The sequence below is a fragment of the Ixodes scapularis genome, unplaced genomic scaffold (genome assembly GCF_016920785.2).
Source record: "Ixodes scapularis isolate PalLabHiFi unplaced genomic scaffold, ASM1692078v2 PGA_scaffold1__304_contigs__length_218370807, whole genome shotgun sequence".
Classification (NCBI taxonomy): Eukaryota; Metazoa; Arthropoda; class Arachnida; order Ixodida; family Ixodidae; genus Ixodes; species Ixodes scapularis.
The window spans coordinates 68,575,364-68,694,292 of record NW_024609846.1 but is presented as its reverse complement, the minus strand read 5'-3'; the positions used below and the strand labels follow the sequence as shown (position 1 = coordinate 68,694,292).

The following is a 118,929-nucleotide window of genomic DNA, read 5'->3' as shown; positions in this document are numbered from 1 at the left end:
AAATGGCTTATAAGCCGTGACAATTTTTATCACGCGTTTTAACATTGAACTTAAGTTCAAAAACTGAGACAACGTGGGCTGAACAAGTAATGCTTTATAAGATTCAAAGAAAACAAGCAACTATTTTACATCATTTTGAGCAGAAAACATGAACACACCTAGATAAGGCAAGTGAAAAGTTGTAATAGTTTACAACACGACATTGAAATAATGGTTAGAATGTGCAGCGCATACATGGTTACACCATGCAGCGCATTATCCTCTTGAGGTATAAACCATCTGAAACCTCCATGCTCATAACAATACATTTAACCGACAGCTGCTTCTGACAACCAGGTAAGTCTCGCCTGAGCTGGGTATTCGAAGGGAAACACCCATGGTTCCACAGGGGGCGTATCTGGTTCACGCATACATACAAGGTGTTTTTGTTTTATTCCTTACAGAACTTTGCATAATTTTAAAAAAAAGGATGTGGTAGATCTGTGGATTCCGTCTTTCCTCATATCTGTAGGGCTCGGTGGACAATAAATGGGTGAACAACCGTTGCAATGTTTAATAATTAACCAAAATCGGTTAGTTAACTCGTTTATTAACGACTTAATTTGCCATGGTGCAATTGCAGTTTTAAAATGAGTCATTATTAAAGGCAAACACAATTTCGACAATTCGCGAAAAGGCAACGAGGTTCGCGAAATTTGTCCTAAAAGTTTGCCTTCCTTCGCTTGATTCAGAAACCGCGTTATGAAAATAATACGTAGAATACTGACTTAGTCGTCTTGATGTGTGGCGCCAGCGAGTCCACCGAAGACGCGCTGTCGAGTTAGTGACGAGGGCACAGAAGCAACCGTGTCATTCTTCTACGCGTCAATATCAGCACAACCGCATTCGCGCTTTCAGCGCGCGGTTTTTTAATTAGGCGAAGAAAGGCAAATTTTTAGCGATGAGTATATCAGGCGAGCGGGTTGGTAGAGATAATTAAGCTTGAGGAAGAAAACGAGAAGGGACGGACAAACGCAACAAAAACGAGCGCCTTGTTGCTTTCGCTCAAAGCTCGTTGTTTGTTCGCGAACTTTCTAAATTGGATTGACCTTTAATAATGGCTCCCTTTAGAGCTACCATCGCAACATAGCCCATTAAACCGTTCATTAACCCTTTGCCTACCGCAAAAAAATTTAAAAAAAAAAATATTTGAAAATATTGGGTTTTTTTCCCCTATACTCTGTTTCACCCTGTGTTGTACCGCAGGAAAGGCTACAAGCGCGAGGTCTTTGCTCTATGGCACATCTCGGGGGCACAAGCCCTCGTGTACCAAGGGCAGCTGCCAACGCTATGACCTCGCGCTTCTAGCCTTCGCTGCGGTACAACATCATAAGGTGAAACGGAGTGTATAAAATCGTGGTACCGACACGTAAATCCCTCAAAGTGAAGAAAAAAGAAAAAGGCAGGCTGCGCGATTTTTTTCGGATAACTCAACAGTCTCGACTACAGCGCCGCCACGAACTGTCAATACAAGCGCCCTCACGAGCTCCTGTTGCCGAACCGTTCCGGTTCCAACACTACCCAAGTATGGGGAGTATTCACTGGACGCCATATTTGTGGGTGCTGTTTAGAGCGCATGCTCAGAACGAGCTCACATCAATAGGCTGCTAAGACCGGCACTCTTGATTGTGCGGAATGCACGTTGCAAAAGAACTCTGGAAGCTCGCCATCAGCACGCGCTCAGCATTCGCGCACACAGCTATGGCCGCCAGTGAATACTCCCTATTCTAGTAGACTCTAGTCTCGCCGCACAGGTTCGAATCCTGTCGACTGCGCAAACATTTCTTTTATCTTTTATTTTTATTTTTTGCCCTACACGAGCACGAGCACCAGCAAAATCAAAGTGAGCGCGGACGCCGGACGGACAAGGCTAGGCCCTAAGGAGCTTAGGCCCTAATATGAGAACGGCAACTTGTCTTTCTGGTCTTTTAGAGGAGAATGCAGGGAATGGTGTTCCACGCGCCGCGCGTGCACGCCTTTCCCGTATAAAAGATACGAAGTAAATAACGAAAATAAAGTATTGACGAACGCGCGTGTTTAAGATGCCATTTGTTTTATCCTTTTCCTTTTGAACAGTTACTGCTGCAGACGCCGGCACGTGCAGCGCGTGGTTGCGGAGCCAGCGTAGAGTTTTTCGTCACGCACACCAGAAATCACGAAACATTAGCCATAAAAAGCTTCGCTGTAAAATATCTGTTACACTGCTTTACGCATTTGTCTTATAGAACCAAGCACCGAAAATACTATTTTTTGGCTTTCGCTCTTGAACAAAAAATATCATAACGGTTGGGTTCGGTTGCGGTTCGAAGGAAAATATATAGTGGTTTGTTTCCATATTTTACTTTTTATTCCAGTTCGGTTAGATACTTTGATAAACTTCTAGCCTGGTACTTGTACACTACACCAAATACTGTCTCAATATTATAGAAGACTCCATCTGACAAGGGAGTTTCAGGCGGCTGGGCAGGATTCACTTTGGCCAGCTGTGCAGTGTCTGTTTTGAGGAAATAAATGATCATTTCTTCTCTTATCTCCCTAAAATGAAAGTGTCTCTGGTCAAAAGATGCTTAGCACCGCCGTATAAACTGACCAGGCGAGTGCGTCTTTTGTGCTCTGTGAGACTAGATTCCAGGGTCGCGTGCTTATATTTTAGGGGCGATGCTCTTTAGGGTGTAGCCTTGTCCGGCGTCCGTGCTCACATCGATTGCATCTGTCTTCTGCAAAAAAAAAAAAAAATGTATGCGCAGTCGACAGGATTCGAACCTGTGCGGGGAGATCCCAATGGATTTCTAATCCATCACCTTAACCACTCCGCCACGACTGCGGGACGAGTAGGGGGCTCTGTGATGTGCTAGTAACTCAAGAGCTGGGAATGTCATGGATGAAACGTTGCATGTAACCGCTCAACGTCTATACAGGAGAGCGCGCTGCGGTCCAATGCGTATATAATCGAGTTAAACTTTGCATGCATTGGCTCAACGTTTATAGACGAGAGGGCGCTGCGGTCAAATGCTCAAATGCGTATATAACCACGTTCCATACCACACATTTTCTTTCTGACATGGATCAGGTACTGCCACTTAATCGCGGAACTAAAGGGACCTCCTTTTTCTCGTATCATCAGCACCACCAGAGCTTCGCCCCAATGAACATCATTCACCATGTCGAGATGTGGTCATTTTTTATTGAAGTTCACTTCCTACAAAAAGTAATATGGTTAACTTCCAAGCACTTCTCTTGAATGTTTTATTTTCACTGGCCTCCCGTGAAGTTCGGGTTGGAAGCTTTGCACAAACATTGCGTCGTTCTTTAGTGAGAAACGACTGACATTCTGGGCCGTCTAAGACAGTTTCAGTGCATGCGTCATGGGAAAAAAGGCTCCATGGGTATTATATACTAAAAAATCTCCATTTTGGAAAAGTGACTGGGAAATACGATACTGTACATGGGTTTTGTGTCGTGCAGGCTAGAACCGCAAACAGGAATGACAACCTGTATACTGCTCAGGTATACAGGTTGTCATTCCGGTTAAAAAAAATTTAGACTGCGAACGCTACACTTTAATTAGCTGCGACCTTGCATAACTGCATGACGCTAGCGGGGAACGGGAAAGATGACGCCATGACGCTAGAGGTTTTGCCGGGTGCTCTGTGAAGTTGATAAACATGTAGAAGAGATCTAACTTGTATCCAGGCAGTCATACAGACAATATACTACAATCAACGTATATCTGTGCTGAAAAACATTAAGGAGCTTTGGAAATAAAGCAGCCAAAAATACGGTTCCCGTGATATCATAAAACGCCGAATTCAATGTAGCCTACTTAGCTTCACTATCGGAAGAACCAAAAATATTTAGTATCGAAATAAAAGTTGCCAGCTTTTACGACCCTAACAAAAACAAAAGGAAGCTTTTCAGCTTAAATAAGCTGGTTGAGTAATTTATACATTTATTCAGTTACCCGCATCGCCCTTAGCAGGGCATTATTGTAGGGGGGAAGACAATACAACAAAGATACTTATATAAAATAAAAAGTTAGACATCGAAAATATTCATGTGCTTCGGAAAAAGTTCCAATGACGTCAGGTATGAAAATAATGACATAATAAAAAATTTGCAACAAAATGAAAACAAACAAATCGGCAAGCACACCAGCAATCAAATTTACAAATTGACACTTAGCCAAACAAGAAGCTCTGCAGAACAGAAAAAAAAAAAGAAACTGGCGAGGATACAATTTCAACTGGTGGTCTATTCCATTCGTTTACAACTTTCGAAAAAAATGCGTATTTATATATATTTATTCTGCTCCCGTACTCGCAGACTTTTAAACATGCATCGGTACGGGGTGACACATAACTTGGATCTTTTGTGTATTGTTCCTTATGAATGCAATTTCGGCCACTGAATACGCTGTAAAACAAGGACAATCTCAGACACTTCCGCCGGTCAACAAGCCTTGACTACCCTAACTCCATACAAATACGAAATGAGCTTTTAGAAAAATCATAGTTACCCCACAAAAACCGCGCAGCTCGTTTTTGTATGCGCTCTAGCTCATCCATTCTTGACCTGGTGTGAAGGTCCCACGCGGTGCAAGCATATTTCAAAATCGTACGTTTCTCTAAGTTTTACGGGTACTTGCCTATAATTTACATGTGCGTTACAAGATAATTCGCTGGAAAACAAAACCCCTAAAAATTTATATTATGTTACAACAGACAAACTTGTACTACATAGGAACTATTCCATGTTCAGAGGTCGCCTTTTGTTCCTAAACTTTACTAGATTGCACTTGCTGAAGTTGAAAGACATTTTCCATGTTTGACACCAAGATGAAATCGAACCAAGGTCAGTTTGTAAAAGCTCGGAATACGCTTCACATGAGTCACGCAAACACAGCAATCATCGGCATGTAGTTTTACATGGCTAGCAACATTTATTAACATTGATAAATGTTGCTAGCCATGTGTAAATGACTTATGATCATTAATAAACATAAAAAAGGGACCTAAAACGGACCCTTACGGAACACCCGATAACACGGTAATATTTGACGAACCGACACCGTCCAGAACCATCCAGAACCACATTTTGCTTCCAACTAAATTGGCTTCAATCCACATTAAAAGTGCATCTGGAATATGAACGGTAGATAACTTTTGCAATACCAGAGTGTGTGATACAGAATCAAAAGCCCCCTTCTACGGTACTCCAAAAAACACACTCATTCTGTTGGCCACTGTTTATCAAAGTAGCAATGTCATGCGTGAATCCTCAATTGTGTATCGCACAAAAATCCCGTCGTGAATCCATGTTGCGTAGGGTAAAAAGAATTGTTTAAGTGTAGATGACTGATTAGGTTAGAGTAAATAACGTGCTCTAACATTTTACAGAAAACACTTGTCAATGAGATGGGCCTATAGTTAGATGTTTTGGTTTTGTCGTCGCTTTTGTGTATAAGGACTACCTTTGCATTTTTCGAGACAAGAGGTAACTCAGCCTGTTCAAGGGACTTTTTAAACACGGTCAAGCATAACGGAAGCGGCACAGTTTTTAAGGATTTAGTTTGAGATGCGATCTGGTCTAGGCGCTGAATTTCTCTTTGCTTTCTGTAACAACAAAGTGATGCCTTGTTCTGAAATATCTACGTTTTTGATGTGCGAAAATCCACCGTCATTTTGGAAACCACTAACTATATGACCGGCTTTGTGAATACCATTTGGAAATATAAATTGAAGCTGATGGCTTTGCCTTCTAAGTTAGATCAATAATTAATACCATGGATTACGGCAGGAATAGTGACATGCTCCTTCATATATAAATTTTGACTAGCGCATTTCTTTTGTTATCATTTTACTTAGTTATTTCACCTTGGAATAAACTGCAGGTTTCCTCGGTACCAAATATCAACAAAACAAGCGATTGTTTTTGTTTATCAAAGCTCGAAGTTCCCGATTCATCCAAGGTTTATCATTTTGGCGATTGGCCGATAAAATACGGTATGGGATGAACGTCTGAGTTAAAGATAACATTTTTGTCTTGAATAAATTCCAGGCTGAATAGATATCCAAATGCAACCTATGAACTTTGACATCAAGAGAAGGTAATGAGGAACGCACATCTGTAGGAATCCATTTAAACGACGGCCGCGTTTTCTCTAAAAAATAAGCATATATATTCCTTTTTTTCTGGGGCGGGCGGGTGGAGTGTTTAATTTATAACCCCGAAATTTCTTTTGAAATATATATTTTTTTTTTTGCTCTTATTTACGACTCTAAAGCTCTATTAAGGGCGAATAGGGGATTCACTATGCCGTTTGCTAGCTCTCCAGGAGAGAGCAGAAAAAAGGGAGGAGGATGGGGAATTACATATCTGTAAGGAGGTTCGATTCATGAAGGATGAGTTCATTTTTCCGTGGCTGATACACCGGGTGGGATGTGTTTTCCGTTTTATTTCTTGTACTTAAAAGCATTTTCCAAAAAAAAAAAAAAAAAGAAGTGCTTTTGGTCTCGAAATATAGTTTTGAAATTCTCAGAACTGATCGCAATAGACCCTCTCTAAAAGTCCGCACTGTCACCGGTCCGCCATTGCTTGATCAAGTACTCTGAGCATGCATTGGACACGAGCGTTGCGTCCGAGTTCGGCGTGAACTCGGCTAGGCTTGTATTGGACACGAGTGATGCTTCAGAGTTCGGCGAGGACCCGGATCCAATCACGTGCTTTGTACCCAAGCAATGGCGACCACCAGTGTTGCTTGATGGATGTTTTGGCGTTAGTCGACAAGATCGCCGAAGAACGAATCATGAATCAAGAATCATTATTACAATGGGCCACGCCCGGTGTCTCTTTAGAGCTGTCAAGCATTCTAAATCGCTATAGACCCTTTTCGAAACCCCGTCAAGCAACATTAACGATCGCCTTTTTTTTTTTTGGGGGGGGGGGGGGGGGGGGGGCAGGAAGGGTGCGAATGGTTCCGATTCTCGCCGAACATTTACGCAGACATCGTATCCAACAGGTGTTCGGAGTGCGTGTCCGAAGAATGGCGGAGCTACTTGACGACGCGCACTTTTACAAGGGGGCCTATTCAGCGCAATTTGACCTACTGTTGCCCGGATGAAAAAACCAGTCGTCGCAGCTGCCGGCGGCGACGGAAGGAAAGGAAACAGCTCCGCCCCGCTCGCTCCGCGCGGACGTGGCAGGAGGGAACGGATGAGAGCGGTACGCGCCGGTCTCGATTATCTCGCTTTTACAGAATGCTGCGCACGTCGGTCGAGAAAACGGCACACGCACTCTGAAGCCGCTCACCAACCGGCGTGGAAGCCGCCATGAGAGCGTCGTTCGCGTGGCTAGCTCTCCTCTGCTCCGCCTGCCTCGCGAGCCGAGACAGCTCCAACGGCTCCCGCAGACACACCTCCTCCGGCGATCCAAATGCTACGAATCCGCTCGTGAAGTTCAAAGTTGTGCCAGACGTCATCCGCGAGGTGCCCCAGGGAGTGGTGAACGTCAACTACGGCAATGGTACGGCGGTGTGCATGGGGAACACGATCTCTCCTCAAAACACGAGCAACAAACCCACCGTTAGTTTCAAAGCGCAAGACGCTTCCCCGCCTTACACGCTCGTGATGGTGGATCCAGATGCACCTAGTGCGTCTAACCCTACCTACAGGAGCTGGCTGCACTGGGTGGTGGTGAACGCACCGAGCAGCGACAGGTTCGGCGAAGGTGAGGAGGCTGTCCAGTACAACGGACCGGCGCCCCCGAAAGGATCGGGGCAGCACCGTTATGTGTTCCTGGTCGTGGCTCAGGATGGAAAGAACATATCCAAATCCGACGTGTCGTACAGTGACAGACGGAGCTTCAACTTCGAGAGGTTCCTCAAGAACAATTCTTTGCCGCAACCACTTGCCGCGAATTTCTTCTTCTCTGAAAATCCTGGCACCTCGAGCGCTAAGAAGTCTGGTTAATAAAGCCAACTGATTTACCGTATAATTGCGTTATTCATTTGATTGTGCTGTGCAAGAGCGGATAATGTGACCTTCAACCCTTGATCGTCCCTTTTTCTCTTCTCTCCCGCTTCCTAAAAAAATTTGTTTTCGTCCAAACTGTTTGATGGATTGCGACAAATAGAGAGACAATAGGGACGATTGTTCCGATGCCTCCGATACCAATACCCGATACTCCCCTGACGCTTTTGTGCGTGTTTCGTATCGTTGTCGTAGTTATGGGTACGATCAAAAACTCCCAAATGGCGATTTGGGGGGATTGCAGACGCAGCAAAAGTCTGGATTGGGTGCTGCCAGCTCACATTGTCCCCATGGGTACCTATTTATTCTGCGAGAGCCCGCCATACATTGAAGTACTAAAACTATGTCAAACGTGAAAAAGCGACGTCTGCGAACATCACTAAATCGAATAGCGCAGCGTCATTCCAAGATTCAGAACTGTAAAAAAGAAGAAAAGAAAACTCTTTGTTGCACTGTGAAGGTTATGAGTGACATAGCGCAGTCCTATCAAAAGGATTCTAAAAAAGACAAATGACAGCGGCATTGCCAAGTATTCAGGCCGTTCAGCCTTCGTGTTAAAATAGATACGAGTAATATTTCACAATTATAGGAGCAGGGATGGGCAAACTACATGCAAATATGTATCGAAATACAAAATACTTCGTCAAAAATGTATTTATTTACAAATCTAATTACATTTCCAAAAAAAAAAAAGCATTTAGGTACAAGACGCAATCTAACCCAATGTATTTGGTCTCCTCCAAATACTTTTTCAAATACATTCCTCAAAATTTGCGTCAGCAACTTCAGGGCACCTGCAACGGGTCTTTTGGGCATCTGCAACGGGTTTCTGGGTATCTCATTTTGATTTTGCATCGCACACTCGGGAGGGGGTTAGTGGGCGAAGCTTTAGTAACGAAATAGAAATATAATCACACAAAAAATGTAATCAGCTGGGACGTAATAGGTGAAAAAAGTACAAAGCTTCAAGCAGCTTTTTTTGTCGATTACATTTTGGTATAGACCAACAAAGAACCGAGACGACCAAGACGCGCAGCACAAGCTAGAGTAGAGAATTTTTTTATTGTTGCAACTCGCACCAGTTACAAAAATCTGGACGACCCGCGCATTTAGAATGTTTCAGGCAAAACTATGGATGGAAGTCAGGCTGGAAAGCATCACAAGTTGTCACAGGCACTTATTTAGCCAGTCTGCCTGTGAACGTCGATTTCGTCACTATTCTTGCCCTGGACTAGCACCGCAATCATAAAGTCACTAAACGCTTGTACTTGATTGAGAGACACTGCATTCGGTGCAGAACGTATAGTTTTTTTCCTGCTCTGGACAGTGCCTTTAAAATAAAGCCGGAGGAGAAAAAGAAAAAAAGCCCCATGTCCGAATAAAGGATGGAGACTATATCTTACAACCACATGCATAAAAACAAGAATTGTAACTTTGGCAATAACATTTATTTCACGTAATAGAGGCAAGTGCCGCGGGCGCCCGCCGTGCCCGGGCGCAGGCGGTGAACGAGACGCGAACTGCCGCAGGACTGGTGTATGAAGATGATGAAGCGTTTCTTGGTTTGTTGTTGCCATTGGCGTTGAGATGAAGAAAGAGCAGCTTTGGACACGTCTTAGGATGAGCAAAATGAGTCGTGAAAATAAATTTGAGGGATGTGTTTTCGCCCACAGAATTGTATTTAATTACAATTGTATTTGAAATACCCACGTTTTGGTATTTAAATACACACGTCAAAAACATTACCCAATTTGTAATTAAATACAAATTCAAAATACATGAAGTACTTGAAATACGTATTTCAAATACTTGTATTTGAAATACTGCCCATCCCTGTGTAGGAGTTTCTCCGACAAGCCTTGTCTGAGACCTTTCGTAAAGCCAAGCACCGCCTTAAGCTGCAAACTGCGCTTAGGTAATTATAGTGCCTGTTTCAAGTAGTCGTAGCAACGAGCGCCGCAGGTATACGTGATCACGCAAGGATGTGGAATCACTTTACATAAATAGATACACCTCGGAAGGCGATGCCTGCAGCAATTGCTTCTTGTGAAAGACACATAATCGCTTCGAGACGTCCATTATTGCAAACAAAAAATATTTTTAAAATAAACGCGCTGCAATATTTCTGAATGACGCCACTTTCTATTTTTAAACAGAAACATGATGAAGCAGAAAAAAACTTGGGCAGAGCAGCTCGCGTTAGAGCTGCCAGTTGTGGCCGGTGTGGTCAGAATGTGATATCTTAGTGTGCACAGCTCTCTCGTTATACGGAGCAATCTTCCAAGTCACCTCGCCTACAGTGACCTAAGCGTTTCAGGGGACAGTCGTACGACATATACATAGCTATACACGAACACCAACAGAGTGTTTCCAAACAGGCCCGCATACGCCCAAACCAGGTGTGGGCACTAAGCGTGCGCAGAAACCAAAATCACAACGAGTGAAGCGTCTGCGCATGCCCAGTGCCGTCGACAGCGCCACCGCTGTGGCGTGACGTGAATGAGTTGAGTTGGTCTATAGAGGCTCCAAGTACTTAATAATCCGTCTTGTTTCGTATTTTTCTTTTTTTTTTAGAGTAGGTGGCGTGGTTTTTTTTTTTTTTGGTATTTACTTTTATTGGCATATTCGGCACTTTCCGGTATTTACAAGCATTTCTGGAAAGATAATTTGCCGATTTTTCGGCTTTTTGCGTAGAAAGCCTGTTTGCTGAAATAAAAAAAAACCCGAAAAACGGTTTGACACCGCTGTGATAGCCTCAATTCGCTCACTGTGTCACACACTTTCGTAAAGTAAGAAAGCAATTCCGTGCCATACAATCATCAGTTTGTCTCCACCTTATTGTGATGAACGCACGTGAACATTGTCCGATTTTCGTCGATCGACTGGCTGCCCTCTTTTCTGTTAACTATTTTTTGAACTGTGGAAACGTTCTCTCGACGTCCACCCTGGATTAAGAACGAGCCATGATGTTCAGCGGCCTGCCTACCAAACACAGACGGGCGGACAAATTATACTTCTGGAAATTATTATATTGACCGACTCATCTAAAGGTTGTTCTCGAGCGTTATTCAATCGTAAAAAGAAAATCCGTAAATCAAGCCAATAAACAGTTAAATTCAACTTTTTTTTTTCTTTGCACAAAGTTGACTTTGGGTGGTGCGTTTATCCTTGCAGTTAAATTTCCTATTTGCCTTCGAAAAAAAAATAAAGATGCAAGAAACGAATAAGTGCTATTCTTCGACACAGGAAGAAGAACGAAAACGACCCGTCTGGTGGGCGCTGCAACTCCCAGATGGCACCACATAGAACAAAAACATGATAGCTTCTTCGAGATGATACCTTAAGTCCGAGCGTGTGTGGGAACATGTGTGAATACTAAACTTTTTTTTTTATTGTGCATATGAAAAACACGTTTTTCTTTCATCTAGGTTTTCAAAAACCTACACTCATGAAATTCGGGTACGATTAATGCGCCACCTGCAGTCACCGCTATCAAAAATGTCATCCAACTGCGCCCGTTAGCTTATATAAACGTTTTTTTTTTTTCTTTTTTTTTTACGATTTGATAGCGCGCTTAAAGGGATACTGAACCGAAATTTGGATTTCGCAAAATAAGGCTCTAGAAGCGTTGAACGGGACCCTACGAACTCCAAAACATTACTCGTACATCGATATCTCAAACGGATGGCCGTACTTTTGGAAAAGAAGGGCGCGATCAAAGCGAGGTCTCTGACATCACTGTCCTCCGGGAGAATTTGAGAATGAGGGGAAGCGGCCTCGCTTCCCTCCTCCTCGCTTCGGTTCACCAACTCGACACGGGACGTAGCGAGGAGGAGAGGGAATGGGAGTCATGACGTGCCTTGTTTCGTAAGCCTCGTCGGCCGGGATCAGTCGGGCACTTCTTTTCTTAAACTATGGCGATCCGTTAGAGATATCGCTGTATGAGTGATGTTCTTGGGTTTTGCACCTTCCCGCCTATCTGTCCAGCCTGTCCATGGTTCTCCTAGATGCATCGTCGCGTACAACGAACAAGAGTACCGAAATTTTGTGAAAGCTCGCAAGCTTCGGGTTGGGGTTCAGATCGACTGCCCGAAAAGGGATTGAATCATTGTTGAAGTGCATCTCGAACGGCTGAGTGACATTTGTCAACCAAACGCTCTGTCTATACGAAAACAAACAAAAAAAAAAAAAAGCTTTTGAAAATGTCGCGATGTGATTTCATGTGTCGAAAAAAAAAACGGCCGTAATAGACGCACCAAGGGAAGAGCCTACTATACGTACGAAAAAAGAGGAGTCTCTCCGAATACTAAAAAGTGACCAAGTTCGTCTGCTTCTCGCACAGGTGTTGCGATGATGTCAGAACGCCGAGCTGTTATTGGCTGATTGAACCAAAACAAGAAATAGTGGGTAGACGTCAAGGCATCTAGCATTAAAATCTACCCACTAACCTTTCAATCAAAGCCAATCAGAGCTCGGCGTTTGCTCCGACGTCACCGGAACCCCTGCGCAGACGCAGACGAACTTGCGCTCCGAACATCTCATTATCGCTCCTCAGCCAATCGCATCGCAACATCGGCCGACAAGAACGCCAAACAATCAATCACTAAGCGTGGACATAACGATAATAGGCCACGCCCATCGGTTCTCGTTGACTGCAAATGTTAGTAATAAAGATAAAATAAAAAGGCTCTCAGCAACTGGGTCATGCATCTGTCCCACATTGACCATTGGCTTTTGTTGGCTTTTTTCGCCGTCTCGAATATCGCTGTCGTCAGTCCAGGAGTGATTATATCGTTGGATCTGTTAAATTATTTTTGTCCTGAGCGCAAGCGCAATCTCGGGCTCAAAATTCGTGAACATTACCTGTAATACATATTACATCTATTTCATTCGTCGAACTGAACTTCCAGAACGTCTTTATTGTTCCTTTAAAGTATATACAGCACCTAGAAAGGTGAAAGTAAAAAAAAAAAACCTCGAAGGATGCAGCTGTTTATACGTTCGTCCTTTTAGCAGATGGTGTTTTCGTTGAACTATCCCGGTGTCAACAGCTCGCGCTTCCGCTTTGTATGAGGTTTGTTTCGAATCGTGGGCGAACCAGTGGCAGAGGCAGGCAGTGGCAGGCAGAGGCAGGCAGATGCAGCTGTTATACGGGGTGTTCTTTTTGTTGTTGCTGTTGTTATTGTTTTTGTTTTTTTAATCGAATACAAATTTTTCTTTACAAAAGCCGTGAAAGCTACACAAATGCGGTCAGTGCAAGTGAGTTATTCGGTCAAGCGGACATTATGTCCAAAAGAGAATGCAACAATTTACTAAAATATTTTAGATTACTAATAAACGAAAACTCATTAATTACATTTTTTTCTACAACGTCTTATGGCGCATGTTTATATTGAAAAAATGGAGGCAATCAATCTTAAAAGCCAGCCAAGTTCTTTTTTTTTTTAATACATGATCTATCACGCAGTTGGAGTGACTCGTTATCAATTTATTTATTTTTTTGTTTGGAAATCTGTTGATTTTCAGAAAAACACGTTCTTATTTCTTTTAATTTTTTTTTCTGTAAGGCAGCCATTTTGTGAGCTTAATTTTCTCTTTTCTTTCGCCACGCAAAGTATTCAGAATTAGGTCAGATGTGATCAATACCTGAAAATGAAGCTCGCACACTTGTATTTCGAAAGGATGGCTATATTGTTTTCTTATAAATTTTGGATTTCGGCCCGCGCTTCAAAATCAGCCACTGAAGAGCGCTATGCGTCTTAGGATATCTGTCGCTCCCGTGATGTCACCGAGTTCGGCGGGAAGGGGGAAGGGTCAAGGGCGTGGTCTCCGAGATTCTTGGCGCGCAACGGTCTCCTCCGGCCTTGGCGTTTGCCAATAAAAACCGACATAAAAAAAAAAAAAAAAAAAAAAAATATATATATATATATATATATATATATATATATATATATATATATATATATATATATATATATATATATATATATATATATATATATAACAAAAATAACGGCAAGCTATATATATATATATATCTTGCCGTTATTTTTGTTAATAGTATTGTTTATTTTTCATTTGTATAAATCAGCGACTCAAAACGAAACATATAACCTTTCGATTACGGTTACGGTTACAGCTTCCTGTAGATATCGGTTTCGTTTCGGTTTTTTACGCTTTTAAAATTTTACGGTTTCGGTTACCGGTTACACATGCCTGAAAACCGTTTTTTTTTTTGTTTTTTTTCGGTTTCTCAACTGAAATGCTAGACAGCCGTTTCATAATAAACGGTTTCAAGTCCCAGATATCCAACGACGACCGGGACATTCACTATAACAACAACTCAAACACGTCTTAGTACCTCTAATTGGTCAAAAGGTGCACACATTTCTAGCTCTAACACTTGCTCACTACATCTACTTGCATTATGTAGTTTGATACCCAAGCATACATATTACACCCGCGCTACTCGGGAATCATCGCGTTCTATGTAGTAAAAATAAAATTAAAAAAACATCGCCGCTTTGTTATTCGGCAGCGTTCGTAAACAACCCTCAGAAAGTTCCCACTGGGTACTGGAAGAACCATTCGCACCTTTTCGTCGCCTTAGTTTGTTGCACGACCAACTCTATAAAGGTTTGTTGTAAGTTGTAACCTAAGTTATGTAGAAGAGGCATCGCCCATACTGAAGGAAGAAGCAGAACTACAGCCCTCCTACAGTAAAATACTGCTAACTGGAATAAAGTAATAAAATTTAGAGCTGGGCTAGTTGGTGAAAATCAAACTTAATGCAAATGCCATAGCGCGAAACAAAAAAGACTAAGGTGAGGAACGAAAAACACAGGAAGTTGTAAAAATATGTCTTGCGTTGTTCGCTCCTTTCCATAGTCTTCGCTGCTGTGCGCTGTTACACCGACGTCATGTTTTCTATTTCCAAGCAAATGCATGTGCTTATAGAAGCGCACGTTTCTTGCTGTCCAATTCTGTGACGCTAGAAAAAGTGCGCATTTATACAGTAGCGCCACTTTTCTCCAAGTTTAGAGGCGGACCTTCTCCTACAGATACTGTATGTTGAAACTAGGGATGTCACGAACATTCGCCGAACCGGATGTTTACGTCAAACTTCAAGGTTCGACTTTTTCGACGAACCTTCGACTTTTAACCAGGTTATAACCAGGTTCTACAAGGATGCATAAATGCTAACGGGTGTACCCTTCATAACGGGCGTTAGCTTGCCCCTCCGAGCCTAGAAATGAAGAACCAAAAGTATGATATATTTCCTTCGCCAATTTGCTTTTCCTCTGCAATATCGTAACTATCACCAGGGGGATATAACCAAAATGACCTCTGAAGGATCAGGCAAGAAAATAAAAACATCCCCTTCCCCCCAGCCTCTCCTCGATCGTTCTGCGAGCGATCGTTCTGGGGAAGAACGCTTCAAAGCGACGACCTCGAGCTTTCGTCCTCGAATATTACTACTAAACGAAACTGTCACGCGTTGACGCCACCAAGCAGCAAGGCGCACAACTCCAGTGCCCTTGACCGTGCACGAACTATTGGCGTTACGAGCGCGATGCGCATTGCGCTTCTTGTTGGCCGACTTTGAGGCGAGTGGCAGAGAGCTCGCGCTCACGTCATTTCGTTTCCGTGCCCCTTTAAAGGGATACTACAACGAAATTTCGGCGCTCATTTCTTGGGTCTATATGTGTTCAAAGGAGCAGCATCACATCGAACACATCAATATCTTGTTAAAAATATCACGAAAAGGAATTTTAAAACGAATTAAACGATTAGCAAAGAGCACCTGGTGGATGTCGCTAACGCTTGTAATGCCCGTCTAGGAACCGTGACAGTAGGGTGGCTAGAGAGTTGGGTGCACTGATCTCAATGACAATTGCTGGATCGCGTTTGCCGCTCCCGCAAGTGAAGCCACCGGACTTCACTCGCTTGGGATACGATTTGCCGTTTTTGCTAGCCTTTGCTGCGGTTTTCCAGCGTGCTGTAGACACGTTTTCTACTCGTTCGTCGTCATTCGCCGAAGAAGTTTTTTGAGACTCTGTGTATTGTTGAGACTTGCCGTTGTGAACACGTGAAAAATTTTACGAAAGTGCAGTGTCGCAGGAAAAAGGCACAACGCGTCGAAAGGAAGGGCTGGCGGCGTGTTCAAAGCGTCCTTGGCACGCCGAAGCGCCGTGTCTCTGTGCCTTCGCGCGCTTGGATACCGACCAAGAACCGACGCCGTGTGAATGTGTTCAGCGAGTGCAATGTGTGTGAAGCCGTATCAAAAGGTACAACTCGTCGAAAACGTGTCGCCGGTGTCGCGGCGTGATCAAAGCTTCCTTGGCACGCCGAGTGATGCATCTTTGTGCCTTCGCACGCTTGGATACCGGTCAAGAATTGACGCCGCGCCAAAGTTCTGAACGTGTGTCGCGCGTAGATGCCTTTAGATCATTTATATATATCGGCCACGGAGTTCTGGATCGTCCAGCTGTTCCGGTGAGTTGCTATCAATAAAAGGGGGAGATCTGTACGTGTTCTTATGTACTATATTAACCATGGCTATGTCCCAAATCTACTCTAATAGATTCCGTGGGAGCACGAATAGGGCAACGTTGTGGAGCCAGGGGGTTTTCGAAAGCAAAAGTACACATCGCGACACTGTTAGCGCGAACACGACGTCCGCGCATTTTCGCCTTTTTCTTCTAAATAGTATTAGCCAGCACGAAATTTTATCGCTTACATTATAGAGCTAATTGAGCTCTTTCAGTAGCAATAATGACTTGGATGACATCCCTTAGTTTCAAAGAGAAAAACTGGAAAAACCGGCGATCGCTTGTTCGCGCTAACAGTGTCGCGCTCTGTACAAGACGGCGAGAATGAAAATCTTTGAAGCGCGGCCGATATGGTCGTGTGCAATCTGTTGACCAATTACAATTAGGCGAGCCGAGCTCAAACGTCAAGTGCAATTAAGTCTATAGGTTGATAATAAGCCAGCACTGATCAGTGATGAGGAGCTGTTGTGCACGGTATTGTGTAAATCGTCTAAGGACGAAAAAAAGACGTACCTTCCCCCCATCTTCCGTCGCTAGTGGACGCTGGATTAAGCTCGTTCCTAAACCGCGAGGGGAAAAGACGCTGATCCAGAGGCACGAACAGCTTCACGCACATTGCACTCGCTAAACACGTACACACGGCGTCGGTTCTTGGTCGGTATCCAAGCGTGCGAAGGCACAGAGACACGGCACTTCGGCGTGCCAAGGAAGCTTTGAACACGCCGCCAGCCCTTCCTTTCGACGCGTTGTGCCTTTTTCCTGCGACACTGCACTTTCGTAAAATTTTCCACGTGTTCACAACGGCAAGTCTCAACAATACACAGAGTCTTCAAAAAACTTCTTCGGCGAATGACGACGAACGAGTAGAAAACGTGTCTACAGCACGCTGGAAAACCGCAGCAAAGGCTAGCAAAAACGGCAAATCGTATCCCAAGCGAGTGAAGTCCGGTGGCTTCACTTGCGCTGCAGCGAACAAGCGGGGAAGCGCGATCCAGCAATTGTCATAGAGATCAGTGGTTGGGTGTGTCGAGCGCGCCGGTTCTCCCATGCATCGCCGCGGCCGGTTTGGAAAATCACCGTCAGGGGCGCTTTAATCAGCCTGTATGCTAGGCGCGCGCAGTTGGCGCACTGATTTCCGTGCGGCAAGGCGGGTAGCGAGTTCACGCCCGCTTTCATCTGTTCGTTAGCGCTCGTGTGAATTTATTTCAACCGTTCCTGCATGGCCGTCAGCCAGGTGACACGCGGAGACCATGGACATTGCCCCGTCAACCTTTAGCGCAAAGAAAAAGCAGAGAGCGAAGCACTGCTTCGTTCCAGGATGCACGACAGGCTACAGGTCTGCAAAAGAAAAACACACGTTGTTCATCGTCCCGAAGGGCCCAGTCCTCTCCTCTCAGTGGGACAGGAATATTTCGAGGGGAGACACGCATCTTCAGGAAAACTCTGTGGTGTGCGCACTTCACTTCGACGAGCGGTACATCAAGCGATACTTCTCTAAACTATCGCTCGATCCGTTCGAGATATCGCTGTATGAGTGATGTTTTGGGGCTCGTAGCGTCCTGCTGAACACGTCTGCGGCCAGCGTTGGGAAGTACTTTAAGTACATTGTACTTAAAGTACAATGTACTTAAGTACATTGCACTTAAATTACCACTTAAATTAGATTTAGGATACTTGTACTTGAAGTACATTCTCTGAGTATGTACTGTACTTTTTTTTCTGCTACTTTCCGAGGAAAGTACAATTCCCGACTTCAAAGCACATTCCCCGAATTTGGTTTTGTTAAATTTGTATCACGAAATGACGCTTTGTCAACTCCGAAGAAATACTGGGAGGGATATTCTACTCTCACCAGAAACGTGAGCAGACGACGCATCGCTCCGTTTGTTTTGGGGACGGCGTTCCCGTAGCTTTTTAAACTCTCGCTAGTTCTCTGTCGGTCAGCGCAAGCAACGAGGTTTAAGATATCAGGAGAGCAAAATTAATCATAATGTAGCACCTGAGACTGTGGTGCGAAAAAATTAAATTTTCATGTCGAAGTAAAAAGACATGCAGAGGAGGACGTCACAATGTTTTGAGACAATTTCTTTTGTCCTTTCCTTCTATTTGAAAGTTCCTTAATTTTTTTCGCACCCGAATCTCAGGTGTCACGTTATGATTAATTATCACCAGCTCGCTTGCACACGCATTTTTTTTTTCTCTTTTTATTAAGGAGAGGACATTTTTCTATGAGAGCTATGGGGCTGACGTCATGCTCCGTCCTATTACATTTAACCCCCTTGGGTGCTACAATCCAGTGGAAAGGGTGCCGAATTCCGAAGAGGGTCTTCTAAATTTGGCTTCATTCCTGAAAAAAAAGAAAAAAAGAAACTACTTTGTGGTTACTTGACTTTATCAAATATTCGCCGCTGTTTTTGAGGCATTGCACCCTTGATTACCCCTGGGCAATGCATACCATTTTAAAAGAAAAATCACTGTGTAGGGGAAAGAAAGAGCGTCATAAAAGATTGTGTTAAAATACTTGTACTTTACATTGAAAGTACATTGTACTTATAGTTCTTTACTTCAAGTACGTTGTTCCCCAGTGTATTTCATACACATTTACTTAGAGTACATCACGTCTCATTTACTTTGTACTTTAATTACCTGAAGTATATCTTAGATGTATTTTACCCAACGCTGTCTGCGGCCTTATTTTCTGAAATACGAATTTCGGTTCAGCATCCCTTTAAAGGGATGCCGAACCGAAATTTTGATTCCACAAAACACGCGGTAAACGCGTGCAACGGGATGCTACAAACACCAAAACATCTCATACAGTGATATCTCGAACGGATGACCAAATTTTTCAAGAAAATGAGGCGCATTTGACAGAGATGATGTCGTCATGTTTCTCCGAGAAGGAGAGGGAACGGCCTCGCGTCTTCTCCGCCTCGCGGCCTTGAGGGAGCGAAGCAAAGAGAGGAGGAAACTCGGTGTATGACGTCACGCGCCTCGTCGGCCTGGTTCAATCTCGACCTCTTTTTCCAAAAATACGGCCATCCATTCGAGATATCGCCTTACGAGTAGCGGTGTAGGGATTGTAGCGTCCCGCCTACATTTCCTGCATTGTTTTTTCTAAAATCCAAATTTCGGTTCACCATCCCTTTAAGCTGGTTGCATGCACTTTTCAACACGACTTTATGAAGCTGACCTTTCGCGTCGTCAACAGGAAGGAGCGGGCGTCAGTGACAGACACGAACCTAGGAATGTATGCATGCATGCATATACAACAATAATCCTGTGTGAAAGAGGTGTAAAAGACGTAAATAAAATTTGGAATGTTTTTCGTCTTTAGCGGAAATTTACATTCGCAATCTCTCTCTACCCCCCCCCCCCCCCCCCCCCCCGCCCCCCGCCCCCCGCCCCCGATGATCCCCGCTTTTAGCGTCTGCATGAGAGAATTCACCAAGCACCGGTATTGGTGAAATAAATAAACGCCGATAAACATCCGCCGATTTGTGTTATAAATAAACACCCTATGATGTATAATATGTTACTTCGATCACTCTCTTTTAAAATCGATTTGGTATTTCATTGCTAGTTTTCCACGTTGCATAAACGTGTAAAGTGCCAAAAATGCATTCTTTGCTTTGTGTCATGACAGCTTTTCGCGTTGTTTCTCACCAGCCATGTCTGCTCTTGAATCTCAGGGGAATTGCTCCAGAAGTATCCAGCGTCCTCACACATATTTTAATGTTAAAATGCCCGAGCCGTTAGCGTCGATTAATTTGATAGACGTAACATAGCGGCTTGAAACGCGAAATTTCGTCACGGCTGCTGATACCTCGGCGGATGTTTCACGTATTTTGAAAACATGGTACACGAGAGAAAATAATAATAAAAAAAAAATTGCCCCATTTTTTATATTACCCCGAGAGCGTTGCGGTGAGAAGAGAACGACTTCAAGTGCGGTTTTACCTTCGTCGACGCTCCGAAATCGGGTCGACTATCGAATCCAGGTTTATCAGACTTTCATTATGCCACACCGATTAATTTTGTAAAAAAACACAGCCGACAAGTGGCCGGGAAAAGGTCCGCACGTAGCGCATTTCGGCCCCAGCGCAGCCAAACTGCCGCTGACGCCGCGGTCGGACAGCATGGATGGATGGATGGATGAATACGGCTGAGCCCTTTGGATCGGGCGGTAGCTTACGCCACCTAGCCATTTTGTTTTACCATTTAAGCTTAGAATATTTAAATGTGAAATCTATATTCACACCGCAGTGCAAAGAAAGTGAGGCTATGAAACCCCCTTGCCATCAGTGGATAAGAAAATACCTAGTTTTCTCTCGATTTCTGCCACCATTCACTTAATCTTTGCTTGGTAATCTCTACAGATTTGAAATCCACTCTCCCTTCGCTGTCTCTAAAACCCAATGACTTTATTAAATCTATGTTGTCTTCGGTAGGCATAGGGTGAAGCCCTTTACAGTAGAGTACCAAGTGTTCAGCCGTCTCGTCCTCCTCTCCACAAGCAGTGCACACTGTATCAATTTCCTGGTACTTCACTCTGTATGTTCTGGTTCGCAGAACACCCGTTCTTGCCTCAAACAGCAATGAGCTTCCCCTAGAATTGTCATAAATGCTTTCTTTGGCAATAACTCTTTTGTTTAATCTATAGCTTTCCAGAGCCGTCTTTGTCTGCATTCCCTCTAGCCACCAATCTCTTTCTGTGGCCTTAACTTTCTTCTTAACTGAGACTTGCTCTTCCGTATCTTCGCTATAGCCCAAAAACTTTCCTCTTAATTTCCTAGTGCGCTGTCTCCACTTTGTGTCTACACTCCTCATGTATAAATAGCTGAAAACCTTTCGTGCCCACTGCTCCCCGTCCATTTGCCTCAACCTATCCTCAAATTCTACCTTGCTCACCGCTTCCCTGCTCTCAAATGATGCCCATCCCATGTCTCCTTGTACTCCCTGGTTTGGCGTTTTGCAATGTGCCCCCAAAGCCAGTCTACCTACTCCGCGCTGTTTTATTTCTAGTCTCGCATGCACTTCGGATTTCATGCATAGCACTGCGTTTCCAAAAGTCAAGCCAGGCACCATGACCCCTTTCCAAATCTCCCTCACCACCTCATACCTGTTGTAATTCCAAAGTGCTCTATTTTTCATTACAGCTGCATTTCTGTTGCCCTTACCTATTATATACTTTTCATGGTCTCTGAGATATTCTGCACCATCACATATCCATACTCCTAGATACTTGTATTTACTAGCTCTCTCAACTGTAATATTCTGTATCTTCAGCCTCTCAACTTCATCCTCGTTAAAAATCATGACTGCCGATTTTTCGCTACTGAATTCTAAACCTAATTCCTCTCCTTCCCTACCACAGATGCTCATTAATTCCTGCAACTCTGTCCTGTTGTTAGCCATTAGTACAATATCATCCGCATACATCAATCCCGGTAAGGATTGCTGAATTTTTTGGCCTAGCTTACTGTAAGAAAGGTTGAACCCAAGCTCACTCTTCTCTAGTCTATCCTCCAATCCTCTCAGATACAACATAAACAGCAAAGGCGATAACGGGCACCCCTGCCTAAGGCCTCGTCTTATCTCTATTTTCCCTGTCGCCTTTCCTTCCCATGTTATAATCACCTTGTTATCTTTGTAAATGTTCCTTAATAGTGCTGTTAGTCCTTCATCTAGGTTTAAGTTCTCCATTATGTCCCACAGGTTTCTTTGGTTCACATTGTCATAGGCACCCTTGATATCCAGAAATGCCAGCCAGAGCTGTCTGTTTTCTTTTTGCGCTATTTCTATACACTGTGTTAGAGAAAATAAATTGTCCTCCAACCTTCTTTGTTTTCGAAACCCGTTCTGTAATTCGCCCAGTATGCCCTCGCAATCTACCCATTCCTCCAGTCTGTTCTTTATAATCTGCATTACCAACCTGTAAATAACCGGTGTCACGGTTATAGGACGATAATTCCTAATATCAGACTTATCTCCCTTTCCCTTATATATCATACTCATCCTACTAAGCCTCCATTCATCTGGAATATTTCCTTTTGTTATCATGGTACTCACTACCTCCCTTAGTTTTGCCTTAGATTTAGGACCCAAATTCTTCACCAGCTTGATAGGGATACCGTCTGTGCCTGTCGACGTGCCACTAGGGACTCTTCGTTCCGCCTTTTCCCATTCTCTTTGTCCAAAATCCGCGATGTCACAAACTGGACTGCTACTTCCTTCGGTTCTCCTATCTTCCACATGTAACCGTTCCCGAAATTTCTCCTCCATCACTGCTCCTATATATTGTATCGCATCATCTCCCTCTAATTGATCTCCCTGATGCGAGAGTATGAACCTCTGTCTAGCTTGCGTTGTTTCACCGAGTGAGTTCAAGTGCTCCCAAAACTTCTTGGCAGCGTTTCTATCTTTCTTACTTACATTACTCATCCATTCCTCACCCTTTCTCTGAATTTTCGCATTGATCAAACTGGATGCCTCTCGGCGACATGTTATAAAATTGTCCCATTTTCTTTTTACTTCCGTTTCGGACTCCCCACTACGTTTGGAATACCTGTGTTCTCTAGAGGCTTCCTGACGTTTTTGTATCGCTTGCTTCACTTCCTTGTCCCACCAGCTTTTTGGTCTATGTCCTTGCTTCCCCTTTCGTTTACTCTTAACTTTGTCTAGTTCTAGAGCAAAAAGCCTAGTTAGGCTCTCATAGGTCCAATCTGTATGCCGTTGCCCTGAAACTGCTGCCTCTATTCTTTCAACAACTATTTCCAACTCTTTGTCGCTGCAGAAAGTTTGCTTTGAATTATGTTGTCTAGTTTCAGCATTTACTTCTCTGGCAAAATTCAGCTTAATACGTTTGTGATCACTACCAAGACTTTTGGAACCTTCTTCATCTATTTTCATTACTTGTAACTTACCATATATTTTGTGTGACATGAGTACGTAATCTATAGTTGAATGCAGATTGCCAGTTTCCCAAGTTATGTGCCCGTCACACTTCTGACTGGTATTACATAAAACTAAGTCATGTTTTTCCACCAGTTCTAGTAATATGCTTCCAGTTGAGTCCGTATACCCATCCAGACCCTCAATATGGGCATTCATGTCTCCCATAATAATTATTTCGGAGCCTTCCCCTAGTTCACTAATGTCTGTTGATATGCAATCAATCATTTTTCTGTTTTCCTCTTTAGCACCTGTCCCTGTCCATAAGTAAACCACTCCAAGGACTGTTGCTTCCCCAGCGACTTTTCCTTTCAGCCACAAATGTTCGGCGCACTCCTTTCTGATCCTTTGAAAGTTCATATTCTTCTTAATAAATGCTCCAATTCCACCTCCCTTCCTCGTTCCCTCCATTCTGTTGCATTCTTCCCACACATAGTCAGGGTTGCAAGGTGGCTGCTCCATGTCTCTGAGATGTGTTTCCACAAACCCATACACCATTAAATCCTCCTTTCTTAGTTGCTCCTCTACCTCTTCCCATTTTAACCTATTTCTACCACCCTGCATGTTAATATATCCAATGTCTGATTGTGCTGTTTTTTTATACCTGTTCTTACGTTTTCTCCTCTTTTTAACCCTGGGTGCCTCTCCTGACTTCGTTGGGTTTTCAATTACTTCACTGCCCCCAGGGCCCTCGGTCCCCCCAAAAAAGCAGTCACCGTGCGGCCCATCCTATCCCCCACCCTGTAACCCGTGGCCTCACTGTAGTGAATGCCATCTGCAAAAGGGCGGGAGCCAGCCTCGTACACCTCTCTGTTTACTTCCATTACGTCGTACCGAAGCTGTCGACTCATACCCTTAATTACTCCGTTGGCTTCGACAACCCTCCTCTCCGTTAACCCGGACTGCCCCCGAACTTCTGGAATGGTGCACACAACCACATGCATATTCTCAGACACGTCCCTCAGCTTACGTATTCCCACGTTTAGCTGCTTTCCGAGGTTCTGGCTCCTACCCTTCAGCACATCATTAAGCCCCGCGTGAACTATTACTAGGTTCCTTCCCTCCCGGTTATCCCACACCCCCTCACGTGCTGCGGTCATAGCATCCACCATACACTTCCCTGGCTGGACCTCTACGGTTACCCTCTGGTCTCCCTTCACCCTGTTATGTACACCCCTCCTAACCCGTGCTACGTTAGAGCTCCCCACTACCAGTACCCTAGATCCCCCTGGTGCCTGCGCGCCTTTGTCCTGCGACTTATCTCCTGTCACCTGACTGCCCGACGCCTGCTGCTCGAAGGCGCCATTGAGCTGAGGTTCAATCAGCTCTCCAGCGTCGTCGAGCCCGCCTGCCAACAGGCCGGACTCCCGACCACCAGGGACCCCAGCCTGCAGACTGGTGGTTCGTCCCGCTAGAACTGACACTTCCTCCTTTCTTCCCTCGCTACTCTCACTCGCTCGAATTACCCCTTCCAGGCGCTCTACCCTACTGTCACACTCCCTCTTACGCTCCTCTAAACCCGCCTTCCATACTTCCCCCAGCTCTTCCGCCTGCTTCTCGAGGCCGACCCGCTGCTCCCTCTCATGATTAAGCTGCCTAGTCAGCTCCTCTACCTGGGCCTCGAGACCCACCCGCTTCTCTCCTTCTGCCTTAAGCTGGGCCTCAATCTCCCGAACTCTACCCTCCCATTCCCCAGTTACCTGCTGAAGCTTCACACAAAGCCGACACTCGAAACTCACCTCCGCCGCCACCTCCAGGCTCCCGAAACCCGTCTCCTCCAGGTAACACCACCTCCCACACCCCTCGCACTGCACCAACTCGTCCCCACCCTTGTCATGCCGACCCAAATCTAGACCCATGTCTAGACCGGGAACAAACCGTCCCTTCCCGCCAAAAATTCAAACAGAGCCTACTTTGCGAAACTAACGTTAACTGCTGCTGTTCAAACCTAATACTGCTACCGCATAGTCACTTCCAATCAACTCTCAAAAAAAGAGAGAGAAAAGAAGAAAAACTGGCACTTAGCTTCGGATGCTCGAGGAGAACCAGGAAACACGTCCGCTCACCGCAACTCAGTACGAGTGAGCATACAGGGCTTCCGAGGCGCCTCCTGGCGACAGATTTCCTTTTGGTGCCGCGCGCCGGCCGCCGCTCGACACACCCAACTCTCTAGCCACCATAGTGACAGCTAGTGACGGAGGTTGTCTCGCCTCCGGCCACGACGAGAGAAGAGGGTAACGAGGAACTCCCCTCTTCCCGAGAATGCCTTTTGTGTGTCGCAGAAGTCGCTATTGTCCCCCTACAAGATTAGAGAAGATTAACTCGTCACTCAAAATTCGTGTACAAAAGCAGCCGCTTCGGTAGCTGGAACGACTAGGCCATCCTCTCGACGTCAGCCTCGCCGTAGCTTTGCTCGTCCTGAGACGACCTACGTCACGATTGCGTTGGATGTCACGTGGTCTCCGCTGGGCCTTCTCCGAGCGCTTGCCAGAGTGGGCCGTTTATAACGAAAAATACAGCCACCAGGCTCAAAATACAAACGTGCGATTGTCATTTACGGATATTGTGGATCATATACAACCCATTTTCGAACACGGCGGGAATATTGCAAATTTCGTTGAAGTATCCCTTTAAATAGGTACGGAAATATAATTATTTTCCCTGTAGGAAACCGAGGTCATACGTCGGTGGTGGAATTTAGAGCTACGAACCGACAAATACTGAAAGGACGATTGAAACAGTCTCATGCAAAGGATTCGCTGCACACCAGGGGGGATGCGGATTGACACACCGCGCAACATAGCGCCAACACGTCTTTCCCTCCTGTTCACACCTGAAGTGTGGAGTAATGGATCCTATAGGGAGTATTCACTGGACGCCATATCTCTAGGTGCTGTTTAGAACGTATGCTCAGAACGAGCTCACATCAATAGGCTGCTAAGACCGGTACTCTTGATGGTGCGGAATGCACGTTGCAAAAGAACTGTGGAAGCTCGCCATCAGCACGCGCTCAGAAGTCGCGCACACAGCTATGGCCGCCAGTGGAGGAGGAGGAGGAGGAATAAACTTTATTATGCCCGTATATTGGTCTCTGGGTGGTTCCCTTGGTCCAGGGCCCCAACGCTGTCGGCTGTCAGCCTCGCCCGCCCGATCAACTTTAGTTGGTCAGCAGCAGACGAGCTGAGCAGTGCGGCTTCCCAGTTTTCAGGAGTGGGATCAGGGTGGGAGGGGGGATGTTAGGGTGAGCGGTGCAAAACCACGTGGTGTGAGTTAAGGAAGCATATTGCCCGCAGTGCGGACATTCGACTTTGTAGCTTGCAGGATAGAATTTGTGCAAGAGCGCTAGATTGCGGAACGCTCCTGTCTGGAGCTGGCGCCAAGCGACCGCGTCCTCTCTGTTAAGAGTTTTGTGTGGCGGGGGGTATTCACGCCTCTGGCCACGATGGTAGGCCCTGATTTCGGAGTACCTGTTTGGCACCGGAATAAAGTATGCACCTAGCCCTAGTAGTGACGCGGCGGCAGGAGCGGCCCGGAGGGTGCATGCTCGGGCCTCGGTGTCAGCACACCGATTGCCTTTCACCTCGTCGTGTCCTGGGATCCATATAAGTTCCACTGTGGGGAAGCCCTGTAGGTCTTTCTGGGTGAGGACCTTGAGTGCCTTCGGCGAGACACGGCCTGCTAGGAAGCGACGCGGTGCTGCTTGTGAGTCGCTCATGATGGTGACGTGATCTTCTTTGAACCCAATGGCCATGGCGATGGCGCATTCCTCTGCAATGGTCGTATTAGAGGTGCGCAGCGACGCCGTGATTCGGGTGTCACAACAAAATGTAGTCAAGCCATTCCGACAAGCATAGTTTGATTGTGAAAATGGTGTCTCCAAGTGATAAAAACATTAAAATGTTTTCGCGTACATGGCGGAATCTGAAATGGCAGAATGCATTTCATGGCGCCCATTTCATATGGATCTTGTCGGGAATGTGTACCGACACACAGTAGAACGCGCGCAAAAGTAGCTGCGGTGCACCCGCAGCCTCGCGCTTGTGTTTCTGACATCTCTGGCTCGCTCACTGCGGGCATCCAGGCATCTGACACCCTGACATCTGGCGCTTTTTCTGTCTCTCACGTGGCGTTCCAAGTGGCACACGACGGAAGGTTCACATCAAGCTGTTCTTGAACGCGTGTCGCCATCTGTACTTTATATTAAGAAACTACAATTTGCCGTAACTGAATGGGAAAAGTTGGAGGTCTTATAACATTTTTAACGTGTAATATATCAAAATGGAAGTTCTGGAAAATGTTATATCGAATGATGCTTCATAATTTAATGTCTCGTTATTTTGATTAGTTGACGTGATTCCGTTTTTATAACGCCATAAAACAATGTCATTTTAAACTTTGTTTTTTATTTTAAAATATATATTATCTGTACAGTTCGTTGCTTACTTTTTTTATTACATCCAACCAAACTCACACATAAATTATCGTGAACAATGGGACGTTAGAACTCGAGAAATAATTTTTTCAACATTAGAGACTGTGGTCTATTAAAAGATAAATAATTAAGTAACTAAAAACAATCGTAATTTTGAGACATTAGAGGATCGTCGAAAAACAGCTCTTTAATTTGACATTAACTCTATAATTGTAAGATACATAGAACAAAAGTTATAAGCCGTCAAAAAAACACCAAAACGTCATGCACGGTGGGGTTGCACCCTAATTACAGACAAAGTAATGACCTGTCAAAGTTGACCAAAAAGCGACCGGAGCGACGAGTTTCATTTTTTTAGAAAGCAATGAAATTCCTAAAAATATTTGAATACATCAAGTTATCTTTATAGTACCTATTAAATGAGGGGAAAAAGTTAAAAGGGTGTAGAAAAAGCACTAGCGCCAGCAGAGGGTGTCGAACGCGCGACGTGCGACGGCAGGCAAAAACACTAGTTTCTGCCACTGCGGCTTCTACGCCTCGCAACTCGAGAACAAAAAATCTGGGAAACATGCGGTTTGCACCCTCCTTCATTTGAGAAATGCCCCCAAAACACATATTTTTTTCTTCAAAATTAAAAATTAGACCCTTTTAGCCTGCCCGATTTGAGTTGAAACCACCCAGCTGCTGCACCTGGGTTTGAGCAACCGTTTGTCGTCTTTTTGAGTTAAAAGGTAACTGCAAAGAAAAAAAAATTGTTTTTAAACAGCCTAATTGGGAAAAGAATATCACAAAACAAATCTTCCGCGAAAAAACAAATTTTTTCTAGCAATATTTACACCACAGGACGTAATTTAGTCGGGGTCACAACTTATCCACATTTGAAACTCCCGCTCTTTTGACGCGCGCGGAATGGCTGATTTACGTCACTCCGTGACGTATAGCAGCCTCCACGTGACGTATAACACCAACTTTGTGGCGCGCAATTTAAAACGGACGAAATAGCAAACTAAAATCAGTCTCGCGCAATAAATATTGCTGTAAAAGTTATTGTTTTTGGCAGAAAATTTGTTTTGTGACACGCTTGTCCCAATTAGGCTGTTTAAAAATACTTTTTTTTCTTTGCAGTTACCCTTTAAAGGGGTAGTGAAACGAAATTTTAGCGCCGATCTTGTTGCATAAATATGGGCTAGGGACAGGCACCACCTCGGAAATATAAATATTGCGGTGTAAAACACAGAACTAATTTTAAACATAATTAAACGATTTCAAATTCTCATCTGGTGGATGGGGGGAAGTTCTCGTGACATCACTTGTGCCAAAATAGCAGCGCCGTTCTGCGGCAATACGGCGTGCCGGCAGGATTCGCCTAGGCCTGAACGCGTCTGCAAGCCTTGGCGGAGAAAGCCAAAGCGTAGTTGGCCACAGTGAGCTCGTTCTCGTTGCGGCTCTTTGCACGACACGGCCCGAGCATGCTTCTGGCACGGCCGGTATTAGTTGCTGCGAGTCGCGAGCTGCAAGCCGACGTTAAAAAGGATATGTTTGAACTACGAGGGTGTCAGCAAGAGCCACGCAAATGCCAAATACCTGTTCACACTCGGAGCGGACACGCGCGTTTGATCGAAGAGCTGGATTCGCTCTGTTAGACCGCGTTTCGGTAAGCGCTTCTGGACCGATCTTTTACGATTGCAACTCGATACTGACATGACACTCGGCAAAGAAAGGTTAGACCGACATCGCGTAGCTCCCACGACACTGACGTAGCGTCGAGTCAGAATAAAAATGGCATACTAATAACAGAGTGTACATACCGAGTTGCCAAGCGTTTATTTGAGCTCTATATCACACAAAACAAGGAGATAGAATCAATGAGAGTCCCTTTTCGACGACAGCGTTCGTCACCGCTGTCTCGGAAAACAAGGAGATTGAGATGACAAGGGGAAAATATTGACCTCTGAAATTTAGTTCAGGGATCAAACTACTCATCCGGTAAGGGTCCACAAGGGTCGCGCGGGCATATTCCATTCAGCAGGCCAGCCGGTCATGGACAGACGGTCTTGGCCAAGGACCGCCGGAGCAACGGTGCTCCGAGTCGATGTTGCTGCTAGGCCTACTATATTCTGCCGAGCTCGCTCGGTCGGCAGAATCGTGGCTGTTGTAGCTCTTCTCGTGTGTTTGTGAATCCTGCGTTCTTGATCGTCGTGGTCTATTTTAAGTACTCCTTCCTTTTTTCTTGCTGGTTGAAGTCGGGACGCACGAGAAGAGCACGAAGAAAAATAAATGTCCGTTGGTGGCCGATACCAAGTAACTGAGCGACGCTGTCGGCCTTGTTGATTTGATCGTAAAAAGTGCGTAAGACAGCTTCGGAGCTGTCGTAGGATTCTGTCGTAACCTGCGCAAAGGTTACGACAATTTCGTTTCGAGAGCACGGGTTTTCTCTCAAATTTGTCGTACGCACTTTTTTCGTCGTGAATTCGCTTTGAGAATCCGGCCTCAGAGCTGGTTTTGTCAGTGCTGCCGTGGTTGCCGACTTGCCGTGGTCCCGTGGTGCAGCGTGCGTGCAGCCCTTGCACATCTCAAACGGCCACGTTGTCACAGGTCGTAAATCGTCGACGCGCCACCAAGTGGCAACGCTCGTAACCACAACATTCACGCCGTAGCCTTTCCCGACCGGCACAAGTGACGTCACGAATGCGCCCAATATCCCAAGACGCATCGCGCTCTCCGATGGCCGATTTTTGAGCGCGCGCCCAATCGGGCCCATCAGGGTGAAAAATATAGCCATCCGTTCAAAATACAAACGCGCGATTATGATTTATGAATATCATTGATCATATTGAACCTATTTCTGACCATAATAGGTGTATTTCAAGTTTCGCTTCAGTATCTCTTTAAAGGGATACTTCAACGAAATTTGAAATATTCCCGTCGTGTTCAAAAATAGGTTGAATATGATCCACAATATCCGTAAATGACAATCGCACGTTTGTATTTTGATCCTGGTGGCTGTATTTTTCGTTATAAACGGCCCACTCTGGCAAGCGCTCAGAGAAGGCCCAGCTTAGAGCACGTGACATCCAACGCAATCGTGACGTAAGTCGTCTCAAGACGAGCAAAGCTACGGCGGGGCTGACGTCGAGAGGATGGCCTAGTCGTTCCAGCCACCGAAGCGGCAGCTTTTGTACGAATTTTGAGTGACGGGTTAATCTTCTATAATCTTCTAGGGGGACAATAGCGGCTTCTGCGACACACAAAAGGGATTCTCGGGTAGAGGGGAGTTTCTCCTTCCCCACTTCTGTCGTCGTGGCCGGAGACGAGACAACCTCCGTCACTAGCTGTCAAGGTTCCTAGACGAGCATTACAAACGAAGCGTTAGCGACATCCACCAGGTGCTCTTTGTTAATCGTTTAATTCGTTTTAAAATTCCTTTTCGAGACTTTTTTAACAAGATATTGGTACGTTCCATGTGATACTGCTCTTTTGAACACATATAGACCAAAAAAATGAGCGCCGAAATTTCGTTGTAGTATCCCTTTAAAACATGCATGCAACACTGTCCAAAATAAATGTCTAATAATTTTAACTGCATTTTTTATGTGTGGTTTAGTCATTTGGGCATAAAAGGGAACGGCTGAGGGGGTCCGACAGGCTGAAGGGCTTTGATGTGCTGACGGTGTCTGAAGTGCGACAGGGTCCCATAACGCATCAGGGCATGTTACTTTCAATAGGGTGGGATCAAAGCAGTGACTCGGGGTAGAGTCGCACCGCGAGGTTAAAAAAGAGCAATGTCGGGGACAAGTGCAAATAGGCATTTTTTACCAAATGTCACACGAAAATCAACAAAAAATGACCGCATCTCCACGCGGTGAATGATGTTAACTGGGGTGAAGCTCTGGTGATGCTGATGATACTAATTTTATTGTTCATAGATAGTGCTTATTTTTTTATTGCTCATAGGTAGTGCTCAGTTCCGGGTTGCGTTTCGACTTCATTATTCCTGCTTTATGGTCAGTGAAATGCAGAGCCAGTGGTTCTTCTAGCGGATCAGCTTGGATCCGCTAGAAGCCGTGCGAACGCATCTCCACCGCTTAAGTCGACGGTCCATGTCAGAAAAAAAATGTGGTATGGATCGTGGTTATATACGCAGTTCAGCATTTGACCGTAGCGCCCTCTCGTCTCTAAGCGTTGAGCCAATGCATGCAAAGTTTAACATGATTATATACACAATTGACCGCAGCGCCCTCTCCTGTATAGACGTTCAGGGGCTACATGCAACGTTTCATCCATGACATCCCCAGCTCTTGAGTTACTACATCTGAGCCCCCTACTCGTCCCGCAGTTGTGGCCGAGTGGTTAAGGCGATGGACTAGAAATCCATTGGAGTGTCCCCGCACAGGTTCGAATCCTGTCGACTGCGCAAACTTTTTTTTCTTTTTTTAAAACAGATGGGATGGCAATCGATGTGAGCACGGACGCCGGACGGACAAGGCTAGACCCCAAGGAGCTTTGCCCCTAAAAATGTTGTGCCTGTTAATTAGTATGCCGGCTTTGGACTCGACGCACTCCATTCTGTAGCAGCATTCCACGTTGACATATAACATGAAAGGGAGCGGATGATCCCTAAATGGACCTTTTGCAGAAACATCGGTTCGAGAGCAACTGGTTCCAGTACCCTCTCTTTCTTCCTTCTGGCCGAGCAGAGAGGGAAGATGGTTTCGTTGTGTCGACTTCGGGGCGGAAGATTACGCACGATGGGGACAAAGGCGAGTTTGGGGGAGCCGTATTTAGGTCACAGCGTCTCAATGGGTGAACAGGATGTAGCTGACGTTTTGGGAGTGCAACGGGTGGGAGAGGCCTCGCGCGCGCGTTGTTTTCTCGCCACTTAGCCTCGACCCCAGTCGCGTGTCTAGGTGGCAGCACATATTCGCCAAGAGGTCCATTGCACGTTTTACGCGTTCTAAATCGTAGCGCACTCAAAAAAAAACATTCCAGGCTTCAATTTTCTCCATTGCACACCGTTTCTACATTTGGCATTTGTTTTGAGCGGGAATGGCTGCCAGACCAATCAGTCACCTCCCTCTTATAGCCGATTCACACGGCGGACCGAATGCGCGATTTTCATCCGAAGACCGTGTACCACCGTGACCGTCACATCACCGATTCCTGCGATCTGCGCCTCGCCCACGGACACGCAGACTGATAAAGTTGAGCTATTTTTTCCCTCACAGATTTTTGGCGAGATTGACTTGAAAAGCGTTTAGTACAATGTTTTCTTGTTTGGTTTTTTCAGATGATTAAAACAAAAATGGCACATTGTCATGTTTTGCACGTTCGCAGGTTCATTTTGTTGAGAGATTCTTGGTTCCACACGTGAAACTGAAGAAACTTTGTCCGGCTGATGCGACGGTTACCATAGTCCTCCGGGTCCATGTCAAGAAGCTCCAGTCAAAACATTGCTAGCACGCCGCGATAATTCTTGCACGTCCAATCAGGGTTTCACCGAGCAAGACCTTTCTTGTGGCTCAGGTATGCTCGAGTGTCGTGCACGAGCACGGAGTGCGTGAAGGCATCTACCTCCAAACGACCCTCCGCAAGCCCAGAACTTCGTCACTTTTATGCCGAACCCTTCTCAAGCAGGACCATGCCTGTCGCTGTCATGCCTAGGGTTAGTAAAGCTAGTGGCGCTCTGCGCAAAGCCTATCGCTATGTTTTGTCTCAATCTGTACGTAACAGCGGCATACGATTCTTTATCATGATAGCAAACATTGATTTCTCTCTTGGACAACGGTGCCACGGTGCGATGTTGGAGTTTCGCGGCACTGTGGAGCGGCGAACAGGTTCGGTCCGTCCTCGCTGGCATCATGTGGATGCGCTTCGGAGACTGACAAACCACGGACACGTCTTCACATGATCAATCCGTCCAGCGGATCAGTCCGTCGTGTGAATCAGCCTTTATCACCTGACCTGGCTCTCCACACATGGGTACGACTGGGAGCTTTATGATGTGGTGAGAGGCGTATGACTGGTCAGAGGACGTACCTTCCACTGCAGTCTCAGCTTAGGTGTGAACAGAGTATAGCACATGATTATACATAGCTCATACATAAGGTCACCCTGAATTCTGGATAACTCAAACTTTGGCCCGTCATCGAGCTTCAGGCTTTGGCTGGCACCCCGTGAAGCGGCATCAGTCTCGTTAGGCCTACAAAGCTTCTCAAGGTAGCATGTAGAGCAGTCCACGTAGACTCGCCCCATCGAGCGCACGGGCGTTGTGTACACCAATGCAAAAACAGAGGCAACACAGGCACCGTATTAAGCAGCGAGAAGAGCACACGATACACGGCAGATTCAAATCGCAGAAATAAGCGTCGTGTGCACATTTCAGAGCAGTACTCAAAACAAAACACACCGTGCCATTTCTAAACATTTTATTTCCAAATCAGCCCATAAAAAAAATGTTCAGAAAAGGTACAAGGCAATAGAAAAAACGTACAAAGAACACCTCGGCATAATATACCAGACACCATCACCAATCCTAATGTTTCGGTGGATACTCCGCGATGGAAGGAATCAGTAGAGTGAACTCGCGTGCAGCAATAGCCGCCATATAAAAATGCGAGACAAGACAGAGCGTGAGAAAAAAAAAGCTTAAATATGTTATATAAAACGCAGACGACATTGCTGCTTACACGGAGAAGCCAGAGCCCAGTAAAAACGGCTGACAAGTTGTTTTTTTTCCTTTTCTTTTTTTGGAAGGCTGAAAAATGGCACTTTGATTATGAAATGAAAAACATGCACACACACGAAAAAACAAAAGAGCTGCACCGATGATTGACGTGGGGGAAAAAAAATCCTGTTGGTCCTTACTTTAACGAGATAGGAAAGATGTGCACGCCGACACGGCAGAAGAGAAAAGAAGTCAGACGAAAATGCAACGTACAGCAAAGCTTCCATCGAGGCAGTACCGCGGGTGATCCGTGTGTGCCGCGGTGCCGTTGAAGAAAAAAAAAATAAAATAAAAAGAGGTGCCGGCTACCAGTTCCTTTTTCCAAAGGGAAAAGCTGCTTCTTGAGTGTTTTCCCATGTGCAACATGTGTCCGTGTGAAGTGTGTCTCGATTCGTGCGTGTGCCCGTGTGTCTACGGTGCATTTGTTCCTGTGACAAAAAAAAAGGCGGGACGGCTAGGAACTCGACACGAAGGTACAGACATGAGCAAACAAAGATGCTGTCGTGAATGCAGTAGCAGGAGGCGTGGTGAAGCTAAGGTCCGGGGCCGTGATTAATTTGCTGTCGGACTCCTGCTGGGAACGGGGGAAACGGGACAAAAAAGAGAGCTGCGTGTCAAGTTCCATCTCTTCCACACTTAACAATTCAAGGCGGCAGTCAACCCCAATGGATGTCTATTTTCACACCCATCTTAACTTGAGCACCAGTCAAACCAACTTGAAGTGAGCAAAAGAACCTCCAGTTTAGATGCTCGACCCTTCTGAAGAACACATCAAACTGAAGCTGTTTTAACAGCGACAAATCTATGCTCCGTTTCATACTTGGTGTACAACGCTGCCGAAGCTGCTGGCTCGTGCCGGCGTCTCGATTTAACGTTTGATTTGCACACACTCTTGTGGATATAAGACAGTATAGTTGGTGACAGGTTAAAAGTTCAGGAGAAACTGCTCCTACCTCTTTCCACTTTAATAAAGCAAACACCGGAGAAGAGACGACCTCCTCCCCAGCGTCTGTTCTACTAAAGTGGATGGGGTGGGAAAAGCTGTCCCTAAACTCTTGAACAGTCAGCTACTATAGGTGAAGCCATGCACTCGAGTCAGTAGCTTTGACTGTGGCGTACTCTAAGCATGAAACGGAGTATACCTCTCAAGAATACCAGTAGCAAAGCAACTGAACTGCACTTGCAAGATAAAAGGTTGAAGGATCACCTAAGCACTTCTTAAGGGTTGTGAATGTGAATGCATGCGAGCCGCTCGTCTGCTCCCTTATTTCGCCTGCTGCGTACTTTTCGTCGTCGGCCAGCGCGCGCGTTCTCCTGGACGCACTAACCTTGGACACTCCGTGTTAACGGCGCGCTGACGGACATGCAGCGCCTTGGGGTGAGCGGTCGTTGAAACTGACGTGCAGCGGCCAATAAAAGCCTCGTCAACGTGCGTCAGCCAATGGGAATGAAGCCGAAAATCCATCAGCTTTACTCCGCTCCTTTGGGATCGGGGAAACTAGGTGTCGTTGTCTAGGCTCACTTGGAGAAAGGATTTAAGGTGATGTTTGGCACGGCTCACTCCATGAGACAGTTAATGCCTTCGCATTAAAAAGGAGCATGCAACTGCATTTTCACAGTTGTGTTCTCACCTCTACAAATATAATAAAGTGGTCTGTGCTACATCACCACCTTATTTGTATATGAGACAAGAGTGTACAACTATCAAACCCAAAGTATGATGCAACCACCGAGGAGCAGCCAATATTAGATGCTCTGTGTAGTTAATTCTTACAAGCTGACTGTGGGCTTTCGTATGGGCACGGCCACTTGCTCTTCATGTAACGGTACATTATTTCCACCTCCTCCCCCCCAAAGTGTTTGAACATATTAAAATACTGTGATCTGTACACATATAATTTTACTCATACAAGCAGATTCCTAAAAAGCTTCTGCTTTTTAAGAATCTGCCTTAGAGATACAACCCTAGAGCTCTAAGCTTACCTCCAACTAGGCTCGAAAAGGTATTGAATACTACACAAAGCCACCTAAAGCGAAAGACACACGCGTAAAAACCCAGCGATGTTGCTTCCTCGCAAGACGTGCGTGGAAAATATCCAGCTCAGCTGATCGGTGCAATACCTCATTCTGTTGCTGCGCATAGATGGTAATGACAGATGCTGTCGTTAGGCATCAGGACGCAGCAACATCGCTCAGACTTTGTGCATGTTTCCCACTTCGGGCATCAAGTGCAAACATCCTTAGTTCACATCCTGCTCCCTGCAATGTTCTTTATTTATTTATTATACACCTTGGGGCCTGAAGGCATTACACAAGGGTGTATTACAAGAACAAAAGAACATGGAATACTAACACAACAAAATAAGCCCTAGCACATATTTGATCTCAAAATTCCACTGGATTTTTTCATCTAAGTATTTGTCCCTCTCCACTAAAAACAAAAGGTTTTCAGTCAAATCTAAGTACTTTATTTATTTGACTACACCTCAACCTTACTTTTACAGTCGTTCTTTAGTAGTATGGATCGACTTGCCTTTGTAACAAAAACAAAATTGACTACAAAAGTGCACAAAATTTCTTTGCCCACTGAGCAATCGAGATGTTTGTTGGCGTGCATTGGCATTGCATTGGCGTGAGCAGCCCAAGTTGCTCACGCCAATGCAAACCAGCGATGGGAAACGGCAAGAGCACCGGTGCGAAGCGGAAAAGTTTGACGTGAGTGGTGCAATGCAAGTGCCACAGTGTGAAGGCATGCAGTTGCCCGTTCTGGAAGTTTGAAGGAACTTGCAACCAGCACAGTCAATGAATGAGTTTTAGCTAGAGTGACAGACCTTCGTTAGAATGTTCTTTTCAACAATTATTAAAACTCAAGGTCGACCTATATTCCAACATCTTTTTCATTACTTTCGGCGAATGCTTTAGTATAGGGGTCAACCTACGTTCGGAGTTGGCCTATACAGTAGTGTCTATAATACGGACCTCGTTAACACAGATACTCTGATAGACAAACATTCCCGTAGACAAACGAGGTAAATACAAACATGCTTGTCCCTTTTCTATAAACAACTTGCATTATGAACAATTCGTGGGAGGAACAGGGGTGCACGCATTAATGAGACACGACAGTACGCAGAAAGAAACAGAAGGAGAGGAGGAGACGAGGGCGTGCGGCGACGTCGGATCACCGAGCTTTGATTGGAAGCATTAGCGGGTAGACGCGGAAGCTAGCTGCCTTCATCTCTACCCGCTAATCCTTCCAATCGGCGATACGACGTCGCCGCATGCTCTTGTCGTCTTTCCTCCCTCGGTTTCTCTCCGTGCCAGACTAAATATGGCACGCTCCAAATGTAAATGCACCACCTCCACCAAGATGCCCCATGTCATCGACAAAGGGCACGCACGGAACTGGAGAAGTGGAGAGGAAGCTTCCCTCTGCTAGAGTGGAAAGAGGTGGGAGGAGCTTCCCCTGCACTCTTGACCTGTCACAGACCATGGGTGGTATCAATAACGCTGGCCAATCGGGGCTTTCTCACCCGTTGACGAGGGTCTCCTCGCGCACCACCACGACCGTGCGCTTCTCGCGCACCACCTCGATCTTGCAGTCCGTGAGCAGCTTGTCGGCCAGGGCCTCGTGGTCGGCCGGCAGCAGTTCCTCCAGGTCCAGGGACTTGAGGTCCCCCACCGTGCTCGTGGTCGTCGTGAAGTTGGACTCGTTCTTGGTGATCACCAGGCTGCTGATCCCACTGCGGGCAGACACGCGTCGCAAGCACCAATTTAAGCTCCCGAGCATACACCTCCACGTACGTAGCTACGTGTATTTCCATACAACAATTTGTGACTAGAATAACCTACCCCACATTGATCAACTGTGCAGAGGAAGCTGCGTTGTTTGGAATTTGTTTATGTTAAATATGTTGTTTTTCTTGCTCTCATGATAAGCAGTGCCGACCATTTGTATTTATTTTTTTTTGTAATATACTCGACCACAGGATGAGGACGCCATGGCATTTCTTCCCGACGCTCGGCCCCTGGCACGTCCTCCTTGCCTTCCACAGTGCTTCGGCTGCACACGCACACTCAAGGCTCGCGAAAAGCCGAATTGTCGTCGAAGGTAGGAAGCTAGATGCCGTAAACTTTTTTCGAACCTGAGGTTCAAAGATCATACCAAGGCGTTAAAAAGGTCCGAAAATGTTTCGAAATGTTGTATTCATTGCATAAAACATTTATCGAGATTTTCAAACTTTTGAATTTTGGCACCAAAAAATTTGATTGTTTTTTAACTTTTGGATTTTTTGCGCCTTGGATTTCGACAATTTTCTAACTTTCGAACATATATGCCAATAAATTCTATGAATGTTCTAACTTTCGAGCCTGCCAAGTTACAAAGTTTGATGAACTTCGAACTTCTAAACAAAAGTTTGACAAAATTCGAACAGAGTTCACTCCCATAGGTTCATGGCATCAATGCGTGAAGTGCAGTGGAAATTGCGCCGGAGTTCTACTTAGCTGATCGTGCCACAAACAACTCATTTTAAAGCGATGAATAATCTCTTTGGGGTGGCCTCAGCCTCATATCTCGACCATACCTTTTTCTTTCAACATCCGCACCAAGCCTCTCCCGTGCACAACTCCGTAAGTCGCCCCAAGGTGACCTGCGGGCCAAGAGATCCCTGAACTGCAGGCTTGAATTTCAACTGAGGCACTATGCTGGGGGCGTCCTTCAGTTTCCCCGATTTCCTCGAGTAAGCAACTGCTCGGTGAAAAATGCACGCGGAGCGCAACGTTGATGCGCTACAGCGAACGCTGGGTCGGCGCTTCCTTCGTTATCATTAGTAAGCACCTGCTTACTAATGAAAAAGAAAAGTTCCAGGCGGCAACAATGTGGTTATAGCCCAATAACGCTGGTCATGACCTGATCAGCTCTCTTTTTGGGGGCCGGGCTCCCCGATTTAGTCTGGTTGCATTCTACTCAACCTTGACTTCTGTCGAGTGCTGTGCTTGTATCCAGAGTTTTGATCATCCGACGGGTCGTCCCATCAAAAATAATGCTCGGAGCAACTCAAATATTTTTGGGAAGTCCAGATGATTTTATGTGCCTGCGTTGTCCTTAATATTTAGTTGTCTCATGCCAGCATCGGATTCAGCCAACATTTGATCGGACTGCTACTAGTTTGCAAAGAGGTAACAATTAAGTTCGCCTGACCACCTCAGGGCTTTTCTATATACCACTCAACCAGTTCGGAGCTTGTTTCCTATGTTGCCACAAATAACAGGTAATACAGGCGTAAGAGAAATGTGTAAAGTTTTCGGTAAAATTTGTAGCACATTTCGCGATATTTGTTTAGATGAATCCATAAAAACCAAATTTGAAATTCTGGAATTTGATTTTTGTCCATAAAATTCAGACTTCGATCTTGAAATCGAAACTTTCAAACTTTCTTAACCCGTTACTCGAAGAAAAAAGTCTATATCTTGTAAATGTCAAAAAATTTTAAATGTTCGAGCCCAAACTTTTATAAACGTTGACATTTTCTAACTTTTTTTAATTCAAACCTGAATGTGGATTTAAAAAAGTGAATTTTTCGAATTCGAACCTTGTCGAGGTTCCAAACTTTCCACACGTGTCAAACTCGAAATTCAGGAGGCTCACGGCATCTCTAAAGACAACCGAACCTCCTTCCCCCCGATCCCATCACGTCAGCGACTACGGCGCGAACCCTCCTCAACCAAAAGTGTGAGCCCCTCACCTGTCCGGTGGCGAGTCCAGGCCCCCCTTGTCGTCCTCTCCCCCTTCCGAGGACTCCTCCTTGGGGGACGCAAGCGGGGGAGAGGCCGCCCTGTCCAGCTCCAGCTTGGCGGGGGTCACCGCCCTCTCCTTGGCCCCCTCCTCGGCAACCTCCTTGGGGGCGGGAGAGTCAGCCGAGGTCCCGGCCTCGGCCCCCTCGACCTCCCGGCCTCCCTGGGGCTCCTGCGGCTGCGGGGGCTTGGGCCGGGCCCCCTCGGGCAGGTCCACCTGGCAGCGGGGTGCCGTCATGCGCTTGGCGGACAGCGAGAAGCGCTCAAACTCGCACGGAGAGCTCAGGTAGAAGCCCTCGCCGTCCTTCGTGAACACCAGGCTGCTGATCCCGCTGCGGACACGCGGAGGCAGGGAAAAGCGTGTTGAGGAGGAAGAAAATCCACACGTTGCAAAGACCCCAGTCGCGAAAGAAGTTAGATGATAAAATTAGAACTTGGCAACTCGACAGCAACGTATGAGAAGAGTCAAAAGTCGGGTAGGAATCAATTTGAAAACCTCGTACGAGTCTATGCGCAACGAGCGTAAATAAAACAGCGCAAGCAGGACATAGGAACAAGTGACAAGGGAAACCTCATACAAATTTGAGGTTTTTAAATTGACGAGAATAAATAAAAAGGTGCAGAAAAGATACAAACACAGCGCTGTTTCTGTGCGTCTTCCAATTATCCCCGTGTCGTTTCTACACTGTTTTAAAGAGAAAATCAAAAGATCCTTGAATTCAAATGAACTGTAAAAGCTGTAATATAGACAGCTTAATAGTTATGTCTTTAAGATCAACGTACAACCTCGGTTTTCTGCAGGGAAGATAATCCTGTTAGTGCTCCCCACTCCTAAGCTGCGAGAGGAGTCAAGTTGCGGCAAGGTAAAATGTGGCGAGGATATAAGAAAGCAGAAGGCGGGCAAAAGTGGAGAGCACGAAGTGTACGTCGGCCCTTAAGTTTTCGTTCAATCTTATTAGTAGGTGCGTCGTAAGAGCCAATTAAAATTTCAACGTAGACCCACCCGTTGCGGCGCATCAAGGGTGGGAAACCACAAAAGCAGAGAAAAACTAGCAAAAGTGACATCATCAGCGGGGTCACAGGACCCTTGCTCGCCGCTAAGCTGACTCGGATGCCATCTATGACATCCTGACACTCTGGACAGATAACAGGCGGCAGACAAGATCGCCGCATGCACAGTGGCAATTGCTGCATATATTTTCCAAGTACAGTACAGCCTCAGTAGTAAGAACTCAGTTTATTTTAAATCCCGGATAATTCGTAAAATTTCCACGATCCAGTGACTTCTCATGAAGGTATGGCCGGATAATATGAGCGCTCTGCGCATGCTTAGCCGGTTAATTCGCCGATTTGGTCTTCCAGGTTCAATTTTTAATTGCTAGGTGGCACCACTTGGCGTCCAGATTCGGCAGAAAAAACAAATGTGGCGCGTGCCTTCACTTATTCGTTTCCTGTTTGCTGGTCTATGCACTTAGTGGTCCCTCTGTTTTTTGGGCCTTGGGCAGGTTGGGTAAGCCTAGTTGCTCTTGCCTCATGTGGAATTGATGATCAGTGTCAGTGATCGTCATTCTTGTCGCTGCGCCGCTGTGGTTCGGGCCGTTACAAGGTGCACAGGCCAAAGATGCCCAAATATAAATCTTTAACCATGAAGCAGATTTGCCTCATTGAAGAAGGAAACAAATTCGATGTGCTCAAAAACGACGCTTGCGGAGAAGCACCAGGTGCCTATCTCCACACTTTGCACCATTCTGAAGAACCAAGTAAGGATCATCGAGGCGTACAGCAAGACTCACTCTGCAAAGCGTTCGCAGATTCGATTCCCCACATACCCAGACGTCTAAGCCGCCCCGATAACCTGGCTCCAGTATGCCACCGCAACACACCTTCCTTTTGACGGCACGATTTTGCGAGAGAAGGCCAACGATTCAGCTTTGAAACTTGGACATGAAGAATTCAGGTGCAGCAATGGATAGTTTTCCCACTTCAAGGAAAGGAACAACTTGACATTCCTTACGGTCTGTGGTGAGAGCAGCAGCGCGGACAAGAATGTTGTCGAAGATTGAATAAATCACACATTGGCTCCACTTCTTAGCAAATACAGCACAGAGGACGTCTACAATATGGACGAGGTAGCTCTTTTTTACAAGATGCTTCCTACAACAACATTTGCAGAGAAAGACACCGACGTCAAAGGACAAAAACAACCAAAAGGTAGGATCACAGTCTTGTTCAGTGCAAATATGATGGGCGAACACAAGCTGCCCCTCCTGGTCCTAGGAAAAGCAGAGAAACCACGATGCTTCAAGAGCGGTCGGCTTTCACCAGCCAATGAACTCTTCTACCGACACAACAAAAGGGCCTGGGTCACAGCAGCCATCTTCAAAGAGTATGCGAAATTCCATAATCACTAGTTTGCGGCAGCAGGACGAAAAGCTGTTTTCGTCGTTGATAACTGTCCAGGCCATGGTGGCAATCAGAACCTCAAAGCGACCAAGCCGGTCTTCCTCCCACCTAACCACAACGTTCATCTCGCAGCCAATGGGCCAAGGTGTTATTCTTCATACGCGGAAGATCTATCACCACCACCTTTTGAAGCGAATGTTGCTCTGCTACGACAATGGCAAGGGCTATTCTATCTATCTTCTCGGGGCTATAGACCCTTTCAGGCAACATTTCATGGGCGCCGCCATCTTGACGTCACGTGACCCTGCCGCCATAGCCGCCCTTCAGTTTCTCGCCGTTCCTCCGCGTTGTGTGCTGCACCGGCAACTACCGGAGCTTTGTTTTCGCGTTCTTTTACGTTCCGCGTTGAAATCATACGTTTTCTTTAGGTCATTTCGATATTTCGGGCTTTCATTTAATCATTTGATATCTATATTTCAACATAGCTCTTGTATTTTCTTATTTACGAAATGGAATCGGACAGCGAATGGATCGACGATACAAGATTATGGCTTCAGAGACCATGTAAGTTCATCCCATTCTAACGTTTTTCTCGCTAATAAAGGGCAGTCAACACCATTGCGACATATGCAAATTTCAACTGACGCACTAAGGCTACCCAGTCATGCTTCTCGCTGCATGTGCGCGCTCGTTTCCGTAAAGCCGACCCGCATGTAAGCGATTTAGCGTGCGACGAGACGAGCGATGGTGACAACGACGAGAGTCAGCGACGAAGATTTCTCACTGTCGCCTGTTTCATCGCTCGGTTTTTTGGGTTACTCTTCTAGAAAACGTCGCTCACAGTCTTGGTCGCTTGCTCCCGTCGCTTCCGTGCGGTTTGCCTCGTCGTCCGACTGCCCGAGCGACAGCGAAGCGGGTCACCGTCGCTTGTCTCGTTGCTCGTTGAATCGCTTGCATGCGGTTTATACTTAATATCGAGACGCCAATGGTTCAATGGTGTGTGCATGGAAATTATTTGAGTATAAACCGCATGTAAGCTATTTGGCGAGCGACCAGATAAGCGACGGCGACCCGCTTCGCTCTCGCTCAGTCAGTCGCGCGTCGAGGCAAACCGCATGGAAGCGACGGAGCAAGCCACCAAGACGGTGAGCGACGTTTAGTAGAAATTCCAAAACCGAGCAGTAGAAATTCCAAAACCGGGAACAGTGAGAAATCTCCGTCGCTTGTCTCGTCGCACGCTAAATCGCTTACATGGCGGGTCGACTTTACGGAAACGAGCGCGCTCATGCAGCGAGAAGCACGACTGTGATAGCCTTACTGCGTCAGTTTCAATTTACATATGTTGCAATAGTGTTTACGGCCCTTTATTAGTGACAAAAATGTAAGAATGGAATGAACTTACACGGTCATTGAAGCCTAGTAATCTTGTATCGTTGACCCATTCGCTGTCCGATTCCATTCCATAAATAAGAAAATGCAAGAGCTATGTCGAAATATAAATATCAAATGATTAAATGAAAGTCCCAAATATCGAAAAGACCTAAAGAAAAACCAAGATTTCAACGCGAAACGTAAAAGAACACGTAAACTAAGCTCCGGTAGTGGCCTGTGCAGCACACAACGCGGAGCAACGGCGAGAAACTGAAGGTCGGCTATGGCGGCCCGGAAAGCGCCCGAAGGGCGCGCCGACTGGTGGCAGCTCGAGTAACTGACTCGCTGAAAGCGTCTATATGCCTGATCGTGTATGCATGGAAACAGGTGAAGGCAGAAGTCATAAAGAGGTGTTTGGAACACGCTGTATTCTCGAAGGAACGACCAACCGTGGAGCAGGAAGATACCGCAGATACTGCCAGTGATACTGCCAGTGTTGTCCCTGGGATTGACAAAGAGGGAGAGGAGCTTTGCTCTTGCATTAAGGACAGTGACAGTGAGTCAGTTAGCATGAGGTTCCCAGACTACTTAAATATAAAAGAGAATGAGCAAACCTGCCAGCAGACCTTGAGAGAAAAATCACCGACATTGCAACAGCAGAGGTTGACGACAATGATGAGCCGCCTTGAACCCTCGTTCTAGAGGAAGTTGTACAGCCGCTGAATGTCGTCCGCAGCTTTGTGGAATGCAACGGCGATGATTCTGTGATGTCGCCCCCTTCGCCAACGCGCTCACGTCGAACTAAGCCTAGTTAGCCTTCTTGAAAATATGACGTTCGGCGCCGCTAACTACAGACTGCGGCAGTCCCATATCGACTACTTCGGGCGATCTTCTTTCGTTTTGATTCTCTCGTTTTGACTACTCATTTTGAATAAAATGTTTCCTTCAAGATTCAAGGCTACGCACACAATTGTTTGCCGTTTTCTTTCGTTTTCGGATAATTTGGAAATCCGCTTAATTCATATATTTTTCACCGTCCGACCGACTTCAAATTAACAGGGTTCTACTGTAATTAGTTCCAAAGTTTTGAATTTTGAGATTAATGTCCAGGCATCGTTTTCAATTGTTTCGGATAATTAAAAAAAAAAAAAAGATTTTGACCTCTCAGTGCCCTTTTAAGGACAATTCGCAGACGAGTGACTGCTCATAATCATGTGCCTCGAAACCTCTTAAAACCTCTTACGACGAGAGAACCGTAGCCGCAGAAACCCCAGTGCTCTCATACATTTCCCATTTTTTTTGGCGCATTTGAGCTTGCAACTACCGCAAAACCTTCGCTCTAGCGACGTGCAGTTCCAGGGTCACAACATAGATGGCTTCAGCAGCGTGCCCGAGTGTTTTGATGCGTCCTCTCTCCACGAGCGATTTTAAGAGGTTTGAAGGAACCCAGTCCTAAAGGGTCGCAAGCGTGTGGAGCCGCGCAGGGCGGGCACCCACTTGATGTCCTCCCTGCGCAGGCACGCGTCCACCAACTGGCGCCGGAGGTCTGGGAGGCCGTGCAGCGCCACCTCCCCCTGGTTGGTGAGCACCGCCAGGCAGAACTCCACCCGCTCAGGGTCGCTGCGGCTGGGGAAGCGGGCCACCGCCGCCTTGCGCAGCCGGGCCCCCTCGTGCGCCGTCAGCTTCAACTTGCCGAAGGGCTTCAGGCTCGGCAGGGTGAACACCTGCGGGAAAACGGCGTTCGGGGGACGCGCTTCGATGGCTTTCACCCCTCAAGTGGGGTGCTGGTTTTAGAGCGCAGCTCTTAGGGGCCCGTTCCCGGCTTGAGCGGCGTCGCCGTCGCCGTCGGCGTAACCGCGCGGTGCATTATGGGTAAATTTCCCCGCTAAATCTAGGGGAAAAAATTTCCCCGCTAAATCTAGCGGAAAAATTTCCCCGCTAAATCTAGCGGAAAAAATTTCCCCGCTAAATCTAGCGGAAAAAATTTCCCCGCTAAATCTAGCGGAAAAATTTCCCCGTCAAATCTAGCGGAAAAAATTTTCCCGCTAAATCTAGCGGAAAACTTTCCCCGCTAAATCTAGCGGAAAAAATTTCCCCGCTAAATCTAGCGGAAAAATTTCCCCGCTAAATCAAGCGGGAAAATTTCCCCGTCAAATCTAGCGGAAAAAATTTTCCCGCTAAATCTAGCGGAAAACTTTCCCCGCTAAATCCTGGCGGAAAAAATTTCCCCGCTAAATGTAGCGGAAAAAATTTCCCCGCTAAATCTAGCGGAAAACTTTCCCCGCTAAATCTAGCGGAAAAAATTTCCCCGCTAAATCTAGCGGGAAAATTTCCCCGCTAAATCTAGCGGAAAAAATTTCCCCGCTAAATCTAGCGGAAAAAATTTCCCCGCTAAATCTAGCGGAAAACTTTCCCCGCTAAATCTAGCGGAAAAAATTTCCCCGCTAAATCTAGCGGAAAATTTTTGGTCACGTGACCCGGGGGTCACGTGACCTGGGGAGTCACGTGACCCCCTCCCGAGGTCACGTGACCTCTGAGGGGTCACGTGACCTCTGAGGGGGCACGTGACCCCCGAGGTCACGTGACCCCCCCCCCCCCCCCCCCCCCCCCCCCGAGAACACGTGGCCCTCAGTACCCTCCCCTCCTCCTCCTCAAGAGCTGCGCTCCAATTCGGCGTTACAGGGAGTGGTAAACGGCTTTCACTTTTTGCTTTGTTTGTTTGTTTGTTTGAACTAGTTTATACAGTCGACTCTCATTAATTCAAACTCTCTTAATTCAAACTTGCGGATAATTCAAACTAACATGCAGGTCCCATCCTATGCATCTCTATGGGAGGGAACTCCTGGTAATTCAAACTTTCCTTTATTCAAACAAATTTTCGGTCCCCCTCGAGTTTGAATTAACAAGATTCGACTGTATAATGCGATAGAATAACACATTGCAACCTCTTGCGCTACAGTACAGAAAAAGGAAAACGCCATTCATTTCTACACGGTTGATTGTGAACGACAGGTCATGAAGACGAGTGTTTTATAAGTGGATTTTGAAAAAAAAAATGCAATTCCAAGCTTGGCTTGTAAATATCCGAGGTTTTGGTGTCACCACATGTGCACTCAGTTCTGAGTCACCTTCGCCGCTTCGCACGAAGGGACACGAAAATTAAAAAATTGTAGAGCCCTTCCACTTCACTTGAAGATGGAGGAGCAGCGAAGCTGTTATCTTCACGTCCAAGACAATGCCTAGAGGACGACATCTAGGACAACCTCAAGGACGACATCTAGGACGACCTTAAGGACGACTTCTAGGACAAACTCAAGGACGACGCCTAGGATGACCTCGGACAACTTCTAGGACGACCTCGAGGATGACGTCTAGGACGACCTCGAGGATGACGTCTAGGACAACCTCAAGGACGACTTCTGGGACGACCTCGAAGACGATACCTGGTACGACCTCAAGGACGATGCCTAGAGACGATAACAAGGGATCAGGACCTCACTATCTAATAATGCCAAGGAAGGCTGACTTAGGCTGGTTGCCACCTCTTTGTTTTCATTTATTCATACTTGACCCCTCATCGCTTTTATTTATTCATACTTGACCCCTCTTTTTGTTTTTATTTATTCACACTTGCCACAACCAATGGAAGGTCTTCTTCCGACATGTGAGGACACATTTTTTCCCAGACCCTAGCATATAAGAGCCTCACTATAAAAACAAGATTTTTCTCTAAAGGTCTTAGATGCTTTTTTTAATATTGTTTATGAAAAAAATTACCTTCTTTTAGCAATATTTATGTTGCCAGATACAAGTTAGGTAGGGGTAGCCCTGCTCTAGACTTTGCCCCTGTCCATAATGAAAGGTGCTTAGCCACTCAAGCACCGTTGCTCAGCTCCGATTGGTTGGACAGACGATTGACATGTGAAATACTTGCTAGAAAACTGTTTCTCTGTGCCGTAATAGCACTGGAGCGTGCTAGTGATGTGACAAGAAGAGGAGAAAGACGGCACGCTCCAATAGATTTCCGCCCAATTACCCGAGCATCAGAGAGACTGCTGGGAACATAAGTACAGGCGTCGCATGCTGCCGTCTACAGCAGTTAACTGTTTGAAGCAAAAATCTAAAGCAAATGGCACTTTGCACAGGGATTCCTCAACACCTCATTCTGGTTTAGTTTGGATATTTTATATGGGGAAGGGAAGCGCATCTACCTACGCCCCCGGCATTCTCTTGGGTGCTTGGGTAATTAGCGAAAGGTAAATTCGTCAAGATTAAAATTACTTTCTCGGTGTTCCAATCTTGTTAGGGAGTACAGCTTCCAGTATAAATATTCACTAAAGACAGCCAAACAGACAACTAAACAAACACAGCACCCTCACTCCACATCAGAAGAGCAGCGAGACGAGAGAGAGAGAGAGCCCACCTTGAGCTGCTCTTCGGAGCAGATGAGCACCCTCTGCGGAGGCACGAGACCCTTAGGCTCTTCTTCGAAGGCGTCCGAGATCGGGTAGCCACGCCCGTCGATGATGTGGATGGCTATCACAGGCGCCTTATGCTTCAGGTGGATCTCCTTGCCTAGGAGGGAGGCCAAGACACGGCCTCAAGCACTACCCCTTCCCTGACCCTTCTCTGTAGCCTAACCCTCGTCAAGCGTGGAACGAGAGCTCACCTTTTCTAAGAGACCGGTGGGGGCCGTGTACGCACTACTACGAATCGAGTGGCGCAGCATCGTCCTTAGCTTCAACGCCGCAGAAAGAGCCGGTACGTGGTGCGTCTCCCCAGCACTGTGAAAGCTACAAATGACGATGCAGTGCCATTCAATTCGAGCTGCCATTTGTACACCCCCATAGTGACCGACGGAATAAAAAATGGAGCGGCGCTTCTTTCCAAAGTTCAGCCTCCGGAACAAGCTCATTGGCTTCTCTAGTGCCTTGGGTGTGCGTGCAGGCTTGAGGCTCGAGAGACGAGAAACCGAAAGGCCTGCCTCTTGTTCTAATCTTGTCGGTGATTAACTTCTGGTACAAAGTCTCACTGAAGACGATCCAACAGCTGTTGCACACAAACACCAAATTTGAGAATATAAGGAAAGGTGGCCCACAGCCGTACACTTGGAGTCTGGCCAGTAGGTGTGGCGACAAAGGCGCTGGAGAGGAGAAAAGCGGAGGAAAGAGGGAGCAAAGAAAAAACGACTGCCATTTTGACGCAACCCGCTTTAGGCGCAGAGCACTGCCGAGGCCATGCGCCATCTGCTACAGGTCGACATCTTTTTCGCCCAAATAAAAGTTTGTGGTCAAACGCCGAAAAAAACTTGATTCATTAGCTTTTTAAGGGGAGGCACTCCCTTGGAGGGTCTACTTTTTAAGTATTTGTGCCAGGTCAATGAAATTTTTAGGGTATGTTAAACGTCAAAACTTAGGAGGCTACACCAACTTTCAACCGAAAAGGTTTATTTTTTGACAAGTTACAGCCTTATTCGTTGAAAAAAATGTACATGTAACAGTGCCAAAGGAAAAAAACTATTGTTTCAAAATATGAATAAAAAGGCACAATTTCTTTGTTGGGATATAACGCTGAATGACTAAACTAATCGGTAGTAGGCTTGAAATAATTTTTAAGGCCATATTTCACGTAAAAATTAACTTTCAATAATGGTATGAATTTTTAATTTTTTTCTCGTTTCACAAACGTCAACATTTTTGTGTGAAGAAATAACAATTTGCAAAAAGTAAGCCCATAGCCGAGTTCTCCAGTAAATTTCATGCCAAAAAAGGCATACATTAGACTTGGGGGCGCTTAACTCATCAAACAATAGTTTTAAAGCTGTGAAAAAATGGTGAAAACATGAAGCTGAGAAAAACGGGTTTGAAAGTTCGAACAGCGTTTTAGTTTAGATGGGGCTTGCCATTTCATCTAAAATGCTCCAGGGGCATATGTCACTCCTTCCTCTGCACGGTCCCTCTGTGCCTTGGCCACAGCTTCCACCTTCCTTTTTTTGTGGGACATCTTGGAGGACTCGAGCGCTTTCACTTGGGCCTTCACAACCTTCATCTTGGTGGCCCTCTCTCCGTATGACGCTTGGTAGCTCCCTGGCTGTATGCCCATTTCCAACAGAGCTTCCCGATTCGCAAGGACGAGCCACGTCACGTGGCTCATCCTAGCGAATCAGAGCTCTTGTTTTGCCAGCTTGACCAATAAGAGCGTGCACAGCTATGTTTTCTACGGGGTTTTACGGTCTGTGAGCACGATATTGCGAACAATACTGCGAACAGAACGAAAGAGGGCGAGACGCTCATTCCAACAAGGGGGGCCTGTCCAAGCTAGTCCTAAGAAACGCGGAGGGAGCGCGCTTTGAAAATGGCACATTTTCGTAATCGGCTGCGTCGTTGGCGCGCACGTGCGGCCGCCAGCACTTCAAAAATAATTTATTTCGGAGTAAATACTTTACTTACAGGAATAAAATTTTTGGACAGCATTCTTTATGAGTTGTAAAAGCTGGTCAGCCTATTTTCCAAAAATGTGACTTTTTCGAAAAAAATCGCGATTCCTAGGCTGTGCCTCCCCTTAGACCCACTGATAAAAAAACACCATCCTTTCCTTGCCAGAGCTTACGAAATAAAGGGAAAGAAGCGAAATTCGGATGTCGATCCCATGCATTCCATGGGGCGAATGAATGAGAATGGCAGCCCTCCCCGCTCAGCTGGGAGCAGCCGAAAGTTGATGCGCATTAGCTCGCGCCTCTCACTCTGCGCCGCAGGCCGATTGGCTCACTTGGGAAGGAGGCGTTACGGCGGCATATCACTGACTGGCCAAACTCTCCCCATATACGGCTACGAGCTAGTACAATCTAGCCCAACGAAATTTCACAATAAAAGAATGGGGCGTCCCAAGAGTCGCTCCTGGCGCGCTTGTGCCAACAATGGCCGGATGCTGGACGCATACGGAGCGTTTTCTCAACCGCCCGTTGTCGGTTGAGAAAATCTACTCACCCAGCGCACAATGGACAGCGTCCGTTTCCCGCTTGTCGCCGGCGGGGAAGGCGAGGGTGTAGACGAAGATGGCGCCCGCATTGGTACCCGCCCACAGCGTCGGGGTGGTATTCACACCTGGGGAAGAATGAGGGCAGCCACAGTGAGTATCAGTGCTCATTCCCTCCTTTTCCTTCTCTGTGAAACTAGAGTTCTTGATGTGTACTGGAAGAAGCGACGACAAATGAAAAAAGTTATTGGCGAACCGCAGAAAAGAGGGGACCTAGGAATTACTTGCACATACAAAGCCAATAGTTTCCAGACCAGAAATTCAAGTACACTCAACACCGCTAGCATGAAAAGTCGTTGGCAGTTTTCTCAGTTTTTTCTTTATTGAAGGACTGTCATCAAAACTACTACCATAATATCCCAAGTCATCACCCACCCCCCTGCCACCTGAGATTTGTAAAAAAAAGTAGGCTGGGCCATGTCTCGAGAGGCAAGCAGAAAAAGAAAAAGCTAAACAAAACACCTTTTTTTTTGTACATATCCGGCGTCGCTGCGCAAGAGATACATTAAACTCAAAACTCGTATTAGTTACATTCTTTTATGCAAAAAAAGCTCACGAAAGAATGTTTGACTATAGCAAGGTCCGTTGCTTCCACACGCGCGATGAACACCGCCGATCATCACACAGCACGAGTGCTTGTTCTGTGAAAGCATGTTTCTTACTACGCTATGTTCTCTTCGTTAGGAAAAAAAGTGATGCTGGGGGACGCTAGGGAAGCAAGAAAGCTGGCGATTGCATATAAGAGGAAGAAAGGAAGAAAAAAAAAAAGAGGCCACATCTCCACATGGTGAATGATGTTGATTGGGGCGAAGCTCTGGTGGTGCTGATGATACTGATTTAATTGTTCATAGGTAGTGCTGATTTGTTTTTATTGCTCATAGGTAGTTCTGAGCTCCGGGTTGTGTATCGACTTCGTTATTACTGCTTTATGGTCGGTTAAATGCAGAGCTAGCGGTTCTTCTAGCGGATCAGCTTGGATCAGCTAGAAGCCGTGGGAATGCATCTCCACCGCTTAAAGGACACATGCAAAGGAAAAAAACATTTTTTTTAGACAGCTTAGATGGAAAAAGGATGTCATAAAACGATTTTACAACGAAGAAACAAAATTTTTAGAGCTATATTTACGGCGCTATACGAATTTGTAGTTGGCGCTCGCGGGAGCCGCCGCTGGTCACGTGGTAGGCCCGCGCGCCGCCGCGCTGCGTCGCCGCCGCACGCTGAGCGTTGTGCGAACGCCGCTTCAACGCGTTTCTCCACGCCGCCGTCGCCGCACAAGTTCGTCTGCTTCGGGGCGCCGCCGCCGTCGTCTGGCCGGCGCACAGGTCTATCACGTCTGCTTGCGCTTTTTCAGGAGTTTCCTTTGGGGCTCTAAAAGTTACTTTTACATCTTAGTTTTTTGTTATACTTCAAACAAAGATGAACAAGTTACTTTTAGAGGCCATAGGAAGCTTCCGAAAGAACGCAAGCACCACGTGATAAATAAAGACCAGTCACGTGATAAATACAGACCACTTTTCCGCGGTGCCCGCGGGCGCCAACTACAAATTCGTTTTGCGCCGTAAATATAGCTCTAAAAAATTTTTTTCTTCGTTGTAAAATCGTTTTATGGCGTCCTTTTTCCATCTAAGCCGTTTTAAAAAAATGATTTTTTCCTTTGCATGTGTCCTTTAAGGGAACAGGGTAGGCCCTATTCTTCCCATGTGTTTCAGCCTATGTATGTGACCCTTTTTCTCAGGATCTGCTAGGGTTAGAGGATTCATGTTGGTATCATTGTATTTAGCTTTTTGTGTTGTCTTTACTGAACTAGATTTATTGTTATATATATTTTAGTTCTTTTTTGCTTTTGTTTTTACTGGACCCTTCTAATTTTAATGCCAAAATAGACAATAAACAGCTTGTCAAACAAAATTGCCTTGATTAATTTCCATAATTCTAGTTCAGTAGACTCCCCCTTGTGTTGTCTTGTTAGTGGAAAAAAATGATACTTCTAGTTTTTATGGTTTCGGAGAAAAAGGGTCAAACGTCGCAAAAAAATGATGTTTTGAGATAATCGACTTTGAAGTGAAAAAAGGCACTTTATAATAAACTTGCACTCTAGAAATGCATGCTGATGTATCCGTTCGGTAGCCACCAGCCAGGTTGTCACCTCCATAGTCAATATTTAGTTACTTTGTTTGCTGTCTTGCTTTTTGGGCCTCTTTTGTGACGAGCTGTGTAGCCCTGTCTGCCAAGTAAAGTCGTCGCCGGTCAACGTCCCGCAACCACTGCACCATGAATCATCCTGGTAAAACGCCAAGTAGAGGTTCGAAGTTGTCCGTTTTGACGTCTCTCTAATCAGTGTGTCCACCAGCACTTTTCACAGTTCAGAAAGTAGGTGCAGGCAACACCAGCTCTTAGTGCTGCTTTTTTAACCAGCTGCAAGTCCCCACCAGACACTTTACACACCCAGCTTTCGGCGACGGTACAGGACAGAAGGTCGTTGCAAATCAGTGCACAGTTGCAGTCACTAACACTTGCCTTGAGCTCTTCAAAGCGTGCTGCCGAGTGCGACAGCTTCGAAGAAGTCGCACACGTGGTAGCCGCTGCGTCAGGCATCAGAATGCGTTGCGGGGACTCGGCGGCATAAGAAACTGACCTATGCCGACTACTCTGGAAGCGATGCTTTTAAAATATCTTCTTCGTCTTCGTCATTTTTAACATTCCAAACCTAGTGTTAAAGTAAACAATAAATTACTTTGCCCGTGGAAGCATGCCGAAGCAGAAGCAAAAGTATGCGCGTCGCGACTGACACCGGCAGTGTCTGAGGATTTATGGGGCTAAAAATTAAAAGCCAGACAGCTTTTTGCTGTTGCTGGACGAGCAATAAACATTCCGCTAAACCTAGTGAAAATCTGCGTTTTTTTTACGGTTTTTTTTACAACCTAGGAGAGATACAGATCGTGCATAGGTGTAAAAGGGGGCGTGGTCGGTCACCACCTAGGTTTCGGAAAAGGTCATTTTTCCTGTAGATAAATCGCGCACGCTCAAATTACGCAGTCAGCATTGTTCAGGAAAGACTGGGAAATCCAAATCCCTAAAAAACAAAAACTCAATTTTTTTCAAAATTTTGCCCCACCCTGTTCCCTTAAGTCAACGGTCCATGTCAGAAAGAGACTATGTGGTATGGATGATGGTTATACATGCAGTTGAGAATTTGACCGCACCGCCCTCTCGTCTATAAACGTTGAGCCAATGCATGCAAAGTTTAACGCGATTACATACATATTTGACCGCAGCGCCCTCTCCTGCATAGACATTGAGCGGCTATGTGCAATGTTGGAGTGTAGCGTAGTGGTTAAGACGTCTGCCTTGTAAGCAGGCGATCCTGAGTTCGAACCCCCGTGCAGGCGTACATATTTTTTTTAAGTGGGCCGATCCCGGAGGCAGTGCAATCGATGTGAGCACAGACGCCGGACGGATGAACAAGGCTAGACCCTAAGGAGCTTCGCCCCTAAAAATGACTGCATCTCCACGTGGTGAATGCATTGGACCGCAGCGCCCTCTCGTCTATAAATATTGAGCCAATGCATGCAAAGTTTAACGCGATTATATACGGATTTGAATGCAGAGCCCTCTCCTGTATAGACGTTGAGCGGCTACATGCAACGTTTCATCCATGACACCCCCAGCTTTTGAGTTGCTGACACATCCCAGAGTCCCCTACTCGTCCCGCAGTCGTGGCCGAGCGGTTAAGGCGATGGACTAGAAATCCACTGGGGTCTCCCCGTACAGGTTTGAATTCTGTCGACTGCGCAAACATTTTTAATTTTTTTAAGACAGATGGGATGGCAATCGATGTGAGCACGGACAAGGCTAGACCCTAAGGAGCTTCGCCCCTAAAAGATGCGACCAAGACCAAGTCAAAGGAGGGGGGGCGGGGGAGGGGGGGGTAAATACAAACACATTCTCCATACGTTTCCGGACTTGTACACATCTTTTACTTTTTTAATTTTTCTGCACATAAACCATCAGAGCAGGGGTCTCTAAAATATTTGACTAAGGGGTCCAATTAGACATCTGTCGCAGTCTCAAGGACCAGGAAGAAAAAGGAACTAAATGAATAACCCTAGGTAAGAATTTAAACGCAGGTATTAATGTTAGAGTAAATACTAAAAAAAAAAAAAAAATTAAGTTTGATGAATACATATATTTTAATTCGAAATTTCATATTCAGCTAATTATGATGTTACACAACAATGGTGACCACAAAAGCTCGCCAAGCATAAACCAAAGCGTGTGGAACGTTTGGCACATTCACACGGTGCAAAAGACTAACAACTAATGCACGCACAATGTATAATAGAATGCAAAGGAATTTTAACAGTTAAACAGACATAAAGCCACCAAGAACGATAAGATACCAGTGATGACAGTGGCAAGAGAAGCCCGTTACGATGCAGTCTCTCGTACTTTCTGGTATCTTCTTTCACACATTTGGAGAGTGGCGTGCCACCGTCATTTTAGGCGCGCAACTTTCTGCGTTGGTAGCTGCTGGTCTGTCGGAAGCGGTCCGCAGGTCGGGCTACATTGAAAGAACTGCGGCCGGTCACGGGCCTGATCTGGTTTACAGGCCAGGGCTTGGACACCCCCTCTTTAAAGCACAGGTTTTCTAATTCTTTGATCTCAGAGAAGCCTTGCCTCTTTTGACCAGCAACCGAGGTCCCCTTCTGGTGTCGGCATTCATAAGGCAAGGCAGTGTTAGAACCTGCAGGCTCACCAAACAATACAGGGCTAGAACTCATGAAACATACTTGGGAGCAGGCACGGGAGCAGCTGAAACAGCTGTTTCCGAGCAGGTTGGGAGCAGCTAAAACTACATTCTGGAGCAGGCTAGGAGCAGCTTAGATCAGTTTTCATTGCGCTTCAGCTTGTGTCTTGGATTCAGCGGAGCAAATGGTGGAGAGGAGGTCGCCTCCTCTCCAGCGTTCGCTCTATTGAAGTGGAAAGAGGTGGGAGGAGTTTCCACTTCGTTCTTGACCTGTTACGGCTATAAGTAAATGGGATAACAGTGTAACAGGTGCTAAAACTTGAAACTTTGTGAGCCTTAATGAGAACCAAAAAGCAAGCACTATATGTTTCTGAAGATAAAGTACTTGATATTCTCTGAGTGGCTTTCAGATGCTCAAAATGCAAACCAGCACTGCTTATCGCACAACCCACACGTGCTCAACATAGTAATTATAAGTGCAAACCACATGACGTGCGTAAGCAACGGACCAGCAGTTGATAGGAGGAACAGGGCAAAAAATGTTGAGTTTATCCTATTGTGCAATTACCGTATTCGAAGCAATAAGCAGCAGCGAGGCACGCCGAGCAGATCTACCGCTCGCATGAGAGCTGCCGGCCAGCATGGTTTCAGATCGGACCACGTTTCAGTTCTATCAAATCACGACTTATCTTGGGGAAATGCGGTTCCAATTTCTGACGAAGGAGTACTCAAAGGAATCTTTTGCTCATTTGTTTTCACTTGGCTGACGTCCAAACCCCGAGACGCAGAGCCTCAGGCAATCTGACGCTTAACGACTCGATCTCACCTCGGCTGACTTGCTTAACCGCTTATGGCTGAAGTCTTCAAGAATAACTATCAAGTCGTAGGTGGTGTAGCACTCGGAATCCGACCTGAGAGTTTTTTTTCACGTGCCTCTCTCTCGGGATAAACAGGGAAAATAAACAGAACAAAGGATTGCAAGGTCAATCAAGCTAAAAAAGCTCATTGTTGCCAATCCGGTCGACAAAAACCGAAAACAAGACAATATATAATTTTTTGGCGCACGTTTTGCGATTTGGTGCATTCACACGGTGCAAAAGACTAACAGAATGAATAAACTAATACGAGGTATCGGCTGTTGCGCAGTTTCTGCAATATGGCGCAGGACGGCAGACAAATGCGTCTGGCACAAAATGGCACAAATGGCGCAAATGGCACAGCCGTTCCACCCCTGCAGTAACCTAGGTACCAGAGACCGTTTAGTTTGTAGTTGCGCGTCAATAGATGGCTCAAATATCCTAAAGCAATGCTTCCACGGGTTCCTCAAGGACCCGAGTCCCGGCGCAAGGAAGAGAGTGGTACTCACTGTGCAGGATGAAGCTGTTGGTGAAGCAGAGGCAGCGCACCATGGAGGCCAGGGCGTCGTCCGATGAACGCGCCTCCACCTGACGTTCCACAGGCTTCGCCTCGGACAGCGGGGACCCCGGGTCCACTCCGGACTCGTTGTGGCGCGACGCCGGGCTGGCCGCTGCAGCAGCCGCGCTCTCCTCCTCACCCCTCCTGGCGTTCAACCGACGAGCAAGGAACCTTCTTTATAGCACGCCGAAAGACTGTGTGTATCGGAGCACGCGCAATTACCGCTCGACTGGCTCGAGCAGACGCCAAACGTTTACAGCGGGACTCTCGTGACGAGAAGAGGGGATCGCCTCCGTTGCAGCTTTCAAATTGTGAAGGAGATTCCTCTGCCGACGTGCATTCTTGCATTGCATTTGAATAAAAAATTTAGCCTGCCAGGCAAGCTGTGCTAGTAGCTCAGTGGCTATTAGCCTTGAGCGGGACTGACTAGAGAGCTCCAATCGCTCGACGGTGACGTAGAGACAACGATTATGTGACAGGGTCAGGTATTTCCTTCGCTTTGCCTTGCTTTGGCAGTGTGATTTAATACGTAGCAGCAGAAACTCTTCGCTAAGTATATTTTGTTCTTGCTACGACGCAAAACATGCATACGATGAAACCTAACAAGAAATCCGAATTCGCCAAGTGAAACGATTAGAAGTTATGGGTAGATCATGATTGAGTCCTATGATAGCTTCACGGCCGCCAACACTTCTTGAATACATCGCCGTGGGGACCAACGGTCATACTTCTGCATGTTCTTCTCGCGCTTCCCGAATTCAAGCGGCAAAGGAAAGAAATATGTACTCGAAGCTACAATGCTCGGTGAAGCATGAACTCCGGAAGCAAAAACAACGATCCCACCAACTTCGGCAGCCGCAACCGTACCCAACAGGCAAGAGGAGCTCCAAATCTTGGCTTAGATTTTCCGGTTTAAAGGTGATTCTTATCTTTTCATTGTCCCCTAGTTATTTGCAAAGTGTTGTGGGGCGGCAGCAGACGCTCTCGTCACAGCAACACTCGACGATTCTATTTGCAGCTTTCTTTGACGTACAGCTCAAAAAAAAACATGGTATGGATTACCCTCGCATCATGTGGTACATACACTTTATTTTTTCAAGTATGTTCCACTTATTCTGAGGTAACGGTGGTACAAACATTACCACGGATTGAGCTGAAACATGTGTTGGTAGCTACGCTAGTTACGCAATAGCGGACTAACACTTCCTTTGCTGCACGTATAAATATTGAGTCCAAAAAGGTACCACGGAAAGTAATGCCACAGTGATGCCCCGCATGCGTGGTATTTCAACGCTCGATTAGCTTTCCCGGGAAAAAGGTCGCCTCAAAGCCGCGCGAGCAAACTGCAAAAAAAAAAAAAAAAAAAAAAAAAAACTGAGATTGAAATGCCAAGTTTGACGCCTGCTCGGCCATCCTCGCAATTGATTTCCATTTGCTTCGTTTGTTTCTGACAGACTGGAAAAAAAGGAAATGAGTCCCGGGAACCATGCCGTCCCAAAATCTACCTGTTTGGTCGCTTATCCTCCGAAGCCACGATCGCAGCTGACTTGGTCGTGGTCAGTTTAATAACATGAAGCTGGATCCTGTTCCGTAAGCCGAGACGCCACTGCTGTCACGCTGCTCAAGTTTAGTTTTGACGAGTAGTAAAAGATTAGGGTAAAAGCAACTGTAAACTCTCTTTCAAAATAGCAAATCAAACGTGAATTGTGATCACACCTCAACCTACATGCTACGAATGAAGTGTAGACACGTTTCCGTGATCCTGGCCACTACGTCACGATGAGGAGCCGTCAGGTGGCGCCACTCCGTCTTCTCAGAGCTAATAGTATCCGGATGCCACTGCACCTACCCAAAATCGAACCCTGCCAGGGCTCGAACTTTTATAGTTGTTATATATAACCTTATTGTCTGTAACGCTCCCAGTGCGTCACTTGTTCATGACGTTCGCTATGATGCTCGTTACGACGTTTGCTACGACGCTCGTTCGTGACAATTTTCTCATGGAAAACAACGCGTAAAACGCATTACGCGTTAAAAAGTATGGAATAGCAGCAGCAAATGTCTGCTAGCAGGATTGCAGAAGAAATTTGAAGCCATTTAACGGTCTCTGTCATACAAAATATTAATCGTGTTTGATCGAGAACACTTATCGGGTCAGCCAAATGATGGCAGATTTCGGACCCCAAAGAGGGCCGCCCCCCCTCACCTGGGCCTCCTGTTTTCCGGGGACTTGACGACGGCCTTGGTGTCCTTGCGGCCCCTCTGAGAGCGGCCCTTGCGCAGCCGGCGGAAGGACTCCCGCAAGGATTTCTTGAACGACTTGCGGCGAGACATCATGTCCCCTGAAGCCGCCAGGTCTGCGCATGAGCCAGGACGCGAGATGTCAAGATCAATCGCCTCGCCAGTAAGGAAAAACAAAACGGCCGAGCCCTCTCTAAATGCGTAGTATTCATAGGGTCAGCTCTTAGGGTTTTAGTGTTCACGCCTGAAATCTAACCTCGACAGTGACGTCGCGCCCTGGTCAATTTCGTAGGCATGCACATTCCGAGCGTTGACTGTAACGAGATAGTGTGAGGAGCTAACGGTCTGATGAGAGTGAACTGGAAGTATAAGCAACCCCCGTACAAAAAAAAAAGTAAAAAATTTGAGCTCTTTATATTACGGATCCGTAAAATATGGCGTCTGCCCGCACCTACCGTTGGGATTCAGCGTGCACTTGGACGCCACCGCCTTCTTCTGTACATAGTCCAGGACGCTGAAGCCATGGGCAGTCCCAGCAGCAATCCTGTTTGAAGAAACACGGCGTGCCAGCTAGCGTTATTCAACGAATAAAGCGGAAGCGCTCCTTCTCGTAAGGCCCATCTCAAAAGAAATTCTGTATGATCATTAATTACCCGAGTATGGTATCTTATTTTCCCGAGTCCAAGACGACATCGAAGCAAAGGTGACTTCCACACACCAACAGTCAAGAATGACATAAAGCTTTTTCTTTTTTGTTTACGGTTACACTTGGATATAAACGAGTCATAAAGAAGGGATGCACGCTTGGTCAGACAGAGGCTTTTTATTATCGAAGAGTGCAATTATCTTCTATGTTACCAAAACTTACCTATTGCCTTAAATTTGTAAATGAGAATTTATAATTGGGCAAGCTGGTAGACCTTAGATTCGAAAAGCACCAAAAAACAGGGACAACAAGAATAATTGGACAAAACGAGCACATTGTTTCGTCGAATTCTGCCCGTTGTCCCAGTTTTTTGCCGCTTCTAAACTCTAGGTTGTAAACGAGTGCAGACCCCCAAAAAATTAAGCAGTCCTGTGTTAATCCACAGTACAGTCACAGAGAATAGCTGCGACACGTCACGGCAAAGTCGTTGGGAATTGGTGTCGCCTTTTTGCACCATGGGGTGCATAAGCAAAGCATTCGGAACTAAATAGACACCTGGCCATTTTGTTCCAAACTCTTTTGTTTCTTTTTTTTGTTCCGGAGTGCGTGAAAGTGTGTCCGCCGGCACGAGCTATTGGCATCGATGGGGCTACAATGGCATTTTGTAATCGCCTATAAACCATTTGCAGTATTCCCAAGCGCCCCGGCCCACACTCAAGGAATCATGGGAACGGTGTTCCTTCAGCTCCCTAGTGATCGCTAATTTTCTACCACCTCCATGGTTACACAGTTTTTGAGCGTAATTCGAGGTCACCCTGAACAAGCAACTGATATATCCCAAGGACCTCTCATATCACTTTTAAAATTGCTCGTCAACGTCAGCATTTTTGATACTGCGCATGCGGTCCACCTTTCAACCTGGCTGAGCTGCAGAAATCTCTTACAATATTATCATTCTCGTGATCGTAGTTTGAGCAGGAATTGCTTAAAAAGCCGATGATAATTCACAACAACAAAAACCAGGATTTAGCTTGGAGTCCGCGAGGCTGATTATAACATTTTTAGCGTCTCTAACTTAATATCAGCATGATAATAATGTAAGAGATTTCTGCAGCCCATCCAGGTTGAAGGGTGAACAGCATGCACAGTATCAAAAATGCTGACATTAAGGAGAAATTTTAAAAGCGATATGACAGGTCATAGGGGTATATATCAAGCGCTTGTTCAGGGTGACTTCGAATTACGCTCAAAACCTGTTTAACCAAGAATAGGGTTGAAAGTACCCATCACTAAGAGGCTGAAGGAACACCGTTCCCATGATTCTTTTAGCGCGGGCCGGGGCACTTGGGGGATATAGCAAATGGTTTATTGCTTTCTCCAGACAGCGCGTACAGTGGGCAACGGGTACTCCAAAAACCCCAGGTTTAAAGCAGGTTGTTAATGACGTGGCGCGCTGTACCTCAGTGTTGACATTTCTGCTTCGCACGCAACAAGCACAAGTTTGATTTGTGCGGTCAGCGGGCAATCTTTTTTAAGGATTTGGCAACATCGACAAAAGACGCCCTACATCGCCAACTACAAAACCAACAATGACAACCACTACAACATTAACGACGGACATCGTTTCCAGTGGCGCAAAAGGTCCGTAACAGCTATCGCTGTAAAAACTAAAAAGAACAAGTTTAGCACCATCCAAAGCCTGCAGGACAGAACTCTCTCCTTTAGGCGTACCTGCACTCGCATGGGCACGCACAAAGAACAACCCCGACTCGCCGACGCCAAGTTACACTACACGTAGACATAAGATATTTTTGTTTGTTTCGTTATTATTCAACTGTCTCCATGTCGTGCCATTTGTTTAGTCGACGCTGCGCCACTAACACCACCATTGGAAATATTTAATAGACTTTGCACCACTACACGCATAAGGAGGCACAGCTCATACTTTATTACGCTGAGCCGTTTTCCAAAAAAACTGGTAACTGCCACACAACTTCACGGTTCTGTTCCGATATGGATCCAGTATAAAACATTTGATTTCAGTTTCGTTCCGGTTTTAAGGTTTCGTTTCAGATCCGTCGAAAATAACGGTTTTGCTCCAGTTTTTGGTTAGTATACGGTTTGATATCCTGGTCCCAGCCGCTCGAAGGTCAAGAGTTGCATGTTACGTTCTTCCACAAAGTGAATTTCGTCCACTCACAGGCCCCACTTGGACTGGAGGGCAAGTGCGGTGACCCCGGCAGGGGGGGAGAGCTGCACCACCATGTCTGGCCTGAAGCCCCCCTCGCACCTGATGGGTGTCCCCTTCACCTGCAGGGGGTCGTGCCCCTTCCACACGAAGCTGTCCCGGTCCCCCACAAAGTTCACCTGCACCACCTGTGCGTGAGAGAGGATATCGAGAAGGAAATCGGCACACAACCAAGCTTCCCACATCTCTGCCATCGACAGCACTCGTAAGTTCCTTTAAACCGGCAATCATCGGCCCGAATTTAAAGGCCCATTCATGCAGGAGCGTTTGCTTACGTTGCCTTATGTTACGTTAAGGGTCACCGAAGCATGGACGCTCCAGCGACTCTCCACATAAACAGATGCAAGCTCCCCTAACATAACACGATGTGAGCAAATGGTGCTGTGTAAACAGGCCTTTGGATATGATTTCCACTATTTCTAGGGGGGAAGAATGGATGAGCAGATTGAGAAGAACATCAACACGCAGTTACACCACCCGCATTCATCACAAATAGGGTCCTGTGCCTTTAAACTTGACCGACAACCCTCCCCTCCCCCTCCCCCACTCCCCCTCCCCTCCCCTCCCCCCCCCCCCCCCCCCCCAAACCATCCACAAGCCAGTTTTATCAGAATTGGGGGGGGGGAAAAAAATGAATTGGAACTTGTCTTGGAAAACAAAAAACCCAAGCTCCACGGAAATAAATCTTTATCTGCTACTTTATCTTGCACTGACCCCAGAACACGACCGACGCCAAACTGCCCACGAGGTTGCACCCGTCAGGAACCACACCCGTCGTCCCATTTTCTTATCTTATTCGTACTAAGCATTCCAAGTATTCGGGTCACGTGCATGTTCTCCGGAGGTTGAAAAATCCCACGCCTGTGCCCCTTTTCTTTGATGCAACCCCCATAACACCCCCTTTTTTTTGCCCAATGCCTAAAAAAGCTATACAAAAACACTGAACTCGTGGACATAAAATACTCTCCAGAAAATGCCTTCAAATTTTTAACAAAGAAAAAAAGACCCGAAAAGCCGGAACCTGACAAAACGGGGACAGAAGAAGGTGCATAGGACAGATGGGCGCTCCATATTATAACGAATGACAATAATGCGTCTCTCTTGTCTTTCTTTTTTGATCACAGTTCTATTACGAATCTGTATTAATTAGCCTTGTTTTCAATGCTTCTTCACTTCCTGCATCTTCGGCACCGATAACACTCTAAAGTTTATTCGAACCAGGCATCGCTGGTCCAAATCTAAAATTTTAACTCGAAACAATCGTTACCATCGGGATTCTTGGCATTAGATCACATATCTGAAACCAAATGTGACTGTGGCACGATTGCTCGCTCATCTCCGGGAAATTTCAATGTGGCTGGCTTAACATGTTTATGAAAGAGCCAACAAAAAAAAAACTGTATTCATTCAAAAAAAACAAAGAATCTTACCTTGAGTTTAAGCTGGGCAAATCCTGCTTGAATGTCATACCCCTCCCCTCCTCGAGCTCTTGCTTTATCGTTGTGGAGTCTGATTTTACATGTTAGCCCTTTCATCTCCGAGGTAACTCGACCAAAACAATGGCTAAGCATTACCTCAATAAATGCAGTACGCAGCAAAGTCAGGGAGACCACAATAAATTTCCACGAACCACCAAAAATGTTTGCTCCTTATGCTGTTAGCCAAACAGTTTCGGCCGGAACTGAAAATATTGGTTCAACATCAAAGTGTACATACCTACATGAGCCAACTACAGCATTTGCAAAAGTTGTATACAACCTCGGCCCGTTGAGACTCTAGAAGTTTTCCCGAAACAAGGGGAAACGCATTAAAATCCTGTTTCCTTTCCCACCCTACCAAGACGAAAACAGTCAAACTTTGCATGGAGATGCAGAAGGAAAAAAGAAATGTATGGTACCCATTGAGACGACGGCCATGGTCCTGCAAAGGGTTTCGATGGCACGCGCAACTTGTCTTTGTTGATTCGTAGTATGATTTACAAGTCTGAGCAGATGCCAGAAAAAGGTGTACCGAAAAAAAAAAAAAAAATTGCGGCTGCATTTTAATCTATTGATTGATCGCAATTGACGAGGAACAAAGAGGACACCAACTCCGGTCTCAGCCTTTAGGGTGCGCGATGCCAAGTCGCCGAAACGCCTCAGCACCGATGTGGGACTCACCTCCAAGGTGACCTCCGACTCGTCGGGGTCCACGCAGAAGGAGACCACCTGCCCAGCAGTGCCGGCCACAACCAGGCGCCCCGTTTGCAGGCAGAAGAGCACCTTCTTCACAGCCAGCCGAGGGTCGTCGCTGTACGGGTCGAACGTGCCCACCTGCCAGACACGGACCACGACGCTCAATGCCCGAGCAGAGCGTGCACTGACGCAGCCTTCGTCCAAGAGGCAATTAAAGGGATGGTGCACCGAAATTTGGATTTCAAAAAACTATGCTGGAGATGTAGGCGGGACGCTACGATCCCTACAATACTACTTACAAGGCGATATATCGAATGGACTGCCGTATTTTTGGAAAAAGTGGTCGAGATTGAACCAGGCCGACGAGACGCGTGACGTCAATATACCGTGTTTCCTCCTCTCTTCGCTTCACTCCCTCAAGGCCGCGAGGCGGAGAAAACGCAAGGCCGTTCCCTCTCCTTCTCGGAGAAACATGACGTCAACATTCCTGCCAAATGCATCTCCTTTTTTGAAAAATATGGATATCCGTTCGAGATATCGCTGTATGAGTGATGTTTTGGTGTTTGTAGCATCCCGTTGCATGCTTTTTGTGCGTGTTATGGGAAATTCAAATTTCGGTTCAGCATCCCTTTAATGTTTTGACGGGCGACTAGAGTACCGGTACTGAAGAGCTACAAAAATATAAAATGCTGTGCTCAACGACGCATTTTCGAACAAGAGGGTTGAGCTACGCTGCATGGCCCACTTAGTTTGTTCCACCATAAAAGTGTCCCTAGGACAAAAGTCCAATATGCTACAATTGCTTTAAGGGTGATGGCAGAGTAAACGGGTCGTCTTGGTTTTAGCTTTGTACCTCGAAAACTATTCTGCATATTTATTGGGAAAGTTTATGCATTGAATGGTTACATCATTTGGATTAACTTTCTGTTGCTTATTTGCTAAAACATTTTTTTTATTATTTTTAGTAGCCGAGTGTCAAATTTTATGCCCAGTTTCAATTTTTGTATGTCCCTTCTTGCAGCAACGAAAAATAGGATGGCCATTTAATTTGACAAGCATCTTCCCCATGACACTGGCTTTAAACTGAACCTAAAGAAAATGAGTTGGAACGTGCACCACTCAAGAAAAAATATATTATTCTTACCTGTCATAAAACAGAGTTTTTTGACATTATATTATAGTGGATGCTTGAAACATTTAGGCTCCAACTGTTGGCAAGATGTTTTACTATATTCTGTAGAAGTTTTAGTGTAATCGGATAAGCAGTTTCTTAGCAAAGGTACATCAAATATTTAAAAAATTGCAAAAATGTCATTTTGAGAAAAACTGAATTTTATGTCTCTACATTTGTCACAAAGCTTCAAATGGCTCCAGCAAAGTATGTCCTTTTTTACTTTTTTTTCCCACTTGCAGGTTTTGTCCCTCAGACTGCATGTGATTTTTTGGCACTAAAACAACCAAGTCAATGTTCTATTTGGTTTACCTTACCAAACACGAAACTCACAATTTTTTTTTTTTTTAAGTGTCTGAATGTCACAAAATAGACGTCCCCTGAAAAAAGAATTTTAACGCAATATTTGCATCGGCACATGTTGACAGGTGCTGATCACAAGAGAAATACATGAAAGAATGGCAGCCCCCCTGCTGTACTTACACTCCAATCTTTTTGTGTTCTAATCAATACACACACCAGTTCGTTGCAACAGAAGCTAGATCTGCGGGATGAGATCTTCTGCTGCAGATCCTATGTTGCAACCAATCATAAAAAAGAAAACCCTAGCTGTCGTTTTCGTACACAGTCAGGTGCCTTCATAACAAAGTCTGCGGGGTCGGCAAAATATTTCATAGAAGAGGTAACTTCGTTGTAGTAGTTGAGCCCGAAAAATCGATCGCACAAAACCGAATTCGTGCTATTGCATATTGACATACCTGCGTGACATTAGAGGCATTTTAGGTAAAGCTATAGTGCCAAATATTGCATGAGCAACATCAGATACGAATTTTTGTACATTGACAACTGATTTATCAAAAAGAGGTAGGCTGGTGGAGTCTGCTGGCAAATCGCAGCTCGGAGCATGCGGAGCAAAGCTCGCGCTGCAGAATCCAGGCGTCTTGAACTGTTACCATTTCTATTTTTTTTTTTTTTATATAAATTAAAATTGTACGGTCTTGCATTTATGTACTCACTACTGCGCAACATAATTCAAAGACACTGGGCTACCGGTCGAACCGCAAGTACAGCCACTGGGAAAGTTATCCGCTGTCCATACTTCCACGCAACAAAGTTAACAGACTTGTCGAAATATGAGTCGCAACAATCACTAAACCACAGACGTGGGCCCCTAACTACGCAGCGAATGAGAGGCATTTGCTTATTGTGTAAACTTGGCCTTTTCTAAATCTGGCGGCCAGCTTGCTCCACCACGTGTTGTTTGGAAAAGGCATTGCAAGCGGCTACACTGCTCTCGTAGGAGCGGGTGCACGACAGAATCGGCCATGCACTTGGCACGCGACGGCTGCGGCGCGCAGCGCAGCAAAAGTCGATATGCCTTTTTTGCTGTCTGTCGCCGTGCCACGCGTCCTCGGTTTTGGGATTAAATAATTTGCTAGTGTACAAGCTTGTCTGCCTCGTATGTAGATGGCACTAGGTGACTACGTTGCTGCGTACAGGCTTTCTACGCCGCAGCATAGTGGCATAGCGCCACCTAGAGGCAAGGCTGTGCACTAACAACTTATCTGGACCAAAAACGAGAATGTGCGGTGCGGCAGCAGCGGAGGGACGCAGTGGTGGTTTTAATCGTCGCCGCTGCCGCGGTATCTCTGTTCTCTACATGCGTCACTTGACACAGACAATTTGTGCAACACTGACTAATTTTCACCTAGAAAACTCGTAGCAGTCTTTTGCTATGTGGGGCCGCACAATCGCCTCGTTAAACGGAAATATTTGTTAAACTGGAATTCTTTGTGATAGACAAAGAAACACATTGAAGACTGGCCGGGACTTTATTTTACTTCGTTGAATGGCCGTTTTTGTGGCGGAGGCATTCGTCATAGAGGCATTTGACCGTATTGCAGAGCCACTCTAAATGAATATCATTTATAGGTCCTCCGCGACGTCATGACGCAACCCAATTAAGTCGCACGAAGTAGTGGTCTCGTGCAATGTGACCCACATAACTATGTCAACTGCATCACAGTGTCGCACGAGGTTGTACATTTCCTCTTGAAGGACTCGTCAACGTTCGAGCACCGCGGTCAGACACGAAAACTCAAAGAGCCGGTCCCATAGACGTCGCGCGTTCAAAGCCAATCTCTCGGCCACCCCCTCCTCCCCAGGCGAAGCGCTCGGCACACCCACCTTGCTGAAGTGCAGCCACTCCTCCTCATCCTCGTCCGCCATGCTGTGGCCGGCCGAGGGCCCCTCCCCCGTGCCAAAGAAGGGGGCCGTACGCAGGGTGTACAGCGGCCGCAGGCAGGGGCCTGACGCGTCCCAGAAGCGCACCGACCCGTCCTCGTGTCCTGTCACCAGCAGGTCGTGCTGGCCAGGGGCCTCCCCCGTCACCCGGCCGCCCTTCAAGGGCCAGGGCTGCAAGGAGAACGCCAACGCTTTTCACTCAGTTGCGCACAAAAATTGCCTCGTTTAGACACGAGGAAGGTGCAGTAGCCATTGGACGTTCTTCGCGAGTTGAGCGAGGCTTCGAATTTCCGCCTCACCTTTTCCCCTTAATTCGAAATTTAGCAAAGGGGCAGAGACGAACTAGTTGCAGGAAAAAGAAATTAACTTGTGGGCTCTTAAGTACCATTTCTGACCTTCTGCCCATTAAAACAGGTGCCCGGAACGCGTCTCCAGCTGGCGCGTTTATCGCGCCCTAAAGACTGGCCCTCCAATTACGTCACGTCGACACCGGTGACGATCTTGCTGGCGTCATGGCAGCAACAATGGATGTGGCGAACGCCCATTCTGCTGCGGGTTGCTCTCCAGCTCGACAGTCCACGGTAACTTTGGCAGCCCGGAGTCGGGACCCCGCGACGACAGCCGCAGCACCCCCCTTCGTTCCCACACTTTGCCAGCACATCTAACACAAACCGCCGGGATCACAACATTCGACGGAACGACGCGCCGGCTTCCGCCACGTCGCTTGTTGGCACTTCGGGACCACTTTCGATACGCGGGGGGGACAGGATGCTAAACGCACTAGTCGAAGACTCGTCCCAAGCGCTGCGGCGCGATGCCCCCCCGGGTGCCCCACCTTGGCAGAGCAGGCCGAGAGCTGCTTCTGGCCGGCCTCCTCCAGCCTGTCCCAGACCCCCTGGGGCACGTTGGCAAAGTGGTTGGTGCACGTGATGGCCGACGAGTGCAGGCTCGACAGGCAGGGAAGGGCGAAGGTGGGCCAATCCTCCGACGACAGGTCCACCGCCACCAGCTCCTCCTCGGCGAGTACCACCAGCGCCTGCGGCACCTCGTGCCCTGCGAACCGCGCGCCGTGTCAGCGAGGGAGCTCCGGCGCGCCACCATCGAGTGGACGGGCAGCCGACCCAGACTTCCCCAACATACCGCATTTTCCCCGACTACGGTCTGCAGACTACACACATTAAGTAGTTGTACTTGTATAATCTGCACTTGTATAACCAGTGCAGATTATACAAGGATTTGTTTTTCTAGATCAGTGGTTCTCGAATGGGGAAGGCACCCTAGGGTTCAGGAAGCCCTGCCTTATCGGTCGAGCCTGGCAATAAGTTTTCTTTTACCTGATTGAGAAGAAACGTTCCAACTTTCGAATGAATTTTCTCGCGTGTTTGTCAATGAGAGAAGTCTATTTCACACAGCCCTTAGTTATATCCATTTCTTAAATCATTATCACAATTATTGTACACATTTCCTCTCCCCTGACCACAAACGGGGTCCCCCACCATCTCCGCTGATCCACAAGGGGTCTGCGAAAGATGGATGGTTGAGAACCACTGTTCTAGATCATTCATTACGACAAAACGTGAAAACTTCGAGAATGACAGAGTATGTTAATGATGATTTCTGTACAATACTACAAGCTTCTTTGTAAGCTAATAATGCGAGCATTTGCCAAGGTGTGCATGCGTACCATACACAGGGTGCAGACTATATCAAGGAAAAACCCTTCCTTCTTCGGCCGAAATTTGCCACTGCAGACCATACGCCGAGTGCGGGAAAATACGGTAGTCCCCGCAAACGTAGGCCGGGTCTCGGCAAGCCTCACCGCTGTCGTCTTGGGTGTCCACAGTGAAGAAGTCCACCACCTTGGAGGTGAAATCCAGCACCTTGGACTTGTCACCATGCTTGATGGACACCGTGTGCTTCTCGCCATAGTTGGCCCTCGGCATGCCACCGGAGAAGATGATGAAGTTGTCCCTGCAAAGTGGCGTCGAGCATGCGTTTCGTACGACAACTTGTTTAGCCTGTATCCGGCCTCACTCTAAATCCGGGTGCAGCTGGTGCCACAATTCGACGGAGCCGATCACGCACGGTGCCAGCAATGGCCAATGCATGGACGACGACAAGAGCCGTGACGCGCGATGAAGCACTTTTGATGCTGCCCGGTTGGCTCCCTCGAATAGCAGCAGCGGCTGCGCTCGGGCTTAGTGTGAAAGGAGTACAATGTTGCAACAAAACCAAAATGACCCGTTAACCTAGACGAAACTGGAGCTAAACAAACCACCTCTTTGCCTGTTTCCTGATGTTGATAAACACTGCACTAAAAAGAAGAAGTTACCAGCTAACTGGTTTCAAAAAATTTAATGCTTTGTCATGTTTTTCTTTTAGGTATGAACACTCCATCCCTCAAGCAGGAAGGAAACAAACAGTTTATAAACTTTGTATAAAAATGTGTGAACAATGCACACGCAACATACTCCTTCCTGCCAGTTGTCTTTAAGGAGGGACACTATGCAGAAAAAATTATTTAGCAAAAAAAGTTGATTTTGAAAAATGCCATATTTACATCCACTAACACCTAAAGAGTATTCCCAGAAAGTTTTGTGTTTACACTGCATAGTTTTTGTTTTTTTTTCTTTTGGTCCACCGATGCTAAAGAACAGGAAGAGGTTTGAGCACTTCGGACATGCTTTTCTTTGGTACACGTTTTGGTATAAACTTTACTGTAAAAAAAACTATTGTTTCAGTATGGAACTATCGAAACTTAATATTTGTGGCTTGTGTGCCAAACTTTGTGGAGCCAGTTACTATGAACTTGGATATTGCATTTCCATGTTCCTTTATTATAAAAAATTGTAATCTGCAAAACTTAATAAATGTAAAAAAAAAAAATTCACATTTTTTTTTATTTGGGAAATGCAAATTTTCTGAAATTTATTTTTATTGTAACTCTCAACAGGTATTCAGTATGCATTCCACCAGATATATATCAGGTTATCAACACCATTTCTCAATGATAGATTCATTGAGCAGATTCCATGCAAAGCTATGCTTTACTTCGTTCACAGGGCTGAAACTTTGCACATTCTTCTTCTATATGGCTACAAACATCACCTGCAAATATCACGCCGATTGAGTGAGCAATTCAAAAGTTGACATTCCCAGGTTGTGGCCCCTCTTAAAAGGAATGTCTAAATTGAAATTCAATTATTAGCAGTTCAAACTGGTTTGAGTACTGGCCATTGCTGTTTGATGTGTAGCGCGGTGCAGAAAAGTGCAGGGCCATGTTCATTTTCAGTTGTGTTTTGAGATAGGCTGCACTCGTAAAATGAATACGGTGGTGTGCACGGAGTGCAGCTGGTGCAGGAGGTGCAAAGAAGTCTGAATGAGCCTATACTCCGTTCATTCTTAAAGCAAGACGCGCAAAGATAAACTCTTTCTGCCAGAATATTTCTATCCTTTCCGTATTCCCCCTCCAATTTTCTTCCAATTTCTTCACCTCTTTCTCTCAAGCTAAGCGTCTGTGCGGCTTACAACCCCCCACAAACCTGAACAGGGATCCTGGCAGGAAATGAGCACCGAAAGGCGCTGTTGCCATCGCTTGATTCGTGGATCGCTTTTTGGGCCATTCTGTGACATACTCCTTTCATTCCTAAGCCGACATTACAGTGGAAGCTATTTGCTCGTCAAACCAGTCCTAAGTCTATCTTTAGTCACAAGATTATGCTTCCGTCCATACACACAAGCAGGAAGCGGGGTCACGTCATGAAAGGGAGGCTGTTAATTGGTCCAGCAGGCGCCTAACTCCCACAGCACTGTCAGCTCAGGGATCAACGGAGATTGTTCTTTTTTTTTTTATAGGGCCAGTGGCACTGAGCTGCTAGTCATGTATTCTTTTTTCAATTTTTTTTATGTGCTAAGCCAAGTTTTGGCGGCATGGTGTATTTTCTTGAGCGCAGATATGTCACCAACAAAGGATGATGACCCCCATGTCATAGTTAAGCCGTTTTTCACTTATTGAGGGGTTGCGTGAAAATGCCGAGGTGTTTCAGAGAGGCACGGCAGAGCTTTCATGGACATGGCACTTAATGAATCATCTTCATTTTCAGAGTTTGCTTCTTTTAGAAGAGGGTTGAACATTGTCGTGCCAAACTCAGCCGAAAACACTAAGCCGATGCTCGGCTGCAGTCTCCTCCTCTGACATGCGGATTGCTTTAAAACGTCCTCTTGCCTACTTTTCTTCGAGAAGAACATAGAATAAAGGCTCGGAGACCTCAACGTTTGCTGTACCGCAAACAACTTTATTTTTGCGTTCACGTAATTTTGTTGATTTCGCCAAGCATGAATCTTAGGATTATTAAGCGGGCACGACATTTTACCATTGGAGGTGGTACGCTATGTACTGGTTGCGACGGAGCGATGTATTTAAGCTATACAATTTTTTCACTATTTTTAAATCGTGAAATTTGTCAAAATTAGTTATTATCAAAATTTAGTTTTAGTATTGGATGCAGTTGATGAAACAGTAAAAAACCATATTTCATTCTCTAATAAAAAAAATTACCATTAAAAAAACTGCGGGACATTTAAAATAAAAAAAACTTAAGACAAAAAAAAAAGTCAATGTTCAGAAAAAAAAACAGTCGGTGGTGTTCCGTCGGTAATATGCTTTCCAGACGGTTGTTGAAATGAATGAACCACGTGAGGAACTTGATGGGGCAAGCAGATGCTAGCTTGCGAAAATAGTGACTTGGCTTTCTTCAGTTTTAATCTATACCTTGTTCAGCCTAAAGCTGATGGTGCGGTGGGAGCTGCATACTGGATGGACCATTCAACCGCTCCCCTTCGTCGCCCGACCCCGCTCTTTATGCAGACGTATGGGCAGGAACGTGACCATGTGGGGAAAGACAGGCGTACGACTGGTCCGACAAGTTTGTAGCATCCATGGCACTCTCGGCACTTCCAGTGCGAGGGTCCAAGTGAAGGGTAGCAACAAGAAGGGGGAAGTGGGGAACAAAGAAGGTGTGGCTTCTGAATTTTTTTTTGTGCGATTAGTGCTAAATGGCCACTAGACTAATCTTTTCTAATCCTAGACGGCAACAAAAAAAGGAGGGGTTCTTTCCTTCTTTCCTCTTGTAGAAAAAAACTGCCAGGAGAAAGTCGAGGAGAGTCAGCTTCCTCCTTTTTGCTTGTTGGTCGGCATTTGAACCGAGACTGCAGCCAATGCTACAACCTTGAGAGCTTGAGGTCGCAGCTTTCAAACGTTCTTCTGCAGAACGGGCACTCGCGCTAGGAAGGCCCTTTTCAAAGCCAGGAGCTTGGGCTAGCTCGCGCTCGTAGCTTGAGTTGTGGTCTCAGCTTAAAGGCCGACGACCAGGCTCGACATTCTGCAAGGCAGAAGATCCTCCTCACCATGGGGAGGAGGAAACGGGCAACGGTGGACAGGGTAGAAGGGGGGAGGGGAGGAATCGGGAAAAAAGTGGAAAGCGCGAACTGGTCGTCGGTCTTTAAGGGTGAATGAAGTAAAGCAAAGCTTGCGATGAAACTCCCCTTCATTCGTAAATTTCCCAGTCTACTAAAGAACATACCAGTAGAATGGGTGACAATGCTAGATCAATGAAGCAATAAAAAAAACGAGTCAATTCCCCAAATATGATCCGTACACATTAAACGGTTTGAGAAGTACTCAGCGGTCTTTAAGCTCGTACAGCACCCACCCACCACTTCAGAAACATCCTAAGCAAAGGACGTATCGAGCGCCCACCCCAGACTTCTGAGCCACCTAGGTAACAGAGGTGCTCCTCCTCGTTAGCCGCCTCTCCGCTCGCTCATGTCACTCGGTCCCGACACTTGCTACAACGCTCCTTCGCGACAATGTTATCGTAGAAATCGACTCATCAAACTCATTCTATTTTGAAAGTAACTCAATACAGTTATTTATATGTAGTAGTGTTAAGTAATGTGCATTATTGTTTACAAGGCTTGTAGGCTCCTGCCCTGCCCTGTCGCATGTCAAGAACAGGAGGGGTTCGTCAAGATCGAAAACTTTGAGAAAACCCCATTTTATGGTAGTACCTGCCACAAGTGCTAGTTGTAAACAAACCTCCTAACCTGCTTGTCGCCGGGTAAAAGGAACATCAACCGCAACAAACGTCCTTTCTGGCCAAGCCCAAGAAATGAAACACGGGTGCTTACTTTCCCTCCACGTTCTTCCAGAGAATCTTGTTTATCGCCTTGCAAGGGTAGGGACCTGCAAACAAACTCCAATCAAGCGGCACTCAAACAGACAAGGTCGGATCCAACTTTAATAGATCGGCTCGGTTGCCAAGCTCCGCACTAGCCGCACTTCAGAATACCGGCCCCCATCGTTTGCGCGAAATGTGGTGGCGCCGTCGTCACAGCCCAAGCCCGGTCCTCAAGGCCAACCAAGCTCTGGGCAAACTCGGGATGCCAGCTTTTCATTGCGAAATCGGGCGGTCGGCAAATCGGCGGCGGCCCTTGCGTGCTTTTCTTTAAGAAATGGGCTTTCCAAGTAGATTTTGCTGCAGCCACGATTGTGAATATGCACGCTTAAGATTTCTTCTATTTTTAGACGGTATAACGCAACGGATTAAAGCGTAGGTACCCAGCGTTGGATAGTGCTTCTGAGTACAATTTTCTTCTCGTGTCATATTAAAGTAAAACGGGATTTATGTCATATTTGATGTCTCTCATATTCGTCTAGGACCAGCATCCACAAGCGGGGGCTCGCAAACATCGTCATCGCCATATCCAGTTCTCGATAAACGCTCCCACGTTTTTTGCAGTAAAACTAACAAAAATATGTCTTCTAACTCATTTGTTGCCACAACAAATCTTCGGCGTGGCTAAAATAATTAATGAATACTGCACAAAATTTATTTATTTTTCTATGAAAAATATTGCGACCAGACACCAAGGCTGAAAATACTCTTAATTGTTGATCACAGGAGCCCAGCTTTCTCGTTTGCTACTGCCACCTTCTCAGTCATCTCCAACTTTCTATTGCTGTCTATCGCATAGAACTAAATTCGTGTTCCAACAAAGAAGCTTAGTAGTTGGGCAGTGAAGCTTTCCCAGTGGTCTTCGCACCCCAGCCCTCCTATGTCGCATTCTCAGGGGCTCAGTGAGGTACCCAGAAATGTCTATTTTGGCTTGAAATAGATTGCAGAAGCGTCATGAGATCAATAAAACAACATTATCATGAATATATTTTAAGTACAACTGCAATGCTAGAAAAAGAGTATTAATATAAAGCAAATTTAAATTAACCCACTCACACAAATAAGGCAACAAGCATGTGGCCTTATCAAGCACTAAAGCACGCATATATGCTTACACAAATCAACTCGTTTCACATAAACGAGTGTGCCGCACAATTCGTACACTGTTGCTACGAGGCTGTAGCCTATACTGTAAGATAACGGTTCTAATATCTACCGCACATTCACAATTAAATCTCCCAAGCATACACATATGAATCTGTGCTGATCAGCTGATCGGAAGAGATGTCTTGAAATTCTTACCCCTTAGTCGCACGTCTCTGAAGTGGCACGCACACTCAAGGGACTGAAGTTGTGACACACGCAAAGAACACACGAGAGGAATAAGTCAGCCGTTTTCACCACCTCAGATGTTCCAGCGGTAGGCTTCAACGTAGCCGAATACAAATACAGAAACAGCCAGCTTCCTTCAAATGACGAAGACATCTTCAAATTGGCATTCTTTCCTAATGTGGCTTCGGAATGTATGCAGTAGTTTATGCTTGAACTTCTGGCACAAACACAGAACACCAAAAAAGGGAAGTTCACGGTATTTCAGCCCGCTAACGGCCAAAACAGAACGGTCCATGTGCCGCAAGCCACAATAGACGCAGCCATTTCTCCGAGTTGCCTCCCTCGGTGCCGAATGTCGAAAAACTGCCAAAGCTACGAAGGCCTCGAGTGCGTGAATTTATCTCTTAAGTCTCAGGAAATATTGTCTCAATCCGGACATTATCACAATGGCAACGGTTGTTGGCGACACTCTGTGAGCCCCTACAAAAGTGACGTGTTTCACGGCATATCCAAGGGTACCGAGGCCAGTCAGATAGAGCGTGTCTGGCAGGCTGCGACACGAGCACCGCTTCGTGGCGGTGAACGGCAGTGCGTCACTTTTTTTTTCGGAGCTTGTCAACTTAGCTGATCTAGCAACATTGGTTGGATCTGTCGACTATGCCTATAGACCAACACGTGGCCCTGACGTCACGCAGATGCGGCGACGCTGTCGACGGCACTGCACACGCGCAGACGCTTCACTCCTCCCGAATTTGGTTTCTGAGCACGCTCAGTGCCCACACCTTGTGTGGGCAAACGCGGGCTTGTTTGTAAACAGCGTGTTGGTCCATACATGTGCCATCCCTCTCGAACCGAAGAAACCGTCGCAAGTGACTATGATGAAGGTTTTAATGGTGTAACATGACAAAGGACATATTGCGCCAATTTGACGTTATTTAGAACGCACTAAACGACACGAAACAAAAAGAGGTTTGAGATGGCGGGATAAAAATTACAAGCGGCGCAAGTTACCAGTCTTTTTTTCAGAAAACCAAAACCACAGCCAAATGGCACAAATGGCAGTCACCAAGTAAAAACATGGGTTTTAGATCTTGGTGGGGTAAGTCGCAACTTGTCATAATTGAATCTTCGGCAGACGCAACCAATCTATTTGCAGTCTCGTACCCTGAAACCCCAACACGACTCGATACCCAACGAAGTTTTATGTCGCATCCGAGTTGAAGAGCTTCATATATTTTACCTTGTTCACGTTCAGGAAGAAGATTCTTTGCGGAGAGTTGCAAGGAAACGGCCAGTAACACGCTTTGCGAATTTATCAAAGAAGATAGCCTTCCTTATAGTACCGTCGTTTGGTACGTGTTCGCAGCAGGAAGCCAGTGGAGCTCTGCGGTCCTTCCATAAGCGAAGCAAGGGGCTCACCGTAGCACTGCTCCACAGACTCTATGGCCTTGGAGTCCTTAATGCCCCACACAAAATAGCTGCAGTCGTTGTGGGCACTCATGAACTTGGTGCCACTGCCATGCCACGACACCGAGTGGAGATCCTGCAAGAGGAAGGAGGGAGGGGAAGGGGCCAGTGAAAATGTGTCATTTAGTGAGTGTGATCCCTCTCTTGTCTAGCGGCATCGGGTGCAAGGGGAGGGGCGTTAGACACGGTCCCAAAGCATGCCTTCCGCAAGGATGGGAGAGAGGAAGGCAAAAGACCACCGAGATTTATGCCCCATTCTCCGAGCCTCCAGATATTGGACCGTAGAAGTCGTTCACGGAAGCCAGTCTTGTCCGTTGCTCGTGCGACGGCAGTTGTGTCCTTTTGTTGGCTAGGGTTCCAACGAAACTAAACGCCCTTTCAGTAGCGCAAATTTCCTAGCTCTTACTCTGCTCGGCTGTCTACGGAACCCGGAACCCGTAGGCACGAGCGAGCGACTCTGCTAGAGAAGGTACCTCCGCAAAAGTTGGTGCAACACGAGTGCTTTAGAAAGGTCTGCCACCCAACCTCGCAGATTTCCCAGAAGCGAAAAACTAGGCATGCGACAGCAGGTGCGCCAGGCTCATCACTATTGGAGAAGCACACCAAGGGGAGGGGTGAGCCTGCATAAATTTTAGACTACAAGTAGATCATTAGAAGACAACTGAAACTTGCGAGTAGGCCTGCAAGAAATTAAAAGCTGCAAGAATAAATGTTTGTCCGATAGCCTCCCATTGCGGTGTCTACTTAAATATCTCGAGTAAAACGTACGGGACAGCCTACGTCTACACAGTCTAACTAAGAAGACAAAGTGGACGGACCTTGGTGCAGATGTAAGTCTGCTCGGCATTGAGCGTCTCGTTGTCCCACAGCACCATCAGGCCGCGGGAGTAGCCAATCACCATCTTGTTGGGGTCCAAGGGGTGCTCCGCTATGGCCTCCACGCCACCAGGGTTGATCTTGTAATCCTCGGGAACGCTGCGCACAGGGTTTTTAACGCAGAATGAGACATGAAGCTGGGTTTCACGAGAAAAATGACATGTTACATCCAAGCAACACACCGGTCGATGCCATATAAGCAACACAGCCCCATATAGCTTACATGATCTTGACATCAGGGTGTCCATGACGTGACACACACAAAAGTACACAGAGTGTAGCCAGCTCATTCCCAACACGTTCTGTGCATCTCAGAGTTTGCCAGATATGATCGAAACACGCTTATATTTCGTTTGCATTCCAGTTCAGCATCATGGCCACACTTAAAAAGGCTTTACCCTGGCTAAACAGTATCCAGTTCAAAAAAGTTGTTTATGACCACCATTTATAAGCTCATACAACTAAACAAAAATGGCCATGCTACCACATTTCTAGCTCAAATAAGCATCTGAAGAAAAAAAAAAAAGATTTTTGCAACGAGCCAATGACTTTTGAACCCTTGTCTTAAAATTAATCAAATTTACAGGGTAGGATGGTGGTCATGCTAGAGGGAGTATAACAAAATTTTAGGTTTGTCAGTTAAATGGGAAGGAAATTAAAGCAGCTTCTATCAGCAACATGCCTACATTGTTTAGTTAATCTATCGTTGGAAAGCTATCACATTATTCAAGATTTTTATTCGCTAGATATGTATGAGAAAGCCTAGAGAGTGCGACTATAGAATGTTTTTTTCTAAAAAAAATTTATTTGTATAAATTTTCTTTTCTGCAAAATTGGTCAACTTTATGGTCTTCCATGGCTTCGACAAAATGTCAACATTTTTTTGTAAATGACATCCGTAAAGTGACAAAAATGTTCCATAGCCGCATTCCTTATTAAATTTCAGTCAGGAAAAGGGAAGAATGAGAATTCAATATCTTGCTATTATCAAACAATAGATTGACTACAATGGAATTTATACCAAAAAGTGAAACGGCGAAAAGAAGCCTTCAAAGTGCTCCAAACCCTACCTTTTCTTTAGCTTCGGTAGACAGAAAATAATTTATAAAAATTAACTAAGCAGTGTAAATTAATTAACCTTTTTGAGAATACTCTCCAGATGTTAATGAATGTAAATATGTCATTTTACAAAATAAACTTTATTTGCAGAAATTCTTTTTCTGGGCAGTGTTCCCCCTTAAATGTGCCTTTCAAATGTTGCTGCATGTTCGACAGACTTCTTCTTTAGTAATAAAGTTTTAAAGTATCAAAGGCCCGGAAAAGCGTGCCCGAGAGCCCACTCACTTCTGGGTGACCAGGTCCTGGTAGATGATGGTGTCAGTCATCTGGAAGGACTTGATGTCCAGCAGGTGGATGTTGCCACCCTCTGTGCCCAGCAGCAGGTGCTGCCCCGTCGACTGCACCGCACAGGTGAAGATGCGCAGCCTGGTTTGGGGAAGGGGGAGACGGACAGACCAAGCTCATTACCCGAGTCGTTGGTAGCTTGGAGAACCGGCCAGTTGTAGGTCGCAGCCTCCCGCAACAGTTACTCAAACGACAGTCACCCCACGGGCATGCCATAAACCAGAAAGAATACTGCATGGCCTAACACCCAATGTGGCGTCCCACAAACGAGGGCACTGTCAGAAGCCTCGACTCGGGAGATTGCGGCGACCAAGCCGCTGCTTTGTCCCTTCCAAAAGAAGCTCTCAGTCGTCAGGAATAGTCATAATAATACATTGCCCGGCAATCAGCGCCTTTTTCCTTCCTTTTTTCATTTATTCCGGATACCGCATCTTGCACTCCGCAGGTACACACCTCCCCAACTTCCTCGTTCCCCAAAAGACGCTGCATGGGCAAAGGAGCCCATGCGTTGCTCAAGACGGTGTTCCCCCCAAAACCGTTCCCCGAGAAAAGGTAGGGCGCACTTGGCATCGACGGTGCATGACTGGACGTGCTCGAGGACAGATCCCTCTCCCTTGACGTTGATCTCCCAGAGGTGCAGGGTGTTGTCTTCCAACAGGCTGATCAGGCGACCCTGCGTCCCACATCACAACGAGGGTATAGCAGGTTCGTTAATTTCGTTCTGAATACTTCTAAACGGCCCCCCAGGGACTGTGTTAGATTAAGGGGGGCGGGCCACAGTACATGAAAGAATGAAGCGTCTCGATCATCGAAAACACAGTGAGGACGCAGGCGAGCTGGTGTAAGTTCACCATCTGGTTAAACACCTCAGACTGGGTGCGAAAGAACTTGAAACAACCAAAAGTAGAAGAGACAGGGAAAGAGGTCTCAAACTCAAACTCGGCTAATACGTTTATTTAGCAAACGTCTTATATACACCCTGAAACCAGTCATTACCAACCAAAACAAGAAAAAAAGAGATTTCTTTCTAACTTTTTTTATAAACTTTGCAGCCATCGATGTACACATTCAAAGGTAGAGTGACCACACAAGGTCATGGCGTTGATGGCTGCAAAGTTTGTAAAAAATAGGAAAGGAAAATGGATTCTAATGCGAAAGCATTAACTGTCCCATGGAGCGGAGTTGTCCGTAACTGCGAAAAACGGCAGAGAAATTCCGTCCACGGAACGGCTGTTAAAACGGCTGCGACACAGCCTGTGCGCCGGATAGTTCCAAGGAACGCCCCCCCACACTTCTGACGCTGCTCCCGTGTGCCACCGCAGCAGCGCACACCTGCCGCTCCCCAGAGCCCAGCCGGACAGCGTCCGCGGAGGTTGTTCGGCCAACCTCTGCAGGGGATAGCGGGGAGCACAGTTTGATAGCGGGGAGCACAGTTTGCTGGAATATGCTACGTACACGAATGCTTTCGCTTTCCCACACGTAAGCACTCTTAAGTGTCCTCCTGCAATTTTTTTTTTTTTTTTTTCTGTTTGTTGTGTTGGTTGTTACGACCTTGGTTTCAGAGTGTATAGAAGAGGTTTACTGAATAAACGTATTAGCTGAGTATGAGACGTCATCTGACTGGCTTCTTTCCCTGCCTCTTCTACTTTTGGTTGTTTCAAGTTTTTTCACACCTAGTCCCGGGTGTTTTAACAATATGGTCTCGATCCTATTGGAATAACTAGGACGCACAAAATGTGTTGCAAATGAGTTGGTCACGTGCCGAGTGTGCGACATTGGTCGCACGACGTTGTGATGTCACGTGACACGTCACTAGATATAAGCGTAAAGGTCGCTTTTTTTCAAGAAACTTTGCCCTAGAACGTATTCTGCGATTAATAACAGAAAAGTGTTTAAACAACAAAGAATGTGAGCGTGACATGGAAACAAAATGTAGAAAAACGAGCAAAAAAGACTGAAGATAGAGGAAAAGCGAAAAAAAAAAAAGCTTTGTGTTATCATCATTGCACACAAGTTTTCGTGAAATTTTGTTACATCTCCTTCAGTCACTGTGTGCACTGGTGTGGTAGGCCATTTCTATCGAGTATCGTTCACGGTATGTACAGTTTCGTATAAAGAGACGAGTGGCATGTGATGCTCTCCACTTCTTACGAACAATCCCGACGGGAGAAAATAATCCGAGCTGCCAGAAGAAATTGTCACGGAGCGATCGACGGTGATTAAATCTCTGGAATGGCGACAGACGAATAAATTTCCGGTGATGCAACAAGTCTTGCCACCGGGCACATATTTTTTAATTCCGCACTGCCGGAGAAAGATGAATTATCCGGAAAAAATTAAACAGTACGCAAGAAAGCTAAAATGAGAGAAAGAGCAGCAAAGCAAACAACCCCCACCTGCTTGGGCACGAAGTGCAGCTCTACGACAGGGCTGCTTGCGTCATGCTCCACCACATACTCGACACCGGGAGTGCCGTAGCTGCCGTCTGGTGTTAAGGACCCGGACGGAATTAGCGTGGCAATGTGGAAAACTATTTCTGACCAACAATAGCAAAAAAAAGTGCATGAAAACACTTGTAAAGAATATGACGCTTGTTGTGTGCACTCCTTTTGCATGTCTTTCATGTTTTTGAGCACTGTTTTACTATGGTTGACCGAAACACTCCAATCGACCAGGGATGGGCAAAATACATGCAAATATGTATTGAAATACAAATATAAAATACTTTGTCAAAAATGTATTTAATTACAAATCTAATTACATTTCCAAAAAAGCATTTAAGTACAAGATACAAATACAACCAAATGCATTTGGTCTCCTCCAAATACATTCCTCAAAATTTGCATCAGCGACTTTAGGGAACCTGCAACGGGTTTCTGGGTATCTCATTTTAATCTTACATCACACACTCGGGAGTTAGTGTGCGAGGCTATAGTAATAACCAAGACATGCAGCACTAGCTAGAGATATTTTTACTGTTGCAACTCGTACCAGTTACGAAAATCTGGACAACTTGCGCATTTAGAATGTTCCAGGCAAAAATATGGATGGAAATCAGACTGGAAAGCATCACAAGTTGTCACAGGCACTTATTTAGCCAGTCTGCCTGTGAACGTCGATTTCGTCACTATTCTTGCCCTGGACTAGCACCGTAATCACAAAGTCACTAAACGCTTGTGCTTGATTGAGAGACACTGCATTCGGTGCAGAACATAGTTTTCTTCCTACTCTGGACAGTGCGTTTAAAATAAAGCCGGAGGAGAAAAAGAAAAAAAGCCCCATGGCCGAATAAAGGATGGAGACTATATCTTACAAACACAAGCATAAAAACAAGATGTATTTTCGCCCACAAAATTGTATTTAATTACAATTGTATTTGAAATACCCACATTTTAGGATTTAAATACACACAACAAATACATTACCCAATTTGTAATTAAATACAAATGCAAAATACACAAAGTATTTTAAATACGTATTTAAATGCTGCCCATCCCTGCAATCGACGATCCTTTTCCGCAAGCTAAGTTTTACGAGGAGTTCGGAACAGAGGCAAACAAATCAAGTAAACTGAAAGCACTAAAATTTAAATATTAAGCTGTCAGGCCAACCCTGCAAAGCAAACTAAATTATCTAAAACAATCTAAGACTCCTGTAAACAATCCTTAATTGGCCTTAATATGACGAAAAATTACCTACAGAATGACAGGTTGGCATGTACATCGGAAGTTCTGTTGGCAATTAAAAGCACAGAAGATAAATGCAGCTATTACGGCACAATACTAATAAAAAAAAACAAGATAAAAAATTAAGACTCTGGGCAAACGCCCACTTGCTGGAGAGGTAAGACAATTGGAGCGATAAACAACCTAAAGGTTTGACAGGGAGCGATTTCACAACTACTGCTGGTGGTATATAGCAAACACAACAAACACTAAGCAATATCCTACAAAACTGAAATACACTTGAAACACATGTAAATGTTGTGGCAAAAAAGCAGTGCCAGAAGGATACAGCCTCAAGGAACCAGTCTTGGTCCCAATGGCAAAGAGCTCCAAAGACGGGTCCCAGGCCAGGGCGCTCGGGCAGTGTGGAAATCCATGGCAGGCAGTCTGCAACAGCACAAAGGGGGACGGCCCAAATCCCTCAATAACGGTTCCAAGTTCACTCTAAGGTCATAACCAAAACAAAAACAAGGTTTCAAAATGAACAAACATCAGACAGTTCCCATACAAACGGTGAACTGGCCCCATCACAGTTACTACGCGCTCCAACACACCAAACTCCTTGATTTGGACGGCCTACAATGGCTGTGTTGAGAGACTCAAAACATTTCTGTGCTGGGGTACCTAGGCGAGGCTTGGGACAGGCCTAGTTACCTCGGGAAATTTTATATGGAACGCATAGTTTACCAGAAATTTTACTTGCAAAACAAAAATCACGATCAACTAAATTACATCGCCCCCATTTTTTGTAAAGTGCCCACGCCAGCCTCACCATCAAAGAAACACTGATACGGTGATTACTTTAAAGAAATCTTAGTTGACCTGGAAATTCTTTTTTATGAAAGATCAAAATCATTTATATACAGTTCCGAGAACTTTCAACATTTTGTAATCATTTTAAAGGGGACCATGAAGACGGTTTTGAATTCATTTTAAAAAGGCTGTTTTCCGACTCTCTAGAGACTTGGCAATATGCTCACTCTTTTTATACAGTTCTACGAGGCTTATTTTGTCAAAAATAAAAAAAGAAATAAACCGACGTTTAACTTTCCCGCCGCCATAAAACATCTCTTAAAATGGCAGTGAAATCAAAGGGAACCATCAATTTCGGTATAATTTAGTGGTTACGAGGGTAGATGGCATGGTGAGCCGTAGCGGCGCTTTGTGGTTCGAGGCTGTCGTACCGAGATGCAACTGCGAGCAACCGGGGCATTTGTGCTCCTTTGTCGCCTGCCCAGCAACTCGCTGAATTGGTTGCCACGCTCCACACGAAGCACGGATGACACGGTGACTTGCGGCCATTTTTCGATGCAACACAGTCGAGTTCCTTCAAACGCAACCACGTGTATGGAACTTATATTTTGTCAACATCATTTATTGCCTATCGCGTTGCGAGCGGTGCCGTCGCATTACAAAGAACAATAATTGTTGCGTGTCGCTGTTGGGTACCAAGCGAGACAGAACACCGCGACACGCTTAAAGCGGACGCCATCGGCTTTTCTAACCAAAGACACGACACAAGTATGGTCCTGCTCAAGGAGGCTCGGCATAAAAGCGGCGGAGTCTCAAGATCACGCAGGGGCATTTGCCGATGACCTCGTTCCCACATATTGGCGCACAACAACTTCGGTACACCACGGGCGCAAGACGGTCTCGTTGGATTCATTGGATGAAAGGCCGGATGGCTGTGCAGGAAAGACTGCGGAGCGCTAGGGGAGCTTCGACAGCTTTCCGACGTAGACCCGGAGGAGTACAGAAAACTGCAGTGCATCAGCCTGGAACAGTTTCTGCAGCTCCCTTCACGCGTGGAACCGAAAATTGCGCGACAATACGGACAAAATGCGATGGTGCACTGTTTCCCCTTGTCTCGCGAGAAACAAAAATCTTGCATTTGCCACACAACGCTTTTCAAGGTAGTGCCCGGCACTTGGCTATTTGAGTTGAAGCGTCGGCAGACTGAAGCTGTGTTTTACTGCTTTCGCAGTAAACCTTTCTGACAGAAATATACAGTTTTCCTTGTTAGTGAATTTAATCAACGCACTTTTTTTTTAACAACTCACGACTGAATACAAACACATGCGGACTCTGTTTACTTAGACCAAACACCTGACGAGCCTCGAGTGACGTCACGGCTCACGTAACTCAAAAGGATGATTTTTTTTCGCAGTGTGCAGCGGCGCTGTCATCTTTCTCGGTGTGATTATTGGTGGATCTGTTAAATTAATTTGTGCGGCGCAAGTTCGGACTAAAACTTCGTCAACATTACCTGGAAGACGCCCGACATCTATTTAAATTGTTAGACTGAACTTCCCGATTGCCTTCATGGTCCTTTTAAAGGGACACCCTGACAGGGTATTTTCTTTTCTTTCAGCCCAAAAACCGTTGACCCAGAACTGGCCGGATTGAGTAGCGCTCACTCTCTTCTCCGCGGTCACGAGCCGTTTTCTATGGTATAGACATGACCAAAGATAATCAAAGCTGTGGGTCATGAAAGACCCACATTCAGTATTGAAAAATAAAAACGAAAAATGATACCCATTTTTTGTGGCTCCTAAAAAATTGCAAATACATTAACTGAAAAAAAAAAAAAAAAAAAAAAAAGTTGCACAGCCACATGATTTTTGGCAACGGTCTCCTCCTCTATGTTTCTTCTTCCTCCCCAGCCCAGTTTCGGTTTCGTGCAGTTGCATTTTTTACGTTAATAAAAATATATATCCGACGCTGTAGCAAAAGACTAAATGGGTAGTCTTCTTAACCATATTAAATCGCCTCACAAAAAATTTAAAAAAATTTCGGAGGGTGTCAGTGTCTCTTTAAGAACAGTTAACAGCATAATAAAAATCTGTCTCGTACAATGAGATGCCAAATGGCAGAGTAAAACTACACTTTCAAATTATATTCCCATTACAATGCATCGCTCGCTAATATTTGTAAAACTAGCGTATTTTCAAGTCTGAGTCGCACCGTCGTGCAAGTCTACTTATACAGGGCGTTTCCAGAAACGCCAGCAAAATCGATCCTGCGAAAACTCCTCATCGCACAAAAAAAAGGTTGATGCCGTTGGGGTTTGTGTCACCGGACCCGCTAAGGAAAATTATCAGCTTTCAATACAATCGGGTTATTAATTAATTCTGAGTAACTAAATTGTTAATTATTGATTTTAAAGGCATGGTTTTAATTAGAAGCTTGTTGGGCATCATCGAAAACTACTCTATACACCTACGTTGCAATGATGCAAGGCACATGCAAATTCACGGCGTTCCAAAAAAATGCTCAATTTGGACCAGTTTGTCGGTTTCGGTTTCTTATAGGAACCGAAGACGGGCAATCCCTCCTGTGTTTAAAACGTACAATCTGTGTGCGCCACCACGCATCGCGGATGGAAGAGGCTAGAAAAGAAAGCCTCCAGACTGTCAGATGAGGTTTGCCTTTGTGACGTTGATGCCAGTGTGAAGACACACCTTTACGTGCAATGTGTGAGGATGCACGCTTGTTTCATATTTTAGACACGGGGCGGGATTGCCTGCACAGAGTTGTGTTCCAATAAGAAACCCCGAAACGCGTCTAAATTGAGCATTTGTTCTCAACGCTGTAAAATGCCATGTTATATCATTGTAACGTGGGTGAATTTAGTGGTTTTCGATGATGCCCACCAAGGTTCTAATTAAAACCATCCCTTTAAGATCAATAATAACAATTTCATTACTCAAAATTAATTACCAGATTGTATTGAAAGCAAATAATTCTCCTTAATACGTCCTTTGATACAGATCACTACAGCATCAGCGAAGTCACATTTGCAACCATTAAATTTTGCGACTTCTAAAAGCTGAAATTCGCGAAACTGCATTGGTAAGTCCACATATCCGTATTGTAATCCCAATATGCGCAAGCGGGAACCAGTTTCAATATCCTTACCAATAAATCAAACGGAAAACATAACCCCGCAGCAAATTTGCTTAGTTAAAAACCATGTTGATGGAAAAAAAAAACATGTCACACCATTGTATAAAATGCAGCTACGCAAATTTTGGAAAAAAAAAAAAAAACACAACTGACACATCGGAAAATATGGTATCCATTGCTGATTTCAAATCGATGGATAAAAAGTAGGGCCTCAAAAAGTCAAGGGACTCGAAAAGTCATGTAAAATTGTACAAAAACTTTGTATCTCACACAAAAAACAATCTAGCACTGCACTACCTTTTGCTAAAACTGATTGCAACACAAGGTCTGGAGCTCACTAGATATCCACTGGAAACAAACAGAAAACAACAGCCTACAGAGGTTTGCAAACCTATAAAAAAAAATGAACCCAGCAATCGATTCGACTCCATCAAACTGCGAATCGGATCAACACCGTTTCTAAACGCCTCAACGAAATATTTGGTCCAAGAATTAAGCAACTACTGCCGTCACACCTTGAAATGCCTCTCGCGCTTACATTTATTTCACTACACAACAGTACACAGCTCGTAGCGCGTCCTTACTTCGTGATGCTGTTTTTATCCAATTTTTATTCTCGCCTTTTCTATATCTCGCAACACAAGTGTTTCTGTTTGAAAGCATTATGCCCGAGTCCCACTAGAGCGACAAACAGAAACAAACGACAGCGACAAGCCTCAAACACATGCAGCATGCTCGCGATGGTACCTCTGGCAGGTATTAAGTCGGTCGGTGCTCGTGAAGTGAGCTTGAGTGATTGCACGCCTGCCAAAAATTGACTCGCGCGTATGATGCTCGTGGTTGAGCGTAGCCTCCTTTATTCTACAAAGCATGTCAAATCGCAAAAGACTGGTTTGAGGCTTGCCGCTGTCGGTTGTTTCTGTTTGCCGCTCTAGTGGGACTTGGGGATTAGACACAAATGGAACTGTTCCTGTAATATTTGTCTAATTTCTTTTTTTTTTTTTTTTTTTTTTTTTTTTTTTTATGAGGTTTGTTTGCACAATTTTGCAGTAGTAACCTGGGCCGAGGATCAAGAGGTTTTCCAGTCATTCCCCTCCCACCCACTGCTCCGCCGAACATTGGCAATGAATAAATTGATGCAAAAACACCCGAGCCCCAGGCGGCATATCCTGCCAACCAACTAGCAAAAGTGTGTCCGCATTTAGCCAAAAGGGTTTATCTTCAAAGCCAGGTAGAGCGTAACACCCCCCCCCCCCCAACCCTCAATCAGCCCGAGGCTTCCGAGCGAGCGTGCGTCCCCGTCACGTCGCAGCCAGCTGCGCTCCTGGCTCGCGCCGCGGGTTCCGCGAGCAGCTGCGACGACCCGCCAAGGCCACGGCTGCAGAAACCCCGGGCAAGCGAAAGACGCAAACGAGCTCTGCGGGGAGTTTCTGGGGCAGGTGCCTGACTGCCCTTGTTCTTCGCACGCAATGCGACAATGGGCGCATCCAAGTCTGCCGGCGAGAGCTTGGTGTCAAACGTCATTATGACCCTAGGGCCGCAGACACGCTACTAATGCACCGTACAAAAGGCAGTCTGCGGATACTGTCTGAGGTGCATTGTACGTACAAAAGCAGACAAGGTCAAAGCACACGTCTGCAGTCTGCAGACGTGGTCGAAGCACACGTGTGTGGGAAGCAAGCATTCTCCGAACATGCCCGAGGTGTCTGCACACAATTCTGCCGTCACATCTGCAACAAACACCGTTTCTTTTGTGTGACGTATGACAAGTGTGACGAGGGCTGGAAAGGTCCGGCTTCATCTCCCTGCGCCTGCCCTTTTGGCGGTGTTAGAGCGTCCCCCCGGAGTGACGTCGGGCTAGAGGAACGAAGGGGGATGATCGACGAGCGTGCATCAATATTAGGGGCGGACTTCCTTTTGAAGGTTTTCTAGAAAGAATAGATGTGCTCCCGACTACTCGATCTACGGCTTTGTCTGTACAGTAGCATTAGCCGTTTTGTTTTGCAAAAATATTTAAATGCCGCGAGACCCTGGCTGCACCTTACTCAATGTGCATAATAAAACGGAGTGCCGCGTCGCGACGAAGAACGGTCGAACGAAAGGTGAGAGGCGGTGACAGTGCGTTTTACACGTGTGAGATGCTGTGTTCAGAAATAAAGCTGCTGGCAACTTCGTGAAATGTACCAAAGGCATGCTTATAAAAGCACATTCAGGACTGTAAGTACGCAAACTCTTTACATGCACAAAAAGAACAATATGTGCTACTCAGAGAATTGAAAACCAAGCGTCAAGATTAATGCCCCACCTTCCTCCGCTCCAAGGCAGCTTCACATCTTCACAAATGGTTGCCTCATTTTGCACATCCAATGTAATGAATGAAAAAAAATTAGACGTTCACAAATCTCTGTAATATAAAGTTAGAGTGCGGCTTTTGAGGAGGAGGAGAGGGTATGAAAGGGAGGGGTGCCCCTCCTCTTCCCCTTCTTTTTTCCTCTTCCCCTCCTCCGTAACTCCCCCTTCACCCCTCCACACGTGACAACAATTTTCGCACTAAATCTAGCAGAGAAACTGAATTTGTTCATAGGTGACGTGACACCAAGTCATGTGACGTCATTTTCCCCGCTAAATTTAGCGGGGAAACTGAATTAGTGTTAGGTCACGTGACGTCAATTTTCCCACCAAATTTAGCGGGGAACTGACTTGGTGTCGAGATCATGTGATGTCAAAAAAAAAATTTGGGGGTTTTATGTGCCAAACCTACAACGGGCATCTGGCACGCCCCAGTGGAGGATTGAGGATTAATTTCGACCACCTGGGGATCTTTTGACGTGCAACCGAAAGCTCGGTTACCACGGCGCCTTCTCCACAATAAGCCTCCGTCAGATTGCGTGCACCTCGGTCGGGATTCGAACCAGCCACCTGGGGATCCGTAGGCCGGCGCTCTCGCCTCGGAGCCACCGAGGCAGCTATCATGTGATGTCAATTTTCCCGCTAAAGTTAGCAGGAAACTGATTTGCAGTTGAGGTCGTGTGACGTCGATATTCCCTAAATCTAGCAGAGAAACTGAATTTGTTCACAGGTAACACCAAGTCATGTGACATTATTTTCCCCACTAAGTATAGCAAGGAATTGAACTGGTGTTGAGGTCCCACGACGCCAATTTTGCCGCTAAACGTAAGTGCGGTTGTGCCGACGCAGACGGCCGCGAGACCTGGAAACGGGCACTTAAGAGCTGTGCTCTAAAAGAGCAATGAAAATCTGACTGGTCCGACAGTCTTTTAAATGGCTGCAAGTTCTGACAATCTTTCGACTGTTACCACACCTGTGGATAGTTTTCTACAGCAACTACCGATTTCCAAATCTGACGGCGCATAAAATTGCTTCGGAAGAGGCGTGCATTATAGAGCTAGCAAAATCTCGCCATCTCTTAGTGGCGACAGTTAAGCAACGAAGAGGCAAACATTTTAACAGAGAGACTGGGCATCTAGAATGTCCCAGCAGCATGCAGCGAGGAGAAAGCAACCAGCAAGGTCACGCCTCGGACATAACACACATAAGAAACACCCAAGAACCAGAGATAGACGAGACTACCCAGACACTCCCACCTAAACATCGAGCACAAAGGTAATTCCCTTCTTCAAAATGAACAATCCTTAACAAAAAAAAAAAAAGGCTCCTTTACTTTTTTTTTTACCTTCCCTCTACACACAACAGCTTTCACACCTTTTGCCACAAAATGCTAAACAGACAAAGGAAAAAGAAAAACACGCGGGACCACAGACACCTATCAAGGGGAGAGAAGGAGATCTTACGGCGGACATCGTAAAAACTGCCCCTTAATAGCCTTCCCTCTATCACAACTGCTGCCCCACCGTTTCTCTCGATAAGCCGTTTCTCCCGCTGCCCACCACACCACGCTTTGGCAGCAAGGGACAGACCAGGGAGGGGGGAGAGGGGAGCTGGCTGGGGAGGGAGCTGCCCTTGCCCCCTTTTCACAGACCTCGCCCCCACCCCTTCCTCCCGGCGTCTACCCGTGACCTCCAAGAGGAGGACTCGAGGAGACCTCTCCTCGCAACCTTGTACCGGAAAATCTGGTTACGCCGTGACGCGGCAATTAAGAATTCAGGAGTGGGTTTTTGCGAAACGAGCCCGAGAGATGCTGCTGCCAGCCAAATGGATGAGTAGCAGGCAGCAAGCACATTGCACCGTTGGCTGACCAACGACCACGTGCCAACAGGCAAGAGCGGGATCAACCCAAAATAACTGTTCCAAAACCTTTTTTTTTTTTTTTTTTTAATTAGGTTACATTAGAAAAAGTACTGCAGCCAGAAAAAGAAGTTGAACAAGTGTGAGGAGATACTTTTTACTGCTTTCCTTTGGAAAAAATTCTGCTCTCTAATTCAATCTGGAAAGAACAGCCACAACCTGACGCTGAAATCAAAGCATTATTTTGCAACTCCCCTCTCCAGTCCTATTTTGTAAGTAAACTGAGGAAGCCAGAACAGTCTACACACTTCATTTTCGACACACCTGGAGCTAACCAAAAATGACCTTCATAAAATTGTACAAAACAAAAATGCTAATAAACAAATGCAGCTGCAGAAAGAAAAGCCGATTTGAAATATTTACAGTCAGTTCCACCAGGTTCCCGAGCAAAGCAATAAAAACATCTAGTCGCCACCAGGCAATGTGAAGTCGGAAGATACAGAACATTTCAAAGCCCTTGACAGGCCATCTTATCAGTGAAGAAAAAAATAAAAAAATAACAAGTTTGATATTTATCGCTGCACAGATACAAAAAGTCACCCAGGAGCTTCGCAGCTGGTTGCGACTCTCACTCCAATCTTAGCACGAAGCTTTCTGCAACAAAGGGGGTGCAGACAGCCCTTAACTTTTGGTACACTCTGTATACTCCGTTCACCTCCAAGCTGTTTGGAAGGAGCTACGTGCCTGTTAGGTCAGTCATGCGTCTATCTTTCGCCAAGTGAACCCACTCCTCTCTCGTACCACCCTAAGAGCAGAGACAAGTGACGAAAGGGTTGTGGTTGATAGGTCCGGCGAGCGCATAGCTCCCACAGCACTCTAAGCTTAAGAAGGGGGGGGGGGGGGTACAATGTATAGTTCAGCACCCAAAAGACCTCTTGCAAAATCGAAGCAATCCTAGCGGTGTAGTGCCTAGAAAAGCATTTCGGGAACCCATTGGTCACTAAGTTTCGGTGTTGAATTTGCCAACCTCACTTCATGACATCCCGTCAAGACCAAATACAGTGCTTACATTTTCGAATAAATGGCTTTCCTTAAATTTATGGTACTGTAGATGTTGCCTACCAATAAGGATAGAATGCTGGGGCACATTTTTGTGGCTCCAAACATGCCAGAGTTTGTGTGCGTGTAAGCACAGGACTATGATAGCACGTGAAAGAAGTATACAGGGCCGGTCATCCTGTTGAGTCGTCTCCTCAATGTCCTAGGCCAATCCACGAGCCGGAAAGGTGCTGCTGCACTCTGGAGTGCAGCAAAGGTATGGGACGCGTCCGGTTGTACTCCTACACCCCGCTAAGCCTAGGCAAGTTCTTATGGCTGCTAGAGGTCTGTGTTTTAAAGGGGGCTCTCACGAAGATGAATAGGTGCAATGCAAGCGAGCGCCACCTTTATTTTTATGCAGTGCTAAGATGCACTGCACGAAATGAGGCTATCGAAACCGAAGCCATGCCACTCCTTTCACGGCCAAATAGGTCCCAGAATGGAAGGTGCACAGTGTTGCGTGCAGAGATTTTTCGAAGCAGCCTATTGCAAATGTAGAGCCAGAGAATGCATCTGTTCCACATTAAAATGACGACTGCTGCCCTTTCTTTGCATCGAGCCGAGAGAAACAGACGGACAGCTCCGTCGCAACAATAACATCCAATAAGAGCAAAGCAAGCAAAGGAAAGTTACCTTGTTGAAAGCGAAGAGCTCCTTCTGAACCTTGAGGCGTTCAGCACTGACGTGCTGGGACTTCTTGGCAATGAACTTGAACATCTTCACTATCTGGAGAACCTGCAGCACGCGAGACACGCCTTCAATATGTCATCCGAAGAGATCAGTACTACACTATCACTCCGAAAGCACCCTCCCTTGTCGCACCTGTTGCCACAATTGATAGGTGAAGACAAAACAAAAACAAACAAAAGAACAAAAAAGTGACGTATCGAGAGACACGCCTTCAATATGTCACCCATGAGATCACTACTTCACTATCACTCCTAAAGCACCCTCACCTGTCGCACCTGTTGCCACCATTGACAGGTGAAGACAAAACGAAAACAAACAAACAAAAAAAGCAACGTATCCAAGGTAGCCAGACACCTCGAGTGTACACTTCACGAGATAACCTCCCTCCGTACGTTTATTTTGGTCTCCGGCCGCGGTTCGAGGCTAAACAGATAACGATACCTCTACAAAATATTACTCCCTGCTTTCTTTCTCAATTTTTTTTTTAATAATGTCTACTTTCCTTTTTTTTTTTTTTTTTTTGGGGGGGGGGGGGGGGGGGGGTATTTGTGGGAAGAAAACCTAAAACTTTCTTGCATGTTTTTTTTTTTTTTTTGTGAGCGTTGGAATGGCCTTGAAAAGACGCGTGCGAACGAACTTTGGAGTCGTCGGAAGAGACTTGACGGCTGGCACTGCAATTCAAAGGCGGCGCGGCGTCCCATGCCTCAACCGCGGCGAACGAATTCACCCTTTCAAAAGCCCTTTCAGCCTTGTGCCTTGCTCCTCGGGTCGGCGATTAGAACGCTGGAGCTTAAAAATACCGCTTTCCAAGTGCCCTCACGATAACGGAGACAGAAACGGCGACAAACACTCGTGCGTTCGCGCTTGCGTACTCAAACGCGCCGCAGTACTAAAAAAGAAAAATTTTAAAAGGTGCAATTTGCTCGGACTTGCACATACGAACACGCACACATACACCACCCTCCAGCACTTCTTTTGAACTTTGAGCGAAAGTTTTGTAAACCTCGTTAGCGCGCTGCCACGGCAATTTTGTGCCTCGAAGCGACCACGGCGGCACACCCAAAAGAGAAAAAATAAAGAACGCGCACAATCGCGAGCAAAAAATTCGAGCTTATCGAGAAAGGTGAAGAAGAAAAAGAAAAAAAAAAGGAAACAACAAAAAGAACACGAAACAGGTAGGCAAGCGAAACACGCAGACCCCCACACCTACACGGCCACAACCTGATATCCGGCTTCGACAGAATCCCCGCCACAAAAACGGTTCTGCACATCTCAAAAAACAGACTCTCCTATTTCCAGCGAGTAATAGTGAGTCTCCTGTCAGAAATTTCAAATTTTTCGACGAGAAACCCATGGTTTTGCATATTTGGGTTTTTTCACGTTTTCGCTCCCGGGTTGGGCGTTGACATCGCCTCTCTGACAAACCAGTCTCTCGATGCTTTTCTTTTTGTTTTCAACCTAACTGACAGACAGCCAGGGGCCGCAGAATTCGGCACGGCAACCGGACCCAGCAAAACCGACGAGCACGAAGCACAAAAACGTGGTTTCGAAGAAAAGAGGAAAGTTCGAACACGGCAAGGGTTAAAGCAGGGTCCGAGCCTGCACGGGAGGCGCGGTCAGCTCGCTTACACCTGCAGCAAAGCCGGTTTTTATGGGTTAGGCTTAACGTCGCTCCAAGCGACATTTATGTTTACGTGACAACTCGCGCACGGGAGCGGCCGGGCCCGGCCAGGACCCGGGCGAGCTCAACTCGCGTCTAGGAGGTCAATAAAGCAGCGGTGGAGTACTCACAGTGAACGTGCTCTAAAGTGTAAACATCCTACGAAGAAACACCCTTTCCAGCACTCGAACCAAACCGGCAACACATACACAAACGCCAAGGCACTTGACGCATGTGTCCACAGACGCGCCGCCACCGCGTACCTGCAGAAACCGGGCTTTTGTATCACTCCGCGAGCCAAGAATTCGCGTCAGGTTTACCCCCAGTGTCCTCAATATTTAATAATGAGGCGTGTTAAATACTTAACTTGCGTTTTCGTCCCGAAAAATAGCAAGAATCAACCTCCAGCGGTCGTAAATGGCCTCTCGGAAACTGAGAACTACTTTTCGGTTCGGCGGTATGACGTCACCGCCCCAGACCGCGCATCGCTTGAATAGGCCATTGACTCGTGCTCGCATCCAAACTTTGGGCACTCTCTGCGTGTTTATTGTTGTACGACTTCGCGCAAACAAAAGAAAGCGATTTTGTGCGGTCGCCCAAAAGGCGCGCGTATTGGCGAAAACGTCGCGGCACCGCAGTCGTCTTAGTTCTTTTAATGGCGCGATGGGAGCCTGCGATAGCCGAAGCGCTCGCACTTTGACGGGCCGTTTGATAGGCAGGCATAAAAGCGCAAAACAAAAATGAGAGGGAGGGGAAAAAAAAGTGCGTGCGGGCGTGGTTCGCCGAAGAAACGCGGATGTGGTGCGTTCCGTTTTGCCCGTGGCTCCATAAATATTTGCGATGTCGCCGTACAGACCGCGGGGGCCACTAACGGGAACCTCCCAGCCGACGATGGATGCGTTGCACTGCGTCCGGTGGGGTCCGGCGCGCGACGCCCTGCATTTCTATCGCTCGTAGGACGCAACGTCTGGGTGATGTTTTGCAGCCCCGCGTCTTCTTCTGCTGTCTGTGTGGGTGTAAATTATTAAATTATTCGCGTAGTTTTGTGTCATCATTTGTGCGCCAAGCAAACATAAAGAAATGGAGAGAGTTGTATGATAATGCACGCGGTCCTTCATCTGAACTATGCCAATATATATATATATATATATATATATATATATATATATATATATATATATATATATATATATATATATATATATATATATATATATATCAGTGTGTCGAATCGAAAAAAATACGGGTTCGGTTACGGTTCAGGTTCAGGTTCAGGTAAATTTATTTTGTTCCAGTTCAGTTCCGGTTCGATTAATTTGATCCGCGAACCGGTTCGGAAATTATAAATGACGAATTGCAACATCAAAAAATTACAAATAAAACATCTGAAATCAGCACATACGAAACGGGATACATCGTAGTGTAAGGCTCAGGGATTTCTACCAGGAATGGTTTCTTTATGTGCACTCAAAGGTTACCGCACCGACGTTTACGCATTTGGACTTCATTTAATTGGGTCCGACGCAGTAGCTGTAAAATCCGCGACCTCCTTACAAACCCACTTACAAGTAGAACTCGCTAACTATCCCGCCACCTCGGCGTGTAAGCAATTGAAGGAACAGTGGAGAGAAAATAGAGCTTTCTTTATTTGAACTAGCCTTCGGTAACTCAAATTAGACCCTTAAAGAAGTTTTCATTAAACAAGATACGGAATATGAAAAACACTTCACCGAACGCAACGCCAGAAGGACGTAATAGGATATATATTAAAATAGAAGAGTTCGCTGTCTCACAAATATGTTAGCTTCTAAGTGCCTATACGAAACCGGATGCATTATTATCAAACTCCACAGCCATTTCTTTTCTCATTCCGATGGAAGCAAGCTTCAAGAACTCGCGCGTTCTAGAAACGTGTTATGAAATGAGCACACAGCAGCATTTAGGATTTACGAGAATGTAGAAAAATGAAATCCCGTAACGCAATTTTTTTTTTTTTTTTTTTTTTTTTTTTTTTGCACAGCTTTCCAATTCTTTTTCTTCCGTGGAAGCCGCGACCAGCGCAATACTGGTTCCTATGTCAAGATTCATGGATGCAGCGTTTGTCAAGATTCATGGATGCAGCGTTTATATTCCTAAGACTGAGTGGAGAACAAATATATGTAAGCGAGGTGTGTGTCAGTTTAAAAAACAAATGGCATTATAGCACATGCATTGTCAACAGCGCGTGGCCGAACCGTTTTGACATGAGCCGGTAACCGTTATTTTTTTTCCGGTTCAGTTCCGGTTCGGGTTCATCGCGATAACAATAGAACGGTTCGGGTGCGGGTTCAGTTCCGGAAAAAATACCGGTTCGGTTCCGGTCCGGTTCGGTTCCGGTTCGACACCCTGATATATATATACCGGGTGTTTGTGCGAAGACTTTCAAAAATCCTAAAACTTAAAGCGTAAAAAAAAAAGAAAAAACTTTCTTCGGGAACAAACTACCAGCCACGGCGGACGTCAGGAATTGCCAAAAACATAGTAATTAGCCAAATAATTAATTAAAATTTGTTAATTAACTTTTTAATTAGTGGAAATAGACATATGGTTCTAATTAGAAAGTTGCTGAGCGTTATCGAAAACCACTAAATCAGTCACTTTCAAAAAGAATTTCGGCGCGTGAGAAGCGTAGTAGCGCACTAAAGTTACCGCTCTTTGAGCAGGTACAAAGCTAGCGGTTGCGATAAGGCGCCCGCGCGATTTTTCCGTCTCTTATCTAGCCCCAGCCTTGTACCTGCTCAAAGAGCGGTAACTTTAGTGCACTACTACGCTTCTCACGCGCCGAAATTCTTTTTGAAAGTGACTGATTTAGTGGTTTTCGATAACGCTCAGCAACTTTCTAATTAGAACCATATGTCCATTTCCACTAATTAAAAAGTTAATTAACAAATTTTAATTAATTATTTGGCTAATTACTATGTTTTTGGCAATTCCTGACGTCCGCCGTGGCTGGTAGTTTGTTCCCGAATTTCTTTTTTTTTACGCTTTAAGTTTTAGGATTTTTGAAAGTCTTCGCACAAACACCCAGTATATATATATATATATATATATATATATATATATATATATATATATATATATATATATATATATATATATATATATATATATATATATATATATATATATATATTCTTTCGTTTTGCAAAGCAGTGTCGATTTTTTTTACAGAAATATCTTGGAGACATTGTGAATCGTGGGAGGTGTAAAGTTCATTTTTTGTCCCGCGTGCCTGTCATTAGAACAATAATAATAAATCTTTATTTTGTCTCATCACTGAAACGGGGGATCCACACAAAAAGCTGCCGTAGCAGCTTGACGGAGGTCCTGGCCCCCTTTACAGCAGGCGATTCCCAAGCAATTTCAGAAAACGAACCAAACAGGTACATTGAGAGAGAGGAGACTATTTTAAACGTACAGACCACAGATCACACAATATGAGGAGTAAAAAAGGTAAATAAATAAATTCATTGTTGTATAAAATGGTACGGTGATCCATACGCTATTCGCATCAGGAAGTAATATTGCGGTAATGTAAAAAAAAAAAAAAATCATAGTTTGCACAATGAAGCACCAGCTGGAACTGCGAAAATGCTTCAGCACCTCTGGCACAATAAGCCGTTGGGTGAGAGGATGAAATAGAGCGCCGTGATTTCATACACGGGAAACAGGGTAGAAGCGCTAAAGTGTGCATCGGCAGCAAATAAGTTTTTTTGTTCTTTTTTTTTTTTTTTTCGGAAAAAGCGGAGAGGGGGGGGGGGGGGGGGCATCGGGTTTTTCTAGATATTTTAGACATTTCTAGTAAACTTGTAAGGGGCGGGGGCAGTCGTTGCAAATTGAGGGGGTGATATTAGAAACAAGGGGGGGATACAACCCCCCCAAGAGGTGTGCACGGAAATCACTGCTCCCGACGCCCCTGCCGTTCTGCTTGCTATCTGGAGAAGTCTGAGAGCAATGAAGTGCTCGGAAGTGCATGACAAAGAAAGTGAAGGGGAAAAAGTGAGAGGAGGAGACAGAAAAAATGATGGACGTAAAGAGGAAGAGAGCTTTGAGCAAGCTCAAGAAGCTGACGGGAGAGCATGGGGAGGGGGCGAGGGAGTGGAAATAAGGAAACAAGCCTCGGGTAGTACAAAGTGGATTAAGGGATAATAAGGAGAAACAAGCCTCGCGTAAGTACAAAAACAGAGACGGGAAAGTAGTGGATTAAGCGATAATAAGGAAACACGAGCCTTGTTTGGGGTGTGCTGGGGCACGTCATAATCCGATTACGACGCAGTTAAAAAAAAAAAAGTCCGACTCCTCGTGGAGCAATACTAATTACTAATTACACGTTTCAAACGCTAAAAGCATCGCCTCTGCCTCCGACAACCAAATCTTGTAAGAACTACTTCGGGCAGCGTATAAACAATGAGGAAACTTACTTTTTTACACAGTTTTGAACAACGAAGTGTCTAGCGTTACATCCGACCAAAGCCGCCTGCGTAACCCCAAGTTACGTCCAAATCTCCGCCTTCCCTAGGTTCACGGGGGAGAGAGAGGAGGGCGGGGGGGGAGGGTTACGCGTTTCAGTGCTCCGTCCGGATGTAACGCTAGCCACAGCGTTTGAAAAAACCGGAGACGACGGATGAAGACGACAAACGCAAAACGTCTCTAAAAACCGGAGACGACGATTTGAGACGTTTTGTGTATCTCTTCGTCCGTCGTCTCTGTTATTTTTTTTTCTTTATTTATTTATTTATTTTTTTTTTTTCGCGTAACATCACTTACCTCGCCTGTCTTTCTTTATTGCGACGTTTTCTGTTTGTGCCCATCCTCGTCCGTCGTCTCCACTTTTTTTTTTTTCTTTTAAGCAGCTTGTTTGTATATACTTACTCTTTCTTCAATCTTTATTTTTTCAAGAAAACAAAACAAATGACTGAGACTCTACGAAATGTGATGAAAGCAGTCCCGAAGTTAACGATTCTGCGTTGCGTGCCGTTCTCAACGCGTCGGAGAGATGCGTTGCACAAAAGAAATAATTCACAGCGATAGCTGGCTCTGTAACGACCGTGACGAAATATGGCTCAATCTCATCCAAACAACGCAAAAAAAAAAAAAAAAAAAAAAAAGATCTGCAGAAAAAAAAAAAGTACGAAGAAAGGTTAGAATTGAAATTGCTATCAGAAGATAGCCACGAAGATCAGCCGTAGTGCGAAAACTAGGCGTGTTCCGCCGCTGGCAACTCAGCAAGACACGCTCAAACACGCAGACTCGAAAAATAAATAAACGAAAGCAGTTCGTAATGCGTTTCCCGTTTTTATTCACCACGACATTAACGACGGCCATCTGGATTCTTCTTTTTTTTTTTTTTTTCCTTTTTTTTATCGTCATAATTTTCTTACAACGCACCACGCGTTGGTAATTTCCCCGCACCACTTTAGAAAGAGTTGGTTCCATTCGTTACGAGTCGACAGCGGCCGCGAAGACCGTTTCCGCGGCGCCATCAATTATACAGCAACCCGCCGAGGGAGCGCGTGTCTCACCGCGCAGTATACGCGCGCGGCCTAATTTAGATGAGCCTGCCATTCCGCGAACGACTTGCCCGGGCATCCCGCCACTCATTATAAACACGATCTCCGACTCAAGGCTGCGCGCCGACTGCGCACCGCCGATCCTGCAGCCAGATTGAAAGGCTCCGGAAATCTGCACCACGTGACCGTTGATCTCCGATGGAGACAATCGAACATCGCCAAAAGTGCTTCGTCATGTCGCTCATCTTCTTTGTGAGTTTCCTATCACCAGCTGATCCAATTACGCACAGTAAATGCGTCCTTAGCCTTCGCTTTTTTTTTTTTTTTTTTTTTTTGAGCGTGATTTTGTTTAATTAGGCAGTATAATAACAAACGCGCGAAGACGATGAGCGCCATGACCGTGCACTTTTGGTTCTGCTTGCATGGTCTCCATCGGATGTTTGCGAACGTTGAGGTTCGACTGGTTCGGTGAACCTTTAACCCGGGTTCAGATCGCTTTTACATCCTACAAACGGCAGTCTACATGCATACAGATTCGAACGCGAGACATCGCGAGATCCGTGCTTCGAATGCTACGTGGCAATGAGTTGAAGGAGAGAAATTTCGGCACGCGGCATTCGTACCACAGATGTTGCGGCGACTCATGTTGGAGTCACTTTTGTTTGATGTATAGGCCTCATGCGTTGCCCAGGAGGGGGCATTGCGAAAAAGGACTTGTTAGGAAACGTTTTGGCTAGTACAAAGAGTCTCAAAATGTACCATACACGTAGAAGTGTGCCAGCTCTAGTGCGGAACGTGATAACGATGCAGAAACATAGAAATGCAGGTCAAAGACGAAAACAGCGTAAACCAAAAAAACGCCGTGTAGCGCCTTAAAAAAAGAAAGAAAAAAAAAGGGGGGGGGGGGGGAAGGAAGGGCTAAAAAAAAAAGAACGTCTGGACGTAAGATGTTTTTACGTGATGTTTTTACGTACCCTAGAGGTGGTGGAATGAATATGGAACTTTCGATTGTCACAGGAGGCCTATGAGCAATGTGACCCTGGCTTAAGAGCTTTTGGAAAAATCAAGGAACAGAAAATATTTTTTGAGTGTGTGTTAGACATTACAAGAAGCAAACACGCAGGCTGTTAGCACCTCGAAAACGCGAGACTTGTCTCGAGTTTTCAAGATGGTGAAAGCTCACCAAGCCACCTCCATGTTCTCTGTTATTTCTAACATGAAGGGAAGCTACTCCCTCCCACTTTAGCAGGCCAAACGCTCGAGAGAAGGCGACGTCCTCTCCTGCATTCGCTCTGGAGTAGTTTCCCCTGAACTCATAACCTTTCACCGACGTTTTCAATTTCCGAGCATGCAGAAAATAGTCGAGCTTCAGTCGAAGAGTGTGCTAAAAGTTCGAAAAACCGAACCTGCTCGAACTCGAATCTCGAAAGGATCGCGGCATTCCTATGTATACCCCGTTTCAGGATAGCTCGGCGAACTGCGAAGGCTGAGGCCCCCCCGAACCCAGTAAGAGGGTCGGAGCGAGGCACGCCACGCGAGCGTTTGTTTCGAACGTCGAGTGACGTCACGTGCTTTGCTCCGACGCTCTTATTGGGTCGCCCGGGGGCCACTCCACGTTTCACCAAGTTATCGCGAAACGGAGTACAGTTGCCCGCTCGTCCCTCGGGCATTAGGTCGATCCGCCTTGAAAGGGTCCCTCGTTAGACAGGCACTAATTAAGCCTTCGTGCCTGCTGGGCGCGTCCTCTGATGGCTCATGACGAACACGTGTATACAAACAAAACAGAGCAACAGCGAGCAAAACCACCCGCACTTTTTTTTTTTTTTTTTTTTTTTTTGCTGGGATGTGGAGTAGGTTGTTCTGTTTGATGGCGTGGTTTTGGCAGCCAGGACGAGAGGGGTCACTTCATATCAAGCTACCCAGATAGCGCGCACCGTTTGCAGCTTCTTGTTGACATGTTTCGTTGACATATTGTTTTTGTATCACGGGCGGGGTCCATACGTAAAATAGAACTTTCATTTTTATTATTTGAGTTTTACCTTTGGTGATGTCCATCTGTGCCCGTGCACTGCACAAGCTACACTTTTCATCCCCATGATGCAAGTGTCGTCAGATCCCGGTATCCGGTAGGGTGTGTCTAAGGAGCGCTCGGGCTCCAAGGACGCGCTGCATGCATCCTCCCCTGTACATTGGCTGCACATAGGCTGCACACGCGCGCTCTCGACGTGCACGAGGTACCGAAGCATTGTAGAAGGTTGGAAGCTTGCGCAGGAAGCGAGATAAGTCATGGTTCCTCTTTGCCGTTCTCGCGTTGTCACTAAACATAAATAATATGATTAATAAATATTTCTTTTTTCTTTTTTCTTTTTTAGGGGGAAGGTTGAAACTGTTCAATGAAGAACTTTCGCACCGCAGTTCAGACCCAAGAATCGACACATTTCAGGCACATGACCCGAACACGGCCAGATCATCCTCGTGACGAAAAAAAAAAATTGCTCACTTACTTTACACAAGGCCCGTGGCCTCGATTCTTTATGTCACCTTCCTGGATCGAGTGCGAACCAAAGTTTGGACACAAATTCTGCCCTAAGCAGCACAAATGTCATACGAACGTCCACAGGACATCCCTGGAGCGTCGGCACATCCTAAAGGCATTCCCGGGACTGAAGGGCGATCCACACACGTCCGTCGAGTTCGACCGAATGCGACTGCAACGGCTTGCGAGCGGTTGCAATCAGTTCATCGAACGACGTTTCATCGACAGCACAAATTGGGACTATCGCCGGTGGGTTAAAATTTTTTATAATGAGTCGCCGCAGAATGCCGCCGCGAAGCGGCGTCAGTCTGCGGTGGAGGAGGGGGGGGGGGGGGGGGGGGGAGGGTTGTTAAAGACCGATGTTCCTTTTTTCCATACTGCAGGGGTTGTAAGCCGCTCAAGTTTCCTCCTCTCTCTTGGACAGCGAGGGGCGGGGGGAGGGAGAAGGAGGAAAACGTTGTCTCCGCGATCTTTCTTCGGAAGCGCGGACGCAGAAGAAAGATGGCGCGGAAGGATAATCCTAATCCTTTCAAAGAGTGACCTCGGCTGTCAAAATGAGTGCCCCTCGACCGATTTACGCACACCCTGACCAGCATCAGCTCCGTCTCAACTGCACTCCGGGTGCGCTGGACGTTGCGAGCAATCCCAGCCAATCCAGCGCCCGGAGCGTGTCACGTGACCCTCAGGTTGGGCGGAGAGTTGGGAGAGGCACGCGGAGCTCAAGATCACATGACACTCCTGCCGGTGCTGGATTGGCTGGGATGGCTCGTATCGTCCTCTGTGTTCAGGCTGATGGTGAAACGCAAAAGGTGACCACGTGATCACGCTCTATGCGCGAAATGCACGCAGAAAGTGGGGTCACAGGACAGAAGACCGCAAATTGATTGGCTGCCGTAGACGCAATCTCTAACGCCCTGTCCGTTTGTTTTTTTTCTACTGGGAGACCTCGAAGATCACGAAAGTGAATGTAAATACGAAGTAGTTTGCACACAAACAAAAAATCTGGCGACATATCACTACTTATTATTTTTGGTAGCTATTTACAGTCTCAGTGCGGCAACACCCATTCTTTCGTTAGATTATTTGAGGGAAAATTATGAGGTAGCTATTCAAAGCCTGTTTAATAGATTTTATGTTTTTTCGTAAAGCTGTTCTCAGCATATTTTGTTTTCTTGTTTTAGTCTTTGAGCTCATACAGTTATTCGTTATGTTTTGAACTTTCGAATATTATGAGGACATGAACAATCACGGGGATAAAGAGACAGAAATAAAGCCTACGATTTTAGGTACATCCTAATTAGTCTAGACAACTGCACTTATCTCTTTTTTTTTTCAGCTTCTTTCTGCGTGAGCCGCATAAAGAATTTGGTTTAGTTGTTGGAGTAGGCAGCGCGAAAAAATGAATGATCTCTAACACCCCCCCACCTACGTTGTGTAAGGGGGATTTAGCCAGTGCAGTATATCTGCTACTAAGGGGTTTCTAACATTTGCAGTCCGAGGGCGTCAAAAGCTACGAGCCAGTTCAGCACTGCGAGAGTATCACGTGATATCTGGTTGGGCGGAGCGACAGTGAAGCTTTAGATCACGTGACATTCTATCAACGCTGGATTAGCTCGGAGTGCTTGTAGCGTCCGCTGGGCTCAAACTAAAGGTGAAACGGAGTCTAGTGATGTCTACCGCTACGATGTTTACGCACATCGAAACAAGCATGGGTGGAAATAAAATCTAGGATCCCTGGTGTCTTGCTTGTGGAGCGCGAGCTTTCGCTCCATCTGCGACGTGTTAGCACACTGGGCCTACTCACGCCAGCGCATAGCAATGGGGTAGCCGGTCGTCCTGCTTGCAGTGTCAAAGCTGCTGATGTGAGCACATGGAACTAATGATGAGGCCGTGCGCACGCACCAGTAGCTTGGATAGCGTTTCTACTTTTTTTCAATCAGACATAGACAGTGAGGCACTCTAGTCACACATAGAGTGCTTTCATACCAAGCGCTAATGTGGTATGACGACATCTCGGCCATTTCCTTCCCGGCCATTTTCTATGTTTTAGACAGTGCACGGGTCCCGGCTTCTCCAGGCGCGAGCGCTCAGCTTTGGCCAGAGCTTTGAAGCCATTTCCTTACCCAAGGTTAATATATGTGTTTTCTTCGGCACGCGTCGGCGGCACTGGGTAAACAATGGATCTCTCCACCCTGTCACAGACCAGACATCGAGTCACAGATAAGTCACACATTCAGCGCAGCGCAACCTGAGTGCTGAATCGGCATTACAACCCCTGCTTTATATGAATCGTAAAAAGTTAAAAACCCATTCAGAGAGCGATTTCGCACACAATATACGAGACACGAATCTGGCGTTGGCTCCCGGTCGCAGCAGCACTGAGCTAGCGTCGCGCTCTATTTGTGAACATGCCCTTCTGCAGCCACTGCCACACCTCTGTTCGGTAAAAGCCACACTCCCACGCATAGCACACGCGCTTGCGCGCCTAGTAAACCGAAGGTGCGTTTTATTTTCGATACACTCTCGTTGTGGAACTGCATGGCCACATGCGATCATTTTAAGATCGATGTAATGTCATATGGCACGAGCAAGTTCGGAATTCACATTCAGAGATTCGCCGTGTCTGGCACTTCACTCTTTACGGTCTTGCGCGAGCTGCCTGCATAATACATTCTCTAACACATAGCTCGCACAAATGTTCTCCATATTCGTGACGTCATGCACGACGATAATTCCTTGTTCTCATTGCCCACTCAACGTGCGACACCGTCAAAGTGTAGATCCAAATACTCTTATTTCTGTCGATGATGCTCTGATCGAATTTGTGACCAAGATCAAAAGACTGGAGGCGATCGCTTTCGGGCGCTCTGCCTGCAGGTGTTGTGACTTTGTCCCCACACCTACTCCACGGTAAACTGTAAAAAATAAAAAAATAAAAATAAATGAAATAAAAAAATAATATATATATATATATATATATATATATATATTTTTTTTTTTTTTTTTTTTTTTTTAAGGTCTTTGGAACAACACCAAAGCGGCACTCTCTGCGAGTCTACTCCGGCGCCGTCTGTGTCGCTCGATTTTCACGCGAGCTGAAATCAAACACCGATGGACATACAATCCGCGCCGCCCGCGCGCGGCGTCGCTTGCTTCCTGAACAGCGAAAACAAACGTAAAATAACAAAAAAATAAATAAATAGGTGAATGGGGAGCATTTACTGGCGGCAACAGCTGTGTGCTCGACTGCTAAGCTCCCACAGTTCTTTTGCCACGCGCATTCCACACCATCAACAGTGCAGTATGTGCAATCTCCGGAACAAGCGATCGCCGCGGTTTTTCTCTCTTTCTGTCAATATTGAAGGGCCTTCATCAAAACTGCAGGTGCCAAAACCCGGGACCACTACAGAAGGGGCCAGCGAGAAACGTGTCATCGATATATGCGCAGAAAGGGACAACTCCATGCAGGTTCTCATGAAGAAACGCCACAAGTCCAACCCAAATTTGACAGTGCCGCTTCTTCAGCGTTCCACGAAGCCATCTTTCGGTCATACTCGATAATCGCGTTGAGTGGTGCAAATTGCTTAGCTTAGGTACTAACCTAGTTGGTAGTCTCGATGCCCGCCAGTCCTTTCAAAATAAAATGCGAAAAAAAAAAACGCTTAAGTCGTGTTCGCGCTAACAGTGCCGCTCAGCGTACAGACGAATCCATGCAACTTGCAATGCATATGCGCCACGACAAACGCCACCGCGCTTCGGAGACTGCTCACCAATAGACCTATACTGCTATAGGTAATTACCCAAGCATCAAGGAGAATGCAGGGAATGCATATTTCAATGCGCTGCATCGTACTGGCGCCAGTAACTATTCTAAAGCAAAACCCTAAAACAAATGGCTTCTGGCACGCGCGTTCGTAAACGCCTTATTTTGGTTATTTACTTCGAATCTTTTATAAGGGGAAGGCGAGCGCGTGCAGCGCGTGGAACACCATTCCCAGCATTCACGTGGAGCGCAACTTCGTCTGCTTCTTTTGCAGGGGTTGTTGTGAGACATCAGAACGTTGCGAGCTCTGATTGGCTGGATTGGAATGATAGCGGGTAGACCCGAAGGCAGCTTGCATTGAGGTCTACCCACAATTTTTCTATCAGAGCCAACCAGAGCTCGGCGTTCTGACGTCACCGCAACCCCTGTGGAAGAAGCAGACGAACTTGCGCATGCAAGTTCGTCTGCTTCCTGCACAGGGGTTGTGGTTATGTCAACAGGCACACCGTTGGCAGGTGGCGCGTAACGTCAAGTCTGACTAGTCTGACCAGCGCAGGCGTCACAGAAGAGCAGAGGAGGAGAGGAGAAAAGCCGTGGTGTTTGCCCGATGGATGTCCAAACAGAAGACGGACAACCGGACTTCAACTTGCACTTTATATGCCGGAGAAATGTCGGCCTACGCGTTCTGAAGTATCCTATTGGACACCCTCCCCCCACCAGTCAGCAAACAACCCCTTCACTCCGCGCCGGCTGAGCCAAAATCACTTTGTGGCGAACCGAGCAATTTTCAGCACCCGCTGGTTTATAAACATATGTTCCTGTCGCCGGCTGGCGACGCTTGTACGAAATAAAGGTTATTAACAAAATGTTCTTGGTATTCTGCGAGATATGTTCGCTGAAATAATTGTTTCCGCCTTACGGACACGGTTGTTGGTGCATGCTCTTGCCACATACCCTTCTATTATAAAAAAAAAAAAAAAAGAAGATAGAACCCGTAAAAAGTATTATAACACCAATAAGATCCGCGAAGATACGTGCAACACGCGTTATCAACGAGATATAGTTAGCAAAGATGTTTCAGATAAAATTATTTAGTTGTATCGCACCAAGCCTAGCTTTCTTGCAAAAAAGCTCGGTTTATTTCCATTTCCAAAACACAGATGGATTACGCGTAAATATCAAAACAAGAATAATACTAACTGCCTGTCCGAGCAACTCAGCTCTTTGACGTCACATCACGAGTTGAGGCGCCGCGACGACGCTGAAGCTCCCGTTTCGTACTTTTCGCCGGAACTTCCATACGAACAACCGCCACGATCGCGACATCGGACAACTTGACAGGCGGGCTTCCGTGAGGTCATCTGTTGTCACTTCGGAACCACTTCCCATAGACACGCCAGTCGGGAAAACGCCTCTGTAATTGGAGCAGAGATATGTGTGCAAAGCAAACAAGTGTGGCACGACATTGAATTTCTCTAGAATCACTAAATAAACTGCTTCGGTGTAACGATGCTTCAGTCACCTTGGCGCTTCAAATCATTGTTGACCCGGTATCCGAAGCTTCATCTGAAATCGCAAGAAACGGTTTTCCGTTCTCCGCAAATGTTAAAAACAATCCACGAGTGAGCAAAACGACATCGTCCGAACTTCGACTGAACACGCCGTATACCGAAAGCTCCGGAAAATGGCGCCACCCACACGAAACTCGGGGGAATGGAATGCAGATATTGAACGTTGCATATCTGCAGGTGGCTCTATAGATTTCCCGACAGAGCCAGCTGGCAACGGCGGGGAAACGTTAAAAGCGCAGCCTCGTGGACTACGCGTCCGGACGACTCTACGGGCACCACGCCCCTTTGCACCCTCGACAGGGAGCAGAGAACGTGAGAACAGAGAACGTGGAAGGAAACACAACTGACCCTACACATGTGTGCCGCACTACCGTAGTCCCCCCCCCCCCCCCCCCCCCCCCCCTTTCCAGCTCTTTTATTGCCTACCGCGGGAAAAGAAACAACAAAATCCGCCAACGCTTCCGTCCTTGAAATAACAATAAAAATGTAAACGAGGAGAGGTCACCTTTCTCAGAGTGCCATAAATAAGGTTATAAAAAAAATATACAAGAGCGAAACAGGCGTCTTTATTTGGTAAAGAAAACACAAAGAATAAAGAAAAAAAAAGGTATACGGTAAAACGTGGAAACGTTTTTTTTTTTAAACGAAAGCCGGCAACAATAAAAAAAGTAAACAAGCAACTGCGCGTGCTTACGAGATCGTGTGCGCCTTGCGACGTATACTTCCCGGCTCAACGTCTTCCCCGACGCCATGCTGGTGATCTTTCGCATTATGCGCGAAATCGGTGTTCTTTTTATGGCGCTCCAGTTCTCATAGTGATGGACAGCGCGAGTCATAATTGTCGGGAACATAAAACAGCAGCACATAGCGGTCTTTATAGACGAGCTCTGGCGATCAAGCAATCGACTCGTCGCCGGCCAAAATGGCCCCCGCAGATGCTGTTACGCGACTGCGGTGGAAATACGAACCCGGTCTTACTGAGTGAATCCCGGAGAAAAGCTCACCGGAGAAAAGCTCACCGCAAAACCGGTGGATGCGGAGAAAAGCTCACCGGCCATTGAGCGAATGCGGAAAAAAGCTCACAGATTTTTTTTTTCGTCTTTTTATATGGAGGCTGTTGGATCATGCGTAACATATATCAATTTATTATCATTAAAATTCGTCCGCTTTGTAAAAAAGAAAATTTCCTTTTTTGTATTATTTATTAAATTATTAAATTAATAATTGCGGGCGAATGTTTTTTGTCGCTTACTCTCTAGGCAACGAAAGCCTAACTAAAAACTTTATGAATTTGAAGAACAGGAAAAAGTTCGAAAACTTAATCATGTCTGTCTAAAACCTAAAAATCAAAACTGTAAATGCCGAAAATCCGAAAGTGCATGTACAACAAACAACGCGGTGCCTGAAATTCTCTGCTTCTTTCTTCCACGGACATGCACGTTTTTTAGCCTTTCGTGCTGGTGTTTCGACACGTTGCCTTTTTGTGATATTGCCCTTCTACTGCGAGCCACCCATGACCTTCAGAGCTGCACACTGGCACCGGTGTTACTCGTGACCTATATAAGAAGTAGTCTTCCAAAAGGTAGCGAAAAGGGCGAGTTGGTAAACGATATACATGATAAAAACCGCTCAAACGACGACGACGGAGTGAAGACAACAAACACGACAGGACGAAGCTGTTCTTGCAACTAAAGTTTTGTTAATGAAATTAACAGAAGAAAAAACAAAACATAAAACCAGCGTAGCCGACACTGATTACATCAACAGACACCTACTTATCTATTAGTTACTACACAATATTTGGAGCAGAAACGATTCACACACCTCTATTCATATTAGCTCGCAAAGAACAAACCTCTTTATTTGACAGAGCTACCGACGCCGCACTGTCAGTAGTCAATAAATTGTTGTCTTTTTTCCCGGTGTACGATGTTCTGATTTTATACGTGCGGCTTCATTAATGTACAGAATGGGTGATTACTAATTTCTGAGGAATTAGCAAATACGCCCAATGAACTTCAAGAATATTACAAAAAAGATGACATATTTTTAATGAAGTGACGAATGCGAATTGTGTTAAATTGCCACGTTTAACGTAGAATCCGCTAAGTTAAAAAAAAAAAAAAAATCGGTGAGCTTTTCTTCGCATCCGCTCAAAGGCCGGTGAGCTTTTGTCCGCATCTGCCGGTTTTGCGGTGAGCTTTTCCCCGGTGAGCTTATCTCCGGTGAGCTTTTCTCTGGTGAGCTTTTCTCCACCGCCAGTACTGAGTCCTGTGGTCGACGAAGCCGCTCGCTATCACCAAAAACGACGCCAACAACTATGCGTCTGCGTGTAAACTAAAGGGGAAAAGTGGCAGACGCTGCTCATCAACACGGCGAAACTTGGCTGAGGATATTATTATTCTTTTGCGTTTTTATCTAAATCAGTCGCATTTCACCTTCCGTGGACAATTCTATCGTCAGGTTGAGGGTTACCCAATGGGTAGTCCGGTATCTGTGACCTTGGCTAATCTGGTAATGGAACACATAGAGCAAACCGCGTTAAAAGTAAAAGCATGCCCTGTCAAATTCTATCGCCGTAACGTAGATGACACTCTCGTTATTTTAAATGAGGATCACGTCGACAACTTCCATGCAACCCTAAACAACATTGAACCTTCCATACAGTTCACGCGAGAAGTAGAACAAAAGAACACGTTACATTTTCTGGACGTAACTGTTTGCCGAAGTGACACCGGTCAGATTGTAACCACCGTGTATCGTAAACCTTGTGATACCGGTAATTTTTTTAGTTTCAATTCTCACCACCCTGTGGAACATAAGCGAGCTGTTGTAAAAACTTCAATTAGCCGATCAGAACATTTCCCTTCAAATTCAGATTTACGAGCATCAGAGGTTCAGACTGTTGTCGGATCCCTTTTGAGGCGCGGGTATTCACAAGGTTTTATTGAAAACACACGTAGACAGATGCAGCAGGGAAGAACAAAAGCGACTAATAATGACAATGCAGGCATGGTGACTATCCCTCATGTAAAAGGCGTCTCAGAATCTATTCGCCGGTCCCTCCTTCCACCTATAGGTATACGAACAACTTTCAAACCCCATATAAAATTACGTGACCTCATTTCGAAGCCAAAAGATCCAACCCCTCCTGAATCTCAAAGTGGTATTGTATACAAAGTGAACTGTCAGGACTGTGACAAATATTACATCGGAGAAACTGGCCGCAAACGGAGTACCCGCCTCAAAGAGCACAAAAGAGACGTGGAGAAGGCAACACATGCCACAAGATCAAAAACTGAACTGGTGGACCATTGTTGGACGACTGGTCACAGTTTTGACTTTGCGAATGCTGTGACCCTGGCACGCGAACAACAGTGAGGCCCCAGAAGATTTCTGGAATCATGGTGTATTCGCAGTGACCCATCCGCCTGCAATTCTAACCGCGGCCCCCTCCCCGACCTGTACACCGACATTCTGAAATAACTTTTCATTTAACTTCCCATCCACGACGGACGTAAAAGAAGTTGAAGTGAGTGCAGACGATGATAATGTCTCCCGTATGCCATGGACGAAGAAGTCGGCAGAACCAGCGCTACGGATGAAGAGAAGGAAGAAGAAGCGTTGGATTGATAGTCGGGTGTTCCCAGGCCGCACTGATGATGTCTCCCGCATAGGAGACGAAACGTCTGATAAATTGTTGGTGTTGTTATGCAAGTCGGAGGTATTTGTTTTAGAGCGCAGCTCTTAGGCGCCCGTTTCCGGCTTGAGCGGCGTCGCCGTCGCCGTCGCCGTTGGCGTCGCCGTCGGCGTAACCGCGCGGTGCATTATGGGTAAATTTCCCCGCTAAATCTAGCGGAAAAATTTCCCCGCTAGATCTAGCGGAAAAATTTCCCCGCTAAAACTAGCGGAAAATTTCCCCGCTAAATCTAGCGGAAACATTTCCCCGCTAGATCTAGCGGAAAAATTTCCCCGCTAAATCTAGCGGAAAAAATTTCCCCGCTAAATCTAGCGGAAAAAATTTCCCCGCTAAATCTAGCGGAAAAATTTCCCCGCTAAATCTAGCGGAAAAAATTTCCCTGCTAAATCTAGCGGAAAAACTTCCCCGCTAAATCTAGCGGAAAAAATTTCCCCGCTAAATCTAGCGGAAAAAATTTCCCCGCTAAATCTAGCGGAAAAAATTTCCCCGCTAAATCTAGCGGAAAAATTTCCCCGCTAAATCTAGAGGAAAAAATTTCCCCGCTAAATCTAGCGGAAAAATTTCCCCGCTAAATCTAGCGGAAAAAAATTCCCCGCTAAATCTAGCGGAAAATTTTCCCGCTAAATCTAGCGGAAAAATTTCCCCGCTAAATCTAGCGGAAAAAATTTCCCCACTAAATCTAGCGGAAAACCTGGGGAGTCACGTGACCCCTTCCCGAGGTCACGTGACCTCTGAGGGGGGCACGTGTTTGCCCCCACGTGACCCCACCAAGGTCACGTGCCCTCGGAGGGGGGTCACGTGACCCCCCCCCCCCCCCCCCCCCCCGAGAACACGTGGCTCTCAGTACCCTCCCCTCCTCCTCCTCAAGAGCTGCGCTCCAATTCGGCGTTACAGGGAGTGGTAAACGGCTTTCACTTTTTAATTTCCAGAAAAGCATTTAAGTACAAGATACAAATACAAGCAAATGTATTTGGTCTCCTCCAAATGCCTTTCCAAATACTTTCCTCAAAATTTGCGTCAGCGACTTCAGGGCACCTGCAACGGGTTTCTGGGTATCTCATTTTAATTTTGCATCGCACACTCGGGAGTTAGTGTGCGAGGCTCTAGTAACGTAATAGAAATATAATCACAAAAAAAAATGCAATCAGCTTGGACGTAATAGGTGAAAAAAGTACAAAGCTTCAAGCAGCTTTTTTTTTTTTTTTTTTGTCGATTACATTTTGGTATAGACAAACAAAAAAACCGAGATGATCAAGACGCGCAGCACTAGCTAGATTTTTTTGTTGTTGGAACTCGCACCAGTTACGAAAATCTGGACGACCCGCGCATTTAGAATGTTCCAGGCCAAAATATGGATGGAAATCAGGCTGGAAAGCATCACAAGTTGTCACAGGCACTTATTTAGCCAGTCTGCCTGTGAACGTCGATTTCGTCACTATTCTTGCCCTGGACAAGCACCGTAATCACAATGTCACTATAAACGCTCGTGCTTGATTGAGAGACACTACATTCGGGTGCAGAACCTAGTTTTCTTCCTGCTCTGGACAGTGACAATAAATTTGATGGATGTATTTTCGCCTACAGAATTGTATTTAATTACAATTGTATTTGAAATACCCACGTTTTAGCATTTAAATACACACGTCAAATACATCACCCAATTTGTAGAATTTGTAGTTAAATACAAATGCAAAATACACAAAGTATTTGAAATACATATTTCAAATACTTGTATTTAAAATACTGCCCATCCCTGAGCTGGAGCTAGTGTGCTGTTGCACATTGAAGCAGACAACAACCAGTCGAAAATTGACTTCCGGTAGTACGTTTTTACGGCGAAAAGAGGGACTTTTTCTCTGCGCTTGATTAGGGCAAATATTGCGTAGTAAATAGTTTGGAACGTTTCTCAAACACGTAAATAAAGATATTAGTCAGTTTCAAATGCTTTTTTTTTGTCAAATTCATGTCAATAAACATAGTGCTAAAACAGCTTCATACATGCGTTTATGTGCACTGTTCGGCACTATTAGCGCGAACATGGCGTTGGCGTTTTTCTACGCGGGAGATTTACATATACCAAGCGGACGAAGGACACGTGGAAAACCAAGAGAGACGGCAAGAACTACGCAGTAACCCTGGATCAGTAACTCCCTGTGCATGTAGACGATCAAGATATAGTGAAGGCCAAGTTAATATAGTCAAATCTGCAATAAATAAGTATTGGTTTATTCTCTCTGTTCGTGCAGATGTGCGAATGGTTGTTCTGCGCTCAAAATATCATTCGCAGTCGCACGCTCGAATTTTTTTCAAAATAGGGAGAAGCCAGAAAACAGCTCCCCGATAAAAGCTGTCCACCTTTCACAGCCCACGTACTTTATCTTTTACTTTTCGAATGTTTTTTTAACTGATCGTAAGAATGCACGACGGGGTGATTTTCATATAGTGAGAGGACAGGCATATTAGCAATATATAAGCGTCACCGGAATGCTGGCGAACCTTGAACACACTCTTAACTCTTTTCGATCGTTATTTTGCTCAGATTTGTCACTCGTTTTTACATACCTGCCATGAAACAGAGGTTTGGGCCCGAAATGTAGCGAAGTTTAACAACGTTCCTCGATGAAGGAAGATACTGTAACTAAAGCCATTACACTTTCACGATGTTAATAAAGGTCAGTGGCGTCACTAGGGTCACTGGCACCCAGAGCGGCAGCCTACCGCGACCCCCCCCCCCCCCCCTTTTTTTTTTTGTGACGCCACTGATAAAGGTGCACACTATTCGGTACGACCCAAATGTCAAAAGTGGTCCCTGTTATTTTCCGGCGAAGAGACGAAATGCACGCGCGTTTTCACGAATCCCGGAGAAAAGCTCCCAGGAGGAAAGCTCACCGAAGAAAAGCTTACCGGAGAAAAGCTCACCGCAAAAACGGCGGATGCGGAGAAAAGCTCACCGATTTTTTGTTCTTCTTATTTTTTTTTATTAGTGGCGAGGAGGAAAAGAGAAATCCCAATACATGACGTTTTCTCTTTTTCATTTGGAGGCTGTCAGATCATACATAGTAACATACATAAAATTATTATTATTAATATTCGTCATTTCTGTGAAAAAATGAAAGACGTTTACAACACCCTCTAATGCCGAATTAGAGCGCAGCTTTTGAGGAGGAGGAGGGCAGGGTAAAGAGAGAAGGTTCCTCCTCTTCTGCTCCTCCGCCGTGACATCACTCGTGACCTTCGTGACGTCATTATAGGAAACGTCCCATAATTCAACGCAAGGTTACGTCGGCGGCGACGGCGACGCCGCTCAAGCCGGAAACAAGCGCGTAAAAGCTGTGCCCTAAAAAAAGAAGGAAAAAAAAAATGTCATTTTTTAAATATTTGTGAAGCTTATTGGGTATATTGCTCCAAAATGAATTACAGCGGGCGAGTGTTCTTTGTGGTTTACTCCCTAGGCAACGAAAGCCTAACTGAAAACTTTATTAACTTGAATTTGCGAGAAGGCAACAGCTGCTTTCGAAATGCAAGGTCACCTACATGTCTTCCATGCTACCACGAGCGATGTCCCGACCGAGGAACTATATAGCATTTGAAAAAGTGGTGCAAAACTATCGATTGTACTATCAATACGATCGATAGTGGAAGGCAAATCTAAATATCGATGGAAAAAAAAATCGATAGTATTATCGATACTCGACAATCGTAAATCTATCGAAGTCAACTATCGTAAAACTCATAACATACTATCAATGGTCGACTATTGTGAAATTGTATATAGACAAATATTATGAAACTATCGATAGCCAATTATCGTAAAGCTATCGATAGTGTTTGATTAGGAGACGAAGAACGTCGGGAGCCCATCCAGCAGTGGCGTAGCCAGGAAATGTTTTCAAGGGGTGTTTTTCTTTGCTCAAGCCGTTCGAATTTAAAAAAAAAAGTAAATAAAGATAGAGGGAAAAAATAAAATCGTAAACACGATTTTTGACACTATTTTTCTGTTTCTTAGAATACAAAAATTACACCTTTTTTTTGCTACATGGGTCTATGGGAAACACACACACGCTCACGAGACTCCGTTCGTCCAAACTTAAAAAATAGTCTTTCTTGTTTTTCTGTTGCGCTATTTTATATGTTTTACTAAGAAAAAAAGCATACTTTAATGGTAAAGACCGACGACCAGTTCGCGCTTTCCACTTTTCCGCCGCTCCCTCCTCTCCCCCTTCTACCCTGTCCACCTTTGCCTGTTTCCTCCTCCCCCAAGGTGAGGAGGATCTTCTGCCTTGCAGAATCTCGAGTCTGGTCGTCGGCAAGAAACACGCAATCATAAAATGTAATAAGATACTTTGTACAAAAAAAAAAAAAAATCCAGACAGGCTTACAAAATATTTCGGTGCGTACATTTTTCCGCGGAACACTCAGGTATAGCAAATGACTCCAAAATACGTGCGATGCGACGTAGAAACCGATGTCCTTGGCCACAACATGGCTCCCGCTCGCCTAAGCAGGGCGATGCTGCCTGGCGCGAAGGTGCCGACTCTGTTGGAGACGTTGATGGCACGTGACGCATGAAGTCGTAGGTACATTATCATTCTTCTTGAAAATGTCGTCAATCAAGCGTCAGCTTGGCTCGTTTGATAGAACTCATTTTTGAGAGACTAAAGACCCGTTCACACTCTTGCGACCGAGTCAGACCGAGAGAGACCAGACCGGTTTTTAAGCCTCTTACGATCTCTTAGGACCAGCTCCGCTGCAGGGCGTCCGGTCCTAAGAAGTCGCAAAAGGCTTAAAAACCGGTCTGGTCTCTCTCGGTCTGACTCGGTCGTATATATGTGAACGGGCCTTTACATAAAGTAAAGGCTCGTTCACACTCTTGCAACCGAGTACGACCGAGAAAGACTTCTTGGGACCGGATGCGCTGAGCGGAGCTGGTCCTAAGAGATCGCAAGAGGCTTAAAAACCGGTTTGGTCTCTCTCGGTCGTACTCGGTTGCAAGAGTGTGAACGGGCCTTAACTTTCACGGTTCATGTGCTGGACGCGAGATGCAGAGATGGGTACTCTTTGAAGCCAAGTGGCAATGATCATGCCAAAGTTTCCTCCACGGTGCATATGCTACCGCTTTTCTCTCTCACTTCTTTTTTTTTAATTTTTTTATTTTGTGTGTGTGTGTGTGGAAAGGGTGGGGGGTGGGGGGGGGGGGGGGGAGGTTACCATTTTGGTTGGCGGATTAGTGCAGGGGAATAAACCCTGGAGAGAGGAAAAGACAGGACGAAAAGAAAAACGCTAAGCTGTATGTCCTTTCGTCGACTTTGCAGTCGGAGTAGTGCTATTTTGGGATTTCGTTTCGCTGCTCTGAAATTGTCGTCGAGTCCTTGAGCCTCAAAGGTCAAGTCACCCGCATTCTCCGAGGCGAGGACAGCGTCCTCCGGGGTCAGGTTGTCGCGGCTTTTGTGACGCCGGGAGCTGAGCCATTCACACCTGCGAGCCCGAAGAGAGGCTTCGTTTAGGCCGAGTTCGGCGAGAGCTCTTCGGGAAAATCGGAGCCAGACGTATGTTTCTCACGTAGTTCACTGACAGTGCCATATCATTTTCGCTTTGCTTTGGAATGTTGTGGGCCTGGCCCTCGTCGTAGTCGGTTGTCGAGACGGTGACACCGGAAAGTGTAAAAGAGGAAAACCATGAACTCTCAAGAAATGTTTCGACTCGTAACCCCCCCCCCCCCCCCCCCCCTCTCCCCGGCTACGCCATTGCCACCCAGGAAATATCGTAAAGCTAGGAGAAAAACGTAACTGCAATTAGCGACTTCCCCATAATTATCGAGGAGCGATCTAAGATCTATTGAAAAACAATCGGAAAATAGAAGAAACACTTTTTAAAAACTACTGACAATAAAATATTAAAAATATCCAGTGTATACTATCGCAAAAGTATGAACAAAAGATATATAAACTTGAAAGGTTTTAGGAAATTTTCGTTTTTATCTTTGATCCAGGTAACGTTATGTTACCAAACTTATTGTATTTGATGAATAACAAAAGAAAAGCTAAAAGCATTAGTGATTAAACACGTTGGCTTTGTATAAGCTTCTTATTTGGTAATGTTCAATTTGAGATTTCCACAGCAAAGTCTTTGTGACATTCATTGATTCAAAAATATTTATTTGTATATTACGTGACGGCTCCTGTATTTTGAAGTTGTATCTTATTCCAGCAGGTAAATATTTTATCTGTCACATGTCATTAAAATCTGCCAAAATAGAACCGAACAAAAAGTGGCAACCTATCACGGCAAACAAGCCTAACTGCTTTTGTCGACAGCTAATTCCCGATTTTCGGGAATTAGCTGTCGACAATGTTGATAGTCAACTATCGATAGTGCTATCAATAGTTTTCGACACTATCAATAGCATCGACAGTCAATTGTTCGACAGTTTTGCACCACTGATTTGAAGCGCGTAACGCGAGCTCTGAATTTCGACAGCTGTGGTTATGTAATCAGTGTCGGCTGGGACGCAAAGCAGATACGAGATCATGACGAGGTGCCCCCCCGTCACATATACGTTCCTCTTCTACGCATCGTTGTAGACGGGGCTTCCAACGCTCCAACCGCATCCACCTTCAAAATCGAATAACATAAGAGTGAAAAAAAAAAAGAAAACTCAAAGCCGTAATTTTTTTTATATAATTGTTAGATTAGTTTAGCCTTTGATAATAACTGCCGTCAAAATTGCATCTGCAACAGAACCCATAGAACAATAATTTAGAGAATTAATAAACGCATTTTAATTAATTAGTCAATTGATCGTGACGCGTTGAACGGACGTTACCAACTCCAAAACATCACTCTTACATCGATATCTCAAATAGATGGCCGTATTTTTGGAAAACAAAAATTTGGTTGTGTGTATATGTTTACACAGCCTAGAACTTGGTCTGCCTCAACGGGCGACGAGTCTCCCAGCTGTAGATGAGACATTTAGCCAGTGCAGTACAG

General features: G+C 45.8%; 2 protein-coding genes across 5 annotated transcripts; one reads left to right on the top strand and one right to left on the bottom strand.

Moving 5' to 3' along the window:
* The first annotated feature begins 7,298 nt into the window (after positions 1-7,298).
* On the top strand, positions 7,299-8,022 carry LOC8027575 (protein D1). Its single transcript, XM_002408862.5, has one exon. It carries the CDS (start codon positions 7,368-7,370, stop codon positions 8,004-8,006), a length of 639 nt encoding a protein of 212 aa, XP_002408906.4. The 5' UTR covers positions 7,299-7,367; the 3' UTR covers positions 8,007-8,022.
* A 26,390-nt stretch (positions 8,023-34,412) lies between these two features.
* Positions 34,413-95,261, bottom strand: LOC8034934 (lethal(2) giant larvae protein homolog 1). 4 transcript variants are annotated; one of them, XM_040213450.3, is made up of 24 exons: positions 94,952-95,261; positions 93,104-93,205; positions 83,550-83,647; positions 81,932-82,013; positions 80,099-80,208; positions 79,476-79,616; positions 78,074-78,230; positions 77,208-77,331; positions 74,410-74,464; positions 70,040-70,191; positions 69,056-69,273; positions 68,164-68,391; positions 64,791-64,943; positions 62,584-62,759; positions 60,193-60,281; positions 59,703-59,853; positions 57,447-57,640; positions 51,285-51,401; positions 48,722-48,873; positions 45,796-46,022; positions 40,476-40,856; positions 39,315-39,380; positions 38,262-38,471; positions 34,413-35,302 (listed from the first exon to the last, which is right to left on the bottom strand). In XM_040213450.3, the coding sequence occupies exons 2-24, from the start codon at positions 93,185-93,187 to the stop codon at positions 35,281-35,283; spliced, it is 3,387 nt and encodes a 1,128-aa protein (XP_040069384.2). In that variant the 5' UTR covers positions 93,188-93,205; positions 94,952-95,261; the 3' UTR covers positions 34,413-35,280. The 4 variants fall into 4 exon arrangements, with proteins under 4 accessions (XP_040069384.2, XP_040069385.2, XP_040069386.2 ...); XM_040213451.3 differs by having other exon boundaries at positions 34,413-35,299; positions 94,952-95,081; XM_040213452.3 differs by lacking the exon at positions 39,315-39,380.
* Positions 95,262-118,929: the final 23,668 nt, after the last annotated feature.

Bases quoted from the DNA above. Each gene is read 5' to 3' on its own strand.
- LOC8027575 (XM_002408862.5), top strand. From the start codon at position 7,368: ATGAGAGCGTCGTTCGCGTGGCTAGCTCTCCTCTGCTCCGCCTGCCTC.
- LOC8034934 (XM_040213450.3), bottom strand. From the start codon at position 93,187: ATGTTCAAGTTCATTGCCAAGAAGTCCCAGCACGTCAGTGCTGAACGC. The intron at 69,274-70,039 runs GTGAGGCTTGCC...CGCGGTTCGCAG, and splicing joins GGACACCCAAGACGACAGCG to GGCACGAGGTGCCGCAGGCG. The intron at 39,381-40,475 runs GTGAGGGGCTCA...CTTGGCCCGCAG, and splicing joins CTGGACTCGCCACCGGACAG to GTCACCTTGGGGCGACTTAC.